Here is a 143,247-nt window from a genome sequence, read left to right on the forward strand (position 1 = left end):
GTTAATAAAATACTAAAATTTCCACGTAAATGTATGTCCACCTCTGGTTCTGTATTAGAATATTTTTTATCAAGTAATATATTATGACTTTTTAAATCTGATGTGAAATATCTCACCAAATAATTTTTTTTTACCACAATTGCCCCTTTTAATAAGAAAATATGTAATATGTAAAATATGTAATATTTTTTCCATTTTTTCCTAATCTTTGCTACAACTTTTAAGGCCCTCCTTATCCCCCAGGCAGCATGAGGGCCCTCACTTTGAAAAACACTGAATTAGATCATATACTTGTATATATAGATAATACAGATGTGAACCACCTAGTATTGTTTTGTATATAAAATGACACATCCAATATGGCGGAGACGTTGCTGTACTATCCGGATGCTTAATGCGGCGTCTACCTTTCTATGCCTATGCTTCGTCCCACCTAACAACACAATGGGGCCAGAGTGAAACCCCACTTTGAGTTGACTTCTTTACACCTAAAGTTTAGTTCAACATTTCTGTTCAGATTTTACCAGTTTATCCTGGGAGCAAATCTGGTTTCTTAGTATTTGCCATCCTTCCTTCCCAGTTGTAGGTGCAGCGTTGCCTGCGTGGATGCACGCAGTGGTATCCCTCCGCCGCCACAGCTGGGTGGATGGGAGTTGGTTTTTCAGACTGAAAACACGTTGGGCTTTATAAATATAACAAAAGGCACACTATAAATATAGTTTTACTTGTATATGCAGTTACTTTCTTTGTATTATTTGTTTTCAGAGTTTTATATCGCTATGTGTGAACATGTAGGCATATAAAAGCTGTGGTGGTAAAATGTCATGATTTTACGTAGTGTCAGCACCATGGACAGCTGCCAGGTGAACCCTCACTTTTTAGTCAGCGCATTTTAAACACATTTTCAAGCGTTATTAAGAACAATAGCAGGTGTTTTATTACACATTGCAACATTAAGAGATATTTTTAACATTGAGCCAGGCGGGAAGGGAGCTAAAATGTTCAGCACTGCCATGTTGGGTAAATTAAAACCTTTCTTAAGCTTTAATTTAAACTAAAACAGCACAAAATGGTAAGGGCTGCAGCCTTCCGCCGCACTGGGAGTGAGTGTTGAGCTGCTCCGGTTGAATGAAAGAAGCAGGAAGTTCTTTGGATCCGCGCACATGACCGTCAGCTGGTCAGAGTCACGTGACGCTCAGCAGTGCGGAAAGGAGAACGAAGATGGCGGAATCCAGGAACTTCAGTAACGGATCAATAATGGCTTTTATATTCTTTTTCGCCGCCTTTTTAGCTTCAGGGAGCAGCACGGCACAAGTGCCATTTCTTATGTGGTCTACTAAAAGGTATTTAATTTACTTTTCTTTTTCGTTTTTAAATTTACGTAGCAAGACTCCTTTGAAGTCTAGTCTTACATGCTAAAGCTAACACAAGTAGCTACGTAACCTTTTAATGTCTAGGATTTCTAAAACAACACAAAGATGGGCATTTTTCTGTCCTCTTAGTTTTTTAAAGAAACTATAAAGAGTTTATTCGACAGTGCAGCTTTGGGCGTTATTAAATATAGAGTGTTGTATTTATTTTCACAAACAAACGTCCAGCACAACTAATAATAAAACTTACATATCCACTGTAAAAATACGCACATATTTTTCTTAAAACTGCAAATTGTGCTTTGTGTGATTGTGGGTCAAGAGGCTCAATAATCGAGCTGATTAGCTGGCGTTATTAGGAATATTAGCAACATTTTCTAAAGAGTTCAAAGCAAACCGTTTCCTCTGAGAGAACACTAAACTAGCTTTTAGTTGATACTATGATGTTGAGTTTAGGTTTAAAATATACAATTTTGGATCATTAAAAACTTTGAAATAGTGTGACCAAAAAGTACAAAGAAGTTTACAATAAGTATATATTTTTAGAAATTGCCATGAAACATTCAGCTTATGACCTTTGTTGAATTATCTGTGATTTTAGTTAGTAAAATAAACGTAATTTACTTGCACATTAAAACCCATTTATTTAGCCTGTCACTTTTTTAGAGTAGAATATGATATTTCTATGATTTAAAAAAGTAATAAAGAATAAAATGCCTTGAAACAAAAAAGGTTTGCAATAATGTTGCTTTTCAATATGAACATTATTGTTAAAAACTAAAACTTGATTTTATTTTTGGGTGCTTATGTATCAAATCAGTGGCTTAATTTGGCATATAGGTACTTGTTATTAATGAACCAAACAAAATTAAGAAATTATACTATATATTTGTTTAAATTATCGTCTGAATTCCTCAAAACTATAATCTGGAATAAGAAATAAAAAGGACATTTCAGGTGTTAGCTTAATCATCTCTCATGTGATTTGATCATAAATTGATGCTGCAGATAAGTAAATTAATTTATTCTTTTGTGATAGCAGACACGTCTAACAGACTAATGAAAATACTTTAATTGAAAATGTATTGACTCATGGATAAACCGGTAAACTGCTGTGACGACTGTCCTTAATGTTTTGGCAACTAAGTTGAAGAATGAGCATTTAGCTTCTGTTGTCATTTTAAGTTTGCCATCGTTGACCTCTCCACCGGCCGGACACATAACATCTATGGAGGAGCTGGCCGCCTACCTCACGCCTGTGTTTGGCTCTGGCTCCAACACTGTGCTCCTGTTCCTGCAGGACAAGGTCAGAGCATCGCACACACTAGTTAGCTTTTGCTAACACAAGTTAGCTGAGGCTTGTGAAAGCTGAGGCTAACATCCTTCCTCTATTAAGACAGTTTGGCATTCACTAAGGACCATTTTTATTTCTATTGCTACTTAAAGACAAATAATGGAGATAAATTGTAATAAAAAAAGCACAAATGTCATGTATAATTTATATATAATTGTCATTTTAAGCCGTCAGTTATCAAAGTGGGTATTATTGGACTTCCTGGCATTTTGAGACATCCCATGGCACACAGAACCTTTTTGTACAAATTGACAAGCGGGTAAATTAAAACCCAGCCTCCTTCTCTGCAGTAAATGTTAAACAAAAAGCGCCAGTCTTACTGAATCAGGAGAAAAAGCAGGAGACGCTGGAACAGACTTCTCATTCAGGCGTGACTGAGCTTTTACTGTACTTCCCTTTGCACGGTTCCTGCTTTCATTGTTCTGGGCTTTTTGCAGTTTGGTTATTGTGTTGATTCTTACTTAACTCATTTTGATAATTTTGTTGCTTGTTTTTAACTAAATATGTTTATTTTTATGTTTAGTTAAGCAAAGATGACTTCACCCTGTTTGGTGGAGTGTTTGGAAACAAACAGGAAAGTGCCTTTAGGAACCTTGAGGTGGGTTTATTTTGGGCACTAATTATGAGCTGGTAACTAACCTGCAAAATATTAATATTAATATTCCACTCATTTTTTTACAGGCTGCTCTCCAGTCCTCTTCCTCATCAGTGAGTTTTCCTGCTCTGGAGTGGACAGGAGAGTCTGCCATCCCCACCCTGCTGCAGCAGAAACTCGGCGCTTCCCCCCTGCTGGTCGATCCAGACACTCTGTCTCACCTGAGCCTCAACACATCGACCAGCAATTTACTGATCATCAATCTGCCTTACTGTAGCGAGTAAGATTCTTTTGTTTTTATGTGAATTTCCATTTGTAATCACCTGCTGCATTCCCGTTAGCCATAAAACTGCGCTAGTTCAACTTGCAAAAATAAATTCTCTTACTAGAAACTTCAGTTTGGAAAAAACTGAAGTTTTTCAATAAAAAAGTTTTTTAATAGGATGAGGTGTTTTTTTTTTTTTTTTTTTTTTTTTTTTTTTTAGCCATATCGAATTAGATGTACTGCTGGCGGAAATGATGAAGACGACAACAGGAAGTGATAGTTAATAAAAAGTTGTCATTTGACCGTGTTGAATCCATAGCTCTTCTGTGAAATTTGACTACAATTTCCCAAAAATGCCACAATAACGTTTCTAGACGATAAACCGTTACAGAAGTTGTTGCGATAAATGACAATATTGTTGTTTTGAGGCCATTTTCAAGTAATGTTACAATAATACAAGAACACATTCTCAAAGATCAATTAGCATTAAATTCTAATGAATGTTTATCACTGGAACTGGAAGATGTTTTGAATATTGAAAATAAATAAACTAAAACAACAGAAACGGCAAATAAAATGAATTATGAAGACTTTGTAAACAAAATTGTCCTTAAAAAAAGGCTACTTGAGACCAAAGCACCAGAATGAAGACTTTTGTCATCCAGTTTTTGGTAGAAAGAGACAGAAAAGAGTTAACAATAAATCATGCAAATGGAAATTATTAAGCTTATTTTAATTTATCATGCAATTAGTTGATTTATTGCTTATTGCTTGTCTGTCTCCCCAGTGCCTGAATTAAACGCAGACTTTTCTTCTGATGATTGATAGATGATGATTGCTAAAACATGGATACATTTCATTAAACTTTTACATCCGTTGCTGCATTATTGACTTATCGTGTGAACAAACTTATTTTCATTTAATTTCTTATTTAAAGGAAACATTCAATTTCAAAATTGTGTTTTTTCAACATCAGCAGCATACTGACAGATTTTCTCAGATTTGTAATGGAAACATAGAGATTTACCAATTCTTTATTGTTTTGCAGCTCTCTCAAATCTTGCAAGGAAGTCCTCTCCAACAATGGTATGTTTAAAATACTGGTTATCTGTTTAAGTACAGAATTATGGATTGATTTCAGTATAATGGATATAACTCATTATTTTTGTCACCAGATGAGATTATAGGGAAAGTTCTGAGTTCCCTCAAGGCCAAAGATGTTTCCTACACTGCAGCATACACAGGGCTGCAGCCATCACAAGTAAGATCTCACAGTTGTCAGAAACACAAATCGTTCAAGTTTGGATATGCTCTGGATTTTTCAGTAGAAGTTACTCAATGAATTTTGTTATAATTTTCAGGCGATTTCAAAGTCATCTTTGTTGAACCAGCAAGTGGGCCGGACCTTGTTACAAGCCCCTGAAGCTGATGTTAAAGCGCCTATAATATTCAGTAATACGACGGGATTTCCCTGCATTATGCTGTGGGCTCAGAATCTCTCCATCAGCCCTCCAGGCTCAACGGACTTCATCGACCTTGCTCAAGAAAACGCAACAGTCATCGGATCCATGTGTAACAGCACCAATTCAGAGTAAGACAGCGTTTTTCAGTTTAAAGATGATCGGTTTATTACTATAAATTATAAAGTTATTTAAATGTATTGCTTTTCCCCACCTGTAGGCTTGTGCTCACCTATGTGAACTACATTCTGAGGTAAGGCAACAAGCTGCACACTAAATACTTTAATCTCATTTGAGTAATGTTTTGAATGACAGTCATCGGTTGACTTTTCTAAAGTCTGAAATATGGAAAGTATTTAGAAAATAACCCTCTAAAAATAACTTTTTAAAGTTATTTTAATAAAAAGTTATTAAAATAATATGCAGCCTTGTATATAAAAATAAGGCTGCATGTATGTAATATAGACTTTTAGATTAGTAGACATCATATATTGTAAAACTATATTTTGTTTTTTAACTGCGGCACCTTTTTCAGTTTGTTTTTACTTTTTCTTTCAAACTACAGGGCTTCACTCAGTACAGTCCAATAATATTTTATGTATCCAAACAAAAACAAAACAATAATGAGACATTTTTGGAGTTTTTACTATTGAAGTTTCTTAGTTATTATACAATTTAAGTCAGATATTTACATGCACTCAAAAGACACACTTTTTTTTCTGTGTCTGTAGTTAAATCAGACTGAACTTTTCTTCTTTTACCTTAGTTAAAATTACCAAATGTATTTCTGTTTGCTAAATGCCAGAAAACTTGGTAAGAATTTTTTTTGTAACTTTCTTCAGTGAAGATGCAAGAAAACGCTTCTTAATATTGATCCATATCAGGTGAATAAATAAATACATCAATAAATATTTCCCCATAATTTCTGGGAGACTATAAACTTGTTTTACTTTTCAGATTTCTATACTAATATAATCTTGATTCTTTTTTCATTTACTGGAATCAATTCATCATTTCTCAATACATTTTCAAGTAACTTTCTTTTCTTCTTCCGCAGGTTTGCAATGAGTCAGCGGTTCTATCCAGTTTCTGCTCGAAACTGGTTTACCCTGGACTCCGTTCAGGTTCAGGTGCGTTCGTCTGGTCAGACCGCGTCTTTTGTTGGGAGTCATGGGATCTACGCGCCTGCGGAGTATTCTTTCCACTGCCAGTCGGTCAGCAGCTTCAGAGATACCCTGCTTGTCCCAGCCAACCAAAACGCCACTCAGTGGAAGCTGAATTTCGTTGACTTCCAGGTAATTGCTGTTTTCCACATAATGCTGCAAAATATTTAAAGAAACATAAACTTTTAGAATGTTTTTTATTCACTATGCAGTATTTTTTAATGTTCATTTAGCATAAATGCTACCTAACACCTTCTGATTTTAATTGGCTATGACTTCTGTGGTGGAAAATGTTACCAAAATTTTGATCTTAAGGAAATATGCACTATTTTTTATTACGTACATTAATATTTTACTTTAATCCCCCAGTTCTCTTCCACGGCTTTTTTTTCCCTCAAACTTTTTAACATCTTGCTTGAGGAGCAAAGCAGTTTAATTTGACTGTCAGCCAATCAGAAACAAAAATTTAAATAAATTATTTTTAATTATATTTTATATCTAAAAATGATTGAATAACAGAAAAAAAATTATAAGATTAAAATATTTATGGGATTCATTTTTTTATTTATTTTTACTTAACTTTCTGATGCCCCACAGCGCCCTCTAGCACCCCCCACTTTGGAAAACACTGTTCTAACCTCGCATGAATGCCTCAAGTGCTTATTTTAATAATTAGTTTAAGGAAATTATGATTTTTAAAAATCTTTAATTTAATAATTTCTTTGTGTTTTTTTTTTTTTTGTCTGGTGCAGATTCAGGGTTTCAGTTTGGCCAACGGAACAAACTTTTCTTACGCCAGTGACTGCGCCAGTTTCTTTACGGCTGGGATTTGGATGGGCCTCGTCACCTCACTCCTCATGCTGCTAATTTTCGTGTACGGCTTGCATATGATCATGCAGCTAAACACAATGGACCGGTTTGATGACCCCAAAGGTCCGACAATCTCAGTTCCTCAGTCCGATTGAAGCGTTCATCCAAAGATTCACTCCAGTGTCTTTCAGTCCCTGATGAAGCTGCCATGTTGCTCCCACATCTGGACCTCTATAGATACAGATGCTTTTCTTCAGTTTTCTTTAGCAACTCCCTGGCAGATGTTTTTAGAATAAAACACATTCCTTTTTTTTCCTCCATATTTTAATGTCCCAAAATGTATAAGTTATCAAATTTGATTTAATGTCCATGTGCTAAAAAAATGGTGCCTGAAAAAAGCAGTTTGCACTCTTACCTGAGGATGCCTTTATTGCCAAAATGCATGTGTTTGCTGAATGCTGGCTGGAACATTACAGACCTCAAATCTTGCTTTTCTATTCATATACTAGCATGACTAGTAAAACAAAAAAATGGTGGCTGTGTAAAATATCTATTTTTCACTTTTCAGGGTTCGGCCACATTAGTTTATCACTGTTATAAGATATTCTCTTAAACTGTAATTTATTTGTAAAATAATAATAACTCTGTTTACTTTGCCTTGCAAGCCTAATGGTTATCAGCTAATCCATTTTGTGCCTCAGTTGGATATTTGTCAAAACTTTTGATGTGCATATGCTACTACATGAAGAATATTGAATTAATGCATTCAGAACATTTAATTTCCCCTTGGAATCAATAAAGTATTTTGGAATTTGAATTAAAATTGTGAATAAAAGTAAATGGATTAAACAGTATATAAAATGTAATAATGTGTATGTGTGTATTTATAACTGTTTTAGAGCTATTGTTAATGTGCATATAAGGACAATGGTAGAAAAAGAGTAAAGTTTTGCTGCTTTTCTAGGAAAAAACATGAAATTTCTGAGCTCCAGAAGTCAAAACTTTGAGACTAAACTAAAATTTTGATTGTCATAAACATTGTCAAAAATTTGCAAAATTTTAAATGCATCTTTGAAATTTCCTAGAAGAGGTGAAAATTTTAGACTTCTGAAAATCAGAAAAATTCTAGAATTTTTTTCTAGAATTTTTTTTCCCCCAAATTAAAAAAAAAAAAAAATCTCAACATTCGAATATTTTTCTTGCAAAGTTTTCAACTTCTGCAGCTCAAACATTTTGTGTTCTAGAAAATTCTTTTTGACTTGAAGTTTTTTTTTTTTTTTAATTCTGATCTCAAAATGTTGAGGTTTTCTAACGGAAATGTGCTTTTTTCTGCATACAGTGTTTCTATTACATAGTCGTAGTTACTACTGTCTGGACTTGCAGCATAGCCGTTTGCTACATTTGAACGTTAAAATACTTCCAGAACTTTACACAACTTCGGCGTTGTGTTACTATGGCGACGTCCCTGTTACTGTAGTAACGGCCCTAAACATTTCAGCTAGTTTTACTCGCCCTGTTGACAGTTTGCCTGTAAAATGTCAAACCCGCTTTTTCGTCGAATTAGATTCGGAAGCTCACAGGACAGAAGAATTTACCCAAGCTATTTTGCACTCGACCGATTAGGAAACCAATCGAAAAGATATGAAGCTCGGAAACCGCCGCATCTCGGACCGGGCTGCTATGACAACAATGAGGTGAATATGCTGATCACATTTTCTTTATTCTTTTTTTAAACTGAGATACAGTACACATTTTGTGTGGTATTTTTTTTTTATATTTTCATTTTTATTGAGAGGATAGCCATAGTCTAAAACTTCTGGGGAGCGGGGTTAGGGTAACAAAAAAAAAAAAACGGAAATTAGCCAATCAATCAATCAAATTTTATTTGCATAGCACATTTCAGCAGCAGGGCATTTCAAGGTGCTTTACATAATTAAAGAAAAAAATAGAATAAAAAAAATAAGAACAGCATGTGACATTGAAGATAAAAACATACTTTTGTTACAGAATTGAAGCGCCTGTAGTCGCCGGACTCCGCCGTCCATTTAACACGGGTATTCAGGCCCCGTCGCCTGACAGGACGGAATTTACAGATTTTTTTTGTCAAAACGCCATTTGATAAGGATTCTTAAACCTCAGAGTTTTAGTTAAAACGCCATTTAAAAGAAATTAATAAATAGATAAAAAGTAAAGATAAAAACATTAAAAACATCAAAAACATCGAAGACATCAAAACCCACACTCTAATCCTAATTTAGCCATAAGCAACTCTAAACAGAGATTTATAAACTAACAACAGTATTTTAAAGTCTATTCTTTGAGCTACAGGGAGCCAGTGTAGGGACTTTAAAACTGGTGTTATGTGCTCTATCCTCCTGGTTTTAGTCAGAACATCAGCAACAGCATTCTGGATCAGCTGCAGCTGTTTGATTGATTTATTAGTCAGACCTGTGAAGATGCTATTGCAGTAATCAATGCGGCTAAAGATAAATGCATGGATGAGTTTCTCTAAATCGTGCTGAGACATAAGTCCTCTAATCCTGGAGATGTTCTTCAGGTGATAGAAGGCCGACTTTGTGACTATCTTAATGTGGCTCTGAAAGTTCATGTCAGAGTCCATCACTACTCCCAGGTTTCGGGCCTGATTGCTGGTTTTCAGATGTAATAACTGAAGCTGTGCATTGATTCTAGTTTGCTCTTCTTTAGGTCCAAAGATAATAACTTCAGTTTTGTTTCTGTTCAGCTGGAGAAAGTTGTGGCACATCCACACATTGATCTGTTCTAAGCATCCATTCAGTGATTGGACGGGTTCAGAGTCACCTGGTGACATCATGATGTAAAGCTGTGTATCATCCGCGTAGTTATGGTAGCTGATCTTATTTCCTGTTATAACCTGAGCCAGTGGGAGCATATAAATATTGAAAAGAATTTAATAACTTATTATTAAATTCCGCATATTTTTTGTGGATTTTACAGATGAGAAAATCCCAATGAGTAAATCTGTGCATCTTTTGTAAATCTGAAAGATGTTATAAAAATAAATAAATAAATAAAAATATGGAGATAAGAGATTTGAATCTACATTATGTTGAATTTTAAGAGGACCTCTGTTTTCTTTCTCTTTCCAGTTTCGCTCCATTGTTTACAATCTAGAAACCAGACCTGAGAGTTACAAGGGATATGCTCTCTCTGCCCGGACTGGCACTCGTTTTACACCTTTTAAGGTATTGTTTTTACTGCTTGTCAAAGCGATTGTTAAGTTATCGACAGAAATACCAGTCAACATTTGTCAAAAGAAGGAAAATGTGACAGCATATTTTAGCTATAAAATACAGCTATTATTTATACATACGAAACATCAGGGATTTTTTCAGTGAAATAGCAAAATATTAAAGAGATATATTTTTTACATGCTCAATAAAATTTTTTTAAATGAACCAAGTCTGATTCTGTCTGGGTGACAAACGTGGAATCAATCATTTTATAATGAATTATTCAAACTTGAATTAAGCAGTAAATCACAGTGATGTTTTAATAAATGATGTTATTTTGATCTAGAAGATTATTTTTAAATCCTAATTGGTGTAATATTTCTTTGCACTGATCATTTTATTGTTTTAATGTGCAAACTAACTCTTCAGAGGATTTTTCATTGATTCTAAGATATATTTTCCATTTTGATAAGGGAACATAAGGTTGTCAGAACTCCAACCTGCATCGTTTAAACGACTAACGTGTGTAAAGTGATCTGTTGAATTCTTCTGCTGGAAAAAAAAAATGCTTCACCTTCTCAGCAGCATATCTTTCCTCTGTTTACATCTCAAGACCAACATCCTTCACACTGAACTATTTTATTTCTCGAGCAGCACTGATGGACGCCCTGCACAAACACAACCTGAAGCTCAGAGTTTGATGGGTTTTCTTATCTTTGGCACAGTGAGCTGGATTTTTTCCCTCACTAAATCAAATGGAGAGGTTGACTCAGTTTAATAGAGAACATGTGTGCGTTTTCACTCTGCTGACCTGAGATTACCTTATAGGTTTCTGTTCTTTATGTCTTTTATCTTGAGTAATACCGATTCAAGCTACACTGCTTGGTGATCAGGATTAGGTTACGGATAATGTCCGAGAATACTAAATATTCAAGAATCTATAAGACTTTATTAATCACAAAGCAAATATGATGCATGTGCATTCATGTCTAAGGGACTGAAAGTTATAGATCTACAATTTTAGTCCTTGCTTTTGGTTTAAATGGATCATGAAAATACTAAAATCAAATAATTTCTTCATTATGTGATGCAAACATTATAAGAGACAGAAATCAAATTCAAAATACTTGTTTTTGATCCCAAAGGGAAATTAAATATTGCTGTAGCTTATGTTAATAGCTCTTAACGTAGCAGTCTGTATTACAAAGATATGGAATAAGCCTCTGACTAAAGACATCTAAGACATCTAATGAAGAGAATCATTCAGATTGTCCACAGTCGTTCCCAGAACAGAAACAAAAGTAATTCTTTTTTGACAATTATCTGACTTGATGGACAAATTTTACATTTTCTTTCATATCAACACATTTTTTTCAAAGAAAAATTAAAAATTACAAAAAGAAAAGTTTGGTGTAAACACAAGTTTGTTATTCAGGTCTATCCTGATTAGTGTGATGTTTGTAATTCAATAATGTCAAATATTATTGAATTAAGCAATAAGGTAATAAGCAATAAATCAAATATTCATGATTAAAAAGAATATTTTTCAGGCTCTTGTATGGAGGTATTGGTTTTGAACAAAGGAATGGGGTTTAGAGAACTGTGTACTTTAAGGGGCAGTATTATTGTGCTATAAAATGGCACAATCAAGTAACTATGTTAACTTCAGTTGTTATAAAAATGCCGTCGATATCAAATAGGACTGAAAAGAAAGTTGACTTCTTAATTTAATGCAATGAAATTAGGCCTCAGTCTAAAAACTCCCGCTCTTTCTGAAACTCCGTCTTCAGGAAGTCATCATAACATCCCTCCTTTATGTTATATGTGCTGTTGAACAACGCATTTTTTATGCATTGTTGTACTGAGAAGTAGGTGTACAGTTCCACCAGGTGTTTGCTAATTGCTGCTGGCTAGTCTGAAGGAGCTGAGCTGTTCTGCAATGCTGGAGCTCAGAAGCTTGAAAACTGCAGCTCTGAGGAGGAGCTGTGCCTCAAAGGCGGGGCTAGGTCCACCCTGGCATTTTACACAGCTGAATGGTTGCCATGGAGATTAAAATATTTCTCAAATATGCATGAGAGAATCAAAGCAACACTCCAAGTGTGCTTTTAATTAGGGAATAACACTATAACATGACATAAACTTAAAAAAAGTAAATTTTACAAAGTACTGCACCTTTAAAATATTGACCAATCCTGTCATGTTTGACCCTTGACCTTGATTTAATTCAGCTTTATGGATTGATCCATAATCCTTAAATTCATTTTTGAATTTTTCCAGTTGACTAAGCCATCACCTCAGCAGTACCAGAGAGACCAGAGCAAATCCAGAGTTCCTTTCCACGGCAGAGCTCCGTTCGGTTCTTATGAATATAAATTCAAACTGCCGAAAAACACCGCCCTACACAACCCAAGGTGAGAGACAGTCCATAAATACACCGCACTGTTGAACTGAGCTAACGGCCATTTCTTCCTGACTCAGCCCTGGGATGTACGAACATATCACAAAAACAAACAGGAAGGTGATCTGGCCCATGTGCTTCGGGAAACCGGACTGGTCCAAACTGCCGCAGCTGGAAAAGAAGACTGTCAAAGTGACGGTGAGCAACACCAAAAAACAAAATATATACCTATACTGCTTGAACTTTTTCACATTAACACCGCAAACTTCACTGCTTCTTGTTTGGGGTTTTATGTAATAGATTAACACAAAGCATCAAATATTTTAGGTCAGGAAGGAAATGAAACATGGCTGATTTCCTGAAAAGTGTGAATGGGATGGAATGGGATCCGGGAGGGACTCAGAGTAGAGTCACTGCTCCTTCACGTCGAGAGGAGCAAGATGAGGTGGCTCGGGCATCTGGTCAGGATGCCTCCTGGACGCCTCCCTGGTGAGGTGTTCTGGGCACGTCCCACCGGGAGGAGGCCCTGAGGAAGACCCAGGACGTGCTGGAGGGACTATGTCTCTCGGCTGGCCTGGAAACGCCTTGAGGTTCCCCCGGAGGAGCTGGAACAAGTGGCTGGGGAGAGGGAAGTCTGGGCCTCCCTTCTGAAGCTGCTACCCCCGGGACCCGACCCGGAAGAAAATAGATGGATGGATGTGAATGGGATGTTTCAGCCCCGTTTATGCTGACACCTGTAAATAAAATCCAATGCAACCAAATCAAATTCTCTTAAAAGAAAAAAAAATCTCCTTTTAAGCACCTTCTCATATCTAATTAGTCACTTAACACTGTACCGATTATTTTTATTTTACAAGTATTTTTTAGCTGCAGATGCATCCTGTGCGTCAAATGATCAAGCAAACACTAAATAAATGCTGTCAATGCATTTCAGGCAATAAAATGTTTTTCTTCTTTAAAATTTTAATTTGTTTATTGGCATCCTCTATTGTATTTCTAATATTGTATAAAATGGTTTCAGTGTAAATCAACAGAATGTGCCAATTTTTTGTATCCAGTTAATCGTCAGAATAATCAATAGTTGCAGCCCTAAACTGCACATTATTTTTAAAATGTTTAAATAAACCAAGTATCATTTTGATCCAACTTTTCAAATGTGTTACTTTATGTCGGGCTATCGCATAAATCCAAATAAAATCCAGAGATTTGAGGTTTTACCAAATAAACTTTGAAGGAAGAAAAAAAAAATAAAACTCCACTACTTTGGCAAGTCATTGTATTTAAAAGACAATCCAACACATGAATGTAGAAACAAAAACAACAGAGGTTGAACCCCAGATGTATAAACTGTACATGAAAGCCAGCTTCTGTTTTCTGTTTTTCTTCCCTCCCCTCAGGAACCCGCCGACTACATGTTCGTTAAGCACAGGGGCAGACTGGCCTATCTGAGTTTGTACTTTTAACTCTACAGCTGAAGCATGAAATCGCATCACAACATGGACGCCGCGAGGAGTCGCCTGAAGCTGCAGAAATCCTCACCGAGCAGATACTGTAAGAGTTAATAAAAAAATAAACTTGCTTTTTGCATTTGAAAAAAAGTGGGTGCAGGTGACGTGGAACATTTGTGGCATACAAATCCCAATATCAAATGGGTGTGTACAGAAAACATAAAAAATAAAAAAAAAACAGTGTCATCACCAGTCTGCTTAGTGCGGCTGCTTCCTGCTCTCACAGCAGGTTTTAAGTTTCGCCTCAGAGAGGAGAAAACGTCTTCACGGCTGAGCCGCAACGAAAGAGGCAAACAAGAGTTCATCATCGGAGCGAGGTCATTTCTTCCTCCTCACTTTGGGTTTCTTGACGGGCCGGAGATACGGGTTGTCGATCACATTGTCTTCGCTGGCCTTGGTTGATGGAACGACGCCACCAGGGGGCAGCACGGAGTTCTCTTTGTCAGCGCTCGGATCATCCTGAGACGCAGAGAGAGTTTTACGTTAAAATGTGTCCGCTCCTGTATCAAACTAATAATAAAATAAGCCACCAAAAAATAGTCATAGAACAGTGAAGAACAAAAAAGGAAAGCAATAAGCGACATGGATTTTTTTTTTCCACCAACACATTCGGTTTCCATAGCTCACAGTGATGTCAGGATGCCGAGGAAAAGCAAGTCATTTTTCTTAAAGAGCTTTTTTTTTCTCTGAATTTTAAAATGTTTCTCCTGGTTAAATTGCAAGTTTTTACCATATTATAATATTATGATTACTAATAATAATATTATTATAATATTACTATTATAATAATATTATGATTATATTCTTGTAATTAAACAAAGATTTTCAGTCGTACAACTCACAGAAGGGATAAACACCACTTATTAAAAATATTTTCTGTCATTTGTTAATCGTTTTTAGAAAAGAAAGCGAACAAAAATAAGAAATAAAAATAAATTAATATCTGACATGATAAAAATTGGAAATTTTATTTTAAGCTATACTACCCAGCTCTAATCTGTGGGTAATTTCGGGAGCCTGTGAAACTACCTGGTAGTTTCTCTCACTGAGTTCAGAAAGACAAGATTAGTATTGGTAAGATTAGTAAGAAAAACTAAATTTTCTGAAGAAAATACCAGAGTACTAAAGTCATTAGACTCCAGCTGTGAGGACTTACAGCGATAACGTTCCCTGCTGCGTTCTCACTGTCTGTCTGGTCGTCCTGCTCTGACGAGTCCGTCTCCTCCAGAGTCTGCAGTTCCAGCTCTGAAGGAAGGAGGGCGCTGAGGTACGGGATGGTGCTCGGTCGGGCAGCGATCACTGAAATCAGTCACATACATATCAGTAAAGCAGTGATCCATTCGTTTCACTTCTGATACTGATGTTTTAGATTTAGTATCAGTAAATACCAATCTGACACAGAAAATCAGCTTAATTGACTTAAAATGTTCCTTTTTCTACTTAAAACCTTATTGAGAAACAATTCATTTAACAAACAAGGTCTGAAGAAAGGAGAGGAGCTCTAGGGTCGTCTCCAATACAGATACTGTGGAAGTTTACACTATAAAATAACCAGTGTTACAATGACATCACTCACAGGGGAAGGCAGAGATGTCATCTTTGAAAAGGCTTTGGGTTTCTCCGGTTTTGGCCATGAAACGTGTCAGCGCTCGTTCCACGTCTCTCCTCTGGGTGGCAGCTTTTTCTCTCACTACCTGGTAGTCCGACACGGGCTCCCGAAATGTCTGAAGGACATAAAAGTTCAAATGTAATCAGCAGTTACCTTCAGAGAAACCAGTAAGCTCATTTGATTTTCAAGGATTTGTTTTGTAAAACTGGTTTCTGGCTCACGGGGGTTTTGATGTAGGTGTGAGGGTCGGGGAACTCCGGGAAGTGCCCGGGAATGTGAGACGGATGCGTCCGCTTTTGTCCAGCAGACAGAGATTTAGGTGTCACCGGTGCGTTCGTCACTGGAGCTGAAATTCAAAATGATAATAAAAAAGTTAGAAGTTTGGAAAGCACATGGGGAACATAAATGAGAGGCAGAAAGCTTCCTTACGGGCGGTTATGACCATCCTCTGAGATCGCTTTGCGTAGACAGGCAGCGTGTCGACGTTGAAACCTACAAACAGTTTGAATTTCATCAGATCTGAGTCTGTCGGCAGCAACAGGAAACTGTTTGTGGATTTCTGATCTCACCCATTTCAATGAGGGTCACCACGGTGTCCGACAACGTCGGGACGCTCCTGGCTGTGTGTTCACAGTACGTTTTAGCACATCGACCGATTTCAGTTATGTCTTGAAGGAAAAAAAAGACAAATATTATATTTGTTCTTTTACACAACAAAAGGGATGTAATAAAATTCAAATATAAAACAATTTGGACCACCAGTTTTGATTTTTCTTCCTTATCTAAGGGTTTGTGTTTGTACAGAAAAGTGAATACAGAATTGCCATTTCTTAAATCACATCCTGCTTTTTAATAAAATAGACTTTTCTTTTAATGTTTTAAATAAGAAAATTAATTCATTTTTTTAATTACAAGAGAAAATTTTCCACAAAAAGCTTTTTTTTTTTTATTTAAATAAATTTCAGTGGAGAACGAATTTAAGTATTGTCAACACAAGCTCTTAATGTCTGAAAAATGCATTTAATTACATTTTAATTCAAAACTGCAGAAAACAATTTAAAATCCCTGGACAAAATTTAACAAATCTAAAAAAAAGAAAAGAAAAAGAAACATAATTTTATGTACTTTTCTTTTAATAGAATTGATTTGAAGTAACAATAATAATACATAAAAATAAATCAAAATAGGATGTAATATGTACTTCTTTATCCTTCTGGAAGGTTAACCAGAAACATAAGTAGTCATTTGACAGTCGTTACTCTTATGGAGATGTCCGTGACAGACGGTAGAAATAAAAATGAAGAAAATTCCTGATCAATAGGAAGTGAGCACAAGCTTTTACTTTTTCCAGGGTTTTTCTATGACATATTTTGTTGTTGAACATTTTTAAAATAAATATTTCCTTTTATATTAAAACAAATATTCTTAATTTTGCACATAATGTTTGAGTTGTTGAGGATACATGAGAGGAAAACACTTTTTAACATTTTGTAAAATAAAGTTCTGTTAAACCAGAGCAGTTTGTCTAATTTTTCTATTTAAGTAGTTTTATTTACACTTGGTAGCTGATTTACAAAAGTAGTTTACATTTATATTTATCTATTTTTTGTATTTTCTTTGATGCACAAAAAGCATCATGTGATTTTGTATATTTTTATCTATAAATATATTTTTTATACTAGTAAAAAAAAAACTGTTTTGAAGTGAAATATTTGTTTGGCCAAATCCAAACAAAAATGAAAAAGCAGAAAATGTGGAACACTGTATGTGATCTCGTTATCAAGGTATTTAAGAATTATGTCGTGGTATCAGTTTTGGTAATATTGCCCAAGATTATTCTTTACTTCCTAATGAAAAGTAAAGGACAGGTTCTCAAACATCCCTCTTTTTAAGTGCTCTATTTTGATGATTATTTCGTGGACGGCTACCATTTCAAGTTTTCGCATGAAAGTTTTACAATCTTTAGAATATTTTAAATGTTCCAGTTAAATGAATCATACGTACAGCTCTGCATCATCTCCGTCAGCGTCTCCACGGCGGCCTTCTCGGCGCTCTCGAAGCCGCTCTCGGTGAGCAGGGCGCTGACAACAACCTGAAGGGTCCGCCGCCGGGCCAGCTGGTAGTTCTCTGCGGGGCTGGAGGCTGCTTTAGCTCCCCGCTGACAGAGCACAGAGGAAATACAGCCTGAATAAAACCTTAATCTTTAGTTTGCTACCACTTTATCAAAACATATGTGGATATGACCAAAAAGGAAGTTATCTGAACCTAATGCTCATAACACAGCGCAGTAATTTGTAAATATATTTACTTTCAGTAACTAATTCTTCTCAATATGTAAGACATTGAAGAAATATACCTGCTGTGTGACTGCGAGCTAAAGCTACCTAGCTTAAACGCCGTTACATTTTGTTTCGTGACCGAATAGAACGACTCTTACCCCGCTTGAATTCAGCGACGTCCCCGATACTGCCGAGGAATCCCCCATCTCCACTCACTTCAACTTTCTTTCCTTTGCTAAATAAATGTGTAAACGTATTTTACTCATTCGACTGGCGCGTAGCCACCGATAGTAAACATAGTGCGGTTTAATGACGTAGTTTCCGCTACTTGGGCGGAAGTTGAATCCACCTGCAGTTTTACGTAGCACTGCCATCTAGTGCCAATTTGTTGTACGACACATCTGTTACCAGGAAATACAAATCCAAAATCTATGATTTTCGCACACTTTTAACCCTTTAACTGCCGCACCTAGAAAAAAACTTGTGAAAATTTTTTTATTTGCATTTCTTTTACCCTAGGGTGATCCATAAACACAATCAATATTTTTTTTTTTCAACAGACCCTGTGGTTTTGGAAATATTGATCTCTACCAAACGGTTGAGATGTCCTTTATGGTTAAAGTTCATCTCTACCAAACGGTTGAGATGGTCACTTAATGGTTTAACTCTTTGACAACCACAAAAAGAAAAAAACTTGTGAAAATGTTTTTCCTTGCATTTCTTTTACCCTAGGGTGATTCATAAACACAATCAATATTTTTTTTCAACAGACCCTGTGGTTTTGGAAATATTGAGATGTAAGTTAATAATAAATGTAGCAAATTAAGCTAATGTAGTTGACATTTATTTCTTTAGTATAAAATCAAGGCATTTTCCTCTATTGGTGCAAATATGAAACAAGAAGTGTTATTACAGTGTTATACACTAATAATAATTATGGCATTATCTTACAAAAGAATTTTTGTGACTTTCTGAGTTGATATTAACAAATATGGTAAAATTTTAGAATAAATATGGGGAAATCATAATTTTCACTATTACTAACTAATTTAAACTTTTCAACCATCACTAGGTTTGTACATGACCTAATAAAAATACCAAGTACAGTAGATAAATTAAAATAAAATGTTAATTTATGAAGAAATAAACAACAAAAAAATGTCTGGGGTAATGGATACAGTTTATTTCTGTCAAAATGCCACAAAACACTGATTTTAATTTCAACCAAGAAAAACATTGCGTCGAACAAGGAAATATTACATTTTAATTTTTCCTATCTTCAGTCAGTGTCAGCAATCAGGTCAAAGCATGATTCATGGTGCCAGTAGTCCTCCAGTGGCAGGAAATTGAAAACACCCATAAAAAGAAGGATCGCTAGGAAATGCTGTATTTCTTCAGGGCTAGTCTTGATTTTATCCCCCAGCTCTTGAGCAGAGTACAAATTGGTGTGATGTGTGATATGTTCAATCATCTCATTAGTGAAGAACATTTTTAAATACTGAAAGGGTTAGGGTAGGGTTAGGGTAAGGTTAGGATAGGGTTAGGGGTGGGGTTAGGGCCAGGATAGGGTGAGGGCAGAGCTTCAGGGGGTTCAAATTTTGAATTCAGAACCTGAAACTCATCAATGTCTTCCTGCTTCCAGATTCTTCTTGGGCTTTTGTTGTAGTCTGAGGTGTAATTTGGGTCTGCGTTGTCATTTTGCTGCTCCAAGGGAACTTCTTCTTGGTCATCATTGCTCAGAACACCATCAGATTCTTGAGGATTTTTTGGTAAAATGGCAAGAAGACTGCGTGGTCTCACAACTTAGAAGGATTTATTGTAAATAGTGGTGGTTGAAAAGTTTAAATTAGTTAGTAGTAGTGAAAATCATAATTTCCCCACATTTATTCTAAAATGTTACCATATTTGCTAATATCAACTCAGAAAGTCACACAAAAAAATTTGTAAGATATTGTTGTAATTATTCTTAGTCTATGACACTGTAATAACACTTGTTGTTTCATATTTGCACCAGTAGAGGAAAATGACTTTTGATTTTATACAAATGTCAACTACATTAGCTTAATTTGCTACTTTTACCATTAAGTGACATCTCAACCGTTTGGTTGAGCATATTTTTAAAAAATTATTAGACCTTTAATTTAGTTTTTTAGGTGGTATAAAGTAACATAATTCTGTTTAATAGGGTCTATAACACTATCATATGCCAGAAAACTATTCCTACTTCTCAAAGTTTTACCACAACCAGTCGATATTTGTGACAGAGTTTTTGTGTTTCTGACTTCCTGGTTGGAGAGGGAAAGAAGAAGAATGCAATTTAAAGAAACAGTGCCCTCTATTTAATTTCTTTAGCATATCATACTTCAAGCAAGTGGCAGAGATGGCTCAATCAGGTTAAGCTAAGTTAGGCACCCCGCATGTTGAGATATAGAGACCCAAAATGTGCTCAACCAAATGGTTGAGCGGGCAGTTAAAGGGTTTTAAACCCATTCGAAGCTAAAATGTGCTTTATTATTGTTTTATTTACCTAAAAATAATCTAAAATTTAAACAAAGATTTTGTTTACATTATGGTGTCTGCATATGTTTAAAACAATTGTTCCAGACCATCACTGGGAAGATGGCTCATCACAATAGTTCTCAAATTAATATCCTGCTTTCATGTTTTTAGAAGAAATGATGTCTAATATTATGTCACGGAACAGTCACATAACACACTATATTATTATACATTGTGTCTCTACGCTCCTGTGAACAAATCCCCAAAAAACTGAGATGTGCAGATTCTGCTCACTTATTTAAGTCAGGACATAAAATATTATTGATTTGTGAAACTGTCCAGTTTATGATACTATTTAATCAATTATGAACAGTTTTTTGCTTTAAATTTGAATTTTACAAATTATATTTTGCTTACATTTTATGATGAATTTATTTGAATTAGCCCACATAGTTAAAAAAATCATACGTAGAATTTTGCTTGCACAAGAAAAACTGTTTATTAAAACATGTAAAATTCTTCCTTGAACATCCAGTACAAGTCATTTATTAGAATCTGCTGCCCAGCAGCGAGACATTACTGTATCCTGCAGTTTTTCAGTCTAAAAGTTCACCATATTTTGTTTTGTCATCAACAAGGGCAAATTGCATTTTTAGCCATATAAGAAATAAATAATGCAGAAAAAGGGATCAGTTTAATTTGGTGACAGGGTTTATCACTACTGCTATCATCAACCTTGTCTGCAGAGTCCATTTCTGGGTTTGAAAGGTTTCCCTAAGATGCGTACAAACGATTGGCTGAACTTCTCTGCAAAGCAGATCCCGGATGTTTGACCTTCGCCTCAGACATTACGACTGCCATCACGTCTTCAGTACGAACAGAGGTAGTGTCAGCTGTTGGTACATCTTTCTTTTTCTTGTTTTCAATGAGAAGTTGCTCCAGTTCTTCTTCTATGGTGCGATCCTCTGCAAAGGGCAGGAAAATCATCTCCATCATTCCACCAACCATTCCAAGGACAGCCAGAGTAGAGCCGAGCATGTAGATCTTCAACATGCTGCGGGTAGGCTTCAGGCTCAGCAGATCCTTGGCGAAAGGGATGATGTCGCTTATGCTTTCCATATTTGGATTTGATGACCCTGCTGAAAAAAGAATCAAGAAAAAACAATGTACAAACCTGTTTTGTCTGAGAAAATAGTCCTGAAAATGTTCAACATGTTTTAGAAGCAACAACTCACCTTGAAGCACGTACCAAAGTCTTGATCGTCCCAAAGTGTTTGGCTCAATCTTGATAGTGGAAAGGCAGGAGAAAATCCTGCAATTTAAGGCCGAGAAGAGCCACGTCAACTCCCTCAGACCTGATGCATATTCATGAGGCACTACAGTCATTTTTTAAAGAGATTCACACTTGTTTGTGTCAAAGGGCATGCAGTTGTAGAGCAAGAAGTGAGACACTCCTTGTACGTGATGCTGTGCATGTGACATCACATTTGCACCAAAGCAGATACAACAAACAGCTTGGTGTGTGGACAATCTCCAACAATAGGGTTTTTGGCATATCCATCAATACTGACACAAACTGAACAACGTGTGGTTGATTTGCATTGGGTGAGTTGTAACTGTGTACGTAGTCTTCCTCAGGTGAGCTTGAACAATGTCCAATCAAAGTATGTGTGGCTGAGAAAAGTCCCTCCCACTTATTGACTGACAAAGATAGTTTGGTTATACAAGTAATACCCCTTATTGAACACCGACAGATAAGTTCCACAGCCAGATAAGGTGCTACACAATCATTTGAATCATGCAGTCCTGTGCTGCTCTGGCTCCTGCACTCAAGCAACCCACCTGACTTGGTAAGAGACTGCAGTGTTCATGTGTGTGTGTGTATGTTTGCATGTGCATGCAATCTTTGCCTCAAACTCCATGCCCTTCGACCCAGATCTTGCTGCACGCGACAGAGGGGTGAAGTCAGGCAAGTGAATTGGGAAATGCGTGTGATCTTTGTCACACAGGACCATGTGTCATCCACACTCAGTGAAATGGGCACAGAACACAAATTAGGGCTGAATCAACATCTGTATAACAGATGATACAAACTTTGCACGGTAGGTTTTAGTCCAGTTGGATTTTAAACCACAGTGATGGCCATTGTCTATCTTTTGTCTTTTGTCTTTTCAGTGATCCAGTCAGAAAATACCTGATAAATTAAATATTTAAACTTCTAGGTGACTTATGGGTCAGTGGTAGAGCAGATACAGCATATACTGAGGTAACTGTCTTTCTTCCAACTCTCCTGGGTTTAAAACTCGGTGATTCCAATGATTGCGCTTTCTGTCAGATTTGGAAAATAATTTCTTCAATTGTTGGGAAATAACCATGTCAATATAGCAAGTTTCATACAAGAGTGTAAATAAAAACAAATTATGTGGTCAAAGTTGTCATATTGATTGACAATGTCAACAAGCTGAAGAGAACATACAAAATGAACTTTTTAAAGATTAGGATAGAGAACAATAACGTCACCTTGAAAGAAAATTCAATCTGTATCTATCAAGTAGTACAGATACACAGATAGTCACTTAAACTCATCAAAAAATGCAAAAAGCACAATTTTGCATGATGGCTGTCCATTTATGATCATGAATAAGAAAGAAGACTGAAACTATGCATTGAGGAAGTGATTGGACCGTTCCTTGTGTTTTTTACCTCAAGAATGTTAAGGAATAAGAAGATTTCTGGATGTAGGGATCAAACAGCATTACGGGGTAGAGTAGCTCCTATCCCATCTGGAAATGCATAGACATTGGGACTCGCCTATGAACACAGCGTAACTCCTTGATTAGCATCAATGTCCATGAACCTGGCTGCATTTAGTCTCTACAGTAGCAATCTCTTGGATTTTTACCTTTACTGCTTTCCTGACTGCATCAGGTTTTAAATATGAAACCACAGGATTAGGATATCTTGCTTCAAACCCAAGCAGGAGTATATCTGCTTTCTCTAGGGAAGCATGTTGGATACTTTCCCATTTGCAGCATTCCGAAATTTGCAAAGGATATGGTCGAAATTAAAAGCACAGAAATTTATGTGTCCACTCACTTTCTTTGCATGTTGTTGCTGCAGGGCACCAACATTAGCAAATGAAATGGTATCAGACTTATATAGCTCTTTTCAACCCTACTGTATGTAGCCACAGCTGTCCTGGGGCAGGTTGACCGAAGCTACGCTGCCATCTTGAGCCATCTGAACATTAGAAGGGAATTGCCAACACCTTCAGGCAAGGTAGGACACAACAACAGAGGCGAATGATTCCTACTGCCTTATTGTTTTGTTCAAATTATCTTAAAGGCAGTGACTCTACTGCCTCATCAGCAATCCACGAGCTGCCCACAATGCTCACTACATCATCAAAAACCTTTCTTGTCATCTTCAAAAACAAACAAAAAACTATCCAGAACAAAAAATACCCCAATTATTATTCTGACAAGATAAATTACTTTTATATCGAATGAGTATCAAAGTAATTGGTCTATCTATCTAACTAAACAAAAAGAATAATACTAAAAGAAGCATAATTTCCAGTTCTAAAATGACTAATTATGTTGTCCAATCAACGACGTCTCAGGTTTCCCACTGCTGTTCTGTTAATGTCATATTTTTCAGTTCCTATGTTTTTCAGTTTGTTGTTCTTAATGGTTTGTTAAAGTGGTTTGCACTTCTGGGCAAAAACACAAAATCGTACCAAGTATTTTTAGTCTACTTTCTAATATAACTATTTTAGTTATACTAGAAAGTGTAACTTATACTCCCACCAAACTAAGAATTGTTTATTTATTTTAATGTTTGATTTGTTTTAAAAGACTTTGTAGTTGGTGTTTATGTATTGTTGATAATTCTTTGAGTAACACATAATAACCTAGTGATATTTTCAAATTTCCTGCCAATTTTAAACATTTTTAAACTCAAAAACAAATTTTCTTTGGGAAACCCTGTGAGATTTTGTGTTTTTGCAGTGTACGAGCATCCATCAGGGAGAAAATTATACGCCAAAAGCCAGTAAAGTTCCTTGATTTCCTACTTAAATTTGGGACTTTGTTTCTAGGATAACCTCTCACCAGTTTATCTCTCTTTTTTCTGTGGTTTTCCTCGACACCCTAATGTGAGCACTGGTAATGTTGCACATTTTGGTTTGTTTTTGCTAAATAAACATGAGGCTTTCCAAAGACGCTGTGGTAATCTCTCTGTGATTACGCTGTCCAAAATGTTCCTCTTTAAACAAAGTGACTTTGGATTCTGGGCATTTGAGGTGGCAGCTGCCGGGAAAAGGTTGAGTCTGTTTGGAGACCTTTGCCCCAATTTGCTGCGTTTCTGCGCTTGAATGGACAGTCTGTCTCTCTACTGGACTTTATCAAGCCGGTCTTTAGGTTAGGTGAGGAATGGGTCCAGATGTGAGGAGGCTTTTCAGTGAGGGTTTGGATGAAAAAGGGTGGGATGTCCTGTTTAAATAAAAATGATTGACTGGAATGTTTATCTACAGCATTTCAAAAATGAAAGGATGATTTTTCCTTTTTAATCCAAGAGGTTTCTTTAGATATAGAGCAAATGCAGACAAGCGTATCAATGTATATAAACCTAAAATATAGTTGGTTAAGCTTACATGCATTGAATTTGAGATTTTTTTTGTTGGAGCTTCTGAAAATGCGTTTTATGCTGAGTGTAATTCACGTTTTTTGAAACCTGCCGTGCTAAACACTCTTTTGTTAATCCTAACTGTGTTGGGCGCTTAAGTGTAATCTGATCTAATGAAGTGTTGCCTGCTAATTGGCTTTCAGGTTAGTTTAATTGGAGACACTAAATCAGGTCAAAGGTGAAAATGTTCAAATATGGCTGAAGAGTTTCTGAAGATAGGAAAATACAGTAAGAAAAAAATTTATTTGCAGTTTTGATCAGTCATACATAAATGCTCTAATAAAAAAGTTCAGGTATTTTTAAGCCAGTTTTTATTTTTACCCTAGTTTAAAAAATATTCTTGCTGATTCTCTTTTTATACCTAATATAAAAATACTCTATTCATTTGATTAGAGGATGATGAAATCTTCACTACTAGATTTTCATTCTTTTGGCCTATTTTACAATTTTTCTTATACCTGAATCAAGTTATACGTAGTGAAAATTTCTAAGCACTTTAATCAGTGCTTACTTTACTTTAGTCACTAAAAATGTTGAAATTAATTTCAACAGCTCAGAATTAGCCTATTTCAGACATTTCATTTTATGTCTTATATGTAGATTTTAAATTATTTTTATTATTTATCTTTGCTAATATATTTTCATTTATTCATATAGTTTTTTAAAATATCTCTGTTAAAAACAGAAAACAATTTGAGAAACATTTTTGGTAAATTAATATTTTATTGACTTATGAGTTCAAGTAGATGAATGACATAAATTTCACATTTAGCTTTTATTTCTGAGCCAACCAGATTTCTTCAGAATATACTGGAAACAAGATCAATAAAACTGCACCAAACTGAATAAAATAAAATAAAATAATAAAAAAAAATCACATTACAAAGTGTGTTTTAACTAAGCAGTTAATGAACATTTAGGTTTTAAATCACTGATGGCATGCAAGAGCTATGCATTGGCAATTTTTAATCATACTTGCAACATTCATAAATACTGAGATTTATTAGCTTGAGCACACAAAGAAAAGCATTTACAGGAAGAATAAAGACATAAATTTACATCAATGTTGTTTACTAGAAGCACTTCTTTAAAATGATTTATTAACAACGTGGGTTTTTATTTATTTACAAAAGTTTGTGAAGGTTGTCGTCTCCTTCCTGTCTGTGCTTTTCAGATCTCAAATGATCCTTTAAAAAAAAGCTGGAAACAAGTCGACTTTCCTTAAAAAGATCAGGAACTCTCTGTTCCAATCCACCGTTCTGTCCTTTGAAACTCAGTGTCTGCAAAGTGGGGATGTGTGTCTTAGATAAATGTTTGGAGGGTTTAATGTGAGTGTTTGAGTTTTTATTGGCACTCTTTCCGACAAGTAGCCCCACAGACTGATGGTGCGGACCGGTCGGGTCCACTGGGGGTCAACCTCCTCTGACTCTGAGCAGAGAGGAGCTGCTGACACAAGACGGCGTCACACCGAGTCAGAACAGCAGCACTGACCTGCAGAGGGCAGAAACACAAGATCTTTGGTATGAGCTGGAACTGAGATGCACATTTTGTCACTTTATAGCCTCAAATTTGTGTATTTTATCAGGATTTCATGTGATAAACCAACACAGAGCAGCTCAAGGAGATCTTTGTTTGTCTTTCTTTGGTTTTCAAAAAAATGGGTGATTATTCCATCTGGATTTGGATGCTGTGCAGCTGAAAGAGTTTTTACTTTTACTTTTTTAACTTTCAGACATCTGTTATAAAGTGTAACCATAGCAACCAGGCATTGTTTTTACAACTGGAAGCAGCTGATAGCATTTAAAAAGCTCAAATTGTACCTGAACTTACAACCCAGAGAAGTTGGATTCGGCCAATAAAATTCAAATATATTTATAAAGGTGTGGAAAAAGCAAATGAGATCCAAGATTTTAAATTTGGGTGGAGGATCAGTTTCCTGGAGCTAGTTATAGCCAAAATTCAGAGTGTTTAGTGTTTGTTGGTGTGCTTTAGATCAAAGCATGATTAGGTGTTAGAATGGTCCAGTCAAAGCCTAGACTCAGTGAGCATGATTCTTTTTAGATTTTTTAGATTTACCTATATGAAAAATTTAGACAAACTTGTGTAGACACTTCACATAAAATATTAACAAAACACATTATGCATGCTGTTTGTAAAGTGACAAAATGTGAAAGAATGCAACACAATTTATATCATATTTGATTTTCTACTCACCAAAAAAAGTTTTAACCCATTAAAACTTCATCCAGCTTTCACATGATAGAGCAAACTCCGGTCTGTAAAGTCTTCCCATTCCGGTTTTTAGCGTACCTGAAAAAAAAGCAAAGAAACGTTATCACACATCAGATGTGTTTAAGAGCAATGGAGATAAAAAAAACAACAGTGGAGTACATTTCTGCCAAAAAAAATCTCTGAAATTTTGAGATGAATCTCAGAAATATTCCAGAAAAAGACAAGAAAAATTTTGCCTTTGAAAAGTTGAAAATTTCCTAGGAAAAACTCAGAAATTTTGGTGTTAATTTTTTAGAAAAATATGGAAATTTCAAAAGTCGAGAATGTTCAACAAAAAATTTCTAAAATTTTTCTACAAAATTTCTCACAAATTTTTGACTTTTTAAGCTCTTTTTGAAACAATCGTCATGTTGTTTAAAAAAAAAATCTGAGATTAATCTAAAAATTTCAGAGTTTTTTCTAGCAAATTCAAGCCTTTGCAGCTTGGAAATTTCCAGGTGTTTTTCATGAAAAATTCTGATAATCTTTCTAGCAAATTTTTGACTTTTCAAACTCAGAAATTATATATTTTTTTGGGGGGGGAAGGGAGGGGATTCTAGTAAATTTCTGATATCAATTTAAAATTTCTGAGTTTCTTGAAGCAAATTTTCAACTTTTCAAACTCATAAATTTCCAAGTTTTTTCTAGAATATTTCTGAGATGTTTTGGCAGAAATGTACGCCTGCTCCTTTTTTGTAGATGTTTGCTTCTGTCAGACAGTCCAGAACCATGACTGGATCCTGACGCCTACCCGTTCAGGTTGGCGGGCTCTGAGTGGTACACGTGCTTCCCCTGCTCGGCCATGGTGGGCGCATGCTGCGCAGCGTTCTGGCTCTGACTGGCCTTCAGTGGGTGGAAGTGGTTCTTCAGATCGACGTGGCTCGGGGGCAGAGACATGTGCTGCGTCTCGCTTATGTTCCCGTTGATGTCTTCCTTCTTGGTCTCTGGCTTTTCCGGATCCTGATGTTTGCGGCTCTTTGTTGGCGAAGACACGTCGACCACTTTGATGTCTGGGACGCTGGCCTGCCGCAGGGCCAGCTCTGTGTGCGCCAGCTGCAGCTTCTTCATGTGATTGATGGCTACAGTGGCGTTGAAGGCTTGCTGTATGGAGAGCAAGGAAAAACATCACATTCAAGACAACGTTTCAGCAAACCCTCCTGGTTTTTCACTAAAACCAGAAAGATAGGAGCACATCACTCCAATATCCACTGACCATACAATGAAAATACATTGGGGGGTTTTTATGGACAATGTAAGATAAAAATACTGAATCTGAAAAGTAAAAAAAAAAATCTAGAAAAAACTCTGAAATATTTTGATTAATATCAGATATAATGACTAACTTATTCACGTGTGATTTTAATTGCATTTCTTATGTAATGGAAAAAAAGCAATTGAAAAGATTTTCTATGTTTGCGGAACATTAGCTACATTTCTATTATGAATATACACAAAATTATATTCAACTAATGTAAAAAAACAACACTATTTTGCAACCTGTTTAGAGAACAATAATCTCCATATTTTATGTGTATTTTCTTAATTTTGATTATATAATTTGACAAATGAAAATGTTGTAGTTGGTGATGTTTTAATGATGAACTGAAATGTGCGACACAAATAAACTTGGCATATGTTTTAGCTAATTTCTAATGGGGACCAATCCAATTTGGTTTGGTACCTCATCATTAGTTAGTGACTTTTCCATAAGCCCATCTTATTTAACCGGCCTTAATCGGGAAGGATTTAGGTGCACACCTGATTAATGGGCTCCAAACTTGAAGTTACATCACATTAAATCCAGGAAATGAGAGCGAACTGACCTTCCACTTGGACTGGGCGAAGTTCTTCTGGATCTGAGCGCTGACGGAGTAGTAGATGTCTTGGCTCCGAGCCGTCTTTCCGATTATCCTGGAGAACGAACAACGCAATGGAAAGCTTAGATTTATTCCAAGGTAGCGATTAGGCTGTTACCTAAAACAGATGAATGCAACTCACCAGGGGTGTCTGAGAGCTTGGTCTGTGGTGTAGCGCATGCTGGGGTTCTTCTGCATCATGTTACGGATGAAATCTTTGGCTGCAGAGGGAAACGGGACACTTACTTTATTGGAAAAAAGACAAGAAAACACTATAAGGAGAGAGATGTGTGCATGAAAAGGGAATATAATTACCAGATTCAGATATGTCATCCCAAAATGGTGAGTCAAACTCATACTGAGCCTTCATGATCTTGGAAAATAGTCTTGTCTCACTTTCTTCATAAAAAGGAGGATAACCACAGAGTCTGCAAAGAAACATGGGCATTTAGTTATTTATTGTTTTCAATTTAATTTAAGTTTATTTGTATATCAACTTTCAGCAACAAATAGATTCAAAGTGTTATACATCATAGAAAGTCACCAATTTGTGAAACAAGCAAAATCAGAGTACTCAAAAATTATACTCAAGTAGGAGTAGCACTACTTCAATACATTTTTACTCAAGTAAAAGTAAAAAGTATCCATCCAGGAAATTACACAAGTAAGAGTAAAAAAGTATTTAGTGAAAAGTCTGCTCATTTATTATTTAAAAATTACATCATCACACAGACCAAAATATAAAGCTAAGTGGAAGTTTTTGTATTTTAATGACAGTAATTCATGTAAGTAACAAAGAAAATAACAAAATCTGGCAAAAGATAAAATTTCCAAATTAGTTTCTTTCAATAAAAAAACTTCTGAAATTTTATCAAAAACTGCAGATGTGTGTCTGGTTCAGGTGAACTTTTGGTTAAAACATGTTTGTTTTTATTTCAGATGGTGGAGAATCCAGATATGCAACTCAAGTAACAGCAACAATACTTAATAGTAAAATAGTGAAAAAATACTCCTAAAAGTTTTTTTTTTTTCAAAAAAGTTACTGAATTAAATACAACTGAGTAAATGTAACTAGTTACTACTCAACTCTGATCAATACATATCAAATATGTTGATCAGTGTTTCTAATTTTACTATTTAAATCAGCATATCGGCTCTATGGAGGTAAATGTCCACTAGAGGGTGCTATTGTTAATCTACTATTAACATATGTTTATTATAATTGCATATTCTCACCTCCTAAAGGCATTCTTCGTCACTTAATCAATATTTTAGTATTTAGGAAAACAGATCTCAGATGCAGCAAGCAGCCTTTAATGTGAAAATCGATTTTTAATTGATACTTACAGGATGTATGTGATAACGCCAATGGACCAGCAGTCGACTGCCTTGCTGTAGGGCTTCTGTGCTAAAACTTCAGGAGCTGAGAGAGAGAAGAAAAGGTTAAAATAATTTATATTGTGTCACATTTCTAGTATCTGATAATTTCCTATAGAGCGTTTCCTTACCTACGTAACCTGGGGTGCCGCACGCCGTGGACATGATGCCGCTCTCGGCCATCTTTGACAGGCCGAAGTCACTGATCATGATCTTGGAGTCTTCTTCCTGGCTGTAATAGAGGATGTTCTCTGGCTGGGAGGGAACAAACACACAAAATCTGTTCAACGTCTTAAAGTAGCTGTAAGGCTAATTAGAGCTGCAACTAATGATTATTTATGATATTTATTTATGATAATTCTGATGATTAATCGATTAATCAAGTATTTGGAAAAAAGTAAAATTATCAATCATTTAACATTTAAAAATTGCATCATCAGGTGGACCAAATTATAAAGTTATGTGGAAATTTTGGTATTTTAAGAACCAATATATCAATAATTCATATAAGTAAGATGAATAAAATCTGAATGTGATTTTTCACCTTGAGGTCTCGATGCACGATGCCGTTTTGATGCAGGTAGCTGACGGCTTCCAGGACCTGCTGGATCACCCTGCTGGCGTCCTTCTCTGAATAAACGCCGCGGTCCAGAATGCGGTCGAACAGCTCACCGCCCGAAACCCTGACACAGAAAATCCACACCGGTAAAATTCAGTCATCATCATCATCATTAGCAGCTCTGATTAGATCGTCACACAAATGGAAAACTCACAGATGCATGATGAGGTAGTAATGCGTCCGACTTTCATAGAAATCTTCCATCCCTACAACATTCTCATGTTGGATTCTGTTTGAAAAAACAAACAGGATTTTATGAGACATTTTTAGCTCTATAACAGCTGAAGAACGGTTAATAGAACAGTACTTACTTTCTCAGCACAGCTATCTCGTTCTCCAGGTTGATGTCCCTCTTCTTTTTCTTCTTCACACACTTCATGGCGAACGTCTTTCCGGTCTTCCGCTCTCTCACCATGTAGACCTCAGAGAATGCGCCTCTGTTGACGACACACATGACTTTAAGACAATCAGCGGTGGAGGAAATGAGATATTCCTTTATGCGATAGTCACATAGTCATTAACCTGCTTTCCTGTTCGTCTGCTAGAAGCTTTTTCACATTTTGAAAGTTAATTAAAACACATTCATTTGTAGGGTGTGATTAATTTAATGCATCAGCAGCTTCAGATGAGTCAGTAGAAAATTATTTTTACTTTTGGAAATGAAAAGAACAAACAAAAAAACACTTTTAGGCAACTAAATCTTTAGTTCCTTGCAAAATGTAACCTGGATTTTTTGTGACAGACCAACTAAAGGCAGTACATATTTGAGAAATGAAAATATATATTTTCTTAATTTGTGGTTGGTTTTGGTGGTAAACATGACAAATAAATGTTTTTCTTTTCTGCATACATTAAATCAAGAATACAAGTTGGAAATACATAGTTTTTTTTCTTAAAAAGTATTTTGGATTCATTTAAAGTAGAGCATTTTTTCAAGTCATTATCTATTCCATAATTTTACTCCATAATTCACTGAAATGTACATTTGCTTTAAAGTAGTTCACACAGTTTCAGTTTTTAAAGACAACAAAAATTGTAAATTAAATGGTAATAATGTAAACATAATAACATTTTTAAATTAAGGAAATCCATAGTCTCAAGATATTTGGTTGAATAAATTTATTTGCATGTTCTTTGTGTTACAAAGAAAGGAAATGTTTCATTTATTCTCTTTAATGCCTCTTCTTGGAGTAAAAATGTCCTGATTTGAGTTTCCTGGAGCTAGTAAAGAATAGTATCATCATGAGGTTAAGATCTGATGAACTCTGCAGCTTAACTATTCGCATGCCAGAAGCTTGTTATTGTGTTCTGTTCCCATGCTATCTTCAGCCGCAGTCTGGGAATAGTTGTTCCTCCAGGTGGATTAGAGCGTTTATCCCTGACGCAACGGAAACCGTGGCCAGCTGAGGGCTCCAAAGGTCAGACGGTGAGCATGTGCGGCGGCGGGGCGTCTTAAGGAGCAGATGCTGAGCGGGCCGGGTCACAGACAGGTGTCAAGGTTTTCAGGCAGACAGGATATCATAAAGCCGCCACCTGCTCAGGACGTGACACACTTTTCATATAGACAAAAAATAAAAAAGGTCACAGCTGATCTGGACTGTAGTTATTTGTAGTTTTATGACCTGGTTTGTTTTTATTACCAAATGGTAAAGCTAGAAATGTTCAGGCACCATTAGAGACAAAATAAACAAGAACATCTTCATCAAGCTGGATCTCAAGAGAATCCACGCTTCCTTTAATACAACGGCAGGATTTTATGTCATTTAGTCGAATGAATGTATGTTATATTCATTTTTATTCACAAATAACACCCAAAAAGCAAAGGCAGAAGCATTTTAATACACTTAGACCTTTTTACAATCTATATAACATTTTTAAATAAAAAAAAGAAAATAGAGACTTAAGATTCAAGTCTCACAATCAAACTGTATTTTTGAGCTTTTTGTCCACAAGTTTTTGGTGTATTTTGAATGTCATCATCTTTCCAAAGTAATTTTTTGCCAAAATATGATTTAGGCAAAATGTATAACTTTTTGCAAAAATAAATAAATAAATAAAATGACTTGGGCCATTATTTTAGGATGCTGACGATATAATTTATTATAAAACTGATGTTATTTTTTGCTTATCACCAAATATAAATATAAAAAAAATTTGCTGTAATTTTTTGTTTATTTATTCATGAAATGTCATTTTTGACTTCTCCATCATTTGCAACTAATACATTTCATGCTAACAATAATTTATGTGTAACAACAACAATAAGAAAAAAGGTTCAGAGCTGACGACATAACCTTGTGGTACACCACAATGAATCACGACATTATTACTGAAGTGTGTACTACAATTTAAAAAATTTATCTTTTTTTTCAGCAAACTGTCAAAATAAAAACATCTATTATGAATTAAGCTTAATTAATTAAGAATGTGTTTTATTTCATTTTAAATTCTGATGGATTTTCATGACAATGTAGTGAAGGAAGCTAAATTTCTCTTGAAAGTGAACTTAAAAAGAGACAATTTTGGTGCCTCTTTTTAATAAACCAATGAAGAAACGTTTAGCATGTTATGGTTTCCATAAATCTTCGCCCACATAACCAAAACCTTGAGCCTGTTTTTCAAGCCGTTCAGGGAAATAAACGTAATTGCTTTTGACTAACTGAGCCACACACTATTCCCTGCAGGGAAAACACAGTCTAATCACTGCTGATGCTTGAAGCTCAAAATCCCTCGACAGAGTTCTCTAGAAGATTGTGTTTTCAGTTTGGCAGCACCTTAGATTTGTCTTTTTTATATGTGTTGTTATTAAGATGCTCAGCTTGCTGATTATCACCTCTGATGGGAAAGAAATCAGGCCAGCAGATGAGATTAAGAACCGTCTGCACAGAGTGGAGCAACAAGTTGCAGAGCGATGACTTCAGCAGGAGGAATTACAGCTAATGCTTTATATTTTAGTCTGTTTCTGTGTCTTTATTCATGTATAAATACTTAATTTATATTTATTATTATCACCACAAAGTGATTAGAAAACCAGTGTTTATGTCAGGAGCATCTATATATGTTCACATTAATATAAATAATTTTAAAGATGAGTTTTTCACATTTAGGATTATTTATGGAGATGAAAATTTGACAAAAAGTAAAAAATAGACACTTTTGATCAGGCAACATGTGGAACATACAGAAAAAATGATCTAAAATAGATACAGCTCTGGAAAAAATGAAGAGCCCACTGCACTGAAACCCACTGAAAACCTCCTGGTTATTCCACCAAATGTTGATTTCTGAACTCTTTAGTTTTCATACTCAAGCTGCATTATTTATGTTTTATTCATGAATGAAAATGTAAATTTTGCCCCTGATTTCTGATAATATGAGACAGATGAAGCTTTAGATTTTATTTATGAAAAGAAAGATTATTTGAGCGGCACATCTCCATTTTTTTCACTAGTTTTTTACGAAAAATACCAATAGAGAGGTCCCAGTTTTAGTGAATGAACTTTGTCTCTGCCTCATCAGACAGGAAACTAAAACTTTAACGAAGCAGGCCTCCTTAGGTCAATCCAATCAAACCACTAATCTGCTCCATCTCCAGCTGTGCAGAACATTTCAAACAACAAGAGACAGACAGATGAGCGAAGTACTTACGATCCCAACTCTTCTATGAATTCGAAAATCTCCTGGATGTTTTCCGTGTTCTTCTTCCACGCGTAGTCGCCCTCCTGGCGCCCCATGTCTGCGGCGGGGATTTCTTTCAGGGGGAAACAGAAGACACAAGACAAGAGGTCAGCGCACAGCGAAGCTCCACGGATATCAAAGTGCTGCGTGGGCAGCGACGCCTGCTCAGCGTGTTGACTCCTCCATCGTGATATAATAATCATACGTCCAGACAGTCATGTGGGATTACTGCAGGTATGACGAAGCAGTTGTGAAGGTTGATGCGTCTGCCGCAAAGCTCAGACTGTCTGACAGCAGCAGACTAAGGGTTCGCCCAATAATCTGATCAGAAGCCAGTTTATTCAGCTCACATCTGTGCAGCAACTTCACAAAGGGAATAAAAGCAAAACCGAATGATGAGAATAAAATCAGATCTTGAGGAAATAACCAGATCAAGACCTGGAAGGATTAAATCTGAGCTGGGGAAGAAGCCATTAAAACTGGAGGTTCCAAGAAGGATTAGGAGAAGTTTAAATGAGCAGGTTACCCACTTTGTTTCTTGTCCTCTTTCCTCTTATATAAGGGATTAAAAACTCCTGATCTGGAGACCTGACCGTCTCACAGGTGACACCCTGAAATACCTTCAGGCCTAATGAAACATACAGGAATCAAACATATCACTAAAATTAATAACCTGAGTCATTTTAGAGGGACAGGAAGTCATGAGATATTGCATCTTCTACCTGTTTCTTTTGGAACAAGTCATGTAAAATTGCATGTCAGTTGGCATGATTTGTTTTATTATTTGTTTTATTTTGTTACTTTTTATTGTCTGCCTGAAATAAACAAACAAATATATATATATATATATATATATATATATATATTTTTTTTTTTGCCAGATGTGTTATTGTTAAATAAAAGACAAAAACAAAACACCACCTCTTCTTTAATTTAGGCAAACAATTTTATTTTTATAAAAATAAAATAAATCACTTTTGACAAAAAATTACTTAGACTGTTATTTTAGGAAGGTGACAATATTGAAAGGAGAATATATATATATTTAATAGATTGCTGACGAAAGAAAAACGCATATACTGACACTAATAAAACAAAGTGAAAACAAACAAACAAAAAAAATAAAACAGCTTGTGAGGGAAATTATCTAAGAAACTCGTTATACTGCACGGATTTACATCTTATAACGGTACTACCGCTTTATAAAGGCAAAAATGACATACAAAGAAACAGAGGGGGCATTTGGATCAACCTTTCACTGAGTCAGATGCTCCAAAAACGGCTGCAGAATTTGTTAGTGAAGCCTAGTTTCTTCTTATGGAGTGTCTCAATAAGTTCAGTTAAATGTATTAAACTTTAACGTTGAAATGAATGAGAGTTTTAGAGTAGATTCAGTTTTCATTTCATTACATGACGCAGATCCTGCAGCAAAGACAACAAAAAAACAAAAGCGATTTCTAAAAGTCAAAAACATGCAACAAGTTGCAGTTTAACAAAAGAGATAATTTCTGCTCCCGTTTAATTTCTGTTGCTATTATTCTGTCGTGACAGAAAACAAGAGAAAATGCTTTCTGCTATCTGAGACTGGATGATGCATTCATGCACCAGCAGAGGAGCCGAAGTAGCTGCAGCATCCGTGGAAAAAAATAAAAAATCTCTGCGACACAAATGAATCATCAGACATTCAGCTCAGGTTTGAACCCATGACAGAAAAAACAAAAAAGCAGAACAACAAATAGAAGATATTGTCAATTATTAATCTAAACAAGCTGTTCGCATAAGACAAATGAAGCATCAAACAGCTGAGACTCACCGAGATGCTCTGCACGATAAAGAGCTGTGACTGGCTCTCCTGCGGGGTCTGCACAGATTACTGAGTGAAGCAGCGCTCAAATAACCGTTGTCACGTCGGGGATTATTGCATCCCCGTGGACAGAACCCGGAAGGGGCGGGGCTTCTCATTCAGACTGAGAGCGGATCACCTGGCTGCAGCCGCATCATTCATCTGCCTGCAGCAGCGGAACAAACCTGCAGCAAATGGACAACAACAACAACAACAACAACAACAACAACAACAACAACAATAATAATAATAATAATAATAATAATAATAATAATAATAAACCTTACGATATTTTTGAACTGTCGGGAATAGCAAATAGCTTTATTATTAAATAGAGTATAAAGAGACATTGGTCAGGTGCGTTTAAATATTTAAAGATGCAGTAAAAAAAAAAACAAGTTTACATTTTACACCATAGATAATCTGTAAAAGATCGATCTCCTCTACCCTCTCTCTGTGCTGCTATTGCCGTCGGAAGAAATGCACCTTGCAACCAAAAACAACCAATCAGAACCAGGAGGCGGGGCTTAGCGCTGTCAATCAACTTCATGAACTCTGCTGAATGTGGTAATGGCAGAGAAACAACTCATCATTACAGGAAAACTGTTTTTCTGCTGCCATCGATGGCTATGCTAACTAGCCTTAGATAACTAGCCTTCAATAACTAGCCTTAGTATTCACAATAAAGTCTTCTGAGTGGTTGAAGCTGTAGAGGGAGAGAGAGGTGAGCTAAATTTGATACATTCAAAAGCAGAACTATTATACAAAATTCACATTTTGCACAATTTTATACTTTTTATTTAGTTCACAGTTGCTTCTAAAAACATCCCAAGCACATAAAACAGCAACAACAACATCGGACCGTATTTTTGGTGTCTGGAAAATGAGCCATTTCAAAAACCTCCTGATTGGTAAGCCCCACCTGTTATCTAGCAACACAAGTGGAGCTCCAACACGTTTCATCAGCTGGTTTTAATGCTGTATGCGCCGTACATACAGCAAAAACAGTGACTTCAGTAAAAGCAAGTGTTTTGTTGTTGACTTACACTCCAGAAACTACTTGCTGCGTTCTTGTTGGATGTGCAGGAGGTTCTACTGTTGCTTTTCAAAGATTTGTGGTTGTATAATTGCACATCTGTTAGCAGCCATTTTCAGGTGTAAACGTTGCGTTGGGGAGCAAATATGTTTTAGCCAAAATTCACCACGCACAGACACACAACTGCAGTTTTTGTTTGATAAGTTTTATATTGGAAAAAAAACTAATTTGGTTGGCTGATTTGGTTATTTTTTTTGGTTACTTATGTGAATTATTGTTATTTTGGTCCTTTAATACCAAAATTTCCCCTTAACTTTATATTTTGATCCATCTGATGATGTAATATTTAAATGTTAAATGATTGATAATTTGATCAGTTACTCAGTACTTCAGAAGGATTTTTACCAAATGTTTTTTATTCTTATTTACTTTTTACTACTTTTTAATTTTACCATCCTAGAGGAATCAGATCCATTATATGGGTACAAACAGTTCCTTCACAGCCTCTGGGGTTGATATCACTTTCACAGATAATGTACAGTAGGTCAGCGTCCTTTAGCTATAGGGCTTTGGATTATTGCGGTATGCTGCGGTATACTCGACTTCAGGGCAACCTTTAACAGGCTTATGTATTAATCTGCATCAGGTGCTCTTGCCACTTGCCGTACGAACAGGCGTGCAGCAGGGACAGAGGACATGTTGTGCAGACCATGCAGATGGTCCCCTCTGGTCACGTATTACGGCTGGTAAACATTACCACTGTCTGTACACGATGCAGTAAGTCTTTATTGAGCTTAAATTAAATGATGCATCTGAGAAGAGAGATCCTGGGTACATGCAGATGTGCTGCTATGTTTAGTGATAAAGACAAACTGTGCTCTTTTTTGGTTTTAATTTTACGACATGATGAAACAAAGAAGTTTATGTAAAAATCTGAAATTCAGAAGCAACAACATAAGTTTGCTCTTATGTTTTCCATATAAAACATGAGGTAATGCTGCAGCTAGATGGAAATGTATCAGCAATGACCTGCCGAATGCTCAGACTGGGAACAATTATGAGGTTATTTTTAATCTCTTTATTGGAAACTGAGATTATTCACAGCAGACCCTGCAGACTTCTTTTAGACCAGGGATCTGCAACCTTTAAGAATCACTTTGTTCTCAGGAAAAACAAATAAAACTCCTTTAGAGCTGCAAATGTCACATAGCGTTTTGAAAAATGTCAACTAATAAATTTAGACAAATGTCCACTTAAGGAAATTTGCTGTAATTTTTAAGGAACCACCACTATGTTTCGTTTTTCAGGACTTAAAATAAAGAAAACATAAAAAAGGATGAATATTCTATTTTTTCTGAGAAAGAAAGTGCAAAACCAAAAATACAAAGAACAAACTTATAAAATTAGACATAATATCAACTTTAGGAAATGTATTTTAATTTTTAAAGAACCACCATTAAGTTTATTTTTTAGGATTTAAAATAAAGGAAAAATAAAAAAAGGACGAATATTATTTTTTTCTGAGGCAGAAAATGCAAAAACAAAACAAAAAAAAAAACAGATGTGAAAGGATGATAGTACCTTAGAGTCATTCTTTGTGGACATTAAGTGCAAATATTCCAGAAAAAAAGACAAAATACTGTTGAACTCCTGCATTTGTCATTATATCTATATTAAAGAAACTGTTTTTTATTGATTTAGTCAATGTTATGAAGTGCAGTTGGTCCAGGTTGCAGACTCCTGTGTTAAACTGGTTAAGAAAACTTGCAGAAGTTGGATCTATAAAATCCCCAAAACATCTGTCCTGTTTTGGATAATAACAATATTATGTTATTGTTTTCTTTGTTCATTTATGTTTAAGATGTTTGTAAAAGCTCAAAACAAACGAATGAAGGGATTCTGATGGACTCGGCTACCTGAACTGAATCCATCTGATGCAAAAAGAGACAAAATACGAACAAAGTGATTATCGCTTTTATGTTGCCATGGATACTGGCTAAAGAGGTTATTGTGGTCATCTGCTATTTTAGGTGTTTCAAGTGATTTTTTTTTGAGGAGCCATCATGTCGGCAGGACAGGAGCTTACATAAGTTTTACAGCTCAAAATAGTCTATAAACTACAGGTAAATAAGAAAACAAAACATAAATCTTTCTTCATAAAAATGCATAAATAAAGCTCCTGTGAAAATGTTGTGTTTTGCCTCAGACCAATTTCATTTTGCCATTTTCTCAGTGAGTAACACTAATAGAAAATTTCGCAACTAAATAAAAAATATCATGAATTGATCTTGGTTTTCTGATGTTTAATTATAAATATGTTCCTGTAAGCCGTGTCGGTTCCTCCAGTCAAGTTAAATCACAGCTGTTTACTCTGTAAAGTCCTAAAAATATCAAAACATCAAATATGTGAAACATTTTGAATTAAACACTATTACACAGGGTTCAACAGAAATGCGACTGAGTAGCAGTTTTGTTTGAGATAATGTGCTATTTATTGGTTGCCAAGTTGAAAACAAGTTATTGACATTCTGTTGTAGATTTCCTGTTGTTTTTTCTTCTGTAATTATTCATCAGTGTAAAAACAAAAGTTCTTATTTAAGTTAAACTAAGCAGAAATATCCAAAATGTAATTTTCTGAGTGTAATTTGCCACTGTTTTGCTTTTTAAGTGTGTGATTAGAGCCGCGCTGTCCTTCCAGCAGCACGTTAATCCCCACCAGGCGTTATCTAAGATTCAACCTTTCATTATGTCATTTCTGTGATGTAAACCACCTGCAGCTCTTCAGTTTCCCCGTGGCTAAATTAATGGCCACAGGATTACACTAAATGGATCAAAGGCCTTACATAATTTAAATTGTTCCTGAAATAATAAAAGGAGATTGTAACATTTTTCATTATTACTGCATGTTTCACTGTTGACATAAAGGAACCAGGAGGTTGGTTAATTAAACTACCTTGTGTTCATCTGGGTGCTAATTTAATCCATGCTCATATAACCTGGATTAAAGGGATGGGAGTAGAGAGCATGTGGCAGCTGCACACACCACTAGCTTGAAATCTGTTGGGGAAAAAACAACATTGGTTTGTTAAAATAATGAGGTTAAACAATCATTTATTTTAGAAGCAAGTGGGCGCTCTGCAATTATGCACTTTTATTTAGAAAGTCCAAACGTTCAGGGTGGCTTTAAAGGTCAGGAGGTGCCAGAAATAATCGCAAATGTGCTTTTGTTGAATTAACAGTAAGTTATTTTAGAGGTAAAATTAAAACCTCTTGTAGTTCATGCTGCCCACATATTGGATATTTTAATTTATTTTTAACAGATCCTCTTTTAACCCAGACAAAACTCTTCAACATGTGCATCAATTGTGTAGAAAAATTAATGCAAGACTTGAGTAAAGAAAGATTCTTCATTGTGTACTTTTTTAAAAATATAGATTAATCATTATTTAGCTATTTTCCAATAGCATTTAATCCTGTTTAGAGTTGCAGGCAGAGGGTTGGATCTTTTCCCAGCTGACGTAACGATGAAGGATCCTGCAGAGCCGGGTCAATCTTTCACAGGAAGGGATTCAGCTCATTATTCCTTACAGAATTAATTATTTAAATTTCAAATAAAAAGGCTGAGCAGAAAAGAGGATGTTTTTTTTAGAAATTTGTAAATGTCTCGTCCTAATAATAGTTGTAAAAATACAGCAAAGGTGCAACAATTTCTTTCACTAATAACAGTACAATTACTTTGATTTTGAGAGATAATCTTCATATTAAAGTAACATTCCTAAACATCTGTCATTAATTAAAAATGCAGTTTTCCAGACTCGAATCTAAAGGGTGTTTTTAGTGAATTTTGGAGCCGACTCAATTAATTATTACTCTAATCAATAAATCATGATTAATTGCTTCAGCCCTATAAAGACGCTTGTCAGGAATGGTCTGAATAATTCTGAGGCCATTTTTTCTGCTGAATTCAGAGAAACATTCTGGTAATATTAGTTGTATTAAAGCCATTTAATATATTCTTGTTTGATTTGTTTGTTGTAAATTGTATTTTGCAAATAAACCTAATTTGTAGAACACGAATCATTTAGATAACTGCCTTCAAATCTAGAAAAGTGCAACATGAATCACAGATAAATGAAAATATTCAGTGTCACATTTCTCTTTTTATTTTTAATTATTATTAAGAGTAGAACCAGCTCACAAATCAGAAGCGGTTGAGTCAGAATCTCTAAAGACTCTAGAGAAGAGTCGAGTCTTTATCTTGACTCTTGTGCGCTCCCTAGAGGTTTGAAGTGTGAAGTACAGCAGCAGCAGATCATCGTTATCAATAAACAGTTAATATTGATGTATGTAGCTTCTGCGTGGGAAGAAAGTATTAAAAACAGACTCAAAGTGTGATATTTTTATTTGATATACTGTGAAGAGGTTCAAATGGCACAAAATGGCAGCAGGATGATAAGTATGGCGTAAGGCTTCTATTAACTGATCCGTTTCAGTCTCAATTTCTTTCATTTGCAAATAATGAATGAAGGCATTAAAGTCCAACCCACCGGTCTCATTCTGGATGATTTTCCTCTCCAGTTTACACCCAGACAAACCACATGTGACCCTGCACAACTCAACGGCCGAGCCCTGAGATTATCAAACCAGCATGCTGTGAAGACTGAACGCGGCGAAAAGCTGAAGATGCTACAAAATTCATCAACAGTAAACAGATGAAAACAAACTGAATACAAAAAGAATCTCATAAACTTTGAATCCCTCATTCAGGTCCCACTCGTGTCTATATCATGTATGCAAACATATAAAACAGACTCTAGATATCCTGGATGAGAGTTTTGTCCAGTGGTAATTAAATGTACAGTTAAAATTATTTATAAACAATAAACCAACATGTCTGCAGAAACACAATCCCTCCTGTGTTTATCTGAAGGTCCTTCTGCAGGTTTCTAATCTCTGATTTATCTCGACTTCAGGTTTATGACATTGAAGCAGGTAGGTCTCCGGGTGATTGCTTAACAGACGTGTAAACATCAGCTTTCAAATAAAGTTTGTTGCCGGGACATGTGACCACCAGGATATCCACGCAACCTCGAGTTTTTCTTCCTCTGAGGGAATCGCTGGCAGTCTGCTGCCTCCAACAATGATGTCGTCTCATCTTTGGCTTTGCAAAGTTTAACCCTTCAGGTTCCAAGTCTGAATCTCACACAGAGAAAAAGCGTCACCTACAGTCTGTGCAGGTTCATCCGGCCTGTGTGTGTGTGTCTGTGTGTGTGTGTGTGTGTCCAAAACGCTTAAGCCCACTGAACTTGAGCTCCTGCCTTGGAGTGTCTTTTGGCCTCTTTGATGGAGAGAGCTTCTTCCTTTTCGCTCATTTCTTTCTGCCGCTTCTCATCCAAAAATGTGACTAGAGAGTCCATCATCTCCACCACCTCAAGAATCTGATCAAAGATCCGGTTTTCTTCTTCCTGCTGCTCTGGTGTCTTATCTGTTGAAAAGGAAAAGAAAAAGACATATAAACACAAATTACTTGTAAACAAGTGATATTTTTCTGTGCTAAAAATATAAGGATGCACCGATATTTTTTCTCAATATCAGGATTGATACAGATATTAATATCGGATCGGTGCATTTCTACTGAAAAACATACTTCAATGTTAAATTTACAATCAATCCATCCAGGATTTCAAAATTAGTTTTGTGATTTTAACTCATTAAATCCCTTTTAAAATCTGCATATAGAAGAAAAAAAGGATTAGGAAAAAAGAAAAACATTTTTGTTCCAAGAACTTAAATATCTTGATTTTTGTTACTCATCACATTAAAGGCTGAGGCAGCAGTGTGAATGAAGTAAATACTGCCACCTGCAGGTGGGAGTAAGTAGTTATGTAAACCCAATGCTTTTTGCCATTTTTTGCAAAAAATTTGCAATAAACTCACTTTTTTTAGAGCCTCAGACTACTGAACTCAAGCTGCACTTAATTAGACATCTTACTTTAAAGCCTTACAAAAGTATATGGTATAGAGTACTCCATTATTTGTTAGACTTGTAGCGAATTGAACAAAGAAATGGGATGATTACAAGTTTAATTAACTTAATCAAGCAAAAAACAACAGATTTAGATATTTTTTACTGACTGTGCAGAGATACAAGATGTTTAGAACGGAGAAAAACAGCAAATCGACAAAGCACTGCAGTGACATGCAAAGTAAAATACTGCAGTGTTGGTTGCTCTTAAGTTGAGTATTTGTATCTTTAATAGCATTCAGAGCGAGGTCAGAGTTCCTGCAGACGGAACCACCCACCTTTTATCTCCATTAACTTCCTGTACTCCAGCTCCAACGTGCTGCGCTTGTCCTCCAGTTCCAGCTGTCGGGACCTGAGGGGAAAAACAAACTACAGCTCAGCCGCGTCTGCAGCACATCCTGCTGATGCTGCAGGTCATTAAACAGGCAACATGAAGGCGCAGCGCTGCCATGGAGAGAGCAAACAGTGACCACCGGCTGCTCAAAGGTCTGCTGTTACTAACTCCACAGCTGCGCTCGTTTCCTGATACGCTGCGACTTACTCCACCATGAGGTCCGACTCCTCCGAGACCAAGGCGTTCTTTTCATGGACCAGCTGGATCCATTCTTCAATCGTTTCAGAGGAATCGCTGTTGTCTGGACGAGGGAGAAAACAAATAGTTTGTGAATCATTTGGGCTTTTTTTTTATTAAAAAGTGGAAGATGAGTTTGATCAAATATCAGAACCATTTGAAATCTGACATGGGTCACATGGGAACGCTCAAAAAGACATTCAGCTGACTTACAAAATAATAAAGAAACATTTTCCTTCTAATATGCAAATGGAGTAAAGCTGCTGTTTTGTTATTTCAATGTAAGAAACTGACTGTGTTCACAACTGACTTTAATGTGGGTTTAGTTGTATGTTAACAACCTTAGGAATGAATCTACAGACACTCACAATCACATTTAAATTCAAAAACACTTTCCCAAACCCAAAGGGAAATTAAATTACACTTAACAACCAAATTCAGAATGGATTTTAGCACCAGGAATGGAGGAAAAATGATATTTTTTCCCTTTACAACAGCATCAGGTGAATCAGACATTTATGGAATTTAATTGGGAAAATTAAACTTGAGCAGAAGTAAAAAAAATAACCTTGACAAAAAAAAAAAAAAAAAAACGTTTAGCAAAATATAATATTGATTCTGTCTAGAGGTAGTGTATAATAAATGGGTAAAGGTAATGGGTGTATAATAGCCATAAAACAGACGAGTAGAGAATTGATTGAGGACTTTGAATAGAGCAGAAATTCAACAAATAAAAACTGCACAACAACAAACTGCAATAAGTAGTTCAAAAAATAAATAAAAGACCTACTGGGTTGTCTACGCAGGCTTCTCTCCAGCTTCACGCCTTTCTCCTCCAGGTCCTTGTAGGAGACTTCAATCTCCTCCAGTCGACGCTGGATTGACTGGAAAATAAGTAATATTTTATTTTACATTAGTAGACCCCATACTTAATGTTTTTTCAGGTTCAGTGAAAAAACAAACAGGCTTTATGTAAACATTAACAGCGGTGACGTAGTAAAACACAGAGAGGGCTTTTAGTCCTTAACCAGCAGAGCTGCTTGAATAAAAGCATTCAGAGATATAATGAAGGCTAATCATTTACATTTATAACAGGGCAGCAGCAGAAAACCAACATTTAACCTTTTCCCCCTTCCTTTTAATCCGAGTTGCTGCAAAATCCCAAAAGTTTGACAAATTTATGGAAAATAATTAAAGCTAATTGAAAAAACATAAATAAGCGTTGAAACATATTATTTTGTAAGTAACAAATCTGCATGAGTTTTACTTTGGAATTGGAAGATATTTAAATTTATTAAGATGAACCTGTAAATGAAAGGTTCAGTTCTACTATGTTCCACTAAATAAAGAACAAGATGATGAAATGAAATTGACACAAAAACCTGCTAGTTCTGCAGAATGTAGAGAAGTTGCTCAGATTACCCAGGATGCATGTCAACTCCAGGTCTAAGCACATTAAGTCAACAGATATGTTGATGATATTTGACTTTCGTGCAAACCTGAGCTTTGCAGAAGCGATCCATTACACTCATCTTGGCTCGCCTCTGCAGTGTCTTCATCCTCTTCAACTCAAACTTTTTTGCCTGAACCGGGTCAGATGGCTCCTGCTGCAGGGAAAGAGACAACATTCAACACATGAAGAACATTAAGTGTATTTCCTATTATAAATACAAACTCTTCAGACCTTTACCTTCATGTCAAACAAGTCTTCCTGTTCATCAAACATATAGTCATCATCATCGTCGTCGTCATCATCCTCATCCTCAACACCGTCCGTGCTATGAACGTGATGGAAGGTCGTCTCTGTTTTAAGAGTAAAAATGTAGATAAATTAGAAAAAAGGTTGTTTCTTGCTAAACATCCGTGAGAATGCTAGTCTGCAGAAAGAACAGACTGGAAGACGCTGAAGAGAAGCAAAGCTGAACAAAGTTGAAGACAGAAACAAGAAGAAAGCTGCAGACAAGCAGATCTAAAATAGCAGAAGAGTAGAAGTGTGACATGCCTGATCTCCACAAGTGTTTGAAAGAAAAATGCAAGACTTATTGCAAAGACGTTTATATTTTCACAACACAGACACGCGTAGCTACTTTTAGAAGTAAAGATTATTTCCATAGAGTGAAATATGTACGGACAGCACCATTTTGTTTGGGAAAAAACAAACTTGAGAAAGCGCTAATTTTTGTGCTGTGGCAGTTGAAGAATCCCATCAATTTTATTACATTGTAAAAATGAAAATGGCCATAAAACTTAACTTGTGATTTTAGAAAAACTATAAGGGATGTCAAAACGTTTCATCATCTGAAGGTAGCTTATCATGTTGACTTGTTCAAAAGTTGAATTGAGTTTCTAGGTTGAAGTATGAAGAAGAAATAAGCTGTCAAAGAGAACAAAGTTCTGGAAGACTTTAGCAGAATGTTTGAGCTTTTCCAAGTATTTCAAAAATAATATTCTCACTGAAAGTGGAGTAAAGTATGTTTTCCCCCCATATCAGAAGATCAGGGATCCACATACCGACTCTGCCTGGATGGACGGTGAGTCGGCAGTCTCTGCTGATCCTCGGTGAGGACAGGTTCCAGGGGGAAAACTTGGACCGGACTCGGTTCTGCCCGCTTGGCATCTCTTTTCTCTTGAAGCAGAGACGGTTCTTCTTCTCACGGATGAGACTAGCTGTGCTCCCGCTCCAGTAGCCCTCTTCTTCTGGTCCTTCCTGGCCCTCTTGTTTAGGAGGCCCACCTGTGTTTGCGGAGGAAGACGAGCAGGAGGACGACCCGCCTTGGGTTTCGGAGTCCGAGTCTGCGCTGAAGCTCTGCAGATTCCCCAGCTCGTTCCGCTCCTCGATGGACAGCTGAAGCTTTCGTAGTGGTTTGAGAGAGAAATCTGGTCCTGCTTTAGAGGTCTCCTCTGGAGCCGCTTCAGGAAAAGGTGTCTGCGGAGTCAGGATGACTTTGCGAGGTTTCGCCACTGGAGGCGAGGGCTCGGAGGTGGGGGTCGTCTGACGGGACAGGCGTGGCTTTGGAACGGGAAAAGCCATCGGCTCATCTTGAGGGGGCTCCAATATCTCAGGTTTAGATGCAGGATCTGGAAAAGTGCTCGTCTTCTGTGGTTCTTGGGAGTCTCCTTTGGACTGATGGATAGTCTGACCCGGTTCTTCTTGGTCATCTGAATGTGTGACAGTAGAGGAGACACCATCTGGTTTGAGGAAGTACTCTTCATCTGATGGAGACGGCGTGTAGCTCTCACTGGAAAGTCCGTTCTCTTCATCTTCATCGATGTCCTAAATAACAAAGTTATGAGTGAAATATACAGACCACTGCACCACAAAAACCCAGAGAATCCCTCCCGTCTGTTCGGTCAGTGACCCACCTCACAGGATGCTTCGACACCATTAACAAGCAACAAATCTTCAGAGTGCATCTCGCAGTAAAATCTCCCTGTGGGAAGAGAAGAGGTAAAAATGTTCACATGTTTTCCTTTTGTAAAAATATCAGCATCGTAAACAAAAATTGTTATCCATGTAAAGGCTTTACCATAGTCTGGTAGTAGCCAGTCACATTTACCAGAGTGACTTTTGTCAAAGAATGTACTTAGTTTTAGGAGTATTTTTGCTACGCTGTACTTTTTACTCCTTACTTCAGTAATTTTATGATGAAGTATCGCTACTCTTACTCGATTCAAATTTCTGTTTTCTCTACCCACTTAGTGAAGAATAAACTTGTCTTAAAAAAATTCACCACGCACCAGCAGTTTTTGTCAAAGTTTCATAAACTTTATATTGAAAAAAAATGATTTGGAAAAAAAAATATTTTGCCTGATGTTGTTATTGTTTGGTACTTATATGAATTAATATGAACTTAAAATACAAAAATTTCCATTTAACTTTAGGTCCACCTGATTAGGTAATTTTTAAATAATTTATAATTTGATCAGTTACTCAGTACTTGACTAGACTTTTTACAAAAATATGTCGAAGTAGTGCTACGCCTACATGAGTACAATCTTCAGGTACTCTGCCCACCTCTGGGTTTTAAAAGCAGCATTCCAGAATTGCCCGGGTCACAGTGGGCTCCCCATCATGATTGATGGCACGCTGCCGTTTTTAATATGCAAATCTCTTCCTCATAAAAGAAATATTGAGACAACGCTCAGCTGTACTGGTTGCTGAGAGACCGAAGGGGGCTGTGAATGTTTTAGACAGCATTTTAAATGGAAATCTACCTGTCAGGCAGTCAAAAGCCTCTTAAAACATTCGGTACAAACCCACAAAGATGACATCCTCTCTGAGCTTTTATAAATCACAAATCAAGCAGGTGGAAACCCTGAACACATGCAGGATTTAAAAATCAAGCATTTCTCAACCAAATGGGGCTCAGATTGATGCTGACCCACGTATAATGTGTCAGATAACTCCATTCAGGGTTAAAACAATCTTCATTTGTTTTGTTCCATCTCAACACTATATAACTACAATAATCCAAGCCCCCTTTGCCATCTTAGTTGCTATCAGTTTAAGAGTTTTTTGATGCTTAATTTTTAATCTAAATGAGAAAAGAGGAGAAATAAAAGTCATTCAGCAGCTCAATGAGATCATAATATTAATTTACAAATTTTCAGCTACAATCTTTAATATAGTTTGACAAGGTCACAACAATAACGTGCTCTGTTGAAAAAAAGCAAAAGTCTTTTCAACTGGATCATTTTATGCCGTTATTGAGGTTCAGAAATCTCAGAAAAATCCAGTGCGTTTTTGTCTTGCAGAGGCATTTTGCATGGCGATAGCATAACTGTAAAAAGATGTGTGGAAAAACCTCACAACTGCTATTTCAGTTTATTAAAATAAACTGAATCTGAGCAGTTAATAAACTGAGCAGTTAATAAACTGAAACTGCTATTTCAGTTCATTAAAATAGACTGAAATAGCAGTCTATTAATGTTTTAAAATTCTTTTTAATTGTTTAACATAACAATAAAAAAACAAGTTTGAACCCAACAAAAATAAAATAATTTAAGAGCCACATTTTTAAGATGAAGGCATCTTCAAAGTGCTTCGTACAATACTTCCCACCATTAAATAATTTTTCTGCTCCTGATCTTTAAAAAATTATCTTTAAAATATTTCAGTTTATTAAAATAGACTGAAATAGCAGCTCTACAATAGATAGAAATAAAATATTTCTTTTCATACCTCTTTACATTAACAATGTAAAATAATTCACTGCAAAATTAATAAAAAAATTGGTAATAATGCTAAATTAACTATGTCTACTAGGTGTTTGCTACAAATTATTAAAAAGCAAGCTCTCCTTGGAGTGATCCTGGTGTAGATTTAAAGAGACTTTAAAGACTGGAAGTACTGAGAAAATTTTATATTTAAACACATACAAGTGCTGACAGAAAGAAACAATTACCCATCCACCTTCCAGCTCCATCTGCTCTGACAAACTAGGGCTGACAGCTCTTTGCATCTTTTATCTCTGGCTTTTAAGTGCAAGTAGAAAATGTTTAATCACCACTCAATCCTGCATTCAACGACTCTGCAGGATATGGATGTATTCACTGCCTTTAATCGTAATCATAGTTTTAAAAAAATAATCTACCAAAGTGCATCAGCAAATCTGCACTTTGAGTGGAGGGTGGGGACTTGAAGCTGCAAGTATGAACACAGGTTGCTTTTCTATCTGCACAAACACTTCGTACGGACACGCCTTGATGAGGTGTGCAAAGGAGATACGACTGATTTATTTGGCAGATTAAATAAATCTAAAGTATTTTGGATTGAAGTCATGTCAGACGCAAATAATGCTTAACTCACCGCTGTTCTTGTCGAAGGCGTATCCTCCTAATCTGAGGGTGATGCCACAGCTGTGGCAGGTGAAGCAGCTCCGATGGAAGAACCTCCCCTCAGCACTGATGCGCTCCACCGCGTACACCATTTTCCCACAGAAGTAGCACTGCTCGTTGTCGGTCGTCAGCAGAGTCTCGGCTGGTTCTGGTTCTGGTGGTGGAGAGGCGGCGGCCGCAGCGGGAGGAGCTGGATGCACTTCAGGAGACGCAGGTAGCACGGACGTCTGAGGAAGGGCAAATGGAAGAATCAGTAAATAAAAGTAAGGGAAGACACTGACAGTTAAAGTGAAGAACCAAATAAAACTCACAGGTTTCTCATCTTCCATGATTTTCTCAGCTTTTGCACCTCGTTTCAGAGTCGCCTGTCTTTCCTGCAGAGAAAACAGAGAATCGTATCCAAAGACCTCAAAAAGCAATATTATGAACCTTAAAAGTCACAAAATATAAACCAAAGGAGACCACACATCTGTTTCCTCAGACCAGCAAGTAAGAGTGTCTGAAAACATCCTGATCAGATATTTCTGCAGGCTGTGTAATCCCTAACTCAGTGGTCTTACCTTTTGTTTTTGCAGGGAGAGGTGCTTCAGCTTGCTCAGGAAAAAGACAGCTGACTGTGTCCTAGAGAGACTCAGAGACGTGGTCGGTGGCAGGGGGCCTGCAGGTTCTGTCGTCAACAGAAAGGGAAAGAAATGTCAGAAAGAAAGAAAAGAAGAGACAAATTAATGCAGATTCCACCTGAATACTCACCATTTCCCCATTTACGATTTTACTTGATAAATTCTGATGCCGTATTTTCTCTTTTAAAGCTTTAAAAAGGTAAGCTGCATCCTATTTGATTATTGCTTCTAATTTCTGTGGCGTCACAGCAGCAGCAGCAGATTTCAACTTGTCAACCCAAACCAAAACTCTTCATTCCCGGTATCACCAACGCTCCCCCTCTCCTCTCATTCAGATGAGGTTACTGGAGACTGACTGCTCCCTCCTGCCTGCGCATCGCTCAGCCGATCCCGAGCAGAGCAGCAAAGCAGACGAGAGCGCCTATCACGCCCACTTCAGCTCATCCACTGCCACTAGTCGATTGAGTCTACGCCGCATTACCATCCTGGTGTGAAAATACCTCTGCTGCTGACAGTGGAGGGAATATCTGCCCTGGAAGAGAGGCTGCCCCCCCGCCAGAGCCCAAAAAACCCACCGCTCGCTCTGCCTGCTGCTGGGCTGGCTCAGTGCAGGAGAGCAACACAACCAGTACAGGCTGGCTCTGAGCACGGCACAAGCCACTTAAGCCCAGTGAATTATGGGTAGCCTGATCTTAAAGAGACAGAGCCACTGAATGCATTTTGTAGGGAAAACACCTGACTCCTTTTAAGGTGATGCAAATGCAGTGTGGTGTCTAAGCAACCGTCTTCAGAAGCACAGCTGCACCTCAGTAAATCTGAATAAGTTAATTTATTTCAATAATTCAACCTGACTCATCGTCTCACAGCGAAGGAAAACTAGTTTTACGGCCTTTACATGAAGAGGAACATTATGGCCTTCATAAAGATTACTGATTACATATCATAATAATAATATTTTGTTGTACGATTGTGATAATGATAAAGGTGACATTAAGTACCATTTAATACTCTCTTTTAGCCCCATAAACTGAAAAACATATCAATTTGTAATATGCTTCTTTAAGACACGAGTCACAAAAAGAAGTGTAATTTGTATCACTAAAACGCACGCAGTAACTGCATGGAAACACACCTAATTCACACTTTCTTTATCACATTTTAAAATTTCATTATAAATTTGCCACTGGATGAATGCAGGGTTAATGATTTTCTACTTTATAAAAATGCACCTCCATGGTCTCAGTTCAAATTGAGATGATTTTCAGATCTACATTTCCAGAATATAAAAATACCCGAGTGAAATTATTTACCTTTTGGTGGCAAAGTGACAGCATCTTTGATTTGGGTGAGGTAGAGAACCATGGACAGCTTGTCGATCTGACTACTGGGAGACATGACCGGAGGGATTCCCAGCTCCTTATGGATCACACTGAACACCAGCTGGTTGTTGTGAACTCTGTTCGCCTCATCCAGCGAGGAAAAGTCACTTTGGGCGAAAGAGAGAAACATCATTCAAACATTTACATAACCAGATGTTTGGACAGTCAAAACAATGAAATAATTTTTGGTAAATAAACATTTTATACGGAGGAAATTTTGCAGAAATTACGAACTCTTTCAATTTGTATAGTGTTTAATCAGCAGGATTTTAGATCCTTTTTCAGCGATTTAGTCAATTTTGCTGCAAAATAAAATGCTAAGCCATCTGACTTAATTCAGACTTCTTTGCATTTTAGATACAGAGCTACTGACATCTTGGACTAATTATCAGAGAAATTGGTGGAGGAATGGCAATGCTTGGATCATTACAACCCAATCAGTCCCACAAAGATAGCTACTCACATCAGATGAGGTCTGAAGTGGTGGATGAGAGCGCACAGCGCGAGGCCGGACTTCCAGGACTGGCTGAAATCCTTAATGTTCACATTGTCGTATCCTCTGGTATTGTTCTGGCACCATCTCAGCAACTCGTTAAAACCACTCATTGAATCTGAGGAAGCAAAACATATAAACAACCAGCAATCAGTCCCTGTAGATCAGTAAACATGACATTTGTTATCTACAAAAAATAAGGTTTGACTTATTTAAAGAGGAACTACTAACTGCTGTCAATGTGATCAAATTTGTAGAAACTCACCTTGACGCATGTGAGCCCGATTTTCCTTCAGCTTTATGGTTAATGAATGGCTTTTCTCATCATATAGGTGCTGCACCTGAATAAAGTGGTGGAAAATGTCAAAAAATCAAGTTCTAAGTAATGTAAAAATTCACAAACTGCTGCTAAACACGTCATATTTTCACAAATTAAATGCATTTTGTTAATTTTGAGCTGCTTAATGCAAATGTATTGCTGCCTCTAAGATTTTCTTTCAACAGTAATCTTTCTAAATTATGTCCTGATTGCTGGAGAGACTCTGACCTCAGTCTCAGTTGAGCAAACAACAGATAAGCATGCTAACCTGGCGAGTGTGAATGGCGGACAGGTTGAGTCTCTGGTAGCGTGTTTTCGGGTCGATGCTGTACAGAGAGTACTTCTTGCTGGTGTTTTCAGGTGTGGTCTGGGAGAGAAGCTGGTACATGCTTTCTCTGGATTATTTTTAAAGAAATTAAAGCAGAATATTAAAGTCAAAGCAAAAACACCAAAATTACAATACATTCAGATTCACCTACCTCTCAGCAATGACGGTCATGTGATGGATCCCCATCCCCCAGCTCCTCACCGTCCACGCCGTGTCAAACGAAGCCAAGAACCCTCGGGCGATCCCTGTTCCCAAAGGCCAAAACGGCTGCAGAGTGAAGACAGTGAAAACTAAATGAGAGACTAGAATACACAAGTAGGACCTTCTATTATAGTAAATATTCTGTATTTTTCACAGAAAAAGCTGCAGTTTATGTTTCTCTATTCATTAATTCGATCAAAATTAAAGACTCTTGCTTCTTTGGTAGGTAATAGAATCAGCAAACATGTTTTTGATGCTGTTTTGTCAAAATCTAAAGAAGGTGAAGATGCATAAATAGATATAATGTTGGAATCCATTCATTTACTGCTGGCTTTACCTCTAGAACTGAAACTAAATTATACTTTTTCTTATTATGGAGATGGTTTTGGTAGTTAGTAGTGAACAAAATCTAATTTGCACAAAGAAAGAGCATATTATCATTGCCACTATAAGAACATGAATCAAAAATCCATATAACTCAAAATGTTTTTTAAGCACGGCATGATGAATGGAGAATATTTTTTTAAGCTCATCTAATCACACACTTTAATTAAAGTAAACAGCTGTGTTATTGCATAACAATTAGCTGTAAATTAGATTCTCAAACCTCTGCATTATTTTCAGCGTGACTCTGCAAAATTAAAGCTTAATGCCGTTGCTATTGTCATTTGAGTCTCTAAAAATAAACAGACTCATAGGCACACCTATTAACAAAGGAGCCACCCCACATTTAAGTTATCAGACTGGTTCCCAACAAACCAAGACGAACGACTCTTAAGTGCAGTCCATTACCTCCACCAGACAGTCTCCAACAAGAGCTATTAGGAGCTTCTTGCCCCTCCTCTCTCGGACCAGCGAGGCATGCTCGGCGCGGTGCATGCAGGTGAAGTCGAACATGGCCACGTCAGGTTGACCGGCCGGATTCAGAGCAAACTGCAGGTCCGGCAGCTTGCCTCCAGTGGAGAAGTACGCCGCATCGTGAGCATAAAGACACAACGCCACGTGATCTACGTTTGCAGGTGCCAGCAGCTGATCTGCATCACTGTAGTCCTGATGACGGAAAGTGAAAGATTGCATCTGATGATTCATGACATGAAGAATGACATTCTTTCTACTTTGTTTATTAGCCGTGAGCATTCTGCAGGAAGGGAGATCTGATTAGCAGCTTCTCTTCACTCAGAAACCCAAGCACAGCTGTTGTGTTTATCTGATTCCAATGTTTTCTTTCTAGGCCAGAGCTGCAGCCAAGAAGCCACACTTTTTTCTTGGTAATGGATGTGTTGTTCTCACCTGTTTAATGACCCCCCTCTTCAGCAAGCTCTTCCTCTTGGCTGTCATGACAAAGTAGTGGGTGTCGTCTTTGTAGTACACAATATTCTCTAAATCAATATCTGGAATAGAAGAGCGGGGAGGGAGAAAAGTGGGTTCAGAGGAACAAAATGCCAGTGAAGACATAACAAATCAGAAAGATTTATAGTTTTCCAATTGCAGTTGCTAGTTTATTTACACTTTTGTGCTTGTTAAACTAATTCTAGACAGGAGAGCAAATAGCAGGATGCACTGAAAGATTAAAGTTCAATAGAAGAGCCTGAAAAAAGGAGGATTAGCAAATCTCCTAATCTGTATTTACACAGACATTGATTGCAAATAATTCTTTATTATACCTACCATGTGGTAGGTATATTAAAGTTATAAAATGCAGGCTTTTGTTTTGGTCAGATTTTGTATAGCTGATAGAATATAAAACTTTTTAAATTGCAACAGGAAAACAATTTAGCAGATATTGCTAGTTGAACAAGTAGACTACAAAAAATACACTATTAAAGCCGTAGTAGGTAAGTTTTATGTTTTCTTTTTTTTGTTTTTTTTTTACATACATGTCAAAGCTGTCACTATCTATGAAAAAAAAAAAACAACCAAACGGAGCCGAGAGGATGGCTTTAGCACTGTTCATGCTCGTGTATGCGCTGCTCACACCCTCTCCGTTGCTCTCTGCTATGCTACAGCTCCTCCCCTCAAGTTAGAGTCTGCCAGAAATATGCAGGCTTGTTACCTTTGCCACCGATGACGGTGCTTAGAAACACATATATTTTTAACTAGTTTGACCTTTATTTATCGTGTTTTGTGCTGTAGGCGTTACTTGCGAGGCAGCATAAAACTGTGTGACTGTTGCACAGGATGTAAACACCATGTGTAACAGTCACAGCTCTTCAGAACTAGTTGTCTAAACAACCCTGAGCACACATTTTAATAGGAATGGTACCCGTCTCATTGAGCAGGTCTTGGAAGAACTTCTGGTTGTATATCCGGGCCACCCCGCTGATCTCTGGTACTTGGGCCTCAGCAGCCGTGTTCCCGTTGATAAAATTGGCTGTGATGCCTATGGCCAGTTTTCCTCTCAGCTCCTTGTGCTTAAAACCTGACAGACGGAAAAAAAAGAAAAAAGGAAAACAGGATCGATGTGAATTTACTTACGGATGCTAATGCACTTTTGTGTTTTAAGGTAATAGTCATTAACAAAGAAAGTGTCCTATTTAAACTAGAACAGGGTGAACTAAAGTGATGCCTTTTTTTATTTTCCGTACCCTCAGGGACGAACCTGCCTCCCCCTGCAGAGATAAAAACATCAAACTGGAAGGCTGCAGCAGGATGAGACGGAGGCTGTAGTTTGGCCATCCAACCTACAGAGAAACATCAGGTATGAGCTGTATTTACTTCAACCACATCTGATTCTTTGATCTAGTGCTCAAAGTCTTAAGTAAACACATCACTGTTTGCATACATAAAGCTGCTGAATGAGGTACCTTTTTCTGCAGAGGGCTCAATAAGGCCCTTGTACTCCACTCCGGTGTGGACCTCCACCCCGAGGATGAGACACACCTTCAGCAGGATCAGCTGCAGCTGACGGATGCCTGAAAATAAAACAAAAAAGTCCAAGTTTAACAAGAAGTTTGCATTAGTGCACTGCAAAAACACAAAATTTTACCAAGCATTTTTGGAGTAGTTTCCAGTGCAAATATCTTAGTACACTTTAAATATGACAAAACTAACTCACAAGTACCCTTTAACCAAGATATAGAAGCTTAATATTGCTAAACCAAAATGCTAATTCCACAGGCAGATTATTTCACTTATAGCAAGACATTTTTACCTTGTTACAAGTGAAACAATCTGATAGTTGTGCGAGTTTGTTTATAGCAATATTAAGGAATTATTTACTTGAAACAAGCTCCTATATCTTCCTAAAAATCATTCATAGTGTAGTAAGATAGTTGCACTAGAAACTAGACAAAAATACTTAGTAAGACTTTGTGATTTTGCAGTGTGACTTCTTATTTCACCAAATAAATTTTCAGTTCAAACAAGCAATCGTATTCATAATTCTGTCTCTTACTGATGTGATCCAGAGAACCAGCGCAGAATTTGCCATAGAACTTTTTGGCTCCGAGCTCTCGGAGGTCGCAGATGGTGAAGGGCCACAGGTGGAGAACGTTGTTCCTGGTGAACTCCTCCCTCTTCTCCAGCAGAACCACCTGAGCTCCCAGCAGGGACAGTTCGATGGCCGTCCTGAGCCCACATGGTCCCGCGCCCAACACCAGACACTGAGAGAAAGAACAGAAAAAAAAGAAAAACATTCAGAAACATAAAGTGACAACAACAAGATATTTTTTAGTGAACATGCAGGTTTATTTGACCTTTCACTTCATTTTAAAAATGTCCTCACTGAACTTGTAGGTTTAGTGCAGTTAACCTTTTACCCTGGCACTTCAAAATACAAATGTTTTATGATCTTACAGAAGCTGGTCTGAATGTCTGAAGATATCTAAAAGTCATCTAGATGTAATGTAATGTGACTGTGCCAACATTTTAAGTAAATCCTAACTTTAAACATTAATGTGTTAAACTTTGAAAAGTCAGGTTTGCTTATTTATTATAATAATTATACATTTGAAATGCAGTGTTACAAAACTTTCAGTTATTAAACAGTAGTATATTATTAAATTTCTGGTCTCTTGAGTCTAAAAAAGACAGTTTATTATTTCTGGTGTTATTCTATGTCTTCTTCTGATTGGTCAAGCAGTACCTTGTGATGACTCCTCCCACTGAGCTCGGACTATCAGTGTGTTGTTCAAATCAAATCACATCAAATTTTATTTGTATAGCACCTTTCAGCAGCAGGGCATTTCGAAGTGCTTTACATCAGAAAAACACAAAAATGCAACAACTGAAACATTACATTTTGCAGTCGTTACACATCAGACTGTTGATTAATGTTTCATTGTTGGAGTTCTTAGACTCAGACAGAAAACAGAACCAAATAAATCTTTACCAAAGTGGGTCAGAGGCAAGTCAAATCACCTTCTCAAGATTGGATTTTAATAAGAAAAAGAAAAAGGAGCATGAATCTATTTTTTGTTTTCTTTTTTCTGCACGTCAGCTGTGTTTCTAGGTCAACGTTCTTCAAAAATAAAATCAGTCATATCTAACCTAGTTCCAGGTTAACAGATAAGAGTCGGTTTAAAACCTTGTTTTCATTCTGTTTTTGTATTCTCCATAAAGATTAATGATGTTTTTTTTTTTTAATGTTTGGCATTTCAAGTTGAAATAAATCTGCAAAGCGTCCGTCTTTGCAGTGATAAGGGATCAGTAACTCTTAAGAAAAATTACATATTAAATATTTTAGATGCTCAATTTCTCGTTCATAACCTCCCCATCATCCTGTAACAACTAATTTGATAAATAACATTAAAATAATTTGTTTTCATCTTTCCTTGAATATCTCTTGTTACTTCTGTAAATCATTAGTATGCATGATCTGGTGTGATTAAAAATATTTTTCTTAATTAACATAAATCTTGTTTTTCTCTTATAATCCTTAGCTGAAGTGTAATTGCTCTATTGGTGGTCAGTAAATCTTAATTCAAAACATAGTCTGTCGGTTTCTTTACATTTGGGATAGAAATAGTTTATTGAAAGAAAATAATTAATCATTCAAGCTATTTTTTTACTGATTATTGGACTGATTTATCTAAACTTACTCTCTGCGGCTTTATCCTCAATACAGGAAATCAGTTCAATAAATGTGGAGTTTAATTATGTTCAAACCTTAAAGTTATTGTACAAAATTGAGGTACAACACCATTGTGTCAATGACTGCTCTGAAGGAAAGCATGGAAAACCTTTTATAACATTTTTAATATGAAAGATATTGTGCCTGTTCAGAAACAGATAAATACACATGGCAGTATCAGTATCAAGCTAAACCTGATTTACGGCTTCCTCAGAACATGAGAAGGAAAACACCAACCATTGCAGATACTAACGCTGCTGCTAAAACCAGCTCCTAAACTTGTAATGGAAAGACCAAGAAGTGTAATAGTACTGCACCTTGTTCTGGGCGCAGGCTTTTCCTTGCTCGTAAACTTCTTGAGAGGCTCTTTTGTCCAACTTGGTCCACACAGCTTTGGCCTTCCAGTAGTTCAGCCTTTCCTTCAACTTGGTGTAGAAGTTGCTGTAATCCTTAGGATCAAGTTGCAGTTGTCTGCAGAGCTCTGTGAAGTGCTTCTTTACTTCTTGACAAGTCTTGGCTTGGACAAAGAGGTCAAACGTGGCATGAGAGGGATTCACAGGTTCCTTGTTTGCCATGGCTGGGATTGGGAGATTCAGATCCGTTCAGTCGCTGGAGTTTAAGCTGAACTGTGGAAGGAAGTAATATCATGGAATTATCACCTGCTCCAAGGAAAAGAAAAAAAAAATCTACTGTGAGAAAACGTTTACTGTAAGTAATCAGAGGGGTAGCAAAGTCCAACTCTTTGTTGTTTGCACCCATAAAGGTGATCCAGTCATTAGGATTTTCTACCTGCTGTGTAATGGGAAGTTCCCGCCACATGGTCCCTTAATTATAGTCCAAACTAAACGCTCATGGCTTGAAGCAACCTGGTCGTCTGAGTCACATAAAAACTTCCCTTCTGCTGGTCATGTGTCTTTTATTTATGACCACTTTGCAAATGAATAACCTGCCTACGTCTTATGTGTCATTCTGACACACAGCTTGAGGACGTGTCAGAATCAGTGGGTACGAGTTAGTTACATAAACATTTTCCCATGTGTCTTAACAGGCCTAAACTTGCCTTTAGTTTTATTTTTATTAACAGGGGTGTGCAAATGTTCATGTTTAAAATTATTTTTAGACATGCACGTCTGAGGCTATTTCTGGTTGATACAGATTTCCATTCTTCTTTGGAGGTCTGATCTGCCAATTATGATTTTCACTGATTATTGATTTAATTTATAAGACTTTAACACACAAACAAATTTTTTGCAGGTTCTTTGATAGAAGTAGCTTGGTTTGAAGATTATTTCCTTTTATGAGACAAAGCTGTTACTCAGCTCAGAAAAAGTGCTTCATAATACATGCTGTTGGTTTTTGTGTTTGTAGAGTGAAATGATAGAAGATCTTAATAAATGTGACTGGCCACAACAAAACCAGGAATAACTATCATGTGTGGATTATAGGCTTTATAATTATAACACACACAAACAAAAAACATACACGAAGAAAGCAAAATTAGTGAGACAGCAGGCCTCAAAGTTTCAGAAGAATTGATCCCCTACCTGATGAGCTACGTGGGGTTTTTAACAAAGGATGCTAATTTATATTAATTTGCATAATCCAATCTAGATTTTAAAAAAAATCTGATGTACAAATCAAAGACCTGTATATCAGATGATCAGTAGTGTTGACTGCTGGATCTCTACTTTACACACCTAAAGTCTTGTAAAACATAATTACCTCCTTACAAATGTTCCTGTTTTTTGCTTTATTTATTTTTGAGCAAACTAATTATAATGTCAAAGCAACCTAGCCCTATGTAAAAAGTAACTTCCCTGTAAACCTAGTAACCCATTGTGCTACTGTCACTAAGTGCTTAAAATAACTGTGGAAGAGTTTTGGTCCATACTTCTCTGCAGAATTGTTTTCATTCAGCCCCAATGGAGGATTTTTCTATGTATGATTATGATGCTGCGTCTTCATCACATTCATGTCGATTCCAACACCTACATTTATTTTTCCTTTGGTCAATTAGGGGTGGACATGCCAGCTTGCTTTGAGTTACTGTCCAAACCCAATCCAAGTGTGCTTGAGTTTAAGGTCACAAAACGATGGTTGGACATTGTCCTTCAGGATTTTTTCACTAGAGAGCAGAGTGTTTTCATTAATCACCTTGTTCTTCTGCAGCAAAGCAGCTCCAGACCATCACACTAACACCACAATGTCTGACTCTAGGCATGATGGTATTTCATTCAAATGGTTGATTTTATGTCCCATGTAAACATGATGCACTAATTCCGTAAAGTTTCTCCTTGTTCTGTCAATGAACAGAATATTTTCCTGAAACTCTTTGGCCTCATCAAGATGCTTTTTTTGGAAAATACTAAATGTTTGTGTTTCTTTTGTTTAGAAGCGGTTTTAGCCTTGGAACTCACACATGGAGGTTATTTTTGCTCTCTTTCTTCTTGCTGAATCACAAACTCTGACCTTAATTGAGGCAGCAGGGATTTTATCCCTGCAAACACTGTGCGCCTTTAATAGGACATCAACATGTCAAACTGGTGTGACTCCATTACGACAAACGAAACAACTTGTTGCTGCAGCACAGTAATGTCAGTAGAGGTACAAGCAATCATGTCAATGCAAAAAACCAACAATGGTGGCAGCAGCAGTGAAACTACAAGATTTCAGAAGAAAACCTGGTGGATATCTGGACAAGAAAGAAGCGAATCGATTACATTTCCTGTCACTAGAATTCACCCAACAACTAACTTAACAGTCTAAATTAGCTTTAAATTATTTTTTAGATTCTTTTAAGACCTTCTGAATCAGTCACTGATGCACTTTTGGAGAGGTTTTAGTAGGTCAGTCATACCTGGGAGGTTTCACAAGTTTTCATGTGTATAAAAGCCAACGGTTGCTCACTGGAGTCCCACAGTCAACGGCTTTGTCATCCTTTCCAGACTGCTAAACGGCAATGACAATTTGTTTTTCATCTGTTCTTCGATTTCTTTCCATCGAGTCATGATGGTGTACATTTTCAGAACTTTTTGCCTACTTAAGTCATCAGTTGGGTTACATTTGAGTGGTTTCTTAAATTCACAGGTTTAGCATTGAATAGGCCTTTTTGCGGCTTGTGAAATAGTTTTAACAATTTTAAAATTTAGAGGGGAGAAACAGTGCTGAATTGGTTTGAATAACATTTTTCTTTGAAATAGGAAACTTATATTTGAAACCACATGTATTTACTCAGATAAGCTTTGTCTGACACTAAAATTGGTTTGTCTAAAATCAGAAGGTAGGAAAAACAAAAACCTTTTCACACAACTTCCTGCTTTTTTAGTTCTGTGTTCTCATTTTGTATTTACTTTGCACTTTTTTAGAAAACACCAAAGCATATGTTTATCAGTGATAAGCATTGTGATCCCAAAACTTGAGAAAAAAACAAAACAAAACAAAACAAAAAAACAATTAATGTTCATTAAAAAAATGCCTTTTACAATTTAACCAGTAAAAAGCATGGTGGGACAGTATCCTGATTACAATTGTTTTAATCCCTGAAATAAGATGTAGGCTGGATCTAGTCAGCTGATTTAATCCAATATATTATCCAAAGCAAAAATCAACCCACGTGATCAGAGCCAGATGAACAACTGATGATGTAGACAGTTAATGAAACAGATTAAAGATCATTTCCTGCAGAGGTCACCCGACAAGATTGACAGTTCCAGAACACTGTAGGCACTATGAATAAGCAGCATTGATCAAATTAATACAATTTTAATCCTCCTAAAGATGTAGTCTGAGTTACGAGACAGCAAAATGATACAGGCTTTTCTTCTGCACAAAGCGTTCAGTTGAGATAACCTTCCATAAACAGCTGCAACATTGCTTTCTCTTCCCAATCTGTGCTGTTTTCCAGAAAAAAAGTAGCCGAATACAACTTATTCCCAGTTTCTACACAAATGAACACAATATAAACACTGTATCATAATATAGAGTTAAGGGTTGTGCATTGTTTCTCAGCAGAGATGTGCTGATTCTAATCTCTGCAAAACAAATCAGTTAGTTTATGAATCTTTTAGGAATCTCGACAATCACAGGTGCACCAGTAAATTACGCAATGACTAGAATCAGACAGTGTTTAGCCTGCATGGCACTGATGAGTTCAAAACATTACAATCAGGCCTCCTCCAGATCTAGTAGTGATAAGGGAAAAGATGTGAACAAGACCCAGAGTAGTCAGCTGACCATTTGACCATGCAACATTTTTTAAGTGAAGTAAATCGAGTCACAAGTTTTCACTCAGGAACAACGTGGGGGAGGATTTTAACTGCCAACTGTGAGAGACACAAACTCTGATGTCGATACAGGACCAGATTCTGCAGTAAAATCTATTATTTATACCTGCTTCAATGTTCATCAGGCCATCATAAGGAATAATATGGATATGCATTTTATAAATAGTGAAAAAGGAGTTGTTGCTGACTGTGTTGCTATTGTCTGACTTTTTAACATGACGTGCTTAAACAATGGGAATAAGGAGCTTTTCCAAATATACATTCCTTTTTAAGCCTAAAACCAGCTACAGTGTCTTTTTCTGAAAAACTCAACGTCAGTCTCATCTTAAAGGCTTAGCAAAACATAGCAACTCGTGAACGTAGGACAGAAGCTTTGTTGGCAGCAGCCTAAAAGTTATCATGGAGACTTGGCAACAGCAAGATGTCACTCTACTGCATTTTTGTAACAGCAAGCTTTGCATAGTTTTTTGCCTCCTTTCTCCTCCCTCCAGTGGATGGTGGCAAGATAAATATGGGCCACAGTCCAACAGAGTGGCCAGTGGCTAAGAGAAGTGGGGCTCTATGTCACATCATATTTAGTAAGTTTATTTATATTTCTAGCACAGATAGAAACCAAGAAGAGGTCCACAAAGACAGCAGGAAAGCAGAAATATTATTAAGAAGACAAAGAAAGGAACTATGGATGCGGGATGTACCAGCATTAACATCAGTATCAGTCGATCTTAGCGTTAGCTAAACATTATCGGTATTCGTCCTGTGAGTGAAACTGTGATGATGTGAATAATGAATGTTAAAGAGGGGAACGGTTGTTCAAGAGGTGTGTTTAACTGAAGCAGAGAAGCATTGTCAGTGGTTAATTTTTTTTTCACAAAAGGGTAAGGAAAGAAATAAAATATGAAGATTATTGTTAAATATTGGTTATCGGCTATCACGTCAATTTTAATATCAGATACTGATATTTGAAGACTTTAGTTGGAAGAGCATAAGTATTTATGGTCCTGAAAATTAATGTTAAGAGTTTTAAAATTAATGAAGAGATAGTGCAAAGATTTTAATACGGGAGAGCTGTTAAAGCTGAGAATCTTGCTGCAGAGATTTGAACCAACAGATAATGGATTTGTTTTGTTGTTGTTGATACGTCTGATAAGTGCATTACAATGATCGCATGAGAAACAATCTTAAGTGCATTTTTTACACCAACCTTGTCAATTTTGAAATATTTCTCAACAGATAAAAATTGTTAAGGAAAAAAACACAGCAATGCAGATGACAATTAACTGCATAAAAGGTGATGAAGATTTTATTAAACTATGAGGGTATAATAAATAAAAGGACCCAGAAAAGAGCCTTGGTGTACCCCACATACCTGTCCAGTAGAATGAGGGGGTCTAACTGGACACGTCAATGTTTCTATAATGTCCTGAGGAAACAGGAAGTCAGAGATTAGTGATTAGATGTCTCTAAAAACACTGATCAACTTTCAAAATGATCAATTATTCATAACGATAAACTTTAAATAGATAATAAAGGGCATCGATAATTATGATGCAGATAAACTGATTAAAACCAGAGCTGTTTAATGCGACTTTTATCCCTTTTTTTCCTTATAACATTTATAACATTAGGGGCAATAAATCAGTACTGATTTCCTTCATTTTGGGAGATTGGCAATATTTACATAAGAAGCTGATCTAATCTAAAAACAACAACAACAACAAAACAGACACAGTCCCCTTTAACTTTGTCAATATATTTAAACACTTCGAAATCCAAATCTGTCAAATCCAGATGGGCAGATCTGGATTTGGCCATCTGTGATTGGCCAGAAATCTCCAATCAGTGCATCCAGAATTTTTAGATTGTTAACAGGGTGTCAATAAAATCGTCTTTCCATGGAAAACAAGTTTAAATTTACCAGTTAACCCAAAATACCTGTCTGTGGGTTGTGGGAGGAAGTCAGAGTAGCCAGAGAAAACACAAACAGAAATGCCACAGCACAGTTTTGAACCCAGGTCCCTGAAGTAGGGAAACACTGCTAACCACAAAGTTCCTGTGCAGCTTTTCTCACCACCTTGTAGCATAAAACAGCTGATAAAACTCTCTCAAGAGAATTTTACTTCACTTCAGTGAATCCTGACAAAACTTGGCAAAGATAAGAATTAGAGAGATTGCAGAGGGTCAAAGCTAAAGGTGGGCCGCTTAAGGAACTAGAACAAGCACCTGCGTCATGCTATTCTTAAAACTTAGCAGCAACATTCATAGCAAGAAACGAGCCGTTTAAGACCGTCTTGCCCACATTTGCAATGCTTTGCATTTTCCATATGGTAGCAAGAATCACACACAGCACATGAACACTTAAAATGTAAAATTCAGTTGGTTGACGTTTCCTGTAACAAACGCAAAATTACCACTTCCTCATTAAAATATATTAACTGACAGTTACTCTTCTGCCGCAGGCCTGCAGACGAAACACAGCCCGTTACAATAGCACAACAACAGAGAATATGAAAGAAGGTTCAGGGAAAGTAACACCGAAGGCCAAATTATTCACTGCATTCTTATTAATTATTGTCTGGAGACATTTCCTTGAGGTGAAGATTATGACAAACCATGTTTCACTTATGGCATAGCTTAAAAAAGGCACTTTCTTCCTGTTTATTAGAATTAAAAGTGATTAATCTGGAATAAAAATAGACTGTTGGTATGTTCTTTTGTTCTTTTGTAAGCCTCTCTGGACGCCTTCTTAACAATCAAAAGAGACTGCATGTTAAAAAAAGAAAATGAAACAGCTTTAAAGAATTTCAAACGCGTCAGGGTGACTGTACAAACAACAAAGCACAATACTTGAACAGCAACTATGTGGACGATACCGAGAACACCAACCAAAGGAGTCATCTTTAACCAGAAAGCATTTCTCTTTTACATCAGTGTTGCAACAAGCTAAAAAGGGAGACAGCTTCCTTAATTAAGCATGAAGTGGTCTGTGAAGACAAGACAGGCCGTCAAAATCTAAAAATAACACAATATTCCCAAGAAGGGTGGTGTATTTATACTCGACCTGCCGTTTGTTGTTTGAACAAGGTTTGAGACATGCAGTTGCAGAAAACCACAAACACTCTGCATGTTGAAACGCTGCTGTATTAAATATAGAGCTGTGGGTGACTGCCATGACTGGTTGACATACTCATGCAAATAATCACTATCATTTTACTTGTGTTAAAGGAATATGTTTCTTAAGGCAGAAATAAACAAGATGAGACAGAAACTACAAGAAATTCAATGTGAACTGACATCATTTCCCCCAAAGCAAATGAGTTGAACTGCAGGGGGCTTGGCCCACCTTATTGCGTAAGTGTTGCTCAAACAATCAATCCCCCTCCTTACGGAAAACACAAAGAGGAAGAGATTTTACCAGGAAAGATGCAAGAGAGATGAGGAAAAGGAACAAAGAGATGTCAGTTTCTGAAGTCATCAAGCTGTGTTTCTTCTGAGATATTTTAAATTCAAGCTTTGAAATGTTTGGATTGACAACGATATGAAGCTGATGAGTAAAAGGTGTCTGTTGTAGCAAAGCAGGCTGCAGTCTCAGCATGTTACCCAGTAAGAGCTGCCAGATTTTAAAAGAACGTTCAAACACTTTCCTGTTCATGTAAACTTGTAATTAACATAAGTTAATAAATTCACAAATTACGAAGTGGACAAAAACGCTATGTGACCGTGGTGGTTAAATAAAACGACTCAAGGAATATTTAAAGTAGCAATGAACACCATAGTTAAATAAACTAACCAAAAGAAACCGGCACACAACATTTAAAATGCGATTAACGTACTTTAATTGAATTACCTGGTTTGAAGCGAGCTGTTGTGAAGCTATATCCCGGTTCCCATGTTTGCTTGTTTTTCTCTCGCTCTGACCTCCCCTGATACGCACAGGTAAACAGAACAGAGCGCACCTCACCTCGCGCCCCTCGCTGCAAATGAAAAAGCACCAACTTCCGGGACTTTCTCGCACTGCAAGCGAGCACACGTCACGAGCGAGCGACAGGGAGGTGTTGAAAGGACTGGATAGGAAGTAAAAATAAGTAATAAATATTTTTCACCACCGCATTAATTTCTATGTTCTTTATAGTTAAAAACCCGGCTTAAGTGCAATATCACTATTTAAATATTTTTTTTAAATAGGGAAAATTCATAAACATCTCGAGGCACTTTACAGAAAAAGTAATTTAAATTCAAGCTATACATTTCAATTAATCCTAATTCTGAAACAGTGAATTTTTCAAATTAGCTTGAAAAGTCTTCTATTTAAGAAAACCAGTAAATATAAGAAATCTTCCATGAATGGCTTCTAAAGCAAGAAAGAGAAAAACTGAAAACATACTTCTTAAAGATTATGAAACCAACTCTATTTCAAGCCTTTTATATCTCTACTCAAAGTAGAGATTCACAAAACCTTTAGTCTGTTTGTGAAAACACACAAAAAGTATTTTTTGACGTTTTCTCTGTATTAGTGCACCTGAGATACAGATATGAATTAATACTGCACTTTATTAATGTATTTGTATTTATATTATTTATAAATAATATAAATACAATATAATATATAATTAATTTTTATATATTATTAAAGATTTTCTTTAGATTAATAAAATGCAAATCATAATCTTCAGCCAGACGAGACAAATGTAAATGGAACTTATTATGAGTGGGACTTTTTAGTATATGAGAAAAAGAAATACAGTGTAGGAACATTTCATTTTTAAAAAAAATAAATCAGACATTCATTTAAAAATTGATACTCCTTTTACATAGCTCATCATCATTTGTCTCATTTCCTTTTAGAAGCAAACTTCATGGTTGATATTTAATTAAATCTGCCAGATATCTGAATGATTTTGGGTGTTTTCACAGATTCAAATTAATCTCTATTCAACCCAATTGAATCAAAATCCTAATAAAATGGGAAATTTCTGTTAATAGTAAAAACATTTGATCATTTATAGTTTACCTCTCATTCTGCTGGCATGCAAACATAACAAAACTCTAATTCTTGAATATTTATTTGTCTTATAAATTCTTTTGACATACTGCTGAATTAGTTTAAGATTCTACATTTGTTTGTGATGTATTTATTTTATAACTGGAAAACACCAGAGGGCTGTTTCACAAAACCAGGATAGATAATTAAACTGGGATTTTCCGGAAATCAAAGCAGGAGCACATACGTTGCCATAGTGATTTGTTGCGTAGCTAGCATGCTACACATTAGGCTAATAGTCTAACTTTTTAGTTTAGTTATCATCGTGCCTTATTTGTTCAGTAAGCGCTTATGTCGATCAGAAACCAATGTGCAGCATTTAAATTGTAGGAATGAAGGATGAAGAATGTTAACTTAAAATAACATTTACGACGTTAATTAAGTTTAGTTTGGGCATATGATTAAACAAATGCACAGTTTAAAACACACAGTATTTAAGACATGTACTTATTTATATCATAAACATACCTTGTACCTCTATCGACGGGGGGTACTAATAACAGGATGCATTTTATAAACTCCGATCAAACTTATTTTCTGTCTTTTGATTGGCATTAAGCTGCCTTAGTGCTAACAGTTAAACAGGAAGTTGTCCCTTCAAGATAAAAGCATCCCAACTCAAACAGGAAGTTAAAACTAATTGTACATTGTCGTTTACCTTTACCAGCTGCAAAAATGTTCCTTTATAAACTAGACCTCTTGTCATGTTTATTCTGTATAACTATTGATAAGATATGTAACAATAATAAAACACAAATGAAGCTGCTGTCAGATTCACAAGTGATAATATTTACTTTATAAGCTTACATTTATAAGCTTAAAGTTGTTCATTTAAGCAACTAGCAGGTAACTCTATGTATGATTGTTATGTGTTTTCGTTATAGTTTAGGCTATATATAGGCTCACAAAAGCAGGATTTCTGAAACAGCCCTCATCTGTCATTGGGTTGTTTGTGTATGATTTGACTTACTGTTGACATGATGTAGTCATACTTTGTGTTTAAAGCAAACAGTGAGTCAGAAGTTTGTTTTAGTTTCATTTTTTACGGTTTGGATGTTGATGAATGTCAGTTTCTGTGTTCATGCTCACCATTGTTAACTTCTTTGTTCAGACCAAACATGCAGGACTGGTGTCTGGGAGAGGTTGATGCTGCACTTCCTGTTTTATTGCCTGTTTTCACGTCATGCGTATGAGGTTATAAGTTATACAGGAAAATCTTCTCCCCACTTGTTTGTTCTATGCTACTCAGTTCAACCTGTTCTGGTTGAGGCTAAATCTGATGTGTGCATTCAGTTCTACATGTAATCAAGAGTATTATAAAATAAGAACTGCAACATGTTAAAGACACATATGTACTTTTCAAGGATTTTTGTTTAGCTAAGACCAAAAGAAAAAACTGTGACTGAAACTCCCACCCAAAACAAAGTTAAAATAAGTGCCCAGCCTGCGGCCCTGTCTCTATAGCAACCATTTGACTGTGACGACAAGACAACTGGTTGTTTGGGAAAAACATATTTCAGTCCTACTATCACAAGATAGTAGGACAAAGCGCTACTTTGACTTCAAATAGTTTTGCTCAGATGAGCGTGAGATCCTTTTTTCCAAAGGTAGTTCTGGTTTAAAACATTATATTTATATATATGTGGGAAAAGAAAACGTTATGGTCACAGATAGGTATGGTGGAGGATGTGTGATGCAATTTTTTTGAATTTCATCATGAACTTTAAATAGGCATGTGGTGACCTCCATTTAAAAAACAAAAAGCAAAAAATTGTCTGTTACTGCATCGTTCAGTTTTATTACGATCTAAAACATGTAATAAAGAAATAGTTCAATGACGAGAAACAATCCATCTCCATGGCCATCTCAGTACCAAGACTAAAATAACCCACAATATAAAAAAGCCCCCCCAAAAAATAATGTTTTACTTTGTTTCTTATGATGCTTTTTTGCACTTATTAATTTAAAATTGAGGACTGGGCATTTCTATTTTTTTTCAGTGATGGTACTATAATAATAGATGCATTTACTTTATGGCTTTTGACACAGCATTGGCCTATAAATGTTTCAGATTGTGGAAGGTGTAATTGTACTAAGCTCAAGCTAGGTATCATAGTTTATTCCTATTACTTTATACACACTTGATGAACCAAACTACATCAACAAAAGAGACAATTTAAAGGTTTCATTTGGAAATGGAGAAAACGCCCCTCCTCTGATAGCTGTGGAAAATAAAACAAATTAAAATCGAGGTGTGCAACATGCCGATTCATGTTCTGGTCGTCTGTGAGAGAAGCAGAATTATAGTGATTAGGAAATATCTATTTTGCTTTTGAAGTTTGTTGATAGTCTTAAAAAAGATCTCTCTTCCCTTGTCCTCAGGGTGTGGCTTGTTTTTCAAATTGCTTAATCTTTCTCCTTTTTATTTTAAAAGCTAAAAACAAATCAAAATTAAAAAAGTATCTTCTTATTGTGGTTTCCCATCTGTGATCTTCTTAATCATGCCTAACCTCAGTTAAAATAAGTTATAGATCTAAAATAAACAAAAGAAAAGAACGACAATTCTGCCAATGTACAAATTTTATTCAAATTTACTTTTCAGTTTTGAACAGTATTGGGTAGAATTTCACAAAGAGTTATTTATGTGAAAATACTAGCAGAATATGGTAGAAAAAGAATACGGTATATGTAGGAAACCTGCAGATTTAAAAAATAATATCTGCACAGGCAGGAAGGAGATCTAAAAACCCCCAGAGAAGACACAAACAGTGCACACAAACATGACCTTTTAACGTGCATTTTTTGTTTCGCAAATAAACATTAAGTGGGAGCACAAATTGGAAGCGATTTCAAACAATTTATTGTTAGTCAGCATGCTGAACAGGCGACAAGATAGACAGGAAGGTCAGCAACGCTCAGTTTCTTCAAAAATCTGTATTACTGATGTTTAAATGAGTCCCAAACTCACCTCTTCAATCAGTCATTGAGAAAATATTCAGGTCAGTTTCACTGAAATATGCTCCAAAATACTTGTAATGGAATTTTTATATGTGTTTCATGTTATTTATCCCATAAAAATACCATAAACAAGAAGTATGCACATGTGCTGAAAGAAAAAAAATAAAAATAAAAATTGGGTTAATTTAAAATGAATAAATAAGAAAAGTTGATATGTACAAATTATTAGCATCAAAGATATTTACAATTAAGTTTTAAAATGCCAATTTTTAATTTCTGTACATGCTTACAGTGTGAGTGAACAGGAATCTACTATGGTCTGCCCCCTGCAGGCGATAGAGAGGCATTACCACAGTGAATGCACTCCTGTTGCTCATTTGTCCCAAAAAAAAATAAATAAAATAAAACAAAAACAAACAAACAAAAAAAAATCTCCAGTGTAAAATTGTGCTCAAGATGGCACTAAGAAAAAAACAAAAACAAAAAATGTAGCAGTGCTGAATAAAGAACAAATCTTAAAATGAAAGGAAACTTAAAATAAATTTGAAAACTCAGCACATTAAAATCTATACACAGGAGCAGTGGATCACCCTTTCAGAGCAACAATGTAGTTTTTTTTGTTATAAGAAAAGTACCAAAAATAGAACAAAAATAGAGTACAAAATAGATTTTCATTGGCACAAAAATCTTTGCAGCAGATTAGTTTTGTTTACCCCATCCTGAGTTGACCTTTTCTGACCAGAAACAGCTGTATGTTCCCCATGGCAGCCATGACAGCAGACATGACACATTTCCAGTTGATCAGGGAGAAACAAGTTCAACCATATTCACAACGTCATAAGAAATTATTGTAGGCTCAATAAAAGGAAGACAGTCTGAGCTCATTTCAAATTGGATCAGAAAGAAAATGTGGTAAAAATGTAAATCTGACTGAGAAACGTCACAGCAGATCAATACTTCCCAAGTTTGACTCACTGATCATGTTCCATAAAAATCAGAGAAAGCAATTAAACAATTATTTTGCACTTTTTTTTTAGATTCTCTGGATAAAAATGTATGAAAAAAAGTTAATGACTTTGAGATAAGAACGAAATCAGTCAGTGATTGTACCCAGATTTATGCTGATCTCTGCCCCTTTATTCCCACACATGCATGTCCATGCGCCGGTCCGTTTTTGCATATCCAAACAGCCTGGTTACAGGTTATCCCCAGGCTGGTACTGAGGCTCAGTGGAGGTGAAGTAATCCTCCAGGAAGCCCTGCAGGTACTCGAAGGTGGGCCTCTCCTCGGGCTCCTTCCTCCAGCAGTTCAGCATCAGCTCATGGAGAGAAGCAGGACATTCAGTCGGACACGGCATCCTGTAGCCGCGCTCCACCTGATCCAGAACCTCTCTGTTCACCATGCCTGGGACGACAAACCACACCTTAAGAATTCATCGTTATGCACAGTGAAAAAAATGAAAGTAGACCCACTGTCTCTACTACACTTTTAAGTATTAAAGTGGTGCCCAAATTGTGACTCAAGGCCCATTTGAGGATCCTCAAAATCTTACAAGGGAAAATGTTAGGTAACACACAAGTATTTAAATTTTTTTCTGTTGTTTTCTTTTATAAATTTTACATTATTTATACTTTGGATTAATTAATTTGTCAACAAATAAGCAATTTTCCATTCTGAATCAATAAAGTGTATTCTATTTTAACAACAACACATCTGTCCAGCGACTTTTACTCAAAAGTAGACTTTTACTGCAGCTAAATCTGCTTTTATTAGATTTATTAAATCAAACTTGACAAAATAAATAAAGACAATTTCAAAGAAGTAGTGATCTAAATTATTTTCCTTTTAGCAAATCCTTTTCAAATTAGCCTTTAATTTAATAAGGCAAACATGTGAAACCTTTTAAGTTTTGGATCTGAAATGTTTAACAATCCCACACACACATTCAAGTATTAGAAACAAACCAATTAAAGAAAAATAAAAAAATGGACAGAAAAAATCTGGTGATTTCTGTTGTGTTGTAAATTTATTGAAGGTGTACTTTTCTCTTTACCCTGACTGTTTGTTATTCTTGATGAGAACATGCATAAAGTACTAATGTCATGAAACGAGGTCTGAGAAAAAGAGCCTTGCCTGGGTAGGGCACGCGACCTTTGGTGGCCAGTTCAACCAGCAGGATCCCAAATGACCAGACGTCAGATTTGATGGTGAATCGGCCGTAGAGCGCCGCCTCAGGAGCCGTCCACTTGATGGGGAACTTGGCGCCTGTAGAAAAACAGGTTCATTAGCATGCCAGGAAATCAATGACTTGTACAAAGCTGCCTTACAAGATCTTATCAACAACTAATCTAGAATTAGAGATGAATAATAAATTAGGTCTACAAGAGTTGAAGATTATGACTTGCCGTAGCAGTTACCGATACCTGTAATTAAGTTTTAAAAACATCAAATGTCAGTTACAGATGATTTCAGATAAGCTGTTCACGATTTTGAAGGAATGCTGTTCCAGGAAAGGATTGGGGGAGTAAAAAACACTGGGAAGCAACAACATGAATTAGTTTTCATGTCCTCTTTGCTAATTTCTGTAACTTTTGAGCCTCGGGATGTTTACATGTGACTCAGCTGCTCGTCTTAAAGAGAAACCAGTTTTATCACCACCCACAGCTTTCAGCGTAGCTGAAGGCAGCAATCAGATGTTTACGTCAGAACAACTGCCATTTCATTCTGGCTGAGCATATATCTACCGGTCCATCTTCATCAGTCATCGTTCCAGTTAAACGAATCTAGAAGCAGACTCTGACTAATTCAAACCGAGCCAGGACATGCAGTAGTTGTGTGAACCTATGTACATTGATGCTGCTGAATTTCTAAATTTCTAAATATTCTATCCAAAGTTGTCTGGATAGCACCCTCACCACTGTCATCAAATCGCTTTAACTGTCTACAGACGCATCAAAAGGAATTTTGTGATTGATTTTTATTTTATTTTTGTAAAGAAAGCATAAAATTAGCTTTGGAATGGAAAATACATATTTTAAACTTTCTGAAATAAGTAATTCTTATATGGAGCTTCTAGTAGAAAAAGGAACAACTGGAAGTTTTACAGACATTTTAAAGAAATCACTGTTGTCATTCCTAAAATATTTTTTACATTTATAGTTTTATGCTGTATTCATGGGTTGAAGAAATAAATGATTGAGTTTAAAACAAAATAAGTTCCTCATCGCATCACTCGGGGTGAGTTAAGCCATTATTTACAGTAAGTTTCTGCCAGATGTTTGTGTTTGGCTCCAGTTATCTCCTCCTGTCAGTAACTTCCTGCAGTTCCTGCTCGTAAGTGAGCGTTGGAATCTAGATGACCCAGACAACTAATCAGTTTCACTTCATAGTGCATGAATCACTGCATACGCTGCGCTTAGACGATATTCATATTGCAACTTGATTTTAAATGTCTAAAAGCAATTCAAAGCTACAGAGCAGAGGAAATATTTACAGTGTTAAAGATTTTGGAACATCAAAAAATTTAATATTAGAGTAAATATAAAACAGTTTCCTAAGTGGAAAAATAATCACCCCTCTGTTAAAGCATGCTTTCATCGTTATCAACTGCATTTTTTTGGAAAGTTAAGTTCAATTTTATCAGCTAAGCACCAGCATGAACCTGTAGAATGAAGACATCACTCAAACAGAACCTGCATAACAAAATCAACTTGGCTAAAAGACATCAAAAAGAAATATACATACAGATGGAAAACAAAGTTATTGACATCTATCAGTCTGCAAATAGATATGAATCCATCCACATGTAGAGAAAATGTGGATGAGTGCATATTTTGAGAGAAGTCATGAAAGAAAAAAGACCAACATCTAAAGTTCTGCAGGTTTCACTTGCCTCAAATCAGGTCAATGTTCAAGATTTAACAATAAGAATGAAACTGGGCAAAATGGCCTCCATGGCAAAAACCATTAATGACCAAAAAACCCCAAACAAAACAAAATAAAAACAAAGGTCTGTCTCATGTTTGCCAACAAACATTTTGATCATAAAACAAGAGGCTGTTTTAGGGCCTCTTGTCACTTCAAATTCCAGGTAACCTGCTTTTGGTCGATGTCTAAGCGTATGTGAATATGGGTAAACGTACATTTTCACATGCGCTTACACTCGCATGTAAAAATGGCTGCCAACAGATGCGTAATTACGCAAACTTACATCTTTAAAAAGCAAAAGTGGTGCCTTCTGCACAACCAACAAGAATGCAGCAAGTGGCTTCTAAATGGTAAATGCTAGCTAAGTGAGGAGCATATTTGTTAAGTTACATTCATAAGGTTTTTGAAACAGCTCATTTTTAAGACATCAAAAACCATTGACTTATTCCCAAAAAACAGCTGGGTGTTTTTTTTAAGCGCTTAGGCTGTTTTTAGAAGCAGTAGCAACTCAAATTAAAGAATGAAAACATGCAAAATGTGAAATTTGCATAATATGTTCCCTTTAAATCTGATTGAGACGTTGTAGCGTGACATTAAACAGGATGTTCATGCTTGAAAACCCTGTAATTCTCTAAAGAAAAGTGGGTCAAAATTCCTCCACAGCAATCTGAAAGACTCACTAGTAGTTATTACAGATGGCAGTTGCTTGTAAAGGTGGGACCACCAGTTATGAGGCTTAGGACTTTTACTACTCACCTTGCCTGGCTGTATATTCGTTATCCTCAATCAGGCGAGCCAAACCAAAATCAGCCACTTTGCAAACCAGATTATCTCCAACCAGGATGTTAGCGGCTCGGAGATCTCTATGAACGTAGTTCATTCTCTCTACATAGGCCATCCCTGAAGCAATCTGATGAAAGGTGGCAACATTTAGGGTTTATTACAAAAAACAACAACAAAAAATAAACAAAAAGGTATAGCATCTCAAGCTAATGGTAAGAAAATATTCTTACCTGAGAAGCAAAGTCCACCAGCTGAGGGAGGCGGAGCATTGCGCTATACTGTCCCTTCAGAAACTCCAATAAGCTGCCTGTTTGTAGAGAAGTTTGTTAAACGCTGCAAATCTTTAAACAACTAAGGAAATTTCTGGGAGAAATTCAGTTACAGTGTCTAAAATGTTATCATGCTGACCTTGGTCCATGAACTCTGTTACGATGTAGATGGGCTCCTCAGACACCACGGCGTACAGCTGAACCAGCTTTTCGTGTCTCAGTTTCTTCATGACCTGAGCTTCCTGCAGGAACGCCTCGGGGGACATGGTGCCGGGCTTCAGCGTCTTGATGGCCACCTGTGTGACGCCGTTCCACGTTCCTGATGAAAACAAAGCAGATCCACTATCAAAGACACATCTGTAACAACTCAGGACTTCCTTCATACTTTCAGCTACGAGTTGCAAAGTGTCCTATCAAGGTGTTAGAAAGATAACAAGAGGGAAAAAAATGCCCTTATTGTCAAGAGCAGACTTTAATAAAACTTTCCTTCATAGAGGTTGAAAACATTTTTGCACAAAAATTCCATCCTTTTCTAGGGTTTCAGGTTACACCTGAATTTCCCCTTTGCGAGACAATAGAGGCTGTTTCTATTCTATTCTACTAAGAATGGCAGTAACAACAATATATAATAATAGTAAATGTTCTCAACTTAAAGATTGAATTTTATAAATTTCCTGTGCTTATGCAGTAATAATGAAAGAAAGACTAATTCATGTTTACAGCAGATGCCAGGTTTTATAATAGAAAAGCAGGATATATGTTGTATGACCTACCTCTCCAGACCTCTCCGAAGCAGCCCTGTCCCATCTTGACCTCCAAGCGAAGCGACTCTCTCGGGATCTCCCAGGCATCCTTGGATAAGCCCTGAGTCTGAGGCTTCAGTACGGGACAAACGTCCGTCAGTGTGTGACACAGCCCGTCGGCGTGCTCTGAGGAGGACACAGCGGTTTTGTTTTAAATAATAATCTGTTTTTGTTGATAACAGACTGAGTGGGAAAGCTTCTCCCTGAACTCACTGCGGTAATGATTGACGAGCTGCTGCAGGGTGGCGAATGGTGTGCGGGATGTGATGTAGAAGCCTCCGCTGTCCAGCTTCCTGATCTTGTAGTGTTTCACGTTGAGCCCTCTGGTGTTGTCACAATCCAACACTGACAGACAGTAAGCACCTGGAAGGAAAAAAAAATAGGTAAGGTAACGTTAACATGTAATATTAGACATTTAATGCATTACTGTACTGTGAAGGGTTATGTAGGGCTAAACACACACGAGAGAGGGAAAGGTGAAAAATGTCCGCAAAAATTTAATGAAGCACGTCTACATGTATGAGCTCAAAATTTCACATGACCAAATTATAATAAAAAAATAAATAAATCAAATCGTGTTCTCATGGTACAGAATGGGGACAGATTATTTCAAACAGGTGAAATATTTGGTTCCTCCATGTAACTTTGGCACATATGAACAATTGTTTCCAAATCCATAGGATTTGTCACCCATGATGAGAGGAATAAACACAGTTAATGAGGTTTTGAAAGAATAATTATTTCTCATGTTCTGGAGGAGGAACCGATTGTTTCAGGCAGCTGAAATATTAGGAAAAACTGAGAATCTTCAGTTTAGTTTGAGACAATAAAACATTTTCTTAAATTTTTTCTTTCAAAACTTGCTGCCCACAAAGTCAGGCATAAGGATTATTCGTGATTAATCACAGCACTTGAGTGTGATTAATCTGAATTTTTAAATCGATTGACAGCCACTAAAAATGCCCAAAATTTCACATCGTGCAACGTTTTGATTTCACCACCAGAGGGAGCAGCTGCAGCGCACACAACTAAAAGTGAAACAGCGAGCAGCCCAAGGCCACTTCCCCCCTTCCTCTATGTTTGAACTGGGTGATGTGGCTTGTGGTACAATTCTAAGCTTCAGCTCCACACTGACCTAAATTCTGTATTTTTCCCTCATCCAACCAGTTCTTCCCTATTGATTCTAACCAGCCTCCTTCCTTTCTTCCTCCTTTTCTCTCCCCAAACCATGGAGTGCTGAGGACAGAAACAGCTGATTATAACGAAGGTTAAAAGAAGGTTGATAATTTGAATCCCTTTTACACCCACATAATTTACGTTCAACCTGATCTCATCTCAGTGCCTGTATCTATGGATGCAGCAGCTGCCTATCAGGAGCCCCGTTACTTTACAGGAGCGTCACATCCAACTTTTCCCGGGCCACCTGATGGGTTTTCTTCTGTACAAACGCTTTTACAAGAACGCAGCAGGGAGTGCAGTGAACAGCGGGGGAACATGCCTCGTTGCTTAAAGTTTCCTTTATTTCTTCTTTGTTCAAACTGCAGAGTTCAAACTGAGATTCATGTTGAAGTCTAAACGTTTTATAAGTACACAGTCCTCCACATTTATTGACAACTCCAGTATTGATGTACAAAATGCTATGAAAGACATTAATCTTTTATTGTACCTACAGAATTTCCACCCCTAGTATAAAAACCTTTATTTAGAGAAGAAAATTGCATTATTATTTATTTTCCAGAACCTTTGGGTATGCCATGCTTTTGATACGTTGATGGAAGAAGGTTGTTTGTGACTCGTGAACCATTTTTCTCTTGATTAGGTCATATTTGATCAATTTTTTATGTTTCTCACAGAGGCAACCAGATTTTTATTTTAAATCTATTGAAATTTTAAAAAATTAATGATGACAAGCCCACAGCATCACACACCCTCCACCATTCTTAAGGGGTGCTTCTCCATATCTTTTATATTTGTTTTTACATACAATGTTGGGAGTTTTTTTTACAGACAGGCATAATCTAATTAAAGCACATAGTTAAAGTTTAAAGTCTGAGAAGTGCTAATTTATATGATGTTATTACAAAAACACTTCTTTCTATTCCTTCCTCCTCACTTTGAATGGTGTCAAGACACACATAAGTTCCTACCAGCCATCTTTATCCAAGACTTTATTTATTGTTTTGACTGCAGACATGGATAAGTTTGTCTTACAGCCATTTACTGAGTTATAAAGACAAAAAAGTATGTTCTTTCTGTCTAGGAACTAGTGTTTAATAAATGAACTAAATTAATTTTTTCTACCTCTTTTCTGCTACTTTTTACCAGACTAAACATGTGGAAGAGGGCACATGTCCACTAAAACTCTGCATTAAAGGAATTTGTACCTGGTTTTGTTAATCAGTACCTGAGAACAAACCCTGGTCCACAAGCTGTTAATTTTTACTTCCTCCTATTTAGTTTGAAGGGAGATTATCATGGTCACTGGTTCTTTATTCTCCTCACCATATCTGGTATCTGAGAAGACAAAGGCCTCACTAATAAAAGACTCTGATAAACTACTTTTACCTTTCTAAAATACATGTAATGAGAGAAATAATTATCTTTAATATTTTTTGTTCACTTCAGTTCAAGTCAAATATATTTATCCCATTTAGGGAAACTAAATGTTATAATTTGCTGTTCAGATGAAACATTACAATCCCAGATCATATTTAGAAAGAAGATATTTTGAGAGTAGAGCCTCTCTGCAAAGTTTTTTTAATTGTCAATAATTTTATTAAACTTTTTGAATAATTTGCCTCGACAACTCTTCACAGATATTTTTTTAAGATCACTGGTGTTGTTCCATCTTGGCATTGTGTTAACCAATACCTGAATATTCCAGAACAGCTCAAATGTTTGGCTTTTTTTTTAGCCAGTTCAATTAATTAGCACTTATGTGCTATGTAAAAGCAAATATAATGCAGTTTTTCATATAGTGGTTATGATATACTAAGGTTTTAAAATGTTATGTTTTCATAACCATAAATATTTTGCTTCATACATTTCATTTTAATTGGTGGCAGCCTATTTTAGTGTTTTTGCCTTAGTGTTTTTTTTATTTTTATTAAAATTTAACTTAGTTTTGTGAAAATATTATATATTTACAATCTAAGAGCACAAAACACCAGTTAGGTTAGGTAGTAGGAGTCTTTAAATCACTGTTTTAATTTTGCAGTCGTAACTCAACAGACTGAATGGGAAAGGTGAAGCACTGACCTTTGGTGGTCTCACTCTCTCTCACCACGAAAGTCCCTCTTCTGTTTTCCAAAGCTAGCAGCATCCTTTCTGAATCGCGGCGTGTGATTTTGGCAAAGAACCATCTAGAAAGTGCAAATAAGAAACACAGAAATCCAAAACATCAGGGAGCAGAATATATGTGGGAATCAGAGGGACAATTTATGAATTCATCTAACAGACTACAAAAGTTTATTTTCTCTCTCTCAAATAAAGCTTGAAAGTAGATGCCAAACATGTTGTCTTTCCACAAGCATTGGAAAAGTGAAAAGTTTCTTATTTTTTCACACATTTAATTTATTAGTTAGTAATTTATTTGTTTTTTTCTAAGGTTTGACGCTTTAGTTCATTTCAACGTAACAAAGCAACAAGTCTGTTTTGAAGAGATTACTCATTTGATTGATTTCAAAGCATTAAAAAGCAATCAGTTTGGGGAAAAAGTGAAGACGACTGGAGAGTATGAGTAAAGAGACAAAAAGCAGCAGAGAAAATAAAGTCTGTTCTACCCGCATAAATCTGCACTCATGAACTGGAAACCCTGATATTAATTCAATATTTCTTTCTTCAGTAAAAGCTGCTTACCTGGAATCTAGTGTCAGTTTGAGATCACTGGTGGAGCAGAAGGGAAAAGTGAGAAAGGAGGTAGTTACAGATGAAGGTTAGCTCATGCGTCATGCTGTAAAAGCGAGCAGGTAGGCATGCAAATTCATAAAATGCCAGCCACCCACACACAAAAAAAGTTAAGATATTTGGAATATTTTTTTTTAGCAGGACAAAGATAAAGAATCAACACAGGAATATCCAAAAACATCTCCGGATCAAAGCAGAGAAGCAGAGAGAAATAGCTTATAACTGCAGATTGAGCTAACAGTAGCTGGCATGTTAAAGGTGTAATAATTCTACCACAATACGTCTATTATATGAAGAATAAAAATAATAAAAGAAACAATGTTTTTTATAAAGGCTGGGAACTTTTAGCAGTTTTACAGTCACCTATAAATCATGTGCTCATTATTTGTATATGCTGTAGAGGTCACAAACACTCCAAGTAATGAAGTGGAGAATTATAAAAACACACATTTATGGCAATATTTTTGCACTGCGTTTGAATAAACCAGAACCAGAATCAGCAGTGCTACAGTAGAGCAAGGCATTTTAATACGGGCACAAAAAAAACAATTAACCACCAAGGTTTTAATGGTGCAATACCAGAAGTCTACTGTAAACACATTCTGGAAATAATTTAGCTCTTTGCCAAACTGTTGTTTGTATATTCATAGTTGATTTAAGAGGTATGGGTAGCAAGATTTCATCAGTTTTCAAGAGCCCCAAGCTATTTGATGCAGCAGTCTAAGCTATGCTAAGCTAACCAATAACAATGTTTTAACTTCTCAAAACCTCAGACTTCTCTTCAAAAAGTAATTTCAAAATAACATAAAGCTCCAAGAGAGAAAGCCTTCTAGAATTAGGGAGTGGATCATCATCGCTCTTGGTAAGACTCAGATAAAACAGAACATGTAGAAAAAATAAATGAAGGGGTTTACTCTTCTGCCTGGATGGAGTCAGATGGAGCCACATAATTGCTGGGGATATAACCGCTCTTTCCGGTGGTCAGGGAGTTCGCCAGCCACCAGTCCCCTTCCCTGCACAGATAAAATGATAAGACTTAGCTTTTAAACCAAGGCTCATCACACATCAGATACACAAAGATCCATTTTAGGTTTATCAAGTCTCTAAAAGCATGAATCACAGCGATACTGTCATTTTTGGTCACACTGGTAAACTCAAATGAAGCTACATTTAGGCATGGTTGAGCTCTTGGCCCTAGAGAAGCTTGGTAAACATAAGCCGTGGTCGCGCTACTGTTAAATTAAAAACAAACACTAGTTTAAAGCCATAAAATCATACAGTCATGCATTCATGTGGGTATGAAATGGAGGAGGATGCAGTTGCTGTATGATTTGTCAGAGACTGGGTTGCTGCAGCTTTGCAGCAATATCTTTACTTAGAGAATTTGGGGCAAAGCAAGGTTCACTCTCATTACCTCTAGCTGACCTATGATGGTGATAGTGCTGCAAGGCTTTGCATCAGCTCCCCTGGATTACTGTAACAAGGGTTTCTAGGCCAAGGGCAGAGTTATGCGATGAAGTGGTATTATACAGGATGTGGTCTACGTGACAAACCAACGAGGTCAGACGTTCATTGTAAATTCAAAATTCCAGAAAAAGCTTAACAAACCTGCAGTTTATCTTCCTCCTATAAACAAATGGTTCATGATGCAAAAATGAGAAAATAAATGAAGGGGAAAAGAGTGGAAAAAATGAGAGCAAGTTAGGAGCAGCAAGGCTAACAACACAAATCAGTGTGAAGTATCAAACACTTATACTGGACTGAAGGAGAAAACGCAGAAGCATTATTTTCTAAAAAATAATGCTTATGGATGCCTCCTGAATGCTTTCCAAACTTTTACAGATTCCTGTCTTTTGCAAACTCAAATTTCAGGACTTGCAAGTTAGCTATGGTATGTAGCTAAGCTACCTAGCCAACTAGCTAGCTTACAAGTTAGCTAGCTAGGGAAGAGCTTGATATTCTTTAGCAATAGTAAATCTAGTGTTGAAGAAGATTTTAGGTTTTAAGAAACTCTCTAGCTTGATCTTCTTCTTATCCCAGGTTCTTCCGGCGGGCCGCGTGTAGTCACACAGAAAACAACGAGTGTTGAGGTCACAGAATTACAGAGTTTAATCCAATAGAAAGTTTAATTACAACAGAAACTGCAGAACAACAGAGACATACGTACATTCATTTACCTGAGGCAAATGGAAAAGAAGAAGAAAGAAAGAAAAGCAAAGACGTGCAAAGACGTCTTTGGAGAATTGCGAGAGCAAATCTGATTTGCTACTCCTGTGTAGAAAGTTTTATAGTAAAGGCGTATTCTTGTCTTTAATTTATTCAAATAAGGCGTATCTCTGCTCATCCAAACAGGAGCTGTCTCTGACCCTTTTTAAAACTCCCTGCAAGTCACAATCTAAGACTTTTTGTCTCCATTTTCTAAACAAAGTGAGAGCAGAGCTTCTCCTGAGCTCCTGCTGTTTTATGGCTTTTCACAAATGAGTGTGAAAAGCTGGAACTTCTCCTGATTATTTCCCACACAGAAAAATGGCAGTTCAAATAATAGCAGACAATCTGCTGTAACTACAGGTAACATAAAGGTCAATAGGCCAGAATAAGTTACTAATTTTAAAACTATAATTAGACTATTTCAATCAAAACATGTTAAGTTTTAAAACTAGCATATTCTAAATTTATTTTCTTAACACTAGCTAGATAGTTGAACATATTTATTTTTCTTTAAAAACTTGCCAACTAATCTAATTAATTAAGATTTATTCTGTGAACTCAAACTCGATGCTCCAGTTCCGTTTTTGGTTCAAGGCGCCAGACGCAGCTATAATCCACTATTGTTCAAAGCTTCTGCCTTCTAGGTCAGCAATTTATTGGGTGAACAGGATTGTGTACACTGTATATGGTTCACTGCACCTCTATTGATAATCCACATGTGAAAAAACAAGCATAACCCTCCCCTTTACACAGGTTAGCACTCCACTCAGTAAATAAGTAGGTCTTGCTGAATGCCCAGCTCTTAGGAGCAACAAATGATATATATCATTTCACAATCAGTATGTCACTGCAAAGATGTGCCAAGGCACTAGATAGTCTGAAAATGGTGTGGGAAATATTTTAATCTAAATTGAAAGCTTTGTGGAGGGACTTTAAAGAGAAAAAGAGTAAGAATGCAGTAAGGTCATGGTGTGTTAATGCTTTCTTTGTGTTTCTTACGTGTTATTGAGTATCTGGAGACGCTCCCCCTTCTTGAAAGACAGATCTGTCTCTGTTCGAGACTCGTAGTCGTACAAGGCCACAAATGTCGTCACACCTTATGCAAAAAACAGATAATTGGGCTTTAATTAGGTGCTAAATAATGGCGTAAAGTACCAAAGCCTAAGACGTCTCACCTGTTGGAGTTATTCTGTTATTGTCCACACCTCCAAACAGAACGAGTCCGGCATTATTGGTCACTAATTGTGAATCCGTGTCCACAATTGGGCTGCGGTTGGGTGTCGCTGACTGTTGAGCCGAGTTGTGGTGGAGACTGCCAGCCCCTCCCCCAGAGCTGATGTTACTGTCGAGGCTGCGGTTTCGCTGGGCAACGTCTTTGGGCTTACTCTTGGATCCCCCCATGGCCAAGACCTGCAGAGCATGAATGACTCAGTGAGAATTAGAGAATAAACAGCTATAAAATGTACTGTAAAGTGAAAATTACACTTAATTTGGCATCAGAAAGTCTAGCTTTCTTGTCGGATTGTTCATATAATCCATTTAGGGTATTCTGACCACCACAAAGCCAGACACAGACTTGAGAGAGGGTCTGGAATCTCCCATTTTATCAACAAAGACACACACACACACACACACACGCACACACACACACACACACACACACACACACACACACACACACACACCCCCCCCACACACACACACACACACACACACCACTATCACGAAACTTTCCCCACAGACTGAAGAGCAGCTGCCACTCTTTGGTTTCAAGACAAATATGAAATCCCCCTCATTCCACTGCAACCAGCAGAGCAAACACACAGGCAATATTTGCCATAGACAACTGCAAGCGCAGATCTCTGGAACAGCCGCATGAACATAGATGTGCAGTCAAAGAAACTACTGCCACATTCATTTTCTTCTTACTTGACTCAGAGATTCCCTAAAGCAACATATATACCCAGAAAGACTAAAAAGATGAAACTATTAAAAGATAACGATATCCTGCAATAGGGGAAACCTGCAAATTAAGTCCTGAAATCCTAAATGAAGGATTTCATGTATCTTGGTGTCTTGTTTATGAATGACGGAAGAATAAAGCGTTGATATATGGGTTGAGCCTCTGCGGCAACATGGACAATTCTCAAGAGTGCCATAATAGGGAAAAAGAAGAGCCAAAACGTAAAGCTTTTGATTTCAGTACTTCTATGGTCCAAACCTCGACTAAGATTCTGTTTAGAAGCAGCTACAGTTAGCTTCCTCTACAGAGTGGAGCGACTCAGCCTTAAGGCTCTTCCATGCTTCATCTGAAGCATTGAAATCGATTCTCATTCACAAAGTTGCGTGACAAAAATTGTGCCGTCTTGTTCCAAGATATGCGTCAAACAAGATGCCAAAACGGTGTCCCCTTCTCAACACCTTGTTGAACTACATATTTTCCACAGAACTCTAAGCGATGTGTTGTATGATTTATATGTTGTTTCAAACAGTTCGCTTCCACTGTCCTGTTTTTGTATCCACACAGGCGACACAAATATTTTTGAGGAGCGTTTATCTGACATGGTGAGAAATTCCGTACATTTCTGAATTTTTTCTTTTGCAAAATACCCACAAAAATTGTCAAACAGATAAAAACTCCTGGATGGAAATTGCAAAGCTCATCCAGCAGAGCATGCTGGGTGAACAATATTTTGCTCCTGGTCTGGGAATGTCTGGATTACCCAGGATTAGTGGACTTGCTACTCCTGACTGAATTTGGAAGACAGTGGGTGGAGTGGGTGGTTGTATGATGCCAATTCATGTCTAAATGTGGTTGAAATGTGTTTTTTGTCATCAAATTGGCTAATGATGCCTCATTTTCAAAATATATGTTCAAGATGTGATTTGATGGGAGCTTAAAAAGAGTCACATTTCCAACATTTTTACTATTATATTTGAAAGCTAAACATGTACAAGTTTACTTTTTGCATCTAAACTGATATAGTAGGATTAGTTTTCAACAAATTTAGCTATGTACACTAAATAAATAAAAGCAAAAATGAAGATATTTCCATTTCGTTTTGCTCTGTCAACAGGAGTTTTGAAGTGAATTCAGAGAAATGTTAGCTCAGAACCTTCCATCAGAGTCTGGACGTCTTGGGTTTTCTGCAATGCCTCTGAGCTTCTGAAGCATTCTGTGGCATCCATTTCTTTGTTTTCATCTTATCCACTCATTCTCATTTTAATGGGTGTTGTTTTCTCACTATGACCAGACTTTACCAAGCTACATGCCCCCTAAAGCTCAGAAGGAGACCTAATGGTAAGATGACCTGTATTTTACTTAACAGTGAATAACCAATTAGACAAAAAAAAAAAAAACACTTGAAACTTTATGCCTTTTTCTTAATATCAGCTCTTCAGTTGCTATTGGATGATGAATCACTAATGGCCTTTATAGGTGTTCTGGATTCAGTAGATTTGCACTGTATTGCTTTTCTTGCCCATTTTTAAAGCTTCTCTCATTACAATGCAAACAATGCAGCAAGCCTGGGCTTATTTAGGGAATGCCCCGACTTCTATTTAAATAGATACAGCCTTGGGGGTTCTACTTTTTAGTGCTAATTTAAAGAAAATGAATGTGTTGTGACTGAGGAGGGGGTTGGAGAGTCCTGACAAGCAGATGAAGATAAAGGTTAACGTGTGTCATGTCAAGCAGCCCAACTTTCTGCTCACATCTGCTGCACAGCTCTTGTTGCTCATGGAGAAATGCATCTTTCCGATGCAGTGGTGTCTTCAGACTCATGAGTTTACAAGCAAAGGTTCTGCATCTAAATGAGAGAAACAACATTACTCTGTCTGGTTGAGATTAAATCACTCAGGGCGACGGACCTATGACATATGGTGGAAAACATCTGGCTATAAAAGGCAAAGTAAAACAGATGAATCTGTCACTGCTTCTTTTCAGTCGCGAATGGTTACTCATAACTGCAACTCCTTTTTTATAATGGTCTGCTGAGGAAATGACAGCATGGGTAATATAAGGTAAAGTGATGCAATGTGCAAGTGCATAGAGTATAAAACAAAGTGGGGGATTACTGGGGAGTGGAAAGAAAAAAGATGCATGATTTTCAACATTTTTGTTCTAAAGCGTGTTGTGCATTTGTTTTCAACCCCCCAGAGTTAACATTTTGAAGAACCACCTCTCATCTCTTTGTCTGTACCAGCTTTGCAGAATAGCTCATGCTTATTTAGAACAGATAGAGACTGTCGTTTAACTTCAGTTTAAAAATGACATGATCTTTGATTCAGTTGTAGTTTGGCTCTATGTTTAAGGTGATTGTTTAGCCGGATGGTGAACCTGTGCTCCACTTCCAAGACTTTTGCAACTTCTAAGGTTTCCCTCCATGTTAGCCAAGCATTGTGGTGCATTTCATCTGTAGGCAGAACTGGGAAATTCCAACTTCCTCATTGGAAAAATCAACTGGAACACCCTCAGAAGTCCTCAGATTTCCCACTCGTAAATTGGGAGAAACTCCGACTACCCCCTAGTTACAACTTGTAAGGTCAATTTATCATTTCAACATGGCGCCATATTGAAATCCCAACTTCTCCGACTTTGTCAACTAGAATGCTATTAGTGTGTCATCAAACTGAACTCCGAGTTTTGACTTCAGAGGTAACTGGAACACAGCATTAACTCCATCCATCTTCCCATCAGCTTAGCTCCTCTGTCTTTACTGAAGGAAGCCTCCCAACATGATGCTGCCACCACAGATGATGTGCAATATTTGCTTCCACAAATTGGACCAGAGCACCTTCTTCCAACTTTATGATGCATTCTCTATAAGATTTCTGTTGAATTACACACAAGATTTCTCACTTTTTAAATCGTCTTGTGTAAAATATTGGGAAGACCATGTGTTCCTTTCCCTTTCACTTCACATCTATGAACTTCTTTGTGCACATAACTGCAGTGAAATACATTGTGGCTTCTTGTAATATAAAAATAAAAGTGAAAAGACAAAAAAAAAGAAAAAACACACAGGACTACAAATGGTTTTGTAAAGAACTGCATATGAGCAGAAAAGAAACAAAAGCAACAGAGGTGTTTGGGTTGAATCAGTGAGGAGGGAGCATGACAAGGAAAGGTTGAGGAGTTGATGGGGCAGGACGGTAGATATACATACCCCCTTTGGGCATGTCTGCAAAAAAGAGGGGTGAGGGTTAGCAGGTTAACACACAGTATCAAGAGAGCAGACACAAAGATATCGTGTGAGAGCTGCTCTTTGTTTGTTTTTGCGCTCTCCGCAAGCAGAATCGTTGCATGCTTAATAAGCCGTCTGATGCATAGCAGAGCGGGTGAACCACTTCTCTCCTCTGCAGCCGTCAATTATGAGAAAGCCACAACCATTCCTCAGAGGCACAGTTTTCACTCGAGGGGTTGTCACCTTAATAGTCCTCAAATGGTGCTTAAAGTCACATTATGCGGACCGAGCGTTAGAAGGTGAAGACGAAAGGAGATGTGCTGGCGGATATACCTTCAGGATTAAAACAGCAAAACCAAATCTGATGTGAAAAAAGAAATGAAAAGAATAGAGAATCACTTCCTTTAGCCAACCGGCCAAGACTCCATGCGAGGACCAGATCAAGTAAAACATGAACAGAGCGTTAAGTGAGTCTTTGGTCTTTCTTCGCTCTCCGTTTCCAACAAAGCCATCTTTTGTCAGCTCTCAGCAGGCTGCACAGAAACGGCCCTGTGGCTTGCTGGCTGCATGGAAATATGTCTGAACGGCGGGGAGGGAATAAGAAAAAAAAATCATAAAAATCAGCAGTCTAGGTTCATGTCATAGACCAAAGTAGCTAGAGAGGTATTATTATCTGCAGAGTTAATGATAACGAGAGGTCAATTCTGAGCTCACAGGACTAAGTTACTGTAAAAAAGCAGCAGCATGAAAATCCCACGGGCAATTCTGGGGGATGTAGCTGGATGGGAGGGTGGAAGGGTTACGATTAGCTTAATTATGCATAAGATCTGGCAATGAATTCCAAATCCTTCATGTCTCTTGAGCTTTTGGGAAATGGGAATAGTCTTTTAACGTAGCTGCCAGGGCTGTTTCCCTACACGGCATGCTGCTTGTCGGTGTTTTCATGTGAAAACAATCACAGTTTCTGAATAGTATCCTTTTATTGAAATATAAGAAGAGGATCTGGTGTCCTTCAGTGGTTAACAGGATTATGAATAAGCGAACAAGATCGTGACAAAAGTCTGTTTTCACACAGGACAGCTTTTGTTATGAAGTAAATTATGATTTTGACCCCTTAGAAAATCTTTTCATCTTTTGTGGAGGATTATGAACATGAGAACAGCTGAAAACAACATATTGAATTTTTTTTTCTTCAGGATGTTCAGTATGCAGTTTTAATGAGATGTTTTCAGAATATAATGCAGAACGGAAAAGGGGACTTTTACATTTAAAACTGCAGATAAACTGTATTTTGTTGAAAAACATGAAGATGTGAAGGTCTGGACTTTGATACACTCCGTTTCTGAATAGTATCTGTATATTGGCATCAAAAGTGTGAAAATTCAAATATGCTTTTCTTATTATTTATAAAAATGTATCTGATTATCTGAGATCAAATTTCAAGCCCTCTAAATACATATTAAGAAATTTGTTTACAGTTTTCAATAAAACTGTAATATTTACATTTACACATCTCCAGTCATCAGAGTGTCACTTCTTGAGGCCTGATCTAAGAGAAAAACGTTTTTATTTCAAGACATCTGAAAAATGTCTTGTTATAACTGAAAAAAACAACAACTAATATTCCAGTGGAACTAGAACTCTTTCATCAATTTTAAAGAATTACTGACATAAAACAAGCTCTTATATGTTGTTGAAAAGTTACTTCTAAGTTAGTTTAGTCTTATTTCAATGCTAGTTTTTGCACTAGAAATTAGACCAAATTTACTTGGTAAGACTTTGTGCTTTTGCAGTGAAGAGATGCTGAAATCACAGCGCCATACGGTGGCCTGGCATGACAACTACAACTGATCTAAACATGGAATGTTTCCTCAACCAACATTTGAAAATACCAGCAGTTTCCACACTGCGGTCTTGTGTAAACATAGCCTCAGCATAATTAGAAAGTATGTTGTCAGTTTCTTTAAGTTTCGAGCATCCAACATATTGAGGTGAGTTAGGCGTCTCAACTGTGTATGTGAGATTAGGTCATTTTATTATTTGGTTGCGGGGTTTTTCATGTGGAGCAAAAGTTTCCAAAACTCTACTGGAGCCTGACTTAGCTGGAGATCATATTTTGAATGTTGCAGTGTAGTAAGACGGTGCTGGAGCGTTATTTAAATACGGCATTGAAACAAAATGCTTTCCGGTACATTAATAAGTTATTGCTTTTGACTTGACTTGTAATGCATGTAATGATCAAATGTCTAACAATTTGTTTAAAGCAAATTTCCCATTTATTGGATCCTTATTTGTTAGAAAATGTAAATAATTAATTTGCATTATTCTTGAATACATAATATTCAAGACAATAGCAGCTTCTGCTGTAGTGCTAAGGTGGTTTCCACTGTGCACATTAATGCATAGTAAGATATATTTTGTGTTTAAACCATTAAAATAGGCTGTTATAAGTGTTTTAAGAGGGCCTCTCAAGTATTCGTGGATGGCTGTGGTCCATAACCCCCACTGAATACCGCGGGACCACTGTGCTGATTTAGTAGATCGTAACAAAAAATTATTATTATTATTTTTTTTCTGGTATTCCAAAGGTATGTACTCCACTGAAAACATGTTTCCGTCTCATGCTGGTGGTGTTGAGCAAAACCACAGCTGCAATCATCACATCAGGTGGTAAAAGTTAAGACATGTTTAAAGCGGCACTTTGCAAGGCTTTAAAACTGGAATTTGACACAAATTATGTGTACTGAAACGGGAGCGCCATCAAACATATACGAGTTTGAGAAGACTGTAGATGCCTTTAAGGCACTGATTTGCTTATGGAATTAGATAGTACTTCTCTCTGGTAATATATTCAGGCTTTTGCACCTAATAAATGCTCAAGTTTCATGGTCTGAGATGTCTTGTAGATTTTCATGAGTCCAACAGTTGTTCTGATCCTGACATTAGTGGCTGGAGCAGTTTAAAGGGGGTCATCTCAGTCCAGAGCGCCTGCTAAAAGCAAAACGACCTGATTCGTAATGCGACCAGTACTCTGGACATGTCACATATTGCACATCAGAGCCAGATGAACGCCAACCCAGTCCACTTAAGTGAGCTCAGCGAACAGCAGCTGCCAGACCACAGAAAGATACTATCATGTTTTTATTGCATTTGCATCAGCAGACATCGGGCGTTTAACACATTGTTCCCATGTAGTGGAGAACATATTGGGAGACACACTGTCCTTATTTAAAATCGGTTGTATGGTGATAAACTTCTTAACCAAACCTACAAAGATGCTTCCCAAAGTTAGCGATGCTGACGATCCAAGCCTTGATGTTTTCAAAGCCCTTTCTACATGTGACTTGTCAGAGAACATGTACAAGGGATCAGAGAGTCTGCATGCATGTACAGAGAGTTTGGCCTGTGTGGAAAACATCCATGTGAGTCCGAAGGCAGCCTGATGGATGTCTTCTGTCATCTTAATGCCCCCTATGTGATTATTACAAGGGGAGGAGGGAGCGGAAAGGCTTTGGCTCCTGCGTCACTTGCCGCCAATTGTACCATAATCCAACCCTGCTAGTTCTGTCCAGATTATCAACATCTACTCCCTAATCGTGTTCACCAAATGCAGCAATGACATCCCATCTGTGGCCAGTAAACAACACGGATGCTGAGAAGACAAGACAGGAAAGACCGGTCCAACTGTGGCGAACGACAGCAGCTGCCGAGAGCCTCAACGTATGCATGTACTGAACCATCTGAAGCATGAACGACCGTTTAGGTGGGTTAGTTCCTGGTTCTACGCAAACACAGGGTATCGCTGGTTTTTCACCTGGTTTCTCTACAGTAGCAAACAAAAAGATATTTAGTTGTGTTTGTACAAGAGCACCACCTTTCCACAGTTTCTATTTGGATTCATCCTGTGAAAGAGAATTCCTTCTGTTTTCCTTCTGTGGTAGAAAATCAATCACTTGAGGATTTTTCTATTAAAGGAATTTCTATTTAAACCAACAAAGTCCTATGTCAACTCAAACTATGCATTAATTGTGATTATTTTGAATTCATTGGTTTAATTTCACTTGATTTCAACATGATTAGTGTCTGACCTTCAGAATCAAGACTCCTGCCTAACACTTGAAATAGGACACAAGAACTCAACTCCTGTCCTGAAGAAACATAATCTTGATACTGGTTTGATTTGCAGCTTCAGTTCCATCTCCGAGTTGGATTTTCTGAGTAAAATCCTTGATAAAGTTGTAGAAACTCAGCTTAGATTCTGGCTGAGTCGGTCACGGATCTCTGATTCGCTCTTTCAGTCTGGCTTTCTAAAGCAGCATTCCACTGAGACGTCTTCATTCATTCTGAACTTTTCAATAAAATGTTGATGCTGATGTGAAATATTCAGTGTTGATGGTATTTCTGCCTCTGCATTGGGCTGGTTATCTTCTTATGTATCCGACAGGAAATTCTGCAATATGACAGACCTGAGCCTCTGCTCCTCTAATCTGTGGAGTTCCACAGGGCTTGGTTCTGGGCCCATTATGATTTTCTTTTTACATTCCTCAATTTGCTAACATTACTCATTTTAATGACATTTCTTATCACATTTATGCTGATGACATCCAATTGTTTCTTTATTTTAAACCACACGAGGTGGTTAAGCTGTTCACCCTAGTAAAATGTTTATCTCAGATTAATGGATTTCTTTCCAGTAATTTTCTGGTTTTAAGCCCAAATAAAAGAGAGCCTTTGAGTTATTAGCTGCCAGGCAACTGCATCTTAAAACCAGTCAGACAGTTGCCTCTTTTTGCCCAGTGTAAAAAAAAACAAACAAAAAAAACTCAATTCCTCATTGGGCTTTGAGACACAAATCAGAGCTATTTACTGTTTCTTTCAGAAAATTTTTCATATTTTTGTGTCATCACACTTTAACTATTATTATCCTGTTTTTACCTGTCTGGACAGATCATAATTTCTTATGTCTGCAAGCTATTCTGAACGCAGCAGCCAGACTTTTAGCTAAATAGTATTTGTCTCAGTTTTTAACCAAACATTTTGCAACCCCAGAATCTTCTGGTTGTTCTACATACTTAGTTAAAAATTAAGGGCCTTTCAGTCAGTGGCTCCAAAACTGTAGGGTCATTTTCCTCTTACAGCTTCATTTTGCTGCTTCTGTTTTTTCTTTAAACAGAAAACTATTTTGTTCTCCCAGACATCTATGTTTTTATATTGTGTGTAACTTATCTGTGATTTATGTTGTGCAGCACTTTGTGACATTTATGTCTGAACATTTTATAAATAAACTTTACTTATTTAGTGCTCTACTCCTTCAAGATCTAGAGAACTTGCTATAATTGATTAACAAATAGATTCTGCTCTCTACCAGAAATTTCTTAAGGATCTGGTGTGCTTCAGTGATTTCAATCTTACCAGTAAGCCCACCCCTGAATGGCTACAAAAAGACAAAATTAAAGTTTTGGAATGGCCCAGCTATAATCCAGGTTGAAATTCAACTGAGGTGATGTGGTGTGGCCTTCAACAAGCCATTCATGCCTGAAAACCATTCATTGAATTGAAACAATAGTGAAAATAAGAATGGGACTCAAATTCCTTCTCTGCGATGTAGAAAACAGATTACCATTAACGCTTCAGGGCTGTTGTTGCTGGAGAAACTGGTTCAAAAGTTTAATTAGTTCTTAAGACTGTCAGGAATGAAAACACCCTGAAATACAGTGCAATAAAAATGCTACAATCTGAATTAACAACTCTGGTCAGTACCTTTTTTCTAACACCGAGTACCAGAATGTTATGAAGATGATGTAACACAGCAAAAAGCAAATAATGGAAGACGAATCAGAAAGTTCCTCCATGTTTGGAGGTCTACAGGTAAACACACACCCCCAGTGCCAGGACTGGAACCTGGATGAAGTGTGTGCAAAGGCTGAACACAGGCAGCACAAAGATGGGGAGGAGGTGAAGTCAATATTTACTGCGGCACACACACGCACTCGCACGGTCCCGCTGTTGCCATGGAGGTGATTCCAAGCATTCCACAAACCAACAAATTGCACAGATGTAAGATAGCCACACACACACATACACACACGCACACACATCCACACTTTCTGGGCCAAAACTCTCAGAGAGCACTGCATACCGATCTGATGAAGAAAAAGGCAAGATTGGTGGAGGCTTTGTGAAATATGTGGGACGTCTGACACTTCCTAGAGGCATACAGGAACAGAGACGGAGGGGGACTAGACAGAGAAACGGAGGCAAGGTGAAATCACCTGCAAATATCTTCTGATAAGTCAAAGGGAGTTTCCAATTTTTAAAAATTACATCATGTTTACTCATTTACTTCATGGAGCCTGAGGATCTTTGGCTTTTATAACAGGATCGGGGTCTTTGAGCTCCTTTCCCTTTCACTGTGTGGAAGCTTGTGTGCACAGTACATTTCTATGCAGCAGTATACAACAAACAAAAGTGATCCAGAGATTTTTCTTAATCACTTTTTGTTTGCCAAACGCCACAGTGAAACAAGCATTAAAATTATTTGACAATCCAAGCAGCTGGCCACGGTATCCTAAACCCAGGGTTAACTGGGAGTTTTTTTTTTGTTCTCATCCAAATAAATGCTTCTGGTAGCCACTGCAGGTTCACAGATTTTCTGTCATCCCCTGCTCCTAATCTGAGTGTGACATGTATCAAATTATTTTGGGATTGAGGCTCAGAAAGAAAATATCTGGGCCATTTCTGATGAAGGGTGGTGTTGCTTTCTGCTGAGCACATGTGACCAAACTTTTAGCACATGAGTCAAAATCTGCATGTTGAAAGTAAGTTTAAGATGTCTGCCTAAAGTAAAGATGTATAACTGAGAGAAATTGCCTTTAGTCTGCTCCCAACAATAACAATAAGAACTTACTTGGAAAACATTGGCTGTATTTAATCAAGGTTAATCAATAGATGAACCAAAGTGATGTTTGTGGCCAGGCTTGCTCTGATTTTAAAACAAAAGCGAAAGAAGAACCTATATAATAAGATTACGTGGTGGTTTAGCTAATATTTTCCATTTAATACGATACAAAATAGTTATTGACAAAACTCAAAAAGTACAAAATTGTAGAAAGTGTCCATCTGCATCAGCTCCAAAGAAAAATTATTCCACTGGCTTCAAATGGCTTCTGGGCTACACTTCATTTTCTTTATCTTTCCCACCCATTTCATTACGCTGAGTAGGTCAACATGCTCAAAACGTCACTCTTCGTGTTTCTGCTTTTAACACCTCAGAATTAGGGATTTTAAGGATTACATCACTACTTAAGTTAAACAGGTAACCGCCCTTATCCAGAACAATCCCAGGTTCCCTGAAGCAGAATTCAAGGCTGGGTGATAACTGGTCGAGCAACAGATGAGACATACAAGCGAGGTCAGTTCATGTCTACCGTTTATGTGTCATGCTTGAGCTCATGTTCGCATCTTGAAATTGGCAGTTGCCAGAGGTTGGAGGTAAATTAGATCAGTTACATCACAACAGCAGTAGGTTTTCACTCAAAAACTGAATTGAGGATATCAGCTGAAAGATATAGTAATCTGGCATTTCTTTCCTGGTGACATGCAGCTGGTAAAATCAATAAACCTTTTTTTCTTTTTACAGAAGAGTTAAAACATGAAGCTGAACTCTAACAATTTGTCTATAATGAGAAGAAGAAAAAACTGAAAACAATAAGTTGTGTTGCAGACTAGCACAAGTAGGGAGTACAACAAAACAACAACAAGAAAACATGTTTTTTGCCCCCCAAATGAGTTTCTGCTGGTCCAACCAAGGGATCTGATGGATGAGCGCCCCCTGTGGTGTCTAAGAAAACTAAATGTTGATGCAAGGCTGGTCATACTGAAGGTTGGTAGCTTATAATTCAATGGTTTCTAACTTTACTGCATTTGATCATAGAACAGTGAGACCACTTAAAAATAATTTGAAAGTTGGATAATGGTAATAGTATTTTCATATTTTGTCTGGCTTTAGGAATAAACAAGACTGAGGCAAGCATGAAAAGGAGAATCATGCTGTAATGATTACAGATTTGTTAAATCTTTTTTTGTGTTTGTGAAAAAATATAGTTTGAAGCCCCATCTCTCCTAACATCCAGAACAGACTTTGGTTTATTCTTGTGACAGACAGAAGGAGATTCATACTCAGATTTCCTTTGCATTTATGAATTTCCACTGTCTGATGTTTTCTGACGTGTTACCCTGCTTGTAAAGTGCAAAAAATGTAATTTATTCCATTGGCAAGTTATTTTGCTAATAGCAAGACATTTTTCCCATATTATTAGTGAAATAATGTGCCAATGGAAGAATTACTTTTTCATCAACATTAAGGAATTACTGACTTAAACCTAGCTCCAATATCTTGCTAAAAATATACTTGTGAGTTAGTTTTGTCTTATTTCAAGTGTACTAAGACATTTTCACTAGAAACTAGAGCAAAATGACTTGGTAAGATCATGTGTGTAGTTTTCTTGTCACTTGTGAAATCTTCTGAACTTTGGATTCAGGACAAGAAACATACGAAGCATGCATTAGGATCTCAGCAGTACTATGTGAGTATTCCTGCAGACAAACATTGAAGTTGTGTTACTTTTGGCATGGAGTCCTTGCCTAACCTTTATATCCCCTCTTCCCTGAATCCTGATCTGTGATCATTAGGAGCACGTGAAATCATCAGCTCCAGTTATGAGTCTCTGAAATGGGGGAGGGAGAAGAAGTAGAAGATAATCCTCAAGAGCTTTGAGTCCATTCCTTCCACGACCCCTCACCCCCTAGATTAGTCCCTCATAGTCTATCTCCATCCTTACACTCTTTCCCTTATTTTCTTTCCTCCAATCCCTTCTTTTCAGACAAAATGGAAAAGGAAAAGGCTTTCATCCGTTCAAGTGTCAGCAGTATATCACATGAGCTGGGGGAAAAGACGCTCAAGCATCAGGGAAATGAAAAGGTCCAAAAAACTGGCAGAGGCTAGATCAAAAAGGCACTTTAGATCTCTTCCAGCATCACACAGGGCTGTGTTTTGTTGCTTCCTTGCAGTGAACTGGAGTACTGTACAAGCAAAGCCTTAAATTCGCCCCTTCTCTTCACATTTCAAAGAGGCTGCATTTGATCCACTCGATTCCACGGAGACTGGAATATGCCTCACGCTTCAGTGGGTTAAAGCTTTTCCAGCACTTGTACCGTTTAGCTTCTCATCGGCACTGCCATGCAGGATGAGGAATCCCAACAGCGCCGAAATACAACACCCTCCGTCCCCGGGGACTTTACATAAAATACGCAGACAGACGTATACATATATAGACACGCTAAACATAACTTCATCTGCATGTAAAATGAACCAGGTGTTCTTGATGCAGTCCGAGGCTCGCTGGTGTTGCTGGGCCCAGTCACGGCTCTGGAATGCAGGGCTGAGAATGAGGCGAGTTTAAACCTCGCTCCTGTTCCCACAGCCCGGAGCAGGAATGCGTTTGGGGAAGCAGGTATAGACAACCGTCGGTCCAGGGCGGCATCCTGCTTGGGCGCTCGCTCTGTGGTTGTTCAAACTGCTGTGAAAACATTCGAGCTCACGTTGTTTATTATCAATATTGAATTAAAGGGTGTGTGGAGGGTGTCGCATTGTGCCTGCTCATCAGTTCTTACTCCCATTCTGTGTCTTCGAAAACACCTCAAGTAATGAGGAGCCCCGACTTAACTGGGACTTCATTTGGTTTAAAACAAGAAAGAAAGTTTTCATCATACAGTTCTGGCAAGATCCACTATCCTGCAACTTTTATATGCAATCCCTGCTCCAACACACCTGAATCACATGACGGGTTGGTCACCAGGTTTTTGCAGAACATGCTGACCTGAAATGTAGCCTTTTCATTCAAGTTTATTGGAGAAGGGATGCGTCTAAAAGCTGCAGAACAGTGGCTCTTAAGGACTGCCGTTGTATACCTCTGGTCTAGATATAGTACTGGAGTGTTGGTCAAATTGATTTTCATGGCATATTTATGTAACAAAGCAAAGAAATGGCTTGTGGTATTAATTTAACAAGGAAAAAAAAAGAGAAATCCTACAAACCTAAAATCTGACATCATTCCATTCTTGCTTACATTTTGTGAAGAAGAAAGTTGCACTCTGCATCTTCTTTTGTTTTGTTTCCTTCAGTGGTTCTTGGTGTAGCACCACCACAGGTGAGGAAGGGAACAAGTTTCTGAAATAGTTTGGTTCATGAAAGCGAATCACACCAGCTGAAAATGGAACAAATGTCACAATTTTGGTCCCCCAATCAAACCAAGTCTATTGAACTGAAACTCTGGATACATGACTAATTTTCACAATTTGTTCAACAATGAAATGTTCAATCATTTTTAAATACCGTATTTTCCGCACTATAAGGCGCACCGGATTATAAGGCGCACCTTCAATGAATGGCCTATTTTAGGACTTTTTTCATACATTAGGCGCACCGCATTATAAGGCGCATAGAATAGACGCTTCATACTCTATTATTACACATCCACATTAATAAAGAAATGGTCCCCGAGTACTTTATATAGTAGGCTGGCCCAGTCGTTGTTTCACTCACGGTGTTGGTGTTGCGATATTATGCCCAACTGCTTTCTGGGTAACACAGACCAACCGACAAGCTGCCGCTGCAGTCTCTGTCTCTCTTCCCCTGCCCCTCCCCCCCTTTAAATGTATTATCAAACTTTATTAACAAACCAGTGTTCTGACAACTATCCCAGCATGCACCGCGCACTACTTCTTCTACGGGGGAAAAAGAAGTTGGCGGCTGCTTACCGTAGTGGACCAACTACGTAAGCAGCCTACTGCATGTCTGTGTAAACATGACGTCTTTCATTTCGATCTGAGTTAATTAGCGTAGCATTTCTGCCGGATTTTCACAACATATCAGCCACGGCAATGGACAGGGGAACCAACAAGTTCATGTCATCTTTTTTGGACAACATCAAGGTGTTTGAGCCACTGGATGCCTCCGCGTCACAGCTAAAAGCTACCGATAGATGAGGAAAACAGCAGATCCTCACACCCTCAGCATAAATATAGCTGTGGACAAGATCACTGATGCCTATTGTTCTTGCAAGGCTGGGTAAGTCGGCATTCATGGTTTTGATGGTCCACAATGTACATTAGCATATGTTTACTACTGTAGCTTGTGTTTGTGAGACGGTCACGCACGTGGTAGCTGCACTGTGACCTAAAATGGGCATTAGCCAATGAAACGCGGCCCCTGTGGTAAGGTCCGTTGCTGGACCTGTTGTGGCTCAATATTGGTCCATATATAAGGCGCACCGGATTATAAGGCGCACTGTCGGCTTTTGAGGAAATTGAAGGTTTTTAGGTGCGCCTTATAGTGCGGAAAATACGGTAATCATGCCAACAGGCTCATTCAATGAAAACATAAGAAAAACTGGATAAATGAAAATATTTGGGCCTACAGTGCAAAACCACGAACTCTTACCAGGTATTTTTGGTCTACCTTCAGGTGTGAAAACACACAGAGGCACACAGGACCATGCACAACACTCTCTTACCTAAGAACAATTTAAAGAGACCAATAAAACACCAGTCATGTTTTTGGACTGTGGGAGAAAACCAGAGTACCCAGCGAAAACCTAATCATGCACAGGGAGAATATGCAAACTCAGTGCAGAATTAAAAACCCCTCGACTTGATTTCTGTAAAGCATTAGTGCTTCCAACTGCATCACAAAGAGGGAAGTTTAACCGCAATTGGATATCAATTTTACGTTTCTAAACTGAAAGTGAAACAAAGGATCATAGAAAACCCTCCTTCCTTGGAGATAGACAAATAAACCAAGCAGACACGAAATATGTCCATGTCACGCTTCATCATCAAAACATAACTGCTTCCTGTCGTGACATTTACATAGCAGATTGGAGGGCGAGGCCCCCCGACACTGCAGTAATTTCCTCCATCTCATTTAAACCACCCCTTTGTTCATAGGGCACCCTGATTTCAATATTCAAATGCAGGTCGGTGGGGCAGCGGAGCACTGAAGCAGACGCCAACTGCGAGGCAATCAGTGCAGAGCTGAGAGTTGGTGGCCACGCCTCTGCTCTGTATCTCATCGGAGTCTGACATCAGCACGGATGGGTGAGATACCAGGGGTCACGGCCTGAAGAGAGGACAGAGCCGCCACTTCCTGAAAAAGTTTCAGCTGCCAGAAAAGGACTGACACACAAACATGCTGCGGTTTGCTGAGGTCTCAAACTTTACATTGCACAAAGCCACTCTAATGCGAAAGGAAGAGAAGATATTTTATTTCAAAAAGGCAACACAAACTAAAGTTTTTGGTTTGTAGGTGGAATAAATTACTAATTTCCATATTTTGTTCAACAACAAAAATGTTCAAACAGCCACCATGCTAACAGGTTCCGTAAAACCATTTTAAAAAATCTGGGAAAATTTAAAGATTTGGGCCCACAGTGCAAAACCACAACATCTTTTTGGTTTAGTTTTTAGTGCAAATGTCATAGTACACTTGAAAGACAAAACTAACTTACAAGTAACTTTTCAGAAGGATATAGGAGCTTCTTTTAATTAATACTTTAATACTGATGAAAAAGTACTAGATATGTTCTAAGTGAAATACTTAACCTAATACTTTTTCTTGAATATTAATTAATTATTGACTGAAAATAAGCTCCTATTTCTTGCTGAAAAATTACTTGTAAGTTTGTTTTGTCTTATTTCAAGTATACAAAGATATTTGCACTAGAAACTGGACAAAAATATGTGTTAAGATTTTGTATTTTACACTTTACTGTCAGAGGGAATGACACATTTTGTGTCCCATCTGATATTGCTGGAATAAATAGATTTGTTTGGACCGGAGGCTCAGTCTAAAAGAATCCCCAATTTCCACTAAAACCTCCTCTCCATCCCATGTACACTGCGGTGATTCTCAGAGGATGGAGACCGGCACGTTTTAAACGCACAGCTGCGCCTACACAAAGCCGCACACACAGAGGCATCTTTTCTAAAAGCCAAAGACTCTTTTCCTGTCACAAGAAAATGTGCGCAGAGCGACGGGAATAAGGGGGCGAGAGGGATCGCTTTTCCACTGAGGCAACAGTGGGTGGATTGAGCGGGAGATGGGTGGCCTGTGTCACCCTGGCCCGTTCCCAGAGCAGAGGGACAGGAAGTGGCCAGGGGATCCTGGGAGGATACAAGCCATCCTCTGTTTGTCTGCATCTACACTATCTGGTGCTTCATTCAAATGGCCAAGAGATTGAGAGCTTAGAGGAATATTTCAGAGTGAATGGACTATGCATCGAGACTATTCAGCCGCCTTTATTATGCAGCGGTCATCTTTGGGGTGGAAACCGTCTCTAAATCTTTGTCAAGCAGAGTGAAATTCAGAAACTGTCAGTTAACAGCAAGGCCGCGGAGAAGTAGGGATGCACTGATTCACTTTTTTAACTTCAGAATACAGATACAGATATCGGAGGTTTAGTATCAGACAATACCGACTCGACACAGAAAAACAGCGCTGAGTTTACTGAAAACATTTCTCTTTTTAAATACAAACATTAATGAACTGGATTACAAATTTATTCGATAACTCTGCACACTTAAATGCACCAATACTGGCCAAACGTGTAAAAAGAACTCAGATTTAATTTGTTCAGTCAGCCAACTTCAAATAAAGAAACAAACTGACAAAAGGAACAGGCTGACTGCCTCAGCTAAACATGTAAAACTTAGGAGTGCACCAATAAATCAGTCTCAGCGCGATCTGGATCTTTAAAGATCGGCCAAAAGACTGCAATCAGTGCACACCTAGTAAAAATATATTGCAAATAACTTTCTTTCAAATGGTTCAAAAAGTGCAATTAGGAATTCTAAATTTATTGTTAAATAAATTATTAAAACGTGGCATCGATCTGGATCGGGCACATTGTCACCAATGCCTGATCTAGAAGTTTTTTTCAATATCAAGGCCGATACAGATGTTAATATCAGATTGGAGCATCGCTACCGAAAAGCAGAGCAAAGAGCTCACGAAGCAACAAAGACGTGAAAAAGAGCCAAACTAGGCCACTGAGGCTTCAGTTTCAAACAGAAGCAGAGAAACAGAGCAACAGGACGGGAGCGATGTGAGAACAGGTGGCAGCAGCATTCCCATGCTCAGCCATATGCCCGAGTACCAAGCCGGACACTAATTAGCACCAAATCTGGGCCAGAGCGACAGACGTTTCGTGTCTGCAGCATAAAAAATTCAAAAGCCTGAGTCAGCGGGACGCAATCGCAAATCTCATGTCCCATTTTTGGATACATGATCAGTTTCTGACATTCTCTCGCTCAGAGAGCCTTTACACCGAGTCAGCAGGGAACCGAAGGAGATCGGTGCTGGAATCACACCGCGGTTTTCTTTTGTTGGTTCAGAGCTCTGAAACCAAACGGGGATCATGCTTCTTTAGAAAAACAAAAAGCACGCTCAAATTTCTACAGCTGCTGCTACAGTAGAGGCTTATTCACAATTCCTGTAATTTGTGAGCTGCTGTTTCTGTTTCTGTTCCAGTGGATTTACAGTTATCGTAAAAAGAAAGCGCCCGCATCCTTAGATTCTGAACGTCTTTATATCAGAGCGTAATAATCTGATGTTCACCACAGACAAACCTCAAATGTTCAAAAACACAACAGAATCCATCAGGCCCTTATTTACTAAGCAAAGACGAAAAGACAAAACTGAAAACCAAGCGTGACAGACTAAGTACAGTGGCTTGTTGAATCGCCTTCAGCAACAATAACCAGATGCACAAGTTTTCTGTTTGACTTTTCCAGTCTCACATCATTGTTGAAAACATGTCGACTCATTTAAAACACGCCTTCACTGCGTAGACGACCCAATTCAGGCCAAACTTTACAGTACCTTGCAAAAGTATTCATCACATTAAACCCGAAATAGTTGACTTTGCCAGAACATTGTGTGGAAACCCATTCTAGTTTTTACAAAATGATGAAACTAAACAAGTTTACTGCAAAAAAACCCACTAAATTTGACCAAGTATTTTTATTTAGTTTTTAGCTTCCCCACCAGGGAAGATAAAGTATATTATTCGATTTTATTTAATTTGCTGCTACTCATTCTCCTAAATCTACTGGGTGCAGAAAGGCCATCCTTTTAGTCTTCATTTAATATATAATGATGATAAATCTGTGTTTTTCTACACTTCATGTTAAATTGAAATAACTGTAGAAGACTAAATCATTTCTAAAACCCTGCAATTGAAGAGCGCCCAATATCTTTTTACCATGACTGTATTCTTTATGATATCATAAAAATTTAAATTACATCTTCCCAGCTCAGTGTCAGTGAATCCGCACTGGTCCTAAAGGGAAATGGGACACCCGCAAAATTAAATGAAGTCATCAAGCTGCAAGCTCAACTGCAGTCTCTTTAACTTGCCTGCACATTTTTGCTTCATTGCGGTTAAAAGCAGTTTATTGAATTTGACTCGAAATATTCCTGTTAGTCATGCAATCTAGAGTTGTGGACCACCCTGAATCTTTCTTTTGCAATCCCTGAGAGAAGGGGTGCAGAGGTAGTTTTAAATAAGTGGAAGTGACCTGTCCTAACGCCGATATCGATGCTCTGGGAGCGCCAAGCTCAGAAAAAAACAAAAAAAAAACAAAAAGCAAACAGTTCATTGATGCCAGGCTCAGTGTATCAGCCTGACACACACAGAAACCTCCTGTATTAGTGAACAAAGGCGTCTGTGCCTGGCCACGTTGCCAATTAGCAGGAATTTGAACCTCAAGAGGCACTTTCCAGCAATCTCATTGGAGCTGACACAAACATCTTTGGCTTTCTCTGGGATGCATTCATGGGATTCCAGGGAGCATTAGGTCCCCTCTGCGGAGTTGAAGTCTGACAGTTGAGGAAATGCAACGGACCTTTTCAAGCTGCTTCTCGCTCAGCATCAGCAGGCTGCACCACTAACACTGCAGGAAGCTCCTTAAACTGGCATCAATTAGTAATTTAGAAAAAAATAATATACACTGCAGCAGAGAGAAATAATTAGGGATGGTCTGTTGAGCCAGTGTTTGCAGAAGCATCAGTTTCTGTAATGCTAAAAACAAGGGAAATCAGTGGGTTTTCTTATGCCTGCTGCATAACATTTTAATTCTTTCAGGAAAATGTCTAAAAAATTGAAATAAAACAGAGCAAAAACCCCTTCTGGCAGAATCTGGAGGATTAGTCGTATGCACTCCTGATGATCATGAGTATTAGCATTTTTATTTCCATGAAAACTCATCTAATGGTGCTTCGACACAAGTCTCTGGAAAAAAGGTTTCAGATTTCAGAACGGATTACAGCGCGAGGGGAAAAAACAAGCCGGGGGTTTATGTGCAATATTTAGGTTTAAGGCAGATCAAAAAGCTGTGGCAACACGCTGATATAGTGGCACAGCAGGCTTTGACTGTGCGTGTGTGTGTGTGTGTGTACGCGTGTGTATGCCAGGCGTTGTATATCAATGTCAGGAAGGAAAAATGCAGACAGTTTGACGTCGTCCGTGAACAGGGAGGCCACTACTTAAGTGTCTGAGAGGAACAACTTGTCTAGACGCTGAACCCGGTTGAATTATCTCCAGTAATGAAGGCAGATCCTGGATCAGTGGTCTGGCATCGATTCAGGTCTGATGTGTATACTGTAAGCAGGAGGAGGAATTGACTGAATTATTATTCAAGATCAGGCAAAAACGCTGTGGTCCAGTTGGTTTGAGGCTCTCACTGGCACATCCAGTCTTTTTCTATTATTAGTTTCACCACAGACAGTCAATATTTGGACATTTGAGCCATGCTGAGTGGGAGACGCTAATCCTGAAGTGTGTCGGTTAAAGTGTGTGGGGTTGTGGGAACGGAAACCGTGGCTTGTACAGTCAGCATCTCCAGAGGCGGTCCTAGCCTTGAGGTAAAGGTGGGCCGCCGCACAGGGCCCCGAAAATACGTCAGATCAAGTTAATCTAAACTACAGTCACACGCAATCGCACCATCTCTGTCAAACTTGAGGCCCGGGGGCCAAATCCGGCCCACCATAGCTTTTTATGTGGCCCTCTAAACTCTAGAATAAATAGACACTTCAAGTAAAAAGTTGTCATAAAATATAATATTATCAATCAATTCAAAGCAGTTTTATCTGTATGCTGCCGAATTACATCAGTCCCTCCAGTTTTTTTTTGCTTTTTTTTCTCGCTAATGCATAATTGTGAGTTCATTACAAATTTTCTGCAAATATGGTCAAAAACATTTAAAATATTTCTAAAGCAGGAACAGAATTTTGATTGCAAACAAAATCACAAAAAACAATCACAAAATCTGGGAGGTGGTGATAAATGTCGAGAGATGTTCAATATTATTTAATTTTAAGAATTTATTGTATGCAGAGGCAGCTATTCATTCATATTTTAACAGGTTCTTAATGGGTTTTATCAATACATTCCAGCAAAACCAGCCCTTGATAACATTCATTATCCTTATATTACTCAAAATTAAAATTAGTTTGATACTCCTGTTTTGAAAAAGTACTAGTGAACATATCTCAGCAGAAGAAATGCATATTTTAGAAACCTATGGTATCTGTCATTTTTTAAATTTTATCTTATTCTGCTTGCTCCTTATGAGTTAGATTAATAAGATCTCAACATATATGATACAAAACAAAACCAAATTTACATGACAGTTCAAAATTTTCTTTAGCCCCATTACTGTCTCGACCCTGAACATTTTCATACATTATTCTTTTAAAAGTTTATAAAAAATTATTTAGTGACTGATTCTGATCAAAATCCTTCTGGTAAACAAAATGTTTGATGAAAAATGATCAGTAAATTTTCACGAGTTGCTGCCTTTCAGGTTTTAAAGCAGCAAAAATGTGAGATTTAGACCATTTTAGCATTTAAAATACATGCATTAGTTAGGAAAATATCTGATTAATGCATATTGCTTCTTTTTGAAAAACTCTTCATATTTAAGGAGCCCCAGTAGTGTGTGTTATGGGTTTGAAGATACAGTGATTATATCTTAATAATGACCAATAATAATAGAAAAATTATGCTTGAGATGGAAAAATTTGTTTGATCCATTTTCAGTGAATGACTAAACGAACCACAGTTGACAAGCAAGACAAAAGCTAAAAGCATAAAGGAAAAACACAAAGCCTCTATGCTTTCCTCCATTCAGCCTTCCTGTTATCTGCTGAACAGCTCTCTCTCTCTCACTTACAGCCTAAATGAACAGCAGACACACCCGTCACAGAAAATTACAGTTTCCTTTTAAATAGATCCTGCTGACGTCATTTTAAAACACCTGACACTGAAAATAGCTGAGGAGTCTTCTTTCTTCAGTCACAGCATCAGTCACAGTTTTGTTAGTTTGATTTAATAACCCTTCACACGATACAATAACAGATCAGAAAAAAAACGCTCTTTTTAGCCTGATTGGCCGGTTACCTATCAATGCCATTTTAAAAGGAATATAACCGGATTACTTCTTGGGGGATCTCTTATTTAATTTCACAATTACAACAGACATGGTTCTGTTTCGCTGCTCAAATTGGAAATTGACTCCAATATATTTAATGCACTGTAAGATCCAAGACATATGTGTGAGACCTGTTATTTGAAAAACTAACAACTACTGAATTTCACATATAAAAAGATGTATTTGAACTGTTTTAAATAAATGAGGTGAAATTAAGAACTGTACAATTTCAGATTTGGTGATCTGAAATGTGAGGTTTCTTCATAGAAGAGTTAATTTAGTTAAGTTTTTCCATTCTGGTAAACCAAAACTTTACTTACATAAACTTTGAGAAACATAATAGTTGATGGCCTAAAAATGAATATGAAATTCAAATGGTAAATTACAAGAATAAACTCTAGTTAGAATAGTGAATCAAAAATATTGAAATGCTGTTATTTCCAAGGAAATGACAACAGCCATTGTCGTGTTTCATATATTTCCAGAAACTACTTTTATTCACAGCTTCAGATCAAATTTAAAAACAAAACATCACTGTTTATAAAACACGTGGCTAGAAAAAACGTTTTGAAAAGAGGAAAAGAGTGTATTTGTTAAACAAACCTGTGAAATAGCAACAAGAAGTACAAGTCAAGGTTAAATAAGGGTTAAAAATAAAACTAAGGGATTCCACACCTGTCTTCTAATTTAGGTCGAAGTAAATCCGCCTCTGAAATTGCCAAATTAATTAAGTTCTCCATATTATTTACAGTGTTCATATTGGAATACTGTTCTAGTCTTTGAGTGAAGTTTTATTGAAGTTAATTAATTGTCGCCGCTGCTGGAATCCAGTAAGGCGTGGTGTGATTGTCTCATAATGTGCAGAGGTATGAAAAGTATGCAACGTATTTCCTAAGAACCAGAAATGATGGAGCAGCTGGCATTGCCCCAACAACTTATTGTAAGAACAAGGAAAAAACCGCAACAGTGTGCAGATAAGATAAGATAAGATAAGATTCAAGACACAAAGCTGAGACTGATGCATCCGAGATCTCATTCATTTTTCATGAACTTCTGTCTGAAGTCTGTGAAAAAAAGAAAAACAAGTTTTTGCTACTCACCCTGAAGAACAGGCTGCTGGAGATTTAGTCTCTTCTCTCTTCTGGAGGTCCAAATTTGGCGTCAAAACATCAATGATCTGTTCAGCGACACTTCGAGCTCACAGATCCAGAAATAAAAAAAAATATATTATAATAAAAAAATCAGCGGATTGAAGCGGAGCGAGGAGGTGCCACAATGAAGCCAGGCTCACTGAGGAGCGGTGAGGAATCCCGGTGAAGAGGAGCGGCGGCGGCGGCCCGGTGAGGTCATGATGGGGAAACCCTCCGGAGCTGAGGAGACATCTTTTTATTTTAATTTTTTATTTCTAACTCAGACAGACAGAAAACAAGAAGGTGGACCACAGAGATCCGTGAAAAAAGCCGAGCGACGCTGTGATCCTCTGCAGCAACAACACAGAAACAAACCGGGATCAAAACACTGGGATGTGCAGGGGCAGGGCGAGGGGCGGGGCCTCTGTGGATTCTCAGGCTCTGATTGGTCAGAGAGGTTTTACGCACAGGTTTCCTGTGATTTGGCTGAATGGCGTCTCTGATGAGCGCCTCCTCACCTGAGGCTGCAGGTCCCAACCTGCGCCTGATGTCTGACTGTGATTCACCCAGTGTCTGCATTTTCCAGGACTAAACACAACAATTACCATTTAATTATTTATTAAAGAAATTCTACAACCATTCTTCAATTTCGTGTCATCTACTGGAAAACTAAAAATAAAGACTGGTATGGACTAAAAAGTCTCACAATTACAGAAAAACGAAATTTCTTATCTTTGCTTTGTTTAAAAGGAATTATTTAGAATAAGGCTGCCCTCTACTGTTCAAACGGGAGAACACATCATCTGAATGGAATAAACTGAAAAAACCTTTTACACCCTCAGTGGGTATAAATAAATTTAAACTTAACATTTTGGGCAAAACCTTTATGCGGAATAGTTTTTGAAAGATCAAAGCCTCTTTTAGCGGATAATAAAAAAAAAAAAAAAATTTAAAGGAGCCTTTGTTTACAGAGCGAGCCGAGGTCGTGGCAGCTGGACCCACCGGTGGGTCCGTCGGGTTCTTTAAACAGTTACAGATTTTTTGCGCCAAATACTTATGTGGATAGTAATAAACGTAAATTTTGTCAAAAATGTATAACATTTTTCAGTGGATTTTTAAAACGACTGTGTATCAATATTTTTATTACTCCAAAGTGTGTAAGTTTTGTAAGAAATTGTATTTTTAAGTGTTCCGAGGATTTAGATGTAATTGAAATGATCTAGCTGGAGATAGGCACCAGCAAACCTCCCGACCCCACTAAGGGACAAGGGTGTAAAGAAAATGGATGTATAGATGAAATGATCTGTTTCAAGTATGGAAGAGTCTGGAATAAACAAAACAAAACAAAACAAAACGTATGTTTTCCACGCTCCTTCAACCTTCCTTCGGGGGGGAGGGGGTTGGCTGGGTGGGGGGGGGGGGCGCCGATTTATGTTTGTGCATCCACCTGAATAATGTGTAGTTGCGCCACTGCCTGTATGAGGTATTCTTTATTTTACGCTATAAAATAAAAAATGCACTGGATTTCCCCAATAAATACAGAACAGCAAACATATAGCGAGCCGAACATGATTCACAAGGATAACACTTCAATAAAATATTCAAATGTGAATAAGATGATTAAAAATAAATTTAAAATCTATAGAAAGAACCTACTAGTTTAAAAAATAAATCTCATGAACAGCACTCAAATTAAGTGTGGCTGCTGGATAATTTATTAGTAAAAGCTATTTGATCATATATTCTGTACTTTCACAGTGTCACGATTTGGGAGTGATTGTATTTTTTGTTCTGTTTTCTTCTTTTTGAGTTTTTTTTTTTTAAAGTTTTCAGTGAATTTTGAGAAAAATGTGTATTGGAACTGATACTAAGCTTTGTAACTTCACCATTGTTTATTCTACTTTGCCTATCCTGTATCACAACTATTGTCAAACTCTAAGTTTGACATTTATAACAAATAGAATTCTATAAACTCCTGCAGCAATGGTCCGTTTTCCCTAGATGTGATGTTTCCATGTTTTTCATGTATGAATCTCTTAGGTGAAGAAATATCAGCCATCAAAAATTCCCTTATCACTTGTCGTTTCTTATTCTTTAATGAGTTTTAAAAATTGAACAGACAACATTACATTTTTCCTGACTACTTATGTTTCGGATCCAAACACAGGCACAACCTGGACACCCAGACTTTGGATTCCAGCTCAGATCTGCAAATGTTGTGTCAGAATGAGAAGCAATCAGACAGCATTATACACAAAAAGACAAAACCCCAGTGTAATCCACGTCCAGGGGGGAACTCATTTATAAACAGCTATTCACAGCCACAGCAGCAATTTTAGAGACAATCATCTTCAGAAATTGCATATGAAGCATCGCTGAGAGGACGAAGGATAATTACCACAACATAATTAATATGTAGATGCTGACTGTGCTGGGGAGCAGAGTATAATAAACTTTGAGAGTTTTCACAGTCACTCAGGAAACACTCAGTGGATTAAGTTTGAGCTTGGGCAGAAAATCCGTTACGGCTTTAGGATTTATGATAAACACACAGCAGCTTCTGCTGAGTTACACTGAGACAATCTGCACCATGGATTCTCAAATCAATTAGATTTTAAATTCGGAAAAAATAATGGTTTCCTAAATAAACATTACCAATGCTCTTTATGTTACGCCAGAGTGTATTTTAAGATTTTAACACCGATAACTAAGAGTCTGGCTTGAACTCTTACACTTTACATGGACTTCATATTGCTGTAGCATAATTTTATTGAAATGCATTGCTTTTTTGAAACAGCTTTTTTCCTTTCCCACTTTTTGTGTCCTTCATAATTATTTTTTTTTGTGCACAACCAATCCTGGACTAACCACATATTCAGTGGTGATATTCCCTGGAAGGGAAAAAATGGATTTGACTAAAACAGAGGCCTCCAAAAAATGTTGTCAGGTGGGTCAAAATTATCAAGTCAGAAGTTTTCAAAGGCCAAGAAAGAAAGAAGAAAAAGACTAAAATAAAGCAAATAGCTTTTTTTTGTTTCTGTTTGTAGATACAAAACTTAAAAAGGATTTTGCTTGATTGCAAAGTCCTTTTTGCAAACAAAACATTTGCAAAATTTGGAAAAATTTAAAATTGTCCAAAATTGAAAATCCATTTTCAATTTGTTTTGGGCTCATTTGAGCAAATTTGCTTTTAGCTATAAAAGCAAAATTTGGATCTTCTTTCAAAACACTCACTATGTTAAGCTGAGTTTAATAAATTACACAAAAGTTAAACCGGATTTTTCAGTAAAATCTCTGGATAAATATGGTTCTGCTTTTTATAAAAGTTTGGTTGTAAAATGATTAATGCTTTGCAAACTTCATATTTTCTATTTCAAGAAAACAATGTCAATAATAATTTTATAAATAAAAGTTTAATAAAGGAAATTATATCTTTTTTTAACTGGAGTTGGGGGTTAAAAAAATCAATCCAAGGGCCACAAATGGCCCTCAGGCCACACTTTGGACACCCCCAAGCTGCAGATTCAGATTTTGTAAAAAGTGAAACCTTCAAGAGGCTGTCCACACCACAAGGCGAAACTTTCTCAACAGAAATACTCTTTACTGAGTACTTTTATGACATCTCATAATTTGTTATTGTTGTTTTTATTTTTAGAGGATTATGTATCTATATTCTTAAACTTTTAATCAGCTGAGAAACAGCCTGTTTGTGTGTAAATGACATGACATGGCCTTCTATATTTTTCTGTCCTTTGCTCTTGTGTCTTTTTATTTACAACTTAGTTAACATTCTACAATGCAAAATGCAAATATATATATATTTTTAAAATTTTTCTAACCTTAAGATTCGGCATGACCTGTAGGGTGTCATGAAGCAAAACAAACAAAAAAGAGGTAATGAATTTTGAAATTTCTGTTTTCTTTTTCTTTAAAAAAAAATTGATTCTTAGTTTTCTCAAAAATATATCTAATCTAATCAGCAGAATGCTCATCAGGAGAGTTGGTGTGTGTTTGGTTGTGTGTGTGGGGAGAGATGGATGGACCATTCATTCAAAAAACTCCTATTGCTTTTAGTAAACTAGATGCAAAAGCTCCCTATAACGTGACTAACAGCAGAATTAGTTGCATAATTAGACACATGCAGCTAATTGTTTGTTATTCAGCTTGATCTTGAGCAAAGTCTTTGTACCTACATTTTTAATTGAATACAATGGCTTCGACTTATTTTCAATGCTTTGCAAAGCCTTCAGCTGTTAAACTGAAATGCGTCATAGATGCTTTGATGTTTTTACTTTTTGCCAGGTGCTTTCATGCTACACAGGAACCTGATTTTCCTGAAGGAAAACCATTAGTTGCTTTTGTTTTTTGTTTTGTCTCCACATAATCCACCAACAGCGCCTTTCTAAATTTACAGCTACAAACTTCAGTGTATTTCATTGAAATTTTGCACGATAGACCAACACAAAGTAGCATGTAATTGGAACACAAACAATAAAACATTTTCAACACCTTTTGCAAGTAAAGACCTGATAATTGTGACATTCTTTTGAATTGAAGGCCTTTTACTCTGATATCCCAAAATGTCTGTGGCAGAATAGATGCATTTATGCTGAGATTAAATTACAGAATGTTAGAGTCTAACTTTTTACCAACTGTCGTTACAAACTGAAATTGCATTGCTTTTATAACTAGGATCGATTTGGAATATTTGTATTTAAATTTCAGTATGTCTCAGTAATTATTGTAAGTAATTGATTTAAGTATGAATTGTACAGTTGTAAAAAGAAAAATTATGACTGGTTTGACTGCCTGCTTTTCTAACATATCTGGACATTTGAATATTCACTACCACATTTAGTTACTTAGACTGGAAAAAATCTCACATCATGCGCACATGATTGGAAAATGATAACTCAGCATTTTGAAGGAGGTTTGTTGTGTTTCAGACATTTAGTTTGGACTCCTCCTGACTGCAGAAGTGAAACTGAAGAGTGTTAGAAAGAAGACTGCATTACCTTCAGGTTAAGATTTAAATAAGTCTCATAAAACAGGCAGTGTTATAAAAATGAATGCTTGTACAAATTTCCTGGGCCAAACATAAACCCAGATCCTGGTCTCATTGAGATGCTGTGAATGACTCGGCTGTTTCTATCAAAGGGTGTGAAGTTATAGGCTAGGATGTCTCAACTTTTCCCTCTGTTAAATGATTTTGCATTTTTGTTTATAATTTGTCCCTTAACCAAATCACATGGTTAATTTTTGCTGTTAAAATTGATTAAATTACAATATATGTATACATTTCTGGAGCGTCAATCATTTGTTGTGAAGTGGGGTTATTTAAACTGAAAGTATTTGTTTGCATTGGAGTTTATTTAGGGGTATCAGAACAAAAAAAGGCTAAATACAAATTGATGCCACACCTTCACATGTTTTTAGGTAGAGAAGCAAAATAAAATATGTATATTTTTCTTCCATATCAGAACTATGCACTACATTTTGTTGGTCTACCACTGAAAATCCAATTTTTCATACACTTCACGCAGGAATATGTAACTTTCTCTTTTCTGTTTCTTACATATTTATTGAAACTGTCATTATGTTGTCTCAGATAATATGTGAAAGAAAATCAAGCTTCTTTGCCTTTGTCCAGTGCTCCCAGTGCTAACTAGAAACAACCAATCAGAGCCAGGAGGTGGGACTTAGCGCTGCCAATCACAATCTGGTGCGGTGATGCTCATCCTCCCTCCCGTTCCCTTCCCTACTGCAGCTAGCATAGACTGTTTTAAATGCTCAGTCATGGCCACAGCTAAACGGTAAGTTGTTTCTCAGGGGGAAGCGAGTACATGAGTCTGATTGACAGTGCTAAGTGATATTGATTTCTTTCCACTCTGCCCTGTTCTTGTAATTGGACGGCCACATGTTGTCCTCATCTACTGCAGTCTCAGTTGTTCATTTCTCTGGCTTCAGGTGGCCCGATGGGAAACAGGATGTCACTTTCTAAGGAGAGATTGCTGCCCAGGCCGGCCATGCGGCTACGCAGCAGGAAGTGTGTCCTCCTCTGCAGGATCCTCTGCTGCTCCTGCTTCAGCTCCACATATGATCTGGAGAAGGTATGAAAGATGGAGGTGACGGGGAACGCCATCAGGAGGATGCCACTCAGAATGCTGCTGAGAGCTACCACCTGACCCGGGATGCTCCTTGGCACCATGTCCCCATAACCAACGGTTGTCATAGTGATCACAGCCCACCAATAGGTCGCGGGGATGCTTGTGAACTCCTGTGTGGCGGCCATTTCATTCTCAATCAGGTACAGAAGGGGTGAATACAAAGCAATCGCCACGCACAAGAAAAGGAGGAGCAGTCCAAACTCCCGTGTGCAGCGCCTCGCCGTCAGGCCAAGAGTCTGCAGGCCCAGCGAGTGGCGAGCCAGACGCATCACGTAGAGGATGCGCAGCGCTCTGAGGACGCGTAGCACCAAGCCCACTTTGTCCAAGTAGCTGCTGCCGGAGCCGAGGCGCTTCTCCCCCTTGGACGAACCGTCCACCAGCAGCGTGATGTAGTAGGGCAGGATGGCCACCACATCGATCAGGTTTAGAGGCTTTCTGAAGAAGGTCAGCTTGCTGCGGTCCTGAATGAAGCGCAGGGTGAACTCCAAGGAGAACCAGGCCACACATACGGTCTCCACTATGAAGATGTTGTAGCACATCTTGGAACATGTGCCCTGTAAAAAAAAAAAAAATCTCTCACTGCGCCCATCAGCACGTTACAGTCACTAGAGGGAGCCACATCAGCATGAAACTAACCAGAACAGGATGCAGCTGCACAAGCAACACATGGCTTTTTTTTGGTGATTTATTTTGTTTTGTATGTTTTTTTCCCCCTATATTCATATATTTTGTATTAATTTATAGCCTTTCCTTAAAATATGTATGTCCACTTCTTAACTTACCTATTTGTGTCACAACAGACTCTACATACAAGTCATTGCTGTTGCTGTGTTGTTCTTTAATGCAAACTTGTTCGCACTATAGAACAGATTGCTGACTTTCCGAGTTAGTAATCTGACTTCAGGGATCATTCCAGTTCTAGTCAACTTCTCTGATTCGGAACCAGAAAATCCAACTTCCTAGTGTAAATTAAACGCACCATAATCGTTTCAAAAATGCAAATAAGGCTCCGTTCGCACTGCAGCCGGAAGTGACCCAATTCCGATTTTTTTGCCCCCCCTTAAGCGACCTGTATCTGATTTTTCATGACAGACTGAAAAACACAGATCTGATTTTTTCGAATACGACCCAGGAAACTTACGTACCTGATCTTTTCAGATGTGACCTGAGTCTGTACTGCCAGGTCGCATTCATCAGACCTGAACGTCATTGATACCTGAATGATACTCGATAAACGTCACTATTCTGCGCCCTGACATCCGCGACCAGGAAGAAAAACAACAAGCAGTGCGGACGATAATGAAGATTAAGCTGTTAGTGTGCTGGCACGGGTCGGACAATAACTTACAAATTGTAAGATAAGCTTCGCCATTAGCATCCACATTTACTTCCGCAAACACTGCACACTTCTTCGGTCGGCAAAAAACATCTATGGGTTATGTTATTGCGCCCTCTACTGCTATGCGGGACACTTTCAGCTCGTTTGCAGTTCACACAGGAGATCACGTACAAGTAGTAAGTGTGTCGACCACGCAAGAAACCCCAAACCCCACCAAATTGGTTTTGGGTCGCTTCAGGCTGCAGTCTGAACATAGCCTAAGACGTCACTTAAAGAAATCTTGAGAATGACCCAATAAAGTGTGGGAAGTGACATCAACAGTCATTTCAACTGTTTTGCCAAGAGAAACATTTACAGAAATAAGTCCAGTCCTTGAAATACCCCTTGCTTCCACTGGGACCCTAATCAAGGACTAAGAGAGATCGTATTTCTTAAATAGCTGGATTTTTTATAACTGTGTTTTAGACACAAAATACTTCATAATTTGCCTAAACTTCCAAATTAAGTAGGTAAACACAATACAGGGGTTTGTCTATGTCATGCTGAGTTGAAACTGTGTTGAAACATTTGAAGGGAACAGAAAGGTTAAAGTTGTAAACATACCACTGACTTGGAATGCTTATATTATGATATTATAATGGAAATACTGCAGAATTGCAGGAAATGTTGAGTCAACTTGCAGCAGAAGCTGAAAACTTTCTCTGGCAGACAGGAACCAGAAGCAGTCTGTTACAATCAGATTGTTGCCACGTTTAATTAAGCAGTCTCGCAGAGACATATTAAGAAAAATGAGGCGTGAGTACAAGGGAGGCCTGTTGGCTCAAACTAAATTTTTGGACTCAATTACATCCCAAGAACTCTTTTTATTCATTTTCATCAACAGGGATTGGGCTTGGTTTAGAAATGTGTAATAGAGAAGATTTTAACATCATTATATTTCAGTTTAACACTGAAAAGTTCACATTTTTGCATCTAAAGAAACTTGTTTTGCATCATTTTTAAATCTTCCTGTTAGCAGTTGGAAATATAATCTGCAGTCACTGAGATTTTGTGGTAAAAGCTCAGATTTAGGATTTATTTATAAAACTTCTGTCTTTTTCTGTGTGAATAGCTAAAAATCCACTTTCCTTTTATGTGAAAGTGAAGGCTAAGGTTTTTAATTAAAGCTGTGACTGAAGTAAAACGCAATAATAATACAGCCTGTGATGTCTATGAATATTTTTCTAATCTGGAAAACATCAATTCTGTGCCGCTGCTCTTCCAGTGGTCTCTCTTTTCTATTTCTTTTTTTTAATTTGACAGCGTTGAAACATGACATAACTAGCTGTGGTTAGGTTGAATCTATTGATGATCCCATAAAGCAACATATTTGCAATAGTTATTAAATAAAATAAATGGAGACAGAATTAAAAATACTAAAAGAAAAAAAAACTTGTCTGTGGAGCTCCATTTTAAAACTTATTTTTGAAACTTAATGCTGATTTAATACTATTTTTATATGCACATTAAAAAAAAGTTAAGGAAAATTTCACTTTAGACTTGCAATTGATTTTTCAATAATTTAGTACAAAACAGGATTTAGGAAAGGTAAAAATTTTGAAGAGCGGAGGGTAAAAATTCTGGATAACTTCCTGAGAATGTTTTTTTTTTTAAATCATCAAACTGTTTAAAAAATATTCTTTAAATAAAAACTTTTAACATTTGTGGAGAACCTCACAAAACCTTTGAGGAATCATGAATTTCAGAAAAGGGTTTCGGAGCAATCCACTGAGATCTCTGGGTTGGTCTACTGATCAGTAGTCTACTGCATCAAAAACCCAACAGAACCATCCAGACTAAGATTTGGGAAACATTGTGAGTCTCTATGAAGCAGAGTTAAAATCGCAAATGTTTCCAGAGATTCCTGGCTTAACCAAGAAGCCAGAAACATCTGGGACTGACAATGCCTCCAGCAAAGTTTATTTACACTTCTATGGTAGTAGCATTAATGCAGAAAAACACACTAGAGCAACACTTGCTGCCTCTGGGATCACATTCTTTCCTGGAACATCTTTTTATTCTCTAATAAGTTAAGGCTGAATAGCTTATGAAGTTTTCTCAGGAGACGAAGGTGGGGAGAATGTTGACATGTGAAAAGCAATGATGTTATTCCTGCAACTTGCTTTATGTTTGCAGGAATAACAGGTAAACCACCAGAAAAATGTCATTGCTTGTTTGTTTTTTTCTTTGAGAGGGAATGAAAAGGTAGCTTGGAAATAGAAGTTGTATTTGGACAGGTCAGATAAAAAGTTTCAGAGTTAAGAATTTCTTTATTTTTCACATTCCTTACTGTTAACATTTTTTGTTGTTTTATCCAAATATTCTTTAACGAATGCTTATTGAGGACTTTTTAATAACTCTGGCTGGATACCAGACCACTCTTACTATCAGAATTGGCAGAGTTCAAATTAGATTTTCCATTATGACTCCCAAAATATCAAAAATTGCCAATACTGATCAGGAATAATCCAGGAAAAACTGCTGGAATACCATTATTAATGATTGTAGTAAGACCTGTTTTCAGTGGTGGACACACTTCCACTAATCCTAATAGTTAAGCTAATTTGTCGTTTTGCTCGTTAAAAATGTTTAGCTTCCCCTAAGTATATATATTTTCTGGATAAATTCTATAGTGCTGTTTTGTAAACTTTCAGTTAAAGTAAGTTTGACGTCTGTGTTGACATTTGGATTATTGACTGTGGAAAATTGTTTATGATCATCCTTTTATTTTGAAGTGGGTTAAGACTGTTTACACAGCAGTTCCATTTATGTTTACTCTGCAAATTACGTTTATTCTGTAACCAGATTTGTTCAGATGCATTAATAAAAGCCCAGAAACAAAAAGACATTCATGCCCATAAAGTAGGCTATATGTTGTTTTGTTCCTGCGTCTTTGCTGTATTTGTTTAAATAAAAATGATTTTATATGTTAAATGCTCTTTTACTCACCGCCTCCTCCTCTTCTCTCATAGCCGGCATGGTGCTGATGGAGAGGTTGATGGCTGTGATGGTAACAAACAACACTGACAAGCAAGCAAAGATCTTCCCTGGCAGGCCGGAGTGAGGCCTCTCCACCATGTCTCTCAGTTTGTTCATGCACCAGTTGATTCTGGACTCAGCCGTGCGCTCCCTGTGCCCGTTCTCCGAATCCAACAGGTCTTCCAAAAGTTCATCCTCTTCTTCTGCTCTCTCCATGGCTTCAAACTCCTCCACACGCTGCAGCATGCGCCGGCGACAGCACCACTCCAGGCTCTCCTCCGGGACGCCCCAGTAGAGGAGCTCCTCTCTGAACGAGAGAGCGCACATCTCCCTGAGGGAGCGCAGCTTACCCGCCCTCAAGAACGTCAGGATGGTCCTGAAGGCACAGGGGCTGCGGTCAAAGAAGAACTCATTGTGTGCCACGTCGTAGTCATCACAGATGCGCATAATCTCATCAAAGCTGCTGCAGAGGTGCAGCTGGCCCAGGCGGGACAGAGGGAAATCCTCTAAAGTGGTCCAAGGCATCTGGTAGCGCAGGCCACCCACATTAATGATGGCGTGGATCTTCCGGGCGCCGGACAAAGCGGTGTTGTCAGGGATGGTGTTGCGCTCCAGGGCGAGCTGGGCCCTTTTGTAGAAGGCTCCCTTCCGAGCCTCTGCTTCTTGTTGGGGAGGTTGATTGAGGGAAGTATCAGAGGCACAGCTTAGGGCGCTGTAGTCGTAGTCAGAACCATCACCCGCCAACAGGGTCATCTTTACTGTCACATCCCTGTGCTCAACCTCCCATCAGCGCGATCTCACCCTCACAGACTGAAAGAGAGAATAAAACTGGTTACTCTGACAGTTCTTCTGAAAGTTCACCTATTGTGGGATATGCTCAGATTCCTCATTTATTGATGATGAATACTTTAAATATCAATGGATAATTATAGTTGAGGTATGTGTCCTTTAGAAAAAATGTTTTTCTGTTACTATGTTGTGGCAGTATAGCATGAGACAGATAATCTGTGAATAAATAAAGCTCTTCTCCCAGTACTCCCAGTACTTTTTAGAAACAACCAATCATAGCCAGGAGGAGGGTCTTATTGCTGTCAATGAAGCTTATGTACCCTTCCTGTAGCTTCCTGTAACTATAAGCTGTTTCCCTGCCACTAGCACATCAATCAGCATGTACACAAGTTGGTTGGCAGTGCTAAGACTCTCCTCCTGGCTCTGATTGGTTCTTTTTAACGAGGAGCTATATTTCTTAAGACAGCAATAGTAGGTGGAATTGATCAATCTTTTTACAGATTATGTCTCATACTGTTAAGACTCGGTAACAGTTTTAACAAATATGAAAAAAAACCCTGATTTTTGTAAAAGTCTTAATCTGAAAAACTTGCTCAGATTCTATGTTTATTGAAAATTATACCAGTAAATATTTGAGGCCATATCACCTGATACAGATTTTGTTTTTATTGCAGGAAACCAACAGACTGTTTGCTTTTTCAGTCAAATGGATGATGAATGACTGCATCAACAGGCCAGCACAAAGGCCAAGCCTCACTGAGAAAAAGAAAGCTAGAAACTTTCTGACCAAGGCCAAGTCAAAGCTCAGATAGTTAACATAGTGCAGCCAGATCAGATCGGGTTGCTGGGGTAACCAAGAAACTCAGACCCATGTCTCCCCAGTGACACTGTAAAGATATTCTTTGGAAATTCAACTGGATTTCCCTCCAATGTGTTTTGGTTTTTCCTGGTTTCTCCTCACATTTGGATGCAACTGGTAAACTTACAAAGGGAAGCAATCAGGATGTCAAACACCTGAGATCACAACTTCCTCAATTTGACCCAAACAAGCCATGGAAAAAGCAAATTTCAGCTTCAGAATGAAGATGATCTGGTAAGTTGAGAGCTTCCCATTTCAGCTCAGCTTCCTCTTTACCAGAACACACCAGAGCAGTTCACTAATATGTGTATACAAGAAATATATAACAATGCTTTTAAACTACTACACTTTTAGTCTTTTCATAAATAATAAAAAAAAAAACTTTGCTTATTTCAAACCAGTTTTGACCACCAACATGGTAAAAACGTTGGTGGTCATCGTTTTAAATATTTTATTTATCTATAAAATATTTTCTATTTTATAGATAGATTGATCATTGTTAGTATGATATAATAAGAGGTCATAATTTTATGAACTTTGTTAATTTATTTAAAGTTTGATTAAGCTGCTGAATGGGGGATACATGCACTTAGACCAAACACAGCCATGGTGTATAACCAGGATGTTAAGTTTTTTTCCTTGCTCAAACTATAATAATAATCAGTATTCTGTTTATTTTTTAATGGTGTTTCCTTATTTGCCATAGCAAACTGACACAGTTTTGTTGTGTTAATGGCAGATTTACATGCAGGAGTTATTATTTTTACTGAAGACTGGAAGTCGAGGGTAAGAAGTTAAACTGCACGGAAATATTAAGATTTCTGACCTTTTGCAAGCAGCAAAATTATTCAAATTGCTTCTGTTTTTGGATGCAATCAGAAAAAATAATATTGTGCATGTAAATGCACGGACTGTGATTTGATGAAGTGCAAATTGAGTTGGGAATGAGTTTGAGAAACTGTGCTCCTGATTTAGGCACCACATAAAAACTTCACATATTAGAAAAAACAACATGACAAGCTATCATTTCTTCCCAGTTATGGTGAAAACTAATAAAACAAAAAACAAAAAATATATTTAATAAAGGAAATCTGGAAGTGTGCCGTTAGTCTGAAAATATTTGTACATTTAACAGCAATTCTGGCCTACTGTGACAAAGATTATTCAATAGTTATGAGCAGCTTATTTTTAAAAAAATAGATTTTTCCTTCAAGTCATTGCAGGATATAACATGATCAAGATCTTAAAATACTTTCTGCTGCGCTCTCTGGATGTCGGCAGATTCTCCAAACAGGCTAACAAGTGGCACTGAAAACATCCCTTCAAGTCTTTCTCACCGTCTGAAGCAGGAAATATGACATTTATGAATCATTAAACACTGTCACTGATAGATACAGTAGGCATAGAGAGATAACGGTTTCATCCCCCTGCAGTGTGCATAAACATCTGTTACCCACTGCAGCCTGGGAATTATAAATAATGATGTTCCTCTGAGTGCTAGATAATTCACTGATGTAACTGTTTTCTGTATGCTACAAGGAGATTATATTTTCCATACCCCCTGAGTTGAGCTGAGAAAAAGTAACTCAATATTTTAACGCTTTTTCTTCTTTAGAGGTAAGAGAAAATACAAGAGGAAGAAGGAAGAAAAGACAGCATTTTTTTTTACTGTGCATCATCGTTTTAAGAAGGAACTCCTGGCCAATGTACACACTAATTGAATCAATTACAGTAATTTAGGGGGAGGCAGGTTAGCCTGTCAGAGATTAAACTGTCAATGCTGCAATGCCAGCTTGGGTTTAGGAGGAAGGTCTTGGCTTCTAAAATGGGGAAGTGGGTGTCGACTGAATGGTTATTAAGCACCTGCGCTGTCAGCTTTTGTTTGCCGTACTGATTACAGCCAGCAGGAGCTTCCACCCATGAAGCCAGATGTTGTTCACTGAGCTCTCCTCTGCTTCATTTCAATTTTTATTCTAAGAATTCTAATTCTAATTCTTGCTGCTAAATGTGAATCTGAAGAAAAAAGACATAAAACTACCATCTGTTTATCTATAAATTGTTTGATGTGGAAAAACTTGATGGGAACAAATACCAACACAACTTTTTCATCATTTCTAACATTAAAGCCACAAATATTAACATTTTGTAATAAAGTTTCAAAGTTTCTTTGGATTATGAAATCCAAAGAAAACAGTATGAAACATTGCCTGATTATGAAATCAGCCAGTGTTTGTAGTTGGGGGAAAAAAATAAACTCCAGAAATAAAACTATGTAAATTCTTTCATTTTTCACACTTTTCACAGTCCCTGCTTTTGTGTGGCAGAGGTCATTCATACACCTACAACCCACCTCTATAGTGTGGATGTGATGGAGTCTATTTCAGCCTCCGCCCAATCGGATTAAATTACACTTAACCCCCCCGAGGCCTGCTTCATCTCTCACTTTGTCTTTAAAGTGATTGTGCTTTTGTCTCTTCACAGACGCAGAAACGATTTCTAAACTCTTTTCTCTGCTCTGCCGCGGCTCTGATGCATCCTCAGGAGGGGGTGACGGAGTCTCTCTTTCTCTCTTTCTCTGAAGGAGAGATGAAGGCTGTTCTCCTCACCAGATCGGCTGAGGTCTGGCCTCTTTTGGTGCCAGCGTTATCGCAGCTAAGCCACAGGGCATGTTCTCCAGATTGCCTGGTGAGTCACCGGCCTGTGAGTCTCTGCTTCCTGACTGAACCGCGTTTCCCACAATTCCATCCACAGGAGAATTTGAAGAGCATCCATATCAGCTGAGGGGGGAGATCATGTTAACCGTCGCTGTTAAATTAAAAGAAAAACTGCGAATCTAGAAGCTAAGAAACAGTTGAGATTGTATCAGACGTGTGTTTATGGAAATAGCATATGTTGAATGGTAACATGTTCTCCTGAGAGACCCGTACTGCTGCATTAGTTGCGACTATTTGTAGTTCTACAGTATTGAAGGAAGCGTTATGCAAAACAGATTTGATCAATCTGTCTCTGAATCAGGGATTTGCAATTCAGCTTGACTCATTCTGTGAATTACAGACACATGGTAAATTCATGAGTAACAGACTTTTTGTCAGTGTTTCTGGACACACAAAACTCACACTAGCCCGAGCTGTTCAGACTGAAAAGGATTGTCTTATTTTCTTCCATTTTGCTTGAAACCACAAGGTACGGTGAGGTGTTCTTCAGAATGACAGATATCACCTGATAATTGAGATCTATCATGTTCTAGAAGACCATTTAGTTTGCACAATGCCCAATTTTACAACAACCAATTCTTTCCCTGTTCCTTTAACAGCTCACTGTTCTCTAATGGACCGTAAAAGCCTGGTGTTTCCAGAAATGGACCACAAAAGCTGCCAAGACCTGGCCGTCTCACTCTTCTTTGTCTCCGACTAAAATCTGGTTAAACACTGAAACAGTCAGGCACGCCAGAGGCAGATCTGAACCAGAGACCTTTTCTTACAGTAATTCCTGTAGGAATAGTTGTAAACAGTAGGAAGTGGGTGGTATTAATGCAAACAGAAAACCCTGGAAGGAGGGCGAGCTTTGGGGTTATAATCATCTCCACAAGTCTGTGGTCCACTGCTGTGGGTTGCTCTTTGCTTCTTAGGAGATAATGTTTTCCAGTCATGAGCTATGTTAGCACTAATGGCTGTTTTTTCCTGTCTTTCTTCCTATTATACAGTTAGTTTCAGCACCATGAAGGATCTTAAAAGACAAATATCCTCATATTTTAGAGACGAAAGCATAAAAATCTTGAAAAATACAAATTAGTAATCTAGCTTGCAAAAGAAAAGGAGCCTTTTGTGTCATGCCCACTAAAACAGAAAAGCCTGGATGACGACATGTTGCTTGCTCACTTTCTGGAAATCTTTTACATTAATCATGTCATACATTATTATCTTAAGAAACAGCAACAAAAATTTCCAATGGACGCACACAGTCACATTGTTGATACACAAAAAAATAGATTAAATGATTTACTGCAGCAATCATCAGTAATGGAAACATGTCGAAGCGCCGTGGAAAAAATGAAGAAGCATTTCTCCTAACTTCCAAAAATGATATTTCTGCTGGAAACACTTTTAATCCAGGACTATAAACAACTGAAACCTTGGATTAAAGTGAAGGAACAACTTGAAACTTGTGGGACAAAAACACAATAAACCTCATGGCAACACTACAACCAAAGCTCAAGCAACATCAACTGATGGACCAAGAAGGTAACCGCAATGTTGTTTGTGAGCATAAATCATCTATCAAATGTTTTCTTTTGATAGCTATTAGTAATTAGTATTACCTTATTTTCTCTTCAACACTAAGTAATTTCTCTCCACTTCCGTTCCTCTTCCGTACTGCATTAGCTTGAAATGTCTTTTTCATGGTGTGACACCAGTCTGTATTAGGAATAATATCTTGATTGCTACAATGTTGTAGCACATTTAGAGACTCAATTAAAAAAATCTGATTACATGAAGAAAAATAAAATTTGCACAATCAGAATCAGAACTTAGAAAAAAGACACTCATAATTTTTCAGTTTCAAATGAAAGTTTATGTCTCAATTGGACATTTCTCTCTGAGATAAATCCCAAGCCGGATCTCCATAAAACTTTGAAATCCCACCAGGTTGCCGGTTTGTTAAGTCTCCAAGCTACAATACTTAGAAAAATCTCCTGACTTCCTCTGCATATAAATCCTGACATGATAAACTCAATTTTAAACTAGAGCATTTTCCATCACTATCTTTGTCTTGGATGGACATTTTGTGCATTAATGTCTCTTTCAGCATTCGAAATGTAACATTATTCCTCTTCTGCCAAATTCTGGCAATCTTCTGTATATTTCTCACTTTCAGTCATTGAAATTGATATAACAACAGAGAGCTAAAGGCTTAAACTCGTTTTATCAGGAAAGGAAGTAAAAAAATTGATCTGCTATTCAAAAACAAGACAAAAAAACTTTTTAATTGGATGAAACTGTTCAGAGAAAAGAGCCAGCAGAAATATCGCACCTCCATCACTTTGTGTCTGCAGTTTGTCTGCCAGCTCTGTCTGTCCTTGGTCCAACAAATCCAAACATTTCAGCACCGCTGCTCCATATTATCCCCTGTCTGAAAAATATTGCAGCAACATCCTAACTTTACATCAATACCTCAGATTTAGTCGATAATCACATTACATTTTTTTTCCATCCCAGGCATTTTTCTTTCCTGAGTGGATGATTGCACACTCTCGCTGTTTGTGAGTGCTCATCTAACTTGATTATATAAAGATTGCATAACATTAGGTTCCCTGTATTGACTGTGTGCATCATTTTTCATCTTTTTGATGCCTTTTCTTCCTGTGAGGGCAGCAGTCATGCGACCACCTAACTGCCTCAGGGCCATGTAAACAAGTCTTTTTGTCGAGGAGGCGCTGATAAATGTCTCGGAGGATCGGCTTGGGTGCATCCTCCTGCAGCGGAAACCCTCCCCTGTCTGCCAGGTTTTAAAGGATCTTCACTCGGTCTCTGTGGGCTGAATTGACCAGGGCAATGGTTTATTCCAGATTGGTTTGAAAAGATAAAAAAAATGAACTTTTAACACTAAAACACAGAGAGTGAAGAAGTGCTCTGGTTGATGAGATGGAATGAATGGAGCTGACAAACAGCCACAGGGCTTTCCTTTGAGCAGACGTGATGGATGTGAAGTCAAATTGAAGAAGATCAAGAAGTGGAGTAAGAGACTCATCCCATCCTGGTTTAATGCTCAGCGTTAAAATGAAAACTGACGAAATATTTTGCATGTCTCAACATTTTCACACAAATATTAATATTAATTCACCACATTCTGTATATAAATGAAGCTAGAGTTAAAGTCTATTAGATTTGCGTTCATTCATGCTTTTTAACTCACATTGAACCTCACCCCCCACACATATCAACACATTATGTTATTTTTTTTAAATTAACCTTTTATCTCAGTAACACAATCTGAGATTGAAAAATGTTGAATGCATGTAACAAACTGGAAAACTGCTTTTAACAAAAATACAAAGAGCAAAGTTTTTAGCAATCTTGCTGATGTAGAACCACATTTAGTCGACATTACAGCCTTTCGTCTTTTTCTACAACATTTAACTAATTGGTGCATCCAGAGAGAGGGATCTTTGACTGTTCCTCTACAGGCTACAGATAATCCAAACATAGACATTATGTGATTACAATAAGAGGAACAGACCCACAGCATCACAAATCCTCCAACTTGGTGGTTATGAAGTGTTTTTCTAATTGGTTTTTCATTTTTTTCCTTATCAACCTGAATTGTTTGATGCAAAGAAGCTCGATTTTTGTTTCATTTAACTAATTGTTGGACAGAAAAGACAACATGTTGGCAGGTAGATGGCGTCTGCTGGTTGTCATGAGACTTGAGACCAACCAATTAGCTTGTAGTTATTTTCCTGGCTTTTTAAAACCAACACCTGATTTAAAAGCCATGTTCTAAACTAGTTCTTAAGACATTCTGATTAACTTAAAAAAGAATAGCAAAAATAAAAAATGCTTCAGTTTCATGTATTTTTGAGGAATTAATAAGTGCAGCATTTTGCTAAAAATAATCAGATTAAGTGAAAACATGTTTTTAAAGAAATGTTAGGAGATTATGTTTCTGGAATAAAATTGTATAAATTGTTCAGGGTTTTTTTTTTACACTTTTTAACCAGGTATGCCAATGACTGCAGAGGAAGCTGAACATTACACTAAAATGTACCTGAGAACAGCATATTTTAATTACTTTATGGTTTCCTCTTTGTGGAAGAGAATCAGACAGACTCTATTAGAGCAGGAATAAAGTCATTAGTTCATCTCATTATGGTCACAATTACCTGAAGGAGGGAGAGCCTTTGATATATTACATATCATATATCACTGACCCCAAAGACTCGGGCCATGCATCAGAGCTGCGGACATATAATCGTATTACATGCCATAATCTGCCATCATCTTAAAAGTGAGAGCATGGTCTGTGCTTGGAAATGATGGACGGACTCGAAACATCAGCCAGGTTTTGCTGTTTGAGGACTCAGTGCTGTGAAAGTTTCTCCCTCATCAATTCTCATTAAAAAAATAATTAGATTTTGAGGAGTGAATGTGATATCAAGTGGCCATCCAGACAACGATGCAGAGCATCTAGTGTCTAAGCCGGACTCTGTCTCTCAGATATCAGCAAATGTTTACAGACCATAACACTCTGCAATGTGGCCGCAGCCTTGTTACCATGGTGTACATGCAGAGCATCCAGCATGCAAATCACTGTAATCTGTGAAAGACAAATAATGCCTTTTCTGAATCAGAAGCTCACTTCGCAGGAAACGTTTGCTCTGCTCCGTGTTTCCCCTGCAGCACCGCTCCAGTTGGTGTCAAAAGATGGGGAACATTTCTGCACATCTTCTCTAGAGCTCTCAGGTAACAAGTGCTCTCTTTTCCTTCATCCAGATAGCTGTGGAAATATCCAAACTGCAGAGTGATTTTTAAGTTGTGACAAAACTCCTCCAAGGACAAACTTGCTTAAAAGGAACGGCATCCTTTCCCTCATGAAAAATAAAGTTTAAAAATCACATTTACTTTATCTTTTAATGAAAAGATACTTACTTTGCTCTTGTATCCTTGCTCAGGAAACATGAAGATGAAGAATTGTGTTTCCTTCTTGCTTCAACTCTGCTCCATCTCAACACAGGCGCTGGAGCTTGTGGAGTACGAAGAGGCTGTTTGATGATCAGGAGCAACAGGCTGCCTCCCTTGTTCCCTCCCTCGCTCGCTCCCTCACCCCTTCCCCTTCTCCCTCGTCTCTCGCTCTTTTCTCTGAACTCCTTCCTCACCCTCTTCCCTCCCTCCCTCTCTCCATGCTTCCTTCTCTGAGTGCTGACATCAGAAGTGGGATGTGCCAGTTTGCCAAAAGCTTTTGAGAGAATTCCATGGCAACCGCATATCCTGTTCTTCCTGTTCACCTTTAAATGGGAATGTTCTGCGTCTGTTGCTGGTAAATTCACGTGAAGGTTTATGTTTGTCAAGTGGGTTACTCGACTGAAGGCGAGGGAGGAAGAGGAGGAGGGAAGGGCTGCAGTGGGCTGCCTGAGACTCAGCAGGGTGTCCAAATTTAGAGAAGTGGTGGGAAATGCTATCATGAGGTACATGATGAAGAGGAAATGTTTCACAATTCTACAAATGTTAATTTCTATTTTTTCTGTTCCTAATGTTCACAAATGACATGAATATGTGTGCATTTTATTTAAAATCTGCACAGAAAGTATGAAAAGCAACAAAAAAAAAACCCTCACCATGTTTTGTAAAGTCTGTTATTCCCTTCTGAATTGAAAATGAACACACATCTGCACATGACAGGTCAATCTCAGCAAATTATTTTCTCCTCAGTTTAGTAATGACCCATTATGGTGGAGTGAAAAGACCTAAATTTGCACAATTTTCCTTTTTCTTTTTTTGTTTTTTCTATAAACTGTTGGTGCAGTCTCCCTCCCCTGTCAGCCGCTTTCACAAAGAGACGTATGCAGGGAAGGAAAGGTCAAGTGCAGTTCCTGTGCGGGGTTGTTGAGATTCGGAACAGAGCCGCTGTTTGCTGGGTGACTAAAGGGAACTGATGACTGTGATAATACACACAAAGGAAAGGAGCTCCATTATTATAACATTAGGCTGCAAAAATAGCACAGGAACCTTGAGGTGGAAAAAAATCATAAAACTTCGCCTGGGTTCTCAGACGCTGCTGTTATATTGAGGTGAATGAAATATATGGACATGATGTGTAAACTGTAACACAGAACTAAATGATTATCATATTTATTCGTGTTTTTATTCAAAGCTGCATGTTTGGATTGATGACTTATACAAGGTAAAGCTGGTAAAATACAGAGCTTTTAATATTTCTGGTCAGCCTCCCCTGATGATCCATAAGCAGGTTGGATGGATGAATGCGTCCAGAATGTTACAGTCTGAAATGGTCTGAGCTGCTCTTTAACCTCCAGTCAGGACCTTTTTCCTGACTTCCTCCTCCTCTCCACTCAGATCACCAGATAAATCTCAATTGCATGAGCTCACATTCCGGCTGGAGACGCTGCGATCAATACTTTCTTTTTTCAGTTGCGTTATGCAGTGATGCATGAGGTCGACGTCCCAGGGATGACAACATCATGACTCTTCTCCAATGTTTTTCTTTTTGTTCATTGTTGTCAGACTTTGAATTTGGAATTTGGGATAGAAAATAAAAGTTATGTTCATAATCTGTACAAACTCCATGCAGAAAGACTGCAGACCAACATTTAAACCAAAGAACTTCCTGCTGCAAGGCGACTGAGCTACCAACTGCATCTGTGCAGTCCTCAGATTTGTCATGATCTGGAATCTTTTGTTGTGTTAATAGCATAAACCTGTCATGTGATTGTTTATTTTATTATTTAATTCCCAAAAAGAGACACTTTACAAGACAAAGAGGTCCAATTTGTTACACAGAAAGTCATTTTTTCCTGAATTTAAATCAGATCAATAAATAAATTCAAGTATGATTCAATCAAAAATAGTGCAACATAACCCTAATTAATTTTTTTCTTGTTTATATTATAATCTGCTTATATATCTATTGATATTATCTGGGTTTATGGTCATTTCCTCATCTGTTTCAGGACATTTTAGTGTCTGAAAACAATTATAATGAGCTGGAAAAATAACATTTCCTTATGATTTCTCTTTGACAGGCAAGCTAAGATGAAAGTGCAAACAAACAAAAAGTCTAAAGGTATTCAGAAATACTACAAATAACAAATCCACCTTGCTGTATTTGCAATTCATCATCCTGATCCACATGCAGCACACCAGGATTCAGGCATGCTGTGCTTTCTCACCCCGATCTGGTGAAGCCACTGGCAGATTTAAAACATGAATCCATCAGAATATCGGAAGAAGAAGAATGAAATTAGGAATGCATTTCTCCAGAGGTCTTTTCATCAGTGATGTGCCTCCAGGTTGTCACCTGTTGAGTCCTGATTACTAATTACTCTTTCAGTTTGTTGGTTTTTCATCATTTCATGAAACGATCTCACAGTCACTGATTCTTCCGCTCCACTTGTGCTCGGTCTTGAGAAAATTTCACCCCCTCATTTAAGACACTTTCATCCCCCTGTGCTCAACAGTCAAATTCGCTTTCAAAGGCACCTTTTATCTCTAAACTGCAGGGAAGATAAAAAAAATATAGACCTTTCAACAGATTCACTAAAGTACTGTCTTACATTGAGGTTATAAATAAAAGAGGCAGATGGCAGAACATTTATGCAAATAAAAAAGGTTTAGTGTTGCACACAATCTACTGAAGATCATAAAAGAAAGCACTAAAAGATACATACCAGAGAACATTTGTAATCAAAATGACTTTCTTTTAGAGAATAAAATGCAGCACTATCAAGGCTACAACAAATAAATCAGCTGGCGTATTTTGGGAACAGCAAACAATCTGTTTGTCTTCAAGCTTTCTCTCATTTCAGTGCCAGAATATTAAGGGACCTGTATTATGTATTTTCCAGGCACACATTCCAGACTCAATTGTGCCATTTTATAGCACAATTGAGTAACGTTGACATTATAATAGTATAACTTGGAATTATGAAAATAATTTTGCTTAATAGAAAGATGGACGTTCACATTTTTTGCGCTAGGATGAGATGTTTTTTAAAACTTTTAATATCAGTGTATTTCACAAAATTGCAATGGAAAGATCTCACTTGAGTCATGTGACCAACAACCAGATGTTACTACTTGTAGAAAAGACGGAGAAGTTGACAGGAAGTGGTAGGAGGATGATGATTTTTTAATGACGTCCACATTAATCGAATATCAACAAAGTTTTTCCACACATAACAAAAACGGAGGGTATGTAAGCTTAAGTTATAAAAATTATGTAAATATCAAACAGCACTTAAAAGAAAATTGACTTCAGAATTGAAATTGGGCCTCTGTCTCTTTAAGAAGCTCCTGCTTAAGCCTTTAACAACGTTTTACCAGCGTTGGACTGATGATATGATGAGCTCAACTGATATGCAGTGTTTGCTAATTGCTGCTGGCTAGTCTGCAGGAGCTGAGTGGGGATGAGAGATCACTAACGTGGAAGCTCAGCTTGGAAACTGCAGCTCTGAGGAGGATCTTTGTGGAAAAGGGGAGATGAGACCAAAATGGGTGCCAAGGGAGGTTAAAGTATTTTTCCAAAATGCATGAAAGGAACAAAGCAACACTCCAGGTAAAATATTATGTTAAAATTGCTTTCATAATACTTCTACTTTAAAACGTCTGACACTGAGGTGAGCAAAGATTAAAATCCTTTTTTTGAAACATCTTTTTCTGAAACAGAAAAATGCTAAGATATTACCAGTTACATAAATGTATGCAAACCAATTTTTATAAACTCTTGTACCTCATGTTAAGCAATAAACATAACTATGTTTACTTTGAACTGTATTTTCTGTTAGTGGTCTTTATAATTGTAAGATTACTGGAGGCAATTTAGACATTTCTGCACCCTTTTTGGTAATTTTTGGTCATTTCTCATGAGCATTTCCGGAAAAATCATTTATTGTTTTACTGATAGTGCTACAGCAAATCAATAATAATACTATAATAAAAGCTACTCTACATAGCCTTGTATAACTGCTGTTCAGTGAGGCAACCTCCAGACTGTGTCAAACCAAACCTCTGCAAAAACGTCTGGGTAGTGAAGAACTAAAATGTTGAAGTAAATGCTTAGTAAGCGTCTTTTAAACCAGATCATCTCTCTTAAAGTTGATCAATGGCTGAATGGACGTATGAAAGGTTTATCGATCAGATGGACAGGACCACTCAGACTCTAACTCACTCAGTCTGTGGGGAAAAAAACAACTTGTAACCACATTAAACACAAAGACATACCCACAAAGTTTCAAGCGTTTACCATTGATTTTCTAAAAGCATGTGGCTTTCAAATTGCTCCAACCATTATTTTAATCCTGAACTGATACACAGACATTTCAGCGCTGCAGTGAGAAAGATTTAAGTAGAAAAAAAGCCATTCAAGCACTTTAAGGCTCTACAGTTTCAACCATGGAGAGAGTCACAGGGGGTGAACACACTGTGGGAGGGATTTTCTGAATAAGTTCTTTATTTCCATTCAAACAGGCAAACAGTCTCTTTCACTCCATTATTGCATTAGTTTAACAGCTGCTGCTCTCTAATGTGCTATTGTCATCAGAGGAACCAAAATGGCTTCCTTTGTCATGAAAACCTCTGAGCGTGTCAGCTGCTGTTGAAAGTAATTTTTAAAATAATTTAGACAAATTCTTAATGGTAATGAGGATCATGTTCGTTATGCACTTTTTTAATGACTGTCTCTGACCTAAAGTGATAATATACTTGAGAAATTGCTCAGAGTTCCAGTATAGGTGCAATCTGTGCTGTAGGAAGACTAATTATCTGGGAAGAGGAGTGTAGGAGGATAAAAAGGACGGATCATCTAATTTTCCTATTACGTGACCCTGTGCCAGGAAGAAGGTATGCTGCTTTAGGAGGAGCAGAAGAGATCTGATTCTAAAAAGCCTTGAAATAAATTATTTTTCTACTCCAGTCGTTTCATAAGGAGATCAAACCTTAAAGAGTAAATTCTGTGGAGAATAATGTTGTTAATGATCTATTCATTGCACCTGTAACATAAATGTCACCAAAAGTATCTCCCTATACATTATTTTAATTGTGTTCAACTGGGACTCCAACCCTTTGGACTTTAGTCAAAACGCCGTTTGACAAGGACTCTAACCTCTCTGACTTTTTTTTTTAAAGATAAAAACATTAAAATCACCAAAACAGTGAGAAAGAGAAAGAAATTTTGTAAAAAGATTAAAAAAGATAAACAGTGAGAAAGAGAAATAAAAAGAAATTAATAAAAACATTAAAACATTGAATACATAAAAACTAAAGATAAAAACATTAAAAAAATCGAATACATCAAACCCACACTCTAACCCTAATTTAGCCATAAGCAACTCTAAACAGGTGGGTCACGTCAGTTTTATCCACGCCCCTTCAAATAAACTGTTACCATGGCAGCGATGACCTGACAAAATGTGCCTAGACTTATACAAAGTTATGCAGACACTGATTTGTGGCATCAACATATAAGGCAAAAAAATAAAATAAAATAAATACTACAGAACATGTTGATTAATGTGTTTTTAACTAATTTGAAGTAAAGGATGAATAAGTTTCAATATGCAATTCATGTCCAACTCAGACTCTGGATAATCCAGACAGATTATGAAGAGGAATAGCTAACCTCTCTTTCTCGGTGCTGTCGGAGAAAACAAAAGATGGTTGCCAAAGTTATTATCTGCAAAGGAAATAACACCAGTGATTTTGTTAACAGTTATTTGACACATTTTTTTTTTCTCAGTCTGAATATATTTTTTGATAATTTCACATTATGTTCCTGCAACAGAAGATGAATTTATTCTAAGAATTTTCACACACCTTTAGCAGGGGTGAAGTGTTGACATAGCTGTAACTGTGTAAATGAGCGAAGACAGTCTAAAGTGACTCAGTTGCATCAGCCCATTTGGGACCAACCGGTGCCATTTTTAAGTTTCACATGCATTTAAACGACAAACAATTAGTTAAAGCAAAAATAAAACTGAAGTTATGTGACACATTTTACGTATTTAGCATTTTTTGTTGAGAAAACTCAATAGCAATGTGCTATTGATCCACACGCAAGAAAGAAAGAGAACTGGAAGAAATGGCATCAGCTGTGTCTGTTTTACTGTGAGATTAATCCTAATCCTCTGCAGCTGAACTCATGTGGAAGTGCAAATGACAGGATTTCTTTGAGTGTGAATGAAGATCAGTAGCTGTGTTCCCATTACAAATGGAAACAGGTTGTTGATATTCCAGTAATGTCAAAAAACATCATCCAAAGCAATTAAAATCACACGTGAATAAGTTTTTGTTCATGAGATAAGTCATTAGAAAACATCATTATCTTCCTACCACTTCCTGTTGTCTTCTTTGTCTTTTCAGTCAGTTGTAACATCCAATTGTTTATAACATGATGTGTTGTCATGGGAAAATGTGTTTCCTCTCACATTGGTGTAATAGTTTAGAAAAACCACCTCATCCTATTATCAAAAAATGTGAGTTTTTTTTTTTTCTAAATTGCTGTGATTCCATTTTCTTAAATGCAATTTGTGCAATTTTATGGTCAATGGAAACAGCTGGTAATTTGAAAAGGTTTTGCACCTTTTAAAATAGCTTCTCTTTCTCCATTTCTGATATTGATCTATATGTTTCATTAGTTGTTTCATTAGAAAATCACGATGATTAAAAGAAAAATAAAGGTGATAATATGTTGGTCTTTGTCTAATCTATATACGAGTTATTGAAATAAATTGACTTTTTATTATTATCCTGATTTATTAAGTGGGTCTGTACTAAAATGAAAGGTGGCATAGCCAATTATTAGGTTTAGTTTGTAATGTTTTTCCCCAAATTATAGGTAAAATCATCATCTAAAAACTACATGTTGTGCCTTTTAAGGTTGCTTTTGACTGGTACTTAAAAAATGATGATGTAGATGTGAAAAAAAGAAATCTGTAAGGGGCGAAAGCTCCTCTTTCCCAGCACTGTCTATTCTATAAAGCAAGAGTTACAGAGCAGAGAAGTTAGAACACGGTGGGTGACGGCGTGGAAATGAGTGGGAGGTGTCTGTGACTTAAGCCTATTTCTGACAGCTGCCAGGTCAAAATGTTTCCAACATCAAGCTCCACATACAGAAAAAGCTAGACAGATTCACTGCAAATAACTAAATATTGATTCTAAAAATATATATATATTTCTTCGACTTTAAGATCTGTGCAATCAGTGCTTCACTGAAAACCTCAAAATACACTGAAGCTCTACAGGAGATGGGTACTAAAAAAAACCCCATCTGATGTCAGATGTTAGAGGAAAATGATCTTAGTCGGGTTTGTCATATTTTCAGTGAGTCCTTGTAGCCAAATTGATTCCTTTGAAACTTTACAGCTCAGCCTGAAGCCCTTTAAATGTCAAATTACCCACCTGGATGCTCAACCAATTCCACCCTGTAGTTGCTCAGGAATCTATTTAGAACCTCCTTTGGCAGGTGGACTGGTCCATCTGTGGTGAGAACATTCCTAAAAAAGAAGCTCACTTTTCCCAGCCTTCACTCAAAGCAAATTATGCAGCAATATGACGACATGAAGGTCCACATAATGGGCAGTAAGGAGCTGCTTAATTACACTGACTCAAACTGGGCTGATCTCAGAGCTTTTAGATCAGCTTTTAATGGGTCTTTTAGTTGTAGGTCACATCCACAGATCCCAGCAGCGAGAATCAACGCTGTAGTATTCTCACATGGTTCACTAAGCAACATCACAGCCCATATTTAACATATATTAACACATTACGAGGAACAGCCGGTGCGTCTGAAAATGAGGAACCTGAGGAAAGGCTGCATCTAAAAGAAGTAGATTTTTTTTATCAACAATACCTTGCGAAAGTATTCAGATCCCAAGTAAACAGAAACTTCCATGTATTCTTTAATGTATTTTATTGGGATTTTATATTACGAACCACTACAGTGTAATGTAGATTATGACACAATTTCCCAAGCTTTGAACGTCTCATTAAGAACTGTTCAGTTCATGGTCGGAAAATGGAAAGGGCAGGACAACTGCAAAGCTACAACTGTAATTTGCTAGTTCAAATGTATATTTTAAAACTTAGTTCAGTAAGATACATAACTCAGAGCAATTGAGTTTGCTTGACAAAAGGACAAAGTGTGCATTTGTTTAGTCGGAAAGCTAACTGTCTCCATTTCTATGTTTTTTGTAAGGTAGTTTCTTGGTACATTTTAACACAAAGACACATTCAGTAAATTAGAACATTACTCAAAAGTTATTTTATTTCAGTAGTAATAATAATAGTTTTTATTTATGATGCCCTTTGTGTCTTAAGTAATTGTAATGGCTAAAAATAAATAAATAAATGAGATTAAACCAATATCCAAGAAAATTAATCAAATATTTTGTCAAACAGAAATATCTTAAGGCTGTTTTCATTAGTAGCTCAATTCATATAATATTTAATATATCTAAATTTCACAGAGACTTATGTTTTGATCCTTTATTTCTGTTAGTTATGATTATTTTCCTCTTTTAGCTAAACAAAACATGATACATATGGTTAGAATATTACAACAAAATGATAAAAAAACATATTTAGATACAGAAATGTGGGCATTATGAAAAGTATATTTAGTACCAGCTTAAAGGAAGTTCGGTGTAATTGGAACAGATGATTTAACTTATTGATTATGACTGTTTATCTACAATAAATGACAAGCAAATCAAGTTGAAATCAGTATACAGTCACTATTCAGTAGCCTTAAAAGCTGACAGGTATTTTATGTCAAGCGAGCTTGAAATAGCTTGTTTTGAGAGTGAAGTTCAGAAGATTAGTCACAGTTTTGGAGCAGACCTGCAGCTCCTTAGCTTTCCTGTACGACCGAGCACACCTCAGTCTCTTGACACCCGGGCTGGAAGCTCGGTAAACACACCTCCGAAGGCGTGAAGACTTCTGCATTATTGCTTTCTTTTTCTGACGCCCTTTGATTTCACCGAGAGAAAAAAAAAGAAAAAAGGTATTAGGGCAGATCAGACCTGGAGCTCTGAGGGGAAATAGATGTAAGCTCAGAAATACGGCATGAACATAAGGTGGAGTGAAGTCATAATAAGACTCTTTTTACTGCTTTTAGTGAGAGCCTTATGCAGTTCATGTAGAGCTGCATGGTAGTCAGTAAAAGGTTTTGCAGAAATCTGTCTCAACCTATAACAGTAAATCCAGGTAAAGCTTACAGCTAAATTAGATTTCTCATATTTCTGCTTTTCAAAGCAAGGCTGTAGATTTCCAACACTTTATTACCCTTTGTTCTTGTTTTCACCTGATAAATGGGTTTTATTAATGTGTGTGTACATCAAAAACTATCAGATATTTACAAATACTCTCAATTCTAAATAGCTTGAGATAGTTACTTAGGCACATTTGAAACATTTAAAGCACAATTTACTTGTTTGTTCTTGCTTTCTGTAGTTTCTTCCTGCAGTTGTACGACTATCAGGATTTTTGTTTCAGATACAACTTCACTTTGGTATAAATACAAAGCGTTTGCCCAAAGCAAAAATTTACAAGTTGACAATCAAGGAAAAACAAATTAAAAGAAAAAAAGCAGAAGAAACCAAAAATATATCACAAGCGTGATCTCTTTTGTCTTGTAAAAAAAAAAAACTAACAAAAAAGAAAAACATTCAGCTGGCATGTTACCGTTAGAGAGCTGCAGCTTTTGGTGACAGAAATCATCTCATTCCTTAAAACAAAGCAGGAAACAACAGCAGTGCAGTAATAAAGACTCTGTGCAGATTCACACGTTCATATGTCGGGAGTTCACATGGAAGAGTTTCTAAAAATAGCTCAAGGTCTCAGCCCCATGCTTAACATTTCTGTGATGCTTTAGCTGCTGCAGAATGAAGATTTTCACTTTTGATTGTGTAAGTAGTTTAACCGTCTTTGCCTCCTATTATCTCAAGATATTTAGTTTGAACTGTGCAAGATCAATCTGCATTCTTATATTGAGCTTCTAATGTTCAGTATGAATTTCAGATGAGAAGCCCATTTATTTTAGAAACTTCCTCACCAAGTGAAACACATAACTGCACACAGATGGAACTCTTTGCTGGTTTAGGTCATTTAGGATTCCTAAAATTATTTATATTTGCTGAATCCCAGAATAATGACAGAAACCATTTGTTAAAAAATGCTTTGAGTGTTTTTCAAATTTGGAAATTTACATTTCCTATTTATTTGCTGGACTTGTTTCACTGTGGATAATGACACTCTCTAAAAATTGTTTTTGCCTTTTGGGATTAAAAAAATACATTTGTCACATAAAACTATATTCATGTCTGGGACATGTCACCTTTCTGAAAGGAATGACGGCTGGATATTCCCATGCTGCTTGTGGTTCAGGATGTGCTTCACCTCTAAGCATCTGGAAATTGTACCTAAGGAGATCTATAACTCTCTTTCTGTTGTCTTGATTGACCAATTTCATTTTAATTTCTCATGAAATTCTCAAAGAATAAGTGGGTTTGAGATGTTCCCTTAGAATACATCCACAGTATAAAACCATAATTAACTCACGTGTTGTGCTTACCCTATCAGAGGCTTACAAAGCCGTGACATCATCATCTCAAGAAAGGCATAAAAACTTCTCTCTCATTATTCATCTGAAAAAACTGTGAATCTTTATTAATCCTAACTGAGTTTGATAACTTCTAGTTTTCATTTTTCATTCAGCAATTTTTGTAAGAAAAAAAAAATTCCTGTTAGGATATTAGGAATGTGTGAATTCCAACTGTGCAGCCAGGTTTTAGGAGTCATCCTGCTGGCAGGGAGCTGCTGATGACTTTTGGCTTTGAGGACAGCAGCAAGACTCATGGCTGTGAAAACTGCACCATCTGATAACTGCAAGAGTTGTGAAATGACAAACATGTACTGTTCATCGGTGTTTTAAAAGCAGTGAAAGTTCAGTCTGGCCACTCGGAGGCTAAAAGTGAGTAGAGACACATTGCATGTTATTGTTTACATCTGTTTACATCACAATGCTGGAGGGCAAAAAGACGATTCGTTTACTTGCCATCTGTAGCCGCACTGCCACAGTTTAACAAATCTGTTTACAAAATGAAACCTGGAGATGTAGGTATTATTAATTTAGTGCAGTGCGCCACACAAAAGAAAAAAAAAACTCAGAAAAACTGTATTCTTCTTTCTTCTCACGCTCAGTGTCAGCTAAGTTACATACCGACTAGTTGCCATGAAAACTGACTGACAACAGCTCTACAATAGTATCAGAATTCAACACCAAAAAACACCAAACATTTCCCACACAAAAACTGAACATTCAGTCCTTTACAGATGTTCCCTTTTTGAGATGTGATGTTTAGTTTCTGATTATAAATAAGTGATCGTCTGAACCCAGCAGTGGTTAATTAAACCCCAGCTGTGTTGATGATCAGACAGTTAGAGTGTGGTTTGTCTTTTTATTTGCTGAACTGAAACACACCGAGTTCTGCAGCACATCTACATGTTAAAGTTGTCAAAGTCAAGCTAGCATAACCTATTTTTCACTCTCTTGCTATTGTTTTAATTAACCTTTTTCCTGACCCGTGGACCTTGATGTTTAGTTATTGTAGTATTAACAGTTAATTGCAAAGCATTGCAGTCACCTTTTATTTTATATATCATGCTAATATTTAAGATTCAGTGTGTTATCTTGACAACTTCTCTGTTGATTCCACTTTCATTATCCAGGTTTCTGGATAAATTTAGCCACATTTCTGATTAAATTGTTAAACCAAACCTGGTTTATTGTCATATTCCTTTGTTGCCTTTTTCACTCTCAATAGAAGACCTATTGTTTCCTTGTAAGTAATTTGGATTATGCATTTTAATAAAAACATTGTACCCACAAGTTACTTTTACTCGAGTAAATCTTTGGACACCTACTCTTTACTTTTCTTGAGTAAAATATTTGAATACTCTCCCACCACCGGTTGTTTTGCCCATTTTGAACTGATTTGTTATTCACTTTTTTAAAAAATTATCTAGTAAAAATGTTACTGAAGTTCTGTCACAAATGTCTTTTTGATAAAATGAAACTATCTTTTTAATTATTCTTGTGTTTAAAATTATTTGTTCTCATTTAACAAGCCAGGAATATACTTAAAAGAGAGAGGTTTTTAAGATTTGCAACTGGAACATTTTGCCCCAGAAAGAAATTCTCAATTAAAAAATCACTTTGCAATCGTTTTGTGATTAAGTGGCACATGTAAGAGCCTGTTGGAGTGCCTCAAATTGCAAATCAAAACTATCAGCTCTTAGTTGAGGAAATCATTACTATTTAAAGAATGATTGCATTCTGTTACTGATGATATGATATAAATATCCTTTGTCTGAAGTTTAATTCAGTTTCCATGGATACCACATTGTTGCTATGTAAGAATTGAAACATGAGTCAGCGGCTGGGTGCTGTATGTAAAGATGTATTTATTGCAATGTGAAAAAAAAAAAAAAATAGGGGAAAAATGTTTATTGGATAAAAAAATCAAAACAGAAAGCTTTGCATATTTCTCTTTTAGTGATGTTCACAGTGTGAAATCCAGTCAGGCTGAGTTTTGCATTATGTTACCCCATGGTGGATATTTTTAATTAGACCCAATGTATTTAGGATGATTAACCGTTCCCTCCAGGCGGAACACTGAGCATGACCTGTTTGTCAAAGGGCTTAGAATAACTGAATACCCAATTAGACGAGCCTCATTAGTTCCATCAGGCAGCATGTTTCTTTCTTTTTTTTTCAGGATTCTTTCAGGGGCATCTGTGTTTTGTGATTATATTTCACAAGAAATGAATGCTAAATAATGAAAAAAAGGTGAATTACAGGATGAAAAACTCTAAAATGCCAATCCTATTTTCTGTTGCTCTCTAAATCTACTTTGCTTTATAAGTCAACAACTCCTGTCAGTGCTATAAAGCTGATTATCAAGACTTTTATTATAGGTGTGGAAAATAACAGCTTCCTTCTAAAAACAATCCACTATCCACTCTGCTTTGTATTCTTTAGGATCTTGAGTTTCTGTGATGTTTTTTGGGCCATTATTATGTCTGGCAAACATCCATTCAATCAGAAGAAAAAAACTGAAGATGTGTTTGTGTCTTTTTTATGTTCTGGAATAATGACAGGCATTACATAAATATTTACCATGACTCAGCTTTTAAAGAAAAATCTGTGATATATATGTTTCTACATCTGAACTTTACAGCCTGCTGGTTTCATAGGATTAATGCAATTAAACACTCTCAGCTGGTTGCACATTATGTCTTAGACTTCATGCCTAAGTGTGATTAATTAACAGGATGTTTTGGCTGTTGCCTCTCCACTTGGTAGATTGGATATTTCCCTCGTTGCTACTTTTTCCCTCTTAAAAGACAGATTAGAACAATTATTTGAGTGAAAAAAAAGAGTTTATGCTATTTGAAAGTCAGTACGATACTTACAATCTTGAGACAAATGAACAAGTTCTGCAAAAATAAATATAAAAAGTTACATTCATGTCAAGTCCAGTTTGGTCTGTATGTCTTAACATGTTTGAATTAAAATGTTTACCAAGTTTGGTTTTTAAAGTAATTAAGATTCAAAATTAGTTCCAATAGTTAAGCAGAAACTATTTTAGAGACAATTCTACACTTAAAAGTTAAAAGAAAATTATATTTTATTTGACTCAAATTGAGACATAGTTTTAAAAAATCCAAACCACATATTTGGTGACCCAAATAATTCCCACACTAAGAAATAACAGGGTTTTTTTGTTTTGTTTCATTTTTACTAAATCATTTATTTGTTTCCATGTCTGGCTCAGTCTGCAGGTATGAATCATATGCAGAACGTTGTTTGGTGAGCTGAAGAAAATTTGGACACAAGAGAACCAATAACTTTTGACAGTCTACAGAGATTGTGCAATGCAGATATTAAAGTATTAACAATCTGATTAAGCTAAATTACATCATAAACCCACAATTAATTTTGAATAAATGAAATCATGCTTTTTTTTTTTTTTTTGCAAAAACCTCACAGAAGCTCCTAGTTTAGCACAGTCATCTTGTTCAAACAAATCTGGATTGCACACCATCTTCTGCAGCTTGCAAGGAGATAATATCTGAGGTATCAGAATCATCAGGCAGTAGATGACAGAATTTCACTTTCAGAAATCTTCAACAGAACAGAAACACGAGAGACTGCAACTAGCATCAAACTTGCAAATGAAGAAAGTAACACATTTTATATTACTCTTTGCTTCTGCATACTTGTCTGTGCATTCCCCATATGAGTGGCAACTGAAATAGAAAGAGACAGAATGAAGGTGTTTGCCAAAGAGTTTCACTTCTAAAATGAAACGAATGAGACAGTTTTCTCTCGCCTTGGAAGCATCGCTTTAAATAATCTGAAGTGAAATATGAGAATCATTGTCATTTGAATTACTGGCAGCACTTAATGCTTTTAGACGACGGTTAGAGAGCAAAAGCTGCATTATAAACAAACAGTGAATGATGTTACTCTGCCAACTTCAGACAAAAACCGATTAGCTGTACAGAAGTAAATAAAATAAACAGTTACAGAGAAGGTGGAACAAGCTGAAAAGGAATCTACTTTATTGTCCGCTCTGCACTGCAATCTGTGTTGCTAAAAGGTAAATAAAAGAGAGGAAATTATGTTAGTTACTGCTCCATGAGGTCATCATGAGGTCACCACTTTCTCTTCAATTAAGACTTCAAGCATTAATCTTCAGACATCCTGTGATGCAATGAGTTTTCATCCCATTATAAGGAGCAACAAGAAACACGTTAAATAAAATTTACTTTAAATGCTTTATGACAGTTACTGACAAAAGTCGTTATTGCCTTTGAAACTCTTCATATTTTCTCATGTTACAAACTTCAAAATATTTATTTTAATTTTATGTGAAAGACCATCAACAGATGTTTTTAACTTTTTTATTTTTCTATTAATAATCTGAAAAGTGTGGCGTGCATTTGTATTCAGCCTCCTTCAGCCAGACAATGTATTTCCAGACAATGAATTTCCAGCAAAAAGATTTTGGAGGTATTGATCTACCAACTTATTAATCTGCAAACTGATGTTTTTGCTCATTATGTTTAGTAAAATAGTTCAAACTTAGCTAGAGAGAGACTTGAAACATCAATTTTCAAGTCTTGACACAGATTATATAGAAAAAATTTGTCTATACAAATAATTTATTAATATGTAGACTACACAATAATAAATTAATTTCATATCTGTAATTTTCTGCAAAGAATTTGGAATTACTTTCCACAGAAAAATGTGCAAGTAGGAGAATGCTAACCCGCTAATAGACAGGTGTGAAGTGTCCAATGTACTTTTTAAATCTTTTGGTTACTCTTTTCCTCTTTGCCAACTTGTTTGAGTTTATTGGTTCCTGTAAAAGTTTGTTTATATTAATTTTCAAATTGTAAGATCAAGGGCTCATTACTCAGTCCTCTTATGGCTGTCTGGGTTTTGTAGCTTTAAAGTTGTCATTGTGCATTTAACCAGTGGAACTGGTTAGAGGTGGGGGCGG

General features: G+C 37.1%; 8 protein-coding genes and 1 long non-coding RNA gene across 16 annotated transcripts; 3 read left to right on the forward strand and 6 right to left on the reverse strand.

Moving 5' to 3' along the window:
- The first annotated feature begins 1,177 nt into the window (after window positions 1-1,177).
- LOC106927672 (V-type proton ATPase subunit S1-like) lies at window positions 1,178-7,886 on the forward strand. Its single transcript, XM_015003395.2, has 10 exons — window positions 1,178-1,343; window positions 2,556-2,676; window positions 3,248-3,322; window positions 3,406-3,599; window positions 4,633-4,670; window positions 4,760-4,845; window positions 4,946-5,175; window positions 5,265-5,297; window positions 6,102-6,339; window positions 6,960-7,886. Exons 1-10 carry the CDS (start codon window positions 1,222-1,224, stop codon window positions 7,170-7,172), a joined length of 1,350 nt encoding a protein of 449 aa, XP_014858881.2. The 5' UTR covers window positions 1,178-1,221; the 3' UTR covers window positions 7,173-7,886.
- A 92-nt stretch (window positions 7,887-7,978) lies between these two features.
- On the forward strand, window positions 7,979-14,090 carry LOC106927674 (ciliary microtubule-associated protein 3). The gene is made up of 5 exons (XM_015003397.2): window positions 7,979-8,711; window positions 10,146-10,241; window positions 12,507-12,640; window positions 12,708-12,825; window positions 14,025-14,090. The coding sequence occupies exons 1-5, from the start codon at window positions 8,553-8,555 to the stop codon at window positions 14,088-14,090; spliced, it is 573 nt and encodes a 190-aa protein (XP_014858883.1). The 5' UTR covers window positions 7,979-8,552.
- Window positions 13,887-18,365, reverse strand: taf8 (TAF8 RNA polymerase II, TATA box binding protein (TBP)-associated factor). Its single transcript, XM_015003396.2, has 8 exons — window positions 18,182-18,365; window positions 17,749-17,902; window positions 16,314-16,412; window positions 16,174-16,236; window positions 15,966-16,090; window positions 15,712-15,859; window positions 15,292-15,434; window positions 13,887-14,594 (listed from the first exon to the last, which is right to left on the reverse strand). The coding sequence occupies exons 1-8, from the start codon at window positions 18,227-18,229 to the stop codon at window positions 14,454-14,456; spliced, it is 921 nt and encodes a 306-aa protein (XP_014858882.1). The 5' UTR covers window positions 18,230-18,365; the 3' UTR covers window positions 13,887-14,453.
- Window positions 18,366-20,996: 2,631 nt separating this feature from the next.
- g0s2 (G0/G1 switch 2) lies at window positions 20,997-21,864 on the reverse strand. Of its 4 annotated transcripts, none has more exons than XM_015003374.2 (2): window positions 21,758-21,864; window positions 20,997-21,661 (listed from the first exon to the last, which is right to left on the reverse strand). In XM_015003374.2, the coding sequence occupies exon 2, from the start codon at window positions 21,639-21,641 to the stop codon at window positions 21,297-21,299; it is 345 nt and encodes a 114-aa protein (XP_014858860.2). In that variant the 5' UTR covers window positions 21,642-21,661; window positions 21,758-21,864; the 3' UTR covers window positions 20,997-21,296. The 4 variants fall into 4 exon arrangements, with proteins under 4 accessions (XP_014858860.2, XP_014858861.2, XP_087863697.1 ...); XM_015003375.2 differs by having other exon boundaries at window positions 20,997-21,658; window positions 21,758-21,845; XM_088007571.1 differs by having other exon boundaries at window positions 21,772-21,820.
- Window positions 21,865-22,270: 406 nt separating this feature from the next.
- Window positions 22,271-24,744, forward strand: LOC148158402 (uncharacterized). The gene is made up of 2 exons (XR_015763867.1): window positions 22,271-22,372; window positions 23,710-24,744. It is a non-coding gene; the product is annotated as an uncharacterized LOC148158402 (long non-coding RNA).
- Window positions 24,745-26,574: 1,830 nt separating this feature from the next.
- camk1gb (calcium/calmodulin-dependent protein kinase IGb) lies at window positions 26,575-37,688 on the reverse strand. Its single transcript, XM_015003386.2, has 13 exons — window positions 36,823-37,688; window positions 34,980-35,082; window positions 31,643-31,768; window positions 31,486-31,560; window positions 31,257-31,395; window positions 30,844-30,967; window positions 30,683-30,758; window positions 29,651-29,763; window positions 29,478-29,556; window positions 29,303-29,390; window positions 28,231-28,580; window positions 27,423-27,518; window positions 26,575-26,699 (listed from the first exon to the last, which is right to left on the reverse strand). Exons 2-12 carry the CDS (start codon window positions 35,063-35,065, stop codon window positions 27,461-27,463), a joined length of 1,314 nt encoding a protein of 437 aa, XP_014858872.1. The 5' UTR covers window positions 35,066-35,082; window positions 36,823-37,688; the 3' UTR covers window positions 26,575-26,699; window positions 27,423-27,460.
- A 4,584-nt stretch (window positions 37,689-42,272) lies between these two features.
- Window positions 42,273-67,014, reverse strand: mical1 (microtubule associated monooxygenase, calponin and LIM domain containing 1). 4 transcript variants are annotated; one of them, XM_015003381.2, is made up of 25 exons: window positions 66,861-67,014; window positions 64,383-64,436; window positions 59,051-59,359; window positions 57,057-57,264; window positions 56,467-56,574; window positions 56,248-56,343; window positions 55,926-56,081; window positions 54,953-55,053; window positions 54,455-54,712; window positions 53,613-53,728; window positions 53,402-53,528; window positions 53,080-53,155; window positions 52,785-52,932; window positions 52,253-52,428; window positions 50,883-50,989; window positions 50,634-50,696; window positions 50,294-50,549; window positions 47,848-47,915; window positions 46,996-47,758; window positions 46,175-46,287; window positions 45,984-46,088; window positions 45,275-45,368; window positions 44,455-44,548; window positions 44,192-44,265; window positions 42,273-43,373 (listed from the first exon to the last, which is right to left on the reverse strand). In XM_015003381.2, exons 3-25 carry the CDS (start codon window positions 59,306-59,308, stop codon window positions 43,180-43,182), a joined length of 3,759 nt encoding a protein of 1,252 aa, XP_014858867.2. In that variant the 5' UTR covers window positions 59,309-59,359; window positions 64,383-64,436; window positions 66,861-67,014; the 3' UTR covers window positions 42,273-43,179. The 4 variants fall into 4 exon arrangements, with proteins under 4 accessions (XP_014858867.2, XP_014858864.2, XP_087863256.1 ...); XM_015003378.2 differs by having other exon boundaries at window positions 45,984-46,091; XM_088007130.1 differs by having other exon boundaries at window positions 45,984-46,091; window positions 66,847-67,006.
- A 3,602-nt stretch (window positions 67,015-70,616) lies between these two features.
- Window positions 70,617-108,364, reverse strand: src (SRC proto-oncogene, non-receptor tyrosine kinase). Of its 2 annotated transcripts, XM_015003383.2 has the most exons (13): window positions 107,744-108,364; window positions 84,084-84,318; window positions 83,908-84,004; window positions 81,615-81,713; window positions 80,653-80,679; window positions 80,053-80,156; window positions 77,008-77,157; window positions 76,765-76,920; window positions 76,131-76,310; window positions 75,953-76,029; window positions 75,696-75,849; window positions 73,146-73,277; window positions 70,617-72,416 (listed from the first exon to the last, which is right to left on the reverse strand). In XM_015003383.2, the coding sequence occupies exons 2-13, from the start codon at window positions 84,307-84,309 to the stop codon at window positions 72,208-72,210; spliced, it is 1,611 nt and encodes a 536-aa protein (XP_014858869.1). In that variant the 5' UTR covers window positions 84,310-84,318; window positions 107,744-108,364; the 3' UTR covers window positions 70,617-72,207. The 2 variants fall into 2 exon arrangements, with proteins under 2 accessions (XP_014858869.1, XP_014858871.1); XM_015003385.2 differs by lacking the exon at window positions 80,653-80,679 and having other exon boundaries at window positions 107,744-108,362.
- Window positions 108,365-109,850: 1,486 nt separating this feature from the next.
- Window positions 109,851-119,084, reverse strand: kcng1 (potassium voltage-gated channel, subfamily G, member 1). The gene is made up of 2 exons (XM_015003390.2): window positions 118,268-119,084; window positions 109,851-114,494 (listed from the first exon to the last, which is right to left on the reverse strand). Exons 1-2 carry the CDS (start codon window positions 119,048-119,050, stop codon window positions 113,715-113,717), a joined length of 1,563 nt encoding a protein of 520 aa, XP_014858876.2. The 5' UTR covers window positions 119,051-119,084; the 3' UTR covers window positions 109,851-113,714.
- Between the last annotated feature and the right edge of the window lie 24,163 nt (window positions 119,085-143,247).

Source organism: Poecilia mexicana, unplaced genomic scaffold (assembly GCF_051168715.1).
Source record: "Poecilia mexicana isolate PSO_F unplaced genomic scaffold, ASM5116871v1 scaffold_7, whole genome shotgun sequence".
Classification (NCBI taxonomy): domain Eukaryota; kingdom Metazoa; phylum Chordata; class Actinopteri; order Cyprinodontiformes; family Poeciliidae; genus Poecilia; species Poecilia mexicana.

Coding starts and splice junctions, on each gene's coding strand:
- LOC106927674 (XM_015003397.2), top strand. CDS start 8,553: ATGTCAAACCCGCTTTTTCGTCGAATTAGATTCGGAAGCTCACAGGAC. Junction 10,242..12,506: donor CTCGTTTTACACCTTTTAAG/GTATTGTTTTTA, acceptor GAATTTTTCCAG/TTGACTAAGCCATCACCTCA. Junction 12,641..12,707: donor ACCGCCCTACACAACCCAAG/GTGAGAGACAGT, acceptor TTCCTGACTCAG/CCCTGGGATGTACGAACATA.
- src (XM_015003383.2), bottom strand. CDS start 84,309: ATGGGGGGATCCAAGAGTAAGCCCAAAGACGTTGCCCAGCGAAACCGC. Junction 76,311..76,764: donor CTTCGGAGAGGTCTGGAGAG/GTAGGTCATACA, acceptor TGTTTTCATCAG/GAACGTGGAACGGCGTCACA. Junction 75,850..75,952: donor TGGTGGACTTTGCTTCTCAG/GTAAGAATATTT, acceptor ACCTTTCATCAG/ATTGCTTCAGGGATGGCCTA.
- camk1gb (XM_015003386.2), bottom strand. CDS start 35,065: ATGGGGCGCCAGGAGGGCGACTACGCGTGGAAGAAGAACACGGAAAAC. Junction 30,968..31,256: donor TCGTGCATCGAGACCTCAAG/GTGAAAAATCAC, acceptor GTTCCCTCCCAG/CCAGAGAACATCCTCTATTA. Junction 29,391..29,477: donor CAAGCTCTCAGACACCCCTG/GTGAGTTGCATT, acceptor TTCGTTCTCCAG/GATAATCGGAAAGACGGCTC.
- g0s2 (XM_015003374.2), bottom strand. CDS start 21,641: ATGGAAAGCATAAGCGACATCATCCCTTTCGCCAAGGATCTGCTGAGC.
- LOC106927672 (XM_015003395.2), top strand. CDS start 1,222: ATGGCGGAATCCAGGAACTTCAGTAACGGATCAATAATGGCTTTTATA. Junction 2,677..3,247: donor TCCTGTTCCTGCAGGACAAG/GTCAGAGCATCG, acceptor TTTTATGTTTAG/TTAAGCAAAGATGACTTCAC. Junction 6,340..6,959: donor TGAATTTCGTTGACTTCCAG/GTAATTGCTGTT, acceptor TGTCTGGTGCAG/ATTCAGGGTTTCAGTTTGGC.
- kcng1 (XM_015003390.2), bottom strand. CDS start 119,050: ATGACCCTGTTGGCGGGTGATGGTTCTGACTACGACTACAGCGCCCTA. Junction 114,495..118,267: donor TGAGAGAAGAGGAGGAGGCG/GTGAGTAAAAGA, acceptor TTTTTTTTACAG/GGCACATGTTCCAAGATGTG.
- mical1 (XM_015003378.2), bottom strand. CDS start 59,308: ATGGCAAACAAGGAACCTGTGAATCCCTCTCATGCCACGTTTGACCTC. Junction 55,054..55,925: donor AGACCTGCTCAATGAGACGG/GTACCATTCCTA, acceptor CTTCTATTCCAG/ATATTGATTTAGAGAATATT. Junction 46,092..46,174: donor AAGACTTGTTTGACATGAAG/GTAAAGGTCTGA, acceptor CTTTCCCTGCAG/CAGGAGCCATCTGACCCGGT.
- taf8 (XM_015003396.2), bottom strand. CDS start 18,229: ATGGGGGATTCCTCGGCAGTATCGGGGACGTCGCTGAATTCAAGCGGG. Junction 16,413..17,748: donor GACGGAGATGATGCAGAGCT/GTACGTATGATT, acceptor TTTTCCTTCAAG/ACATAACTGAAATCGGTCGA. Junction 15,860..15,965: donor ACACCTACATCAAAACCCCC/GTGAGCCAGAAA, acceptor TATGTCCTTCAG/ACATTTCGGGAGCCCGTGTC.